This window comes from Halichoeres trimaculatus, unplaced genomic scaffold (genome assembly GCF_033239565.1).
Source record: "Halichoeres trimaculatus isolate MK-OKI-2021-1 unplaced genomic scaffold, fHalTri1.1 fHalTri1_scaffold_11, whole genome shotgun sequence".
Taxonomy (NCBI): domain Eukaryota; kingdom Metazoa; phylum Chordata; class Actinopteri; order Labriformes; family Labridae; genus Halichoeres; species Halichoeres trimaculatus.
Window position 1 is genome coordinate 28550939 of NW_027437189.1, and position 144179 is coordinate 28695117.

Sequence of the window (144179 nt, forward strand, 5' to 3'; positions counted from 1 at the left end):
CGGAGGAGTTGCCAATGATGAGCATTAAATTGTTAATTTGTGAGAGAGTGGATTTGGATCTGATGAGGAGAACCTCAGTTTTGTCACTATTGAGTTTCAGAAAGTTGGAGGTGAACCATGATTTGATTTCCTGTAGACAGGCACAGAGGTAGGAGTGGAGGTGGGTTTGGTGGCAACATAGAGCTGGGTGTTGTCCGCATAGCAGTGAAAATTAACCTTGTATCTGTGGAGAATGTGGCCAAGGGGGAGGAGATAGATTATAAAAATGATGGGACCGAGAACAGAGCCCTGGGGAACACCAGAGGAAAGTTAGGGAAGTTTAGTATTAAATGCTACTATTAAAGGTTCTTTATACATGGTACTAGCCTGTTAAGGGGGTCCTTGGTCTGAAAAACATCGACGACCTCTGGTCTCCACCATAGGTATCTTTATTAGATTTCAAATTAAGGCAAAATTAAAATCTTTAATGATGTGCAAATTAATAAAGTTTCATCCATGCAATTAAATCATTCACTTCTATTCTGGAAAAAAAGAGGTTGCTATCACCAACATATTTTTCTGTGAGGTGAACAGTGTTTTTAGTTTTATAACTAGGTTGTTGATTTGAATTTATTTTGAAATCCCTCTCTGGACCTTTTTGCTTTCTGTATTACCCGTTCACTTCCTTTGCTTTCCACTTTCTCTGAGCTGCTAAAACAAGTTAATTCTTTATGTGTGGAGGTTATTTGATTGTATCGTGTTTCTTCTATTTAGACACATCCATATCAGGGCAAACACATAATTTAGCACACCACTATGAGAAATTTTAGGAGTGTTCAGACCCAGTGTCAGTGCAGACAGTATACATGAAAAATGAAAGCAGTCTGCAGAGATTTATGAAACAGGTAACTAAAGTGACTGAGTACATAATGTAGGTATGTGTTTAGTTACTGTAGCTAAGTGAGCAATACATTAAGTGTAGAAGTGAGTAAATAAGTGCATAAAAGAGTGAGTGTGCAGTGAGGTGGGAGGTAAGTACATACAGGAGTGATTAAGTAAACAAGAAGCCGTTTAAGCACTCATGAGCGAACAGAGGAAAAAAACTCACACAGGAAGTCTCAGACAAGTTCAGTTTAGGTTAATTCTGTGCGTGCTGCTCCCACTGACGGATTTCTCAGTGACATCGGTGTCTCCTCCCACTCTCAGGCCTCCTCTGCACACTAGCGTGCAACAAATACAGCGAGCAGGGACACTCTTAGTCAAACATTTACCCGCGGCAGGTTTAGGAAGCTCACAGCGCTGTCTGAGGGGCCTCAGCAGACCTGTTTCTATTCTTTCTCCTGAGCCGGATCGGCCGCCAACACATTTAAGATGTGTGCTAAATTAGTCTGCATCAAACATTCATGCAAAGGCTCCATAGTTCTGTACATTCTCTCCTGCTTTTAACTCAAACATGATGATTTATGGATAGTTTAGAGGATTTCTTCACAGGCTGACCACGTCTCGTCTTCTCCACCTGACCGTCAAACATACACACACACACACACACACACATGTAAAAACAAACAATTCCCTTTTCCCTGCTCACATGAAAGATTTACCCTGAGCATGTCAGGGAGATGATTGCTTTGCCTGAAGAGCTCCAACAATACTTTCCTGCTTTCACTTCACAGCTTTTTAAAAGTTAAAGTTTTAAAAATTAAAAGGGAGCTGGCTTTGCATTGCGTAATGGTTTGGTGGTTATGTAGCAGCAGCTGGACTTCATGTGCGGCGTAGATATAAAGACAGGATGTCTGAGACAGTTTGCAGCTCATGCTGCACAACATTTAGCACATATATGTGTCAAAATGTGTAAATATGCAAGGATGATTTGTGACTCTGTGTGTGACATGATATTTCTTCTTCTCTTATTTGAGGCAGTTTCATGTCAGGAGACAATTCTTCATTGAAAATGTTTATTTTGCAGCTTAATGAAAGCATATTGAGGTGATACAGTTGCTAAAGCTGATTTATAAAGTTATCAATGCTGACAAGTACAAAAAAAAGCTCCTGTGAGGAGTTTTCAGCTGGTTATGAAACACAACCACCTTTATATAAGCCACAAAAAGAAAACTAGATCATCAGCATAAAGACAGATTTTTTTTAGTATAAAGGTATTTCATATCTTGCTGTGTATTCTGTTTCTTTCCCAAGATGCACTTTGCATACCTTGGGATAGCATGGAGACTTTTGCCTGACTTTTCTGCACGCTTACTCCTCCATTTTTTGTTTCACATTTTGCACAGAGCTTAGTCGTAAACACACCTGAACTTTTTGCGAGAGGTGTGAATTCACAGGAAGTCTGTTTGGAAAATTCCCCAAGAGTGAGTGGGCAGAGACGTTTCCGTCATGCCAACGGATCAGGATGAAAAAAAGAGAAACAACTGAGGTTAGATACAGAGAACTGTTTTCTAAAAATGAGCGGTGAAGCGGTCTGCACATCCGTTTGCTCAGACCTAGCTTTGAGAAAGAGCAAAGAATAAGACATTATCAGTAGAAGTCTCTCGTGCCACATTTATCTCCATAAGTTTTACTCTGTAGCACACTCGCTCCCATCTTCCACTCCTTTCATCTGACAGAGAAGACTTCAGGCTGTTAGGGATGTGTGTGAATTAGTAACTTATGGAAAACTCAAGTAGCAGATCTTTGGGAAAAAATATAGAAAATTTCAGGGCTGCATGTTTGCAACAGGTCAAAGTAATTCTTCCAAGTGTATTTCTTACATAATGTCTTCTGTAAAGAGCTGTTACTCTGTGGTGCACTGGCTGTTTTTACTAAAAGAAAGTCATAAATATTGCATTGATTAGAATCCTGGCCATGTGTGAGTCTGTGTTTTGCATTTGCTTAATTGTAAGAATTGTTCATATTGCTTTCCCTGATGTGCGTCTATGAGGAGTATTTGGATGTTTCAGTGTGTGTCTTTGAGGCCTCCTGCTGCAGGGTTAAGTACAGAGGCGTTGGCAAACCAGGGTGTAATTTTCTATGTTTAACTCAGGCTCTGAGGTATTACGCTCACGGCTGCCAGTTTATGTTTTCTTCCTTTTTCTTTGAAAATGAGATAAAAACACACACTGCACACAAAGCAGCAGGAAATGCAGATTACTTCAAACTATAAACACATGCAATCAAACATATACTTTCACCAGCAGTAGTTTTTGTTATTTAGCAGATACAGTGAAAGAAAATGCCACTTTTTAGGTCTCCCAATTACCATTTTTAATCCTCCTGCTCTCCTGGTTTCCCTCAGGGGAAATTATGAAGGATAATGGATGAAGCAGTTGAGCTCACACAGACTGCACCTGTTGACATGGAGGGAAAAAATAAGGCTTTTCTACCTCACATGGATGTAAAAGAGAGGAGAGAGAGAATAATCTCACAAACATGCGTCTATGTGTGCTGCCAGACATGCAGTTCCCACACATGCAGAGCCCAAAGACAAGTCCACTGTATCCCACAGGGAAAAACTTTGTTTATATAATCAAAACATGTGATTGGGCTTAAAATTGACTCACTGCATTTACTTTACTGATTTCCATAAGACTTTGGATCAATAATGATCACAAAAACAGATTTTTATGGTTTGAAATAATTTACACCTTTTAATTAGTTCAAAGACAACAAATCAAATGTAAGAAATAGAAAATTATAATATATTTTAAGAATTTGAGGGATCTAAGAATCATTTTAATGTTTCAAATTTGATAGATGAGTTTCAAAGGTCTCTATCTTATCAATGTGATTAATAGTTTCTGTAAAAGAAAAAAAGAGAGAGAAATTATCACATGACTACAGGCAGATGAAGTTGGTAAAACTACCACCAATTGATCAAATGTGAGACCAAAAATTTAACCAAAGACAAAATGGTGGGCAATTTATCTATTCATTCATTCATTCATTCATTCATTCATTCATTCATTCATTCATTCAGTCAGTCAGTCATCCATTCATTCATTTATTCACTTACTTATTTAATTTAATTTAATTTAATTTAATTTAATTTAATTTAATTTAATTTAATTTAATTTAATTTAATTTAATTTAATTTAATTTAAATTTGTTAAAGGGATTGATAAATGTCTCAGTCCCCCAAAATAATTTTCTGACTTTTTAAAAATTATTATTAATCAATTTATTCATTTATTTCTTGTGCAGATTTTAAAGGGTTGAATAACATCCCAGTCTTCCCCAAAATAGAATTTTCTGACTTTTTATCTATCTCTATATTAAAGGATTCAATCATTTATTATTATTATCATTTTTTTCTTTGTATGTATGTTTTGATAGGTAAAGTTTTTAAGGGTTACATTCGATGACAGCCATACATTCAGAAACAATGTGACAGCCGCATTTACTGTTGAGTCGCTTCACTCTGTAAGAAAAAATGTTATACCACTTTTGCCTCGTAAAGGATTTTATCTGCTTTTTTTTCTTTGTCACCATTTGTTCCATGATCAAACACGTTAACATTACAATCACACCTGGTTAGAACCTGGACACTTCTACTACAGAGCCCTGCTATTGTAACACATGATGAAAGTAGTCTGGCATCTTTTTGCTGTATTATACAAGGTCTTTCCTGAAGACTCAAATAAAATCAAGTGTTAATGTCTTATTTTGAGTAAAACTGGTCTTAGTAGACTTAATTATGACCACATTTGCCTGATAGGACCCCAAAAATGTGTTATTCAATGTATAAAAAGAGGAAAGCGAAAACAAATCTGTCAAAATCGTATCTCAAGAAACATAAGAGCATTGTTCTTTTTTTTTTATCCCTGGTAAACTTCTTTTCAAGCAATTTTGGCATCATTTTTGTCTTTTTATATCTTTAGATAAGACATTTTTTTTCTGGACTAAAACTTCAGTTTTTGCAGAGCATGTTGTCCCAGAGGTGGTATGTGAAGTGCAGTGTTAAAGGTGCTTTCTCAGATTCAAGGATACACGAGTGCAGAGCCACTTACGGTTGCTACTTTTACAGTTTTAAATGGTTCTGAATAACAATACATCTGTGTCATTTTTGGGCAAAATTCCAACTTCTTGTGACTTAAAAACATATTCCAAGTAATAAATACAATAAATTATTGATTTTAAACGATAAAGTGCTCATACTGTCAAAACCACCTGTCTGTCCTGGTGATCAGTAACCCTAAATTTGGTAACATGGATCAATAAAAGAAAGCAAATTTCATTGGAAATGAAAAATTCCTGGTGGTGGATAAAGAACTGTTTTGCATGAGAAAATCAGTTCAAAAACATTCAGAGTCACATGTGTGCATGATGCTACATTTAATTAGTCAGGGTCAAAGTTCAAATGAGTTACACAGTAAAACTAAATTAACTACAGTTAAGAGAGATTCATCTTCTTTTTATCCAACTTGATGAAAACAAAAGCTTTAGTATGTGCAGCCTTCATAACACAGCTGTATTAGTGTTTGTTATATGACCAGCTTAGAGGCAGATTTAACAGCAGAGCCTCACAACACACACTCAAAAGACCCATCCCATAACCTCTGCCTTCTTCTCCTCATGTATGATCCGGCAGTCACATGCCCCATGCTCACTCTAACCCCCACAGAGCTTAACATGTGCTTCAGGATGTTGTGATCTGTGTCACATGCATTTGCTCATGAATGGGATAATGCTACCCTCCAGGAATCAGAGTCTGACATGACAAGTTGAGGAAATGCATGTATGGAGATATCTGCACTGAAACTGGCTCCTGTTGAAAGCAAACTCAGCTTGTTTGTGCTCCTGTGGAATAAAAACAAAGGGGTCTCTACATTTCTGCAGAAACCATGAGTGATATCTTGTGTGTGTGTCTTTGCATGTGAGTAGAAACTTGTGAAAAGGGTGATCTGTTTGGTGAACTGTGCAAAATTCAGTGGAATTCTTGACCCTGGACGCTACATGCATGCAACTGTTGATACTTTTTTTGGTCATTTTGAGAAATAAAAAATAAGAAGAATGTAGAATAAATAGAAAGGAAATTGCACAACACAGCCACCAAGCCACTATGTCAACAAAATATAAAACAACTAACAATTGAAGGTTGAAAATCAACTTGTTGAAGGGAAAATGGCGCCGTCCTTTTCTTTTAAATCCACTAGTTTCCAGCTGTGGGGAGCAAGTGTGGGATATGTGGTCTTCTCCATAAAAACAGAGCGGTAGGAAACTGTCAGCATTGAGTGAAAGTGTATGATTTCATAGTTCACTGAAATGGAATCAAAAAGGGACAAAAATGCCACAAAAAATCTAAAAAGAGTGCAAAGAAATGCACTCTGGGAAAAAAAGAATCCTACCCTCTGCTGGGCAGCGCTCCTCACGCTGTTATAAAAGGCGATCCTCATCTTTTATACATGTTGTTTATATTATAGAGGGAGTTGTTGAGCGTGTTCTGGCTGCAGATCCTCAGGAGGAAATGTGTCTCCTGTGGACCTGCACTTCCAGCTTCACACTCACACTGCTGTCATGTTGGGGTGCACTTTGGGTTCTGATGCAACACACGACAGGAGCTGCATTACAAGGACATAGTAAACATGACATCAACCCCAGATAAGAGAAAAAAAGACAAAGATAAAGATAATTACATATTGTGGATGGAAAAGGAGTCCTTGAGGCATGGTTTCAGAGAGGAGTGCAGAAGCTCGTCTTGAGTTTTGATGCGTTTCATTGTTTCAGGAGGCGAAACAGCTCCTGTCTGTTGTAGGAGGAGAGCTTCATTGATTCCAAACACAGAAGGATTCATCTGAGGTCGTGATTTAGGCTTCCTCTTCCTAACACTCGTGATGAATCCCAGTAGGTCAGAGGTCATTAGGGAGTGAAGGGGGATGGAGAGACAGGGGGAGGAATGAAACAGCAATGCAAAGAAAGGCAGTGGAGCCTGCATTGTCCTAAAAGTCTTTAACCAAATAAATCAAATGGTCTGCTGGTTCAGTCATGCATGGCTGCACTCTCATCAGAAAAGTATGTGAATTTTGGTGTCATTCGATATTTTTCACTTTTTTTTTTTTTCTTTCGCTGTTGCATTTTTTGCTTTCACAACAGCAGGAGTTACTTTTGCAGTGCTGACCAAGCAGGGCGATAAAGAGAGAAAGCATTCAGGGAAGCGAGAGATGAAGCAAACAAGGGGGACAAAAGGAGAGGGGGTCTGGTGTTGTGCAACAGCTTGACATTGATCAGGGTTGTCGAATGGTGACGCGGCAGCCTATTGTCTCATCTGTCTGCAGCCAGCAGACTCTCCCTCACTGGCCTGTCTGCTCCCTCCTCCTCTGCATATGTCAACTCTTTCTGCACAGAAGCTCAACTTTTTCAACTTCTATCCAAACAATTCAGCATCAGGATCAAAAGAAATGTAGAACCACAGTGGGAAGAAAAGAAACATGTCACTAAATTGTGTCATTGTTCGGCTCAGGCGAAATTTTAATTTAGCTGTAAAGAATTCCACCTCCTCTTTCAAAACGCATTTTAAATCAATTTGATTATATTTTTCTGCGGCACTGGTAGTTGTTGTCTAGCACGAAGCACCACCCGTTGTTTTGGTTCGGTGTGATTACATTTCAGCAGCTGTTGCTTACTGTTGATTATTCACCGACAGTGATCAACAGGTTAAAACCAACAAGTGTCCAACTCCTTGCTTTACGATCCACATGATAAGAACAAACTGCTGTGTCTCTGACTGGACAATACAACCATCCTAATGTCTCCTTAACCGCGGAATTAGAAAATAATTCACCCTATGTACAGTGTGTGCTGTAGCAGGGGGGTGAATTTAGCAAAATTAGCATTTTAGACCTAAGTCGTTTTTGAACCAGGCCATAATGCCATAAAAGTCTGTTTTTTTTTTTTTTTGTTTTTTTTTTTTAAATTTTGTCTTGGTGTGTGCATAACTTCTGATCTTTCTACAGCCAGCCTCAATGAACAGCAACTTTTAGCTCTTCCCCAAAGGCCTTATTTTTCCTAAACCGGATGTTTTCCCTTGATAAAAATGCAGGGGCCACTAAAACAGAAACAATGTCCCAGGTCTGTTATATTTACTAATGTTAAACTTAAGTTACTTCTTACATTTAAAGGTAAACAAAGGGTACTTTTTAGACTGTTTAATGCCCCCCCTGGTACCACAACAGTAGCATTACATGATTTACTGAAAAAAAAAAACATCCCTTTTTTTTTTCTTTTTTTTTTTTTTTACTGTGTGTTAGTAAACCTTTAATTTAGTATCTGTTAAATAAAAAGAAAAAAAACAACACTTTATTTGAGCTACTGTCTCCTTAAGACTCCCTGCTCCTCAAACCCCCTCCCCTCTGATTGGCCTGTCCTCTGGAGGCTTGTTATGGGCAGTCCTTGGTGTTTGGGGCCCTGCCATCCAACATGTAATTAAACAGCTGGAAGATTCTTATGTGATGACGTCATCATTTCAGTAAGGCTTTTGAAAATCTTGTGAAGATTTTTATTCAATTAATAAATTAATTTATGTATCTTTTTTATTTTTTTATTTTTGAATGTGTAATTTGATATGTTTGCCGACAGATACAGGATGAATAGGTTTGAAAATCATCACTCATTCAGCATTGTTGTTTTTATCCATGTTTAACATATGGGGAAGCAGACTACACACTCTTTAAGCACATTTGGCTGCTTGTGTTTTTGTGCTTTAACTCAGGTAAGGTGTTGAATAAAGTAACTTGCTTTCCGAGCACTTCTCCCATTCCTGGATAAATGCTGTTTGTAAGAAAAATAACTGCCTTGTTTCTAGCAGTGTAGTATTTTCCACAGTGAATGAAAACACACATTCCACTATTCCAAAAAGTAGAAAATAAGTTAACATTTTTCCCATTCTTCCCTTCAAAATAAGAAAAAAAAAACATATTTTCTTTCCAGTTCTTGGGACACTGATGGAAACTATTTTGCTGAACACAGGTTGTGTATTATGATAGAGCAGATTTACGAGCGCTCTGTGCAGAGGGCTGCAGTCAGTCTGGCTGGAAGTGTCGATGCTCGGTGTGTATCCTCTCTCCAGCTCTGCCACTTCTCTTTTAGAGCTTCATGAAGAGCTGGAATGAGTTGAAATAATCCATTAAAATATTTCCCCCCAAGCTGAGTGGATATAACAAATTAAACACAGCAAAGAAAACTTTGGATGTCCTTGAACTCACCCTTGTCTAATTGCTCAAAGAGTGCACAGATAAACACAAACATACAGTAGCTTGATGTATAATCTACACAGATGATGCATTCAAAGCTGCATGTCCTCAGAAAATCTCACACAGGTTTGAGTTCCTAGAAACGAGAACAACAGGAGAATGACATCAGCATAATGGCTTTGGCATTTACTAATAACGTGATCAGACATCTTTTATAAACCAGACAATTTCCTGCTAATGGATTCTGGAGGCTGGAAAGAACTCAGCAACCTCCAGTTAAATCAGAGATTATATATAATGAACAAATTCTTCATGTAGAAACATTTGAGTGAAGAAGACAGAAATCAACACAATGGGATTAAATGACCCACTGGTTTGTGGGCCACAGTTTTAAGACTGTAATTCTGCATTACGGTTGTCTAAGTATTGTGACTTTTTGAAGCCAGAAGTGGCTAGAAGTGACGATAAGAGTGGATGATTGTATGATTAAAATAAAACTGTCTCTCCTTCTGGTGTGGGTGTGTATGGATGAAGTTTAGTCTTCATCATCTTAAACCTGAAACTAGCCTGTTTCCAAACAAGTTTTAATCCTGATGTTGTTGTTGTTCATGTGTTCATGCTCTATAAAGCAACCAGCACAGTCAGTGTGATCCTGGTGGGCAGCACTTTTAGTTTTACTGCTTCACTGGTGTTGAGCTTTACAGCTTTCTTTATGTGACTCGTAAGGATTCAGGAACAGGAGCGGGGGCTTGTGTTGAACAGGTGATGTCTGATGTGCTCGACTTAAACGCTCCTTTGGGTTTTTAATAAGTTTGACGGCAATGATGGACTGTAAAGTTGCATGCCAGCGTTTGACCGGTGGAATGACAGGCTGCAGTTAGGGGCCTCTTTTTCTATAAGGTGCTCACCTATATGCTGTCTATGCCACATTCTTGAAACCTTTCCAGCTAATTTTATGTCTTTTTGATGTTTCCCCACCTGCAGGAGCACATGTAAGATGGGGAAGGTCATGTGCTTGGACTGAGGAATGACAATATAAGGACATGAGCAGCATATTCTCTTCAGGTTTACTGTGATTTAAACGCTGTGGATAGACACTGTATACAAACCCAGCCTTTTGTTCACCCTTGTTTAAGGACACATAGTATTTCATACAGGACATTGATGTTGGACCAATTTAGAATAACACATCGGCTGGATACTGGGTTACTGCAGGGACAGCGTACAGTATTTTGCTGACTTACTGACCCAATGTTCCTGTGTTGCTCAGCTATCAGATTCCTTCACGTCTAATCGGAAAGAATGCAGCAAAGTGGTAGTGAGCATGACTCATGTTTATTGATGTTGCAGGCTGATGATGACATAGTTAAGGAGCATGAAATATCAAATGAGGACAGAGAAGAGGTCTGGTCGCGCCTGGACTGTGAGATCCCCTTTGTAGCTGCTGCCGCTGCCAAAATATCTCTGGGAAACTTGTGACACACGAAGGGTGACGCCGCTACCAATCTTCTCGCTGCACACTGCAACGTTGATCACAGAATGTGTTTGCCAAGTGCTGCAGCATTCCTCTAGGTTTGTGCAACTGCACCGCTCCTTGTGCTTTTGGACTGCAGCAGAAAATCAGTGTGAGGACTGCATTCATCCAAGTAAAGGTCCAGTCATGTGTGAGAGCCAGTGGGCCAGGGCTCGGCCTGCCTGCGACTATTTGCTTTTCCAGCTGTTTCCTAGACTCACCCTGTGAGAGGGAGAGAAAGTGGAGTGTGTGTATGTGTGTGTGTGTGTGTGATGGAGGTGGGGAGCGGTGGCGTTTAAGAGAGATGGAGAGATTCTGGGAGTTCAAGGAAGGAAGGTGGTAAGGACGACAGAGGTGCAGAGAAAGTGTATCCGTCTGTGGAGTGTTTGCACAGTGGAAACACCCTGAAACAGTCTTCATATAGTGTGTGCTCCCTCTCTGTGTCACAGAAACACAGAGGAACATGTCGTCTTGAGTGCGCATGCCCCTCACATAAACACGCCCATATGCCTGGGCTGCCCCTCGTATAGACTGATCCGCCTCTCAGACACAAAGCCACAAGGGATGGCCTAGATTCCAGCACATGCACACACAGGCAGGCAGGCTGTGAGGAAAATATCACGCACACATATATATGTCAGAGTAAACAGACTGTAAATGTACACCAAGTGTTACGGCTTCTTTGTGTATTTAATCTATTACAGCCAGCAGAGTCAACACCATTTCACGTTTGAGTCATGTGTTTGAAGTTTATTAAGGCTGGAGTGTTGTGGGATCTCAGGGGGACGGCAGGTGTGAGCTGTCTGAAGGAACCTCACTGTTTTAAACGGCATTTAGGCATTTGATGGAGTTTCCGAAGCTTTTCCAAAGCTGTGACTGTTTTTTTGTAAAACCACATTAACCATTGTACGACTACTGCTTATTGCCCATTACCATTTAAGTATGACATTTATATTTGATTAATGATTGTACCAGCTGAATTGGCCTCAAGGATGTTAAACTTGGAGCCAGAGGGCTCTGACAACATTCTTCTGACGTGAAGTGAAGGAAAAAAGAAGAGAAGGAGTCATTTCACTCAATTTTCTCACACACTTGTCAATTTTAGCAAGTTGTACTGTCTCCAGACATGCAGATCAATTTTGTTTGATAGCCTGTAATTGCTTCTTAAATGCTTTTACTGGATTACAAACACTGCACTGACGCCTATGACACTTATGGGGTTCACTGCTCTGCAGTGTAGAACTGTATAGAGCTGTTGAGCACTGTCATGCATTAGCACAGTTTAGTATAGTATAGTGAAGTTTGTATAGTATAGTGTAGTGTAATTTAGCATGGCATGGCAAAACAGGTTTGGATGATGTATTTTCTTTTCTTTTCTTTCTTTTCTTTCTTTCTTTCTTTCTTTCTTTCTTTCTTTCTTTCTTTCTTTCTTTCTTTATTCTTCTTTATTTTTAATTAAAAATAAATATTAAATAAAAATAAAATGAAAATGAATGAATAAATAAAAAAAATGAATAAAATCAACAAACAAAAAACAGCTCTGATTGCTTGGAAGTCTGTTCCATTGGCACCTTTTCATGCAGCCTTTTTTAAATCTCCCAGGAAAAAGGACATTAATTTACTGGGTCAATACACACGTTGAATTTGTCGGATAATGCTTGGCTGGCTGCAAAGAAAGCATTAGTTTCCTTCAGTTTTCTAAAATGGTAAATATAACAGGCAGGGTTAGCACTTGATCTCAGTTTAGCTTCAATATTACTGTTAATTTATTTAAGAGACACAAATAATTTGATGTGTGTGTCTTGGTTGCATTCAGAGAAAAGAAGACAAGAGGACAGAAACATCACAGAAACTGATGAGGAATGTCAAAGCACTAACAGAAAAGAGTGAAAGAGATGTCAAAGCAAAAGCAAAGAAAGGAAACATGAAGCAACAGCGTGGGCAGTGTTACAGGACTGGTTAAGTGAGAAAAGTTAGAGGAAAGAGGACCTCTCACAGGTGGCTGCTGTTGTTTTCTGCATCTGTTAACAATGGAAATGCAACCTACTAAGAATGTTTGGTTACACGTTTTTTGACAAGAATAGAACAGGCACAAACAAAGAGGGTTTAAGAAAATAATTTGAAATCAAGTACAGTTCACAGTACAGCATCTAAAGACAGTCTGATTGCATATGAGCTTTTGACTACTTTCAATGTCCACGGCTTCTAACTGTGATAATCAAGTCAACATCAAACTCCATCTATGATGAATACACCCTCACTGCTTAACAACAGCCCCATGCAGTCTCCTGAACTCACTCACACTGATTTACATGATGACACAGATGCATCTTTATATGTAATAACAACATGCTACACGACACAAGAAACAAGAGGGACGACGACAGAAAGCCTCCTTTAGCATGGCACAGAAACTGGACTCTGAAGCACAGAAAACAGGCATCAAGTTGCCTTTTCCACCTGCTAGGCAGACGACGTCTGACTTGTTTGTAGCATTTCCCGAAACATTAGGCAAGCTATGGATTACTGTGTGTTGACAGCATGGACCTTATTGGACTGAAAGGTCAGAGGTTGGACACTTGAACAACAAAATGGCTTCAAGTCCAGTTTGTGTTCCCTTGATAAAGAAAACAAACAAACAAACTCCTCCACGCTGGTAAATGACACAAGATTGATATTCAATAAGAATATAATAAATTCTATTAACACAGTGGATAATGTGGTGAAAACTCCCAGGGGTGATACATTATATTGCACTCAATCCCTCTACCAAGCAGACAATTAGCAATGCTGTCTCGACAAACACTCTGTGGACACAGATCAGTGGGTGTGTGATATGTTTTCACCAGCCTCTCATGTTCCTTGTATGTATACTATCACTTACCGCCAGTTTCCAGGACAGAGACCAGAATGAGAGAGAAGAGGATGCTGGAACTTTCATATATTATGTATAGGTCAATCATATATGATTCATGGGGAGAAAAGTGGCGTTACAATGTACATTTACACACACAAGTTCAACAAAAGAAACGTTTACAATGAAAACATGTATAAGAAATTTAGAGAATTCTACCCATACTGTCTCACTGATTTCCATGAGCTGAGGAAAGCAAATACCATGAACGTCTCCAGGAAGAGAGGATAAATCCTCCAACATTCACTGAAGATGGTCCTTTGTAGAGTTCAAGAGGAGTAAATTATGTGTTGCAGTGACACAAATACATTCAAATACATAGAGATAAGAATAGATAGGATGAATAAAATTGGAACAGTGATACATTTTAACAAAATAGTAATAAAACGATAATAACAATACAGTTTGTTTTGTAGTATTAAATGAGGGTAAATAAATGGGGTACAATATGTTTGCACATAGTGTTAAAAAGATAAAAATCAAAATTTTGGTCCTTATAACTAGTTATCATTTCATTATTGCATTTTGCAGATTGTCTTCTTACATCTACAGTAGTTGCTGTAGCAACAAAATTTACCCCAATAGTTAAATAGTATTTTTCTTAACCTCTTCTGGTCTATTCTATTAAAAGAATAAATAAAGTAAAAGAAGCTGTAAAAAGTGGCCATATTTCCTCCATAGCCCATTACCGAAAAAAATACAGCAAAAATGGATGCAAAACCAAATTAATTGTTGTGTTACTTGGTCATTGAAATTATTTTGAGAATATTTACTAAATCTGATATGATTGGGAGTGGTTACCATACCAGCAAAGGTGTAATACGCAGGGAAAATGCATGTTATGATACAGCCATTATAATTTTTATATTACGACATCAATTAATTTAGGTCTATTTATTTTTTTAAGTTTACTTTTATTCTTTAAAAATGTTTATTTGACCGACTTCAACGTCACGACACACCCCTATATGGTGAGGAGACAGCTGAAGCTTAATACGAGACTGACAAGAAGCTCAACCAATGAGAGTGGACCATTTTCCAGAGTGAAGAGCTGTGATTGGCCAGGGGTTGGGATTATATATATGTATAGATATGTCTGACTGGTAAACCGCGGGGGCGGGACTACAGAGTAGTGCAGTCCATCTATGTTGATACAGATCTAAAGAACTGGACTAACAGAGTGTGTGCTTACGTTGCTCTTCGCATGGACTAATGTAAGTTATTTTACTCCACTTGTACTCCTGGGAGTATGGCGAAAGGTGTCGCAACACTGTATTATCGTAGTAGTTTGACTCTTTTTCATGTCATTTTGCTGAGAAGTGCTTTCAGGCCGTGTGGCACACACGCTGTCCAGGCCAGCAAAGTGTGCTGCCGTTACCGTGGCTGTTGTTATTGCTCTCTAGCGGGCTGAAATATTTTGACATGCCGCTGACACAAACAATGCCTGGGCTTATCGTTACCGTCATTGTAGCACACAGAAGCCATTCTCCACCACTCTGCTGGTGTAACAATGGTGTATGCATAAATGTTCGAGTTGAAACCGCTCGTAGCTTAACGTGTACGCTGGCGATTTTGTAAGGCAGTATCCGAGCTCCGTTAACGGTCGGTCCGCTTGTGTATGGAGCACGGGGACGGCGGAACCCCCTTTGGAAAAGTCATAATCCACTTAGATCGATATGTTGTCAGATTTCTAAGTGTAATTACATGGTTTAAAATCTATCACACATGAGTCTGCAGCACTCTTTGATTCGGCACTAACCCCAACATCAAACAAGCGCCTTTCTCAGTAATCACAAGCGCGTCCAAGAGGTGGCCCGGGGTGGCATGGCCCCTCTTGAAACCTGATGATGCTAACCCAAAATCACAAGTCAATATAAGATTTATACTCATCAGAGGAGGATTTTATGTTGTAAACAACCACTTGTACAGTTTAAGGCAGGCTGCCAGAACCTTTATACTCTGTAGAAATCACAATATATGTGTAGGATAGGTGTATTAGAAAGAGGGGATCCACGCAGTGTTTTCAGCAATCATCCAAAACCTTGTCCAATTATAAGTATTTGATAACAAAAGTTTGATTAAAATGTTTTTTCCATTTACTTTTAAGTCTGTATTTTTGATATCCATCCTCTTGCTCATTCCTTAGGAATACAGCTTGGGAATTTGATGTTGCCACTCTGCTGTGTTATTTATTTATTTTTTTCAAGTGAAAAACATACACTGGAATATTAAATGTATTTAATGCTTGATTATGACAGTAGGTATGTTTAATGGTGTTAAAATGCTACATAATAGGTGTATTTGCGCATAAACTTAATGGCACCCTTTCTTGGGTCAACACCGGAGTCCGGACGCGCCCCTGGTAGTGGGAAATTTGTGAAGCTGGAAAGTTTCGTTTAGTTATAGGCTTGGAATTACATTTATGTTTACTAACTTCAGTGCCGAATTTCAATAGGGTGTCAGAGTGATTTACCCAAGGTTTCAAGTTGTGTTAACGATGGTGTTTGCTCCCTCTTGAGCAAGACAATCACTGAATTGCTGGATTTATTGAATGACATTTGGCGCAACAGTGTCCATGCGAGAAATAACTGGACGTCATCGGGGTTCTAACGTTTCCCACATCCCAGCCCCCCAAAGACTGACCGTTAGATAGCCCTGCCTCATCACTCCTCCTTTCTTTTCTCTTGACAGTTTTATTTTATACGGTGGAAAAGTTTTTCGGCGTGGGGAAATTGTTAACAAACCGCCTTCAACTCCACTGGCTCCGAAACCCTGGCGCCCTGGCTCCAACATTTTGGGCCCCCCTCTGCTACTGCACAAAGTGAAGGTTGATATGCCACATCAGGTAAGAGAAAATCCACTTTAGACTCGTTCCTATATGACAAATCGCTCCACTTTGGTTAGCATGTGATGTTGTTTGCTAGTAGCTGCAAAAATCTTGCAGCTCTCCTCTTTGTTTCCTCACTGCAGCGCGTTTTTTACGTGCAGCGCTGAGGCCACATGGCATTTCACATTGCAGATTGATTTCGCATTTCAGCACAACTTCTACGCTCGGTTCTGTTTTGTGCATAGTGTTATTGTTAAAGGCGGGTGCTTCCCTCCACATTCCACATGTGTGTGCCTGCCTGGCTGCAGCAGGGATAGTGCGCAAATCCCTGCAAATCCAGAAACGCCGATAGGAAAATAAGACGAAATGGAGGCATTTACGAAGCAATGAAATAACACGTACGTATGGCTGCCTTTGTAAACTGATAGGCAGATGTGGTTGTTGAATCGTGCTAGTCTTGCATGCTTTCCGTCCTGGAGGTTGTCAGTCTCAGGAGGCTGCTGGCGGGGAAGACAAAGGGACAGAACAGCATGAAGCTAAGTGGAGGAAAATGGACCAGGGTGGATAGACTTTAATCACTTTCTGTAGTTAGGTTAAGTTTATTTAAGGAGAGACAATGCAAAGTAATTTTAAAATAACGTAGTAAACGGATGCCAGACTAAGTTAAAGGAATATTTTCTGGGTGTTTGAGGTTTAAAAAATGTGTAACACATCCAGCAAGTGTGATTTAAAATGATGTAACAGTCTCTTGAGCTTCTGATAATGACACTTATTCAAAGCACGTTCTCTGGCGTAGTTCTAATCTGTTATTATAAGACACTTTCAGCATTAGGTCTGATGATATAGTCCTCAAGTGGAGCTTAGTCCTGGGAGACTCTGCAAATAGAGTGAAAATTTGCAGATATTACAGAGCTTGTATTTTTAGACAGTGATGGCAGTGCTTGGGTTTTCATCTTGTGTTTCCATTTTGTAAAGCTGGCCATAGGAAATGTCTTGAAGAGTTATTTTATTGATTCTGTTACTCATTATGTCCCACGTGTGTATCATCGCACAGCAGCGATTATCAAATTATCACTGTGTAACACTGAGTGTTGAGGTAGGTTTTTTTGCTCCTGATACAGAACACATGACTAGGTTGTGGTTATAGGATTTGTTTTGATATGTAATTCTTGGTCTCAGATATAATTTCTCTGTGGTCATCGTCTGTCATTAAGGGAATTCTCAGCCGTGGTTTTCACTTTGAAGTCCACCATGGTTTAAAATAAACCATCAGTCTTGCTTCACTTAGAAATAATACTTTAATGATTATATTCAGAGCTGCAGCAGCTGAGGAGGATTGAGAATGAAAATACGTGAGGTGTAAACTGTCCTCAATTATTTAATTCTGCATTTTTATTTTTTTAATTTTATGTACAAAAAAAGCTAAAATACCTGGAGCAGTTCCTGTCTCCATTTTCTGAAGATGATGAAACATCATTGTGGTGTGTTCAGTAGATCTGGTGCAAAGGCGACCACAAGATAAGAAAGTTAATGTTTTATTTATTGAAGAACATGCTGTGTTTTATTTTTCTACATTGCGGTTTGGTTTCACTATTTGTACGTTTGCTTGCTTTGGCACATTGTGCTTTTACTGGGCTGCTGCTCTCCTGTGTTGTGAGTAAACACACCAAGCTACACCCTGCAATAACATGATTCACTGACCACTTACCTCCCACCACTGCTCTGCCAAAACCCTCTATCTGAGAGGGAGCACAGTATCATGACTGTAGTAATATACGCTTCTGTTTCTCAGCTCAGACATCGTGCACTGAACCCATGGAGTTAACTTACACTTAACACTTCTATCAAACTGAGAGGCTCGATGCTCAGAGGTTTTTTCATGAAAGGAGCAGTCACTTAGTCACTTTACTGTGTTGAAACCTTCATCTGAGGGTTCTTCCCACCCACCTATTACCTCAGTGGGGCACAATAGATCCCTCTTTGTAATGAGGACTTTAGTGGAGCACATTGTGCTCAGGAGGTTTGCACTCTGCTGAGTTACTGGCAGGTTGTAAAATGATAACAGATGCAAGGAGGCCTCTAGGTGCTGCACACTATTTTGAAATGTAAGCTTATTCCTGCCTGTATGGAATGCATGTGTGCATATGAGAGCATGTGAACGTAATCACAGTTTTCACATACGGGTCCATGCTCTCTCAAACATGGCTGCAGTGAGTTTATTGTCTCCAGTGAATTGAGTGAGTTCATTGAGTTTAAAGTTAGCTGCTCCCGCTCTGCTGTTAAAGTTTGTGCTGTGGTGTCTCATTAAGACACAGAAACACTGTTTGTGAGGCGACTCTGACTTTGAATGTCTGTATCTTCATATGTTAAAAGTGATCACAGGAGCAGACAATATACAAAGCTTAGACGTATGATTGTGACAATTTAAGGTCTTGTGAACAGATACATAAAAGCTGGCTCATCTATGGCTGACTCTTTTGAAGCAGAACAGCAAATTTAAGTAATTTTATCCAAAATAGACACATCTGATTAAAGGCATTTTGAGGAGTTTTTGACTTATTCAAAATAGTTAAAATTTATAATCTTTAAATGTTGCCTCCTCATGACCTACATAGTAAAATGAGATCATCAGCAACAAGACTGGATGATGTGTTTTACTGAATCTTTGTGACTATGTTCAGGTTGGATTTTCGGTGAAGAAAGCAGAGTTTATGTGCAGTCCTTAACTGGAAGAACCATGTTTATGACTTGGTATAGTAAAGTTTAGTGTTGGCAGTGAAGTAATGGTGCTCAGGGTGATTTAAAAACGCAGCTGATTTTGTCTGAAGGGGTCACCAGAATCCACAGGAAACACAAAAAGTCCTCTCAGGGACTCCAATGAATTATTTGTGTAGCACTGTGATGCAGTTATACAGCTTAGAGTTGTTGACTATTGAAACCACAAAGTGTTATGTTGAGAAGTTTGTGATTTTGCTCAAAAAAGGGAGTTTGCTTTACCAGCTTTCTTACCATGTGTGGATACAAGCTCACATAGCTAATAGACAGTAAAATAAATAAAGTTACAGTCATGGTCCATAAAAAATGCTTTTTTGTAGGACTATCAGTCTAAAAAGAAGGAAATGATCACAAAATGCATAAAACAAGCAGTCCTGAGGTGTTGTATTTACTGCCATGTAGGTTAAACAGTATGGTAGGTTTTAAAAAACGTTCATAGTATAACAATAAGCACTGTAATATTGATGAGTGGTTCCTGTGCCTGTCCTTTAACATTAGCTGCAGGGTTTGAGGACAGCTCATAATGAGCTATAGATCACAGTAAAGCCAAGCGAAGGTTCAGCCTAATGGGTGCCTCTGATGTCAGTGACCATGCTTGCTTGATTGTTTATGGACATGTCGATGTCAGTCGATGACTTTTCTTTTATATTCAACAGACAATGGTGCTGATTTGGCTCTGGAATCAAACAGGGTGTCCACGGGGTCTTAAAAAGTATTAAAAGTTGATAAATTAATTTTGGGAAAATTAAGGGCCTTAAAAAGTATTAAAAGGTCTTCATTGTGATTTTATGGGGTATTATGTTTCATAGGTATTCAAGCTTTGACCCAAAAAATATCCATGAATATTTATTTTCCTCCTTGCAACTGTTCCCTGATTGGGACGTTAAACATTAGCCAATAAAGTTCTAAAATAGAATCAAATAGAAAAGAATAGTTACTTTATTGATCCCAAACTGGAAAATTGTTGTGTTAACAGCAGAAATCGATGGAGTCAGTAGAAAAATACAAAAAGAAAAAATAATAAAATAAAAAAAATACATAAAGACTCTAGTTACAATAAAATATAATAATAAGGATTGTGAGCGGTATAAACACCAGCTATAAATTAACTTCATTTCTAGTTTCATAAAGAGAAATTAAATACAACATTAAAGCAAATCACACTATCTCCGGCACATGTTCTAAATTTTAAAAAAGATTAAATAATTTCTCATTTTCTTCATGAAGTTGGCCTTGAATAACTGCTGTTTCTTGTTGTAGGAGTGTCGATAAACCTGCCTTTAGTTTCATTTGTTCTTTCAAGCTTTATTCCTCTTTAGCTTACATCATTTCTGTAAAAATGTAAACTACAACTGTTAAAAAGTGGATGCCAACAACAACTGAAAGTTGCGATAAAGTCTTCAAACTTTTTGAAAGGAATTGAAAAAGTCTTAAAAGGTATTGAAATCAACCTCAGGATTTTAGCAGTTACCCTGTCAAAGAGTGGGAAAGTTATTGTAAAGTTCAGATAAATGTTAGGAAAGTGGCTCCAGTTTAATCTGTATTAGACGACAACCTACTCTGAGACTGAATCTGTGGTTCAGTCATTTCAATCTGCTTTTAATGTCTGATGATGTAATTTCTAGCTCCTGTTTCTGTTTCAGGTTTTCTTTAACACTTGATATCAGCCACAAAGATCTGAATCTTTTTACTTGATGAAGTTAACGCCTACACTATCTGTCACATTTAGGATGAAAACTAGGACACATTGAAATGGTAAAAGCAGTAAGTGAGGGGCGATTCTGTAACATAATAATTTCATTAAATGGATTGAATGTTTGCTTCACTGATCTTTGCAGTTTATAAAGACAGAAGCAGAGACGGCACTCAGTAGATTCCAACCAGATGTGTTTATTTCTCCTCTTACACACTCTCATTTCACACTCAGGCTGAGGCAGAAAAAGCACAGCGGATCAGAACTTGACAGCTCGTAGTTTTTACGCTGGACTGTGACTGAAATGGCTTCTCTTTATCAGAACATCAGAACAACAGAGTTCATGTCTGCAGTGGATATTATTATGTCATCTTTCATTATTGTCAGACAGAGATTTCTAACCTCATGCCCTCTCTGAAGAGAAGATATGAGTGTGTCCTCTCACACTGTCGCAGATATGTGGAGATAGATTTTGGGCAGAGTGACAGAAGCAATAATCTCGCTCCTCCATTATTTTGTTTTTGTCTCCATCTTTTGTTGGAAGAGCTGATGGCTGCCCCACACTTCTCAGTTCTCCTGTCATTCACACAGCTCTGTTGTCTTTTCTCCTGAATTTTCCCTTTTGTCTACTAAACCATAATGTTCACACCAACCTCTCTCTCTTCAGCTTTCTGGGAACAAAGCACACCGTTCCCTGTGTGGTGGAGGTTTTATTCCCACAGGAGGGACCCACCAGGTGTTTGCAGTGACAGATTTTACAGGTTTCATGAGCTGACTGGAGATTAAATCAGCGCTGTAAAGCACACATGAGACAAACAGAGGAGAAACAGAGACACGTTTGCTTTGTGACATTCACATGTAATGGATTACCCAGTTTTATTGTTCCTTTATTCCTCCAGCCTCTACCTCTCCTCCTGCCTCTGAAATGTGAACAGGGGCTAATGGATTCCTCATGACGGGTAATTGTGTAGCTACAACATGGATGTAGTGGAGGCTCTGGTGTTGTGGCTGGTGTGATTGGGTCTCGCTGGAGGCCCTGAGGGCTTGGCGGGATAAACGTCAATAGCGCCTCACCTCGCCTTTTGAGGTCATGGGCCTGCCATAAGAGAAGTACTTATCGAGATGTGGGATCTTAGGTTCACAACTGAAAGACACTGCTGGTGAAAAGTGTTATAAAGCGTATGAGATCAGAGGGTTCAAGCAGTGTGTGGTGGTCTAGAGTCGTTTGGTGTACGATTTGCACTGCCAGTGTTTGAGGTTCAGCTCCCAGCAGGTCAGAAGGTTTTCAGCATTGTGTAATGTAAGACTTTCTTTATAATGGTGACTGGAAAAGCACAGAGTGGGATGTTTATTGAAACTCTGTAGTTTTCTTGTACACTCATGGGTGATGAGTTGGGTGCACGAGAAGTGATATTTTAATTTTTATTTACTGCTTACACTATTTTAGAGCTGAAACGATTCCTCGAACGATTCGAGGTACTCGATTACAAAAATTACTCGAGTAATCGAGTAATCGTTTAATTTTAAAAAAGATCAAAGAGTGGTATTTTAAATAGAGCTGAGGCCATATTAAGAGATTTTTCAGACCCCTCAAGCTACCTCTTATACAAAATAGCAACTAGCAACAAATCTAGCTTCTTTTCTGGAGTTTGGAGACTAATGGGTCAGTCTACGAAACGGGTGCCATTTGGGTCCGCAGCATTTGATGAGAAGTACAAGGCACAAAAATTGTGTCAAAGTGTGTTTACAAATTTTGGAGCTACCAAAGCAAGTGCTCTTTTTGACATGCTGTATCAGAAAATTCAATTTTTTAAAGAGAAAAAAATTCATTTGAAAAATAACTGCTCTTCAACTAAACAAAAATGTATCTTATCCGATTACTCGATTAATCGGTGGGATTTTCAGTAGAATACTTCAATACTAAAATATTCGATAGCTGCAGCCCTACACTATTTACACTTTTTTCTAGATAATGTAACCCTGTGTTACTCTCTTCAGGAAGAAATCTAAGACCAGCCAGCCTCTCATAAAGTTCATCAGCTTCCATTTGAGCTGTCAAGCTGTCTTAAGATAAAGCACAGGCCCCACTTTTTGAGCAGAGCTGTGCGGGGCTTAAGGAGAAGCTTAACTGCTTAATAAGAGTCTAAAATCACCAGCAGTAAACTCAGACAGCAGATCTGGATCAAGTGACTGAAACATTTGCCAGTTTCGATGAAATAAATGAAAGAGTAAAGAGCTCAAACACATTTTATCAGACCAGATGATTATTAACTTTATTTTTGACAAGAGCATTCATAACATTCAAACCATACAGCTAATAACCTGTGTCTAACTTTATTTGTAAAATAAAGCTGTGAAAATATTTCTTTCATGTTTGCTGAGACACTGTGTTGGTGCTTTGCCAATGCCACTTCTAAAGGTTTTTAATGTATATCGCATTTTATAGTTGTGTGAGAAACTTTTCAATGTTCTTGGATCAAAGTAACTGTATAATTACACCAGTTAACAATAGAAAAACCTTTTTCAGGGCCTTTTATTAGGTTAGTGCTCAGCTGTGTTGAGGAGGACAGGGTGTCATCAAGGTGTAAAGGCTTTTGTGGCAAACAAACTGCAGTAATACTTCAGAGGTTTTACTTTTCTAAAGGTTTATTCACTTTCAGCACAGACACCTGCCATAGCTGTAGTTTGAAAAAAACAGCATCAGATATTTGAGAGGAGATCCTGAATCAACCAGCCTGTCGAGGGGTTTACTAAGGTCTGTCAGTCTGCTGGACCTGTGATACTGTGGTGAAGCTGACACATTGAGGCATTTATTTGCTTTTTCAAATCAGCAGAAATGGGATCGATCAGCCGGTGCCTGACGCCGATGTTCTCATCCTATCCTTTCATTGCAGTTGAAAACAAGGATGTTTCTCACAGGCTGTGGAAGTGGGATGAGAGGTCTGACCTGATGCTGGCGTAAACAACTTGAGCAGTTGGAGCTGACGTAAATTCTTATGTAAAAAAAAAAAGAAATAAAAGGAAAAACTATATTGCTTCCCCACCACAGTAAACTGAGCCCACCTGTTTGTTCAAGCTCACTCATTGACTTTTGCTTTGGAATCTGACCACCAAAGGCTGGAGATCTTTCCAGAAGCAGCCAGAAGTCTACCGTAACCATCACAGCCTTCTGTGGACGAAGTCTGAGTTTCCATTGATTTGAAACTGGAGCCTTTTAATTAGACCGATGTGAGAGAGTTAACGTGAACGTGTTTTACTGCCACACTCAAAGCATGACTGCCTCATTAGTGCAGCCGCCCATTAAACCTGGATGTGTGTGTGTGTGTGTGTCCGTGTATGTGTGTGTGTCCTTGCTTTAAACATTCAGCTGAGAAGTAAGTGGTCTCACATTCACAAAGTCAGTGTCTTTGCATCTTCTTGGTTCTCGGCATGATCTAATGTCTGTCTGCTAATAACCCACGCAGTCAGGGTAACGGTGAATCACATCATGAAGTTTAAAACAAAACAAAAACAAAAATAAAATAATAATTATTAATTTCTGTACTTTTATAATTTTAAGTGATTAAAAATAATCAGCCTGCTATAATCTCCTCCAGAGATTAAGACCCCTCTTTCAGTCGTCATAAAGCTTCAGCTCCAGCTGGCTAAAACGTTCAGCTGAGACCAGTTTTTTTTTTTCTCAAAGTAATATTTAAAACAATTTAGCTGTCAGCATTGACACCTTCATCGTGGTGCTTTAGGTCTGTCAGTACCTGCCTTTTTTAATCACATGCTGTTCTGCCACACTTTTAAACAGCTGTTGCAGTTTTGATCGGCACCTTTGTAAAACTCCCCGTCTGCTAAACTGAGCTGACAGGTCAAAAGTAGTCTGCAGATTATGGCCAATAGAACAAAAATATCACAAAGCGCTTTAAATGTGAGCTTCCACCTCTGAAATAAGCAGCTAATCAGACTGATCTCAGTGGGCAACCTCATCACAAGAATCTGCACAGCGCTGTGTGTGGCTGGAGCTTAAAATCAAAGGAGTCCACTGCAGAGCTCTTTAAACAGGGGGCATCAGGCAGTGTGGTGGAAGGCTTAAGTCAAAGAGACGTCCTCAGGTCAGGATGTTGAGACATATGTCTTACCATAGGGGGGGAAATGAAGGTTTTTGCGCTGAAAGAACCTGTAAGAATCAAAGAATGAAATCACTCTGGAGCTGCATGTTAATATCAAGTATTTAATCCCATAATCAAAATGCTGGCAAGAACAGGCACAACGTAGATATCAAATACAAACTAATATGATTTAATTTTGGTGCCAGAGAATCATATAATTTTGTTTGCACATTTTCACATTTGTTGAGGAAGGATTTATTCTAACCAAACTTTCTGTCTTCAAATCATCAGTTCACTTAAACAATGACAAGTAGGCCTGTCACGATAATCAATAAATCAATTAACCGAACGATAAATAAAAACATCCTCGGTAAGTTTGCCAGCCTCGATAAACTGACACGTGCATGCATGTTTGTTTTCCTCCTCTCTTTCGACCAAAGAGGCTGGATGAGAAGATGGCTCACTACGTCTATCTTTCCTAACATCAGGGTGCATAGGTTCTATAGCGGATTTAGTGGATTTATAGCGGAGTGAGCATCCGTCAAATATGCGATCTTTGGGGTGAAGACGGGGCTGCTCGCGCATACACACGGAGAGAGCTGAAGCGAGCGTCCTGTGGGGAAAGGAGGAAACAAATTCAGGAACAGTATAAACTCCCTTTTATTTAGGCTATAGTTTTTATTGTTGTTGTTTTTTTTGGGGAGTTTCGTTTTTTCTTTAGAGACAGGGTCTGTGTTTTACTGTTTTTGATTAGTATTAATTATTTTCATTGAAATTTATTTTTTTCTAAAAGAGAGTCCATTTCATTTTCATTGTATTTTTTTTTCTCTTTCTTGTTTGTTAAATCAATTATATATTTTTTAATCCCTGCTCTCCCTGGTGTGCCATCCTTTGGAAAACTACAAAAACGTCATTTTAATGTTTCTGCAGACAACATAAAGACGAAACACCTTTGCTGACACAGGAAAAGCTTTTTATCTCCCACACTGACACACAGGAAGCAAATAGTTTCATTATTTCATAGAGTCATTATTTCATGGTGTTCAGTAGTCTCTCTTTACCAGTTTTAGATATTATGGGGAACTGCCCTGAAGTGAGGCAGAAACATTAAACACTGGCAAATGAGATTCAGCTTCTCAGCTCGCTCTGTCTGAGGCCCAGTGTAAGGGGCTCTCCGTGAGCTACTAACCCCTCAACCTTTTTTTCCCCTCCATTCCTCATTTTCTCTTTTTTTTTCACCGATGCTACTGTAGCTCGGAGAGAGTGAGTGAGACAAGCCCATGGAGGGGGATTGGTTGTAACTCAGCGGGCCCCCCTCAGAAGGCTCCACCCATCTCATCCTGTTTGTGGGACAATTAGTCATCCAAATGTGATGTGGATGAGCGAGCACCCCGCTGCATGCCCACACACACACACTCTCTGAAGCGCTGAAAGTCAATGCTCTTTATCACCACTGGCATGAATTTCATGCTTCACTGTCCTTCTCTCATTTCTCCTTCCTGCCTGCATCTTTTTGGACACGTGTTCACAAACTGCACACATGCAGTGTAAATGTCGACCAGCAGGCTGGAGCTGACGGTGCAGGACCAAGCATGTTCCTGTCTCTGTCTCTCCTTCCCTCCCTGCTATAAGCCGCTGCTTTCTCATGGTTTTTACTGCCAGCTCGCAGCTTTCTATAAAATCTAAAAGTCTTAAGCACACACATTAGGGATCCCATTTTCACCATGTACCCACAGGTGTTTTTGTTCTGCAAACACTGCCCACAAATGTGGAGCTAGGAACAAACTTTCTGTTTGGAGTCTGCTTCACTAAAAATAGCCGGGCTTCATGTCCTGTTATGCAGAACACTCTGTGATGCCAGTAACGACGCCAGAACTGTAACTTTGGAATTAAAAAGACAGAAAATTATCTTTGACATTTACTCCACTTGCGTGTGTCTCCCTCCCTATTTTTCACACACTTTTCTAAACTCCCACTGCCGCTAAAATGTGTAAAAGTGTGACAAATGGTGGTAGTCTCTCATCTTTGTTGTTACCCCTTTGTTTATAATTATGGTAGCACTGCAGACAAGCTGGATGCAAGACTTTTATGTTTGCTTTAGGATTTATATTTGCTCTTAAAACCAGTTCCCAGTGGAATTGCAAAGGTCTTGGAGAGCCCTGGAATTGGCGTCCTGAAGCCTGGTTTCTTTATCCTCTCTGCAAATCTTTTAAACAAGGAGCTTTCTTGGCTTTGTCTTTGAGTCTCAGTCTACTTTGTTTATAATGTCATGTTTTCGACAAACAGTATAAAAGAATTCCTGAACCAGAAAGTCTATCAGACGTAATGTGTTTGCTTATGTTTACACATAACTTGAGAATCTGAAATATAAGCTGCACAGTTGTCTAAAATTATTTATTTGATTATTACTTTTTACACTGGTAGTGACACCAGTGAACAGCACAGAGCACACTCGATAGGTCACAAAAAAGTAATAAAAGTGTCTCTTTTGCACAGTTCTCTTCAAAAAAACAAGACTTTTGACGGGGCACGTCAGATCCTTCTTGGTGTTCAGTTGTGCTTCACTCTTTATTGTTTCTGTAGCGTCTGGTTGTCTAATGGTTCCTGGTTGTGTTTTAGTGTTTGGAGTTGTCGCAGTATCTGTTACTTTTACGGCTCTTGGTTGTTTTGTGGTGTTTGGTTGTGTTGCCGTTTCTGGACCTTTATCTCTGGTGGTGTTTGGTTGTGTTTTAGGGCTTAATTTTCACACTGTGTGTGTTACTTTTACGGTTCTGGGTTGTTGTGGCAGTATCTGGATCTTTGGTGGTTTTTGGCAAAGCTGTGGCATTTTTCTCATCTGTATTTACACCTTTTTCAAAATCCTACATCAAATGATTGAAGATATGTTTTCTTTATCTTTTTACATTCCCATCAAAGCTTTCAGTGGATCTATATTTGAATTGATATTCATATTATATGGCTTTGATGTGGTCCAGAAGCAAGTGTCAGGTAGTGATCAGAAAACTGAGTGATGACTCTGTGATTGAAAAGCTACCTCAGAGAGAGTGAAACAGAAATGTATAGGGATTAGGTTAATGCCTGCATGCATTAACTTGATGTGATTTTAATTTCTCCCATAATCTCCTGTTTCTTATTTCTACATCATTTCATATTATAATCACAGTCCTTCTCTTTCTCTCTTTTCTGGCTGTACTCACCCTGTTTGTTGGTCAGGCTTGCTTTCTTTCTGTGTGTGTGTGAGTGTGTGTGTGGCCTGTATAATTATTATAACAGAGTCCAACGTCCCGTCTCTCTCTGGAGTGTCAGGCCTCACTTTGCACGATCAAGAAACACACTTACAGTGTCAGAAAAAAGCAGTAAAATCATGTTTTAACAATCTCACTGATCTGCTCACATTGATTATTTTTGTTTCTGTGCGTCCTCAACAAGCTATGGTGAGTACAGTATTTACAGGAGGGTTACATAATGGTGGGTCTCAATAATCCCTCCAATATTTATTTGCATTCACAGCTGATGACATTAAAGTCAACATCATTAATAACATCATCACAAAGTGGTTAATCTCCCTAGAGCTGGGCGATATATGGAACATACTTGATGCATCGTGGGTCTTTGCACGTGAGATGTATAAAATGACTATATTGCAACCATCGAGTGCAAACAGTAGGGATGGGTAACTTTCACATTTGAAACAATATGGTACCAATGCTTGGTACCTGGTGCTTAATGGTACCAATTTTCTGTACTTTTTATGTGTTTATGTGGTAAAAAAAATGATTTTCTTTAATAATGAAACATGTATATATATTTTTTCAATTTAACGTATTTATTCTTCCATATATAACCTTGCAATGCTGTGTTCATGTCCAGCATGGAAAATCACCTAATCTTCCACTCCCTCACAGTCACAAATATGCATTTTGGTACCTAAACATGGTACCTTTTATTTAATATGAATTGGTACCTGGTACTTTTAACAGAATTTGGTCAGTACCTATAAAAATACCTAATTCGGTACCCATCCCTAACAAACAGCAACCTAAATGTTTTGAGACATTAGAACGTAATTCTCTTCGGTGATTCGCTCGTTTCACTCTCTGCTGCTCTGCTGGTGCTCCTCTCACAGCGAGTACTAAGCTCCCCCGCCCACCCAGATAAACGCTCCTGCGCACACGTATTTTTGTACAAGAAGAAGAGAGAAAAAAGTCGCTTTCAGGTCTTATCAGTCGTGGGTTCTGGGTTCCTGGAACTTGTTTCTTAAAGTTTAGTGGCTCATTTGGGTTTGCGAAACTGTCCGTATGATCCCTGATTCTCTTGAATCAGGTACTAATAGACCTTCTCTTGACTTTCACTTTCGCTCCCCCCCCAAAGCTTGCTGTTCAGTCACGGCACTCAGCTGCGCAATGCTCGAAACATGACGGCAGAGAGGAGTTTGGTGTTATTTTACAGCTGAATACCAAAATACAGCAACAGACAGAAGTCACAATAGTCCTTTTTAGTGTGACCAACAATATCAAGGTAGCTGATTTATGGAAATTAGAGTAACATCAAATTGTCTCCAACTTTAGTTCATGATATTGACAAAATTATATAATACTATATAATATACTCAGCTAGTTAAATAAATCTGAATGAATTGAATTACTGGAACTAAAAGGTTTTGCTAAACTTAACTTTTTTCTACTTGCAAATTTTAAAAACCTAATAAAAGTTCTGCTTGAATCATTATTCTTATGCCATTTTATGCATCAAAGGGTTGGATCTAACATTTATTGAGTGATATAGAGGAGAAATCAGAATATCAAGATTGTGTATCATGATATAGCCAAAAAATATTGAGCTATTGGTTTTTGGCCACATTGTGCAGCTCTAACTCCCCCTGATAACAGTATGATCTCTGTCAGAAAATAACTATGAAATGCTTTGATAAACATAAAAACAAAGTCATTGCATTCTTCCATTCTGATCTGAAAACTAACTTAGGAGTGGATTTCGCAGACGGATAAAAATAGTCTTGTGGCGTCACATTTTCTCATGTTGTTGTCGTCTCTCTTAATTCTCCTCAGGTGGCTGGAGGAAGTTTTATTTGCATTCTTTGTCCACTATATAGAAAGACTTTAATGCAACACAGCTTTCCTTGTGTTGTTGTTGACCAATTTTGGTCCCTAAATTGCTCTTAAATCAAATTCCTGCTAGCAGTAAAGTCTTAATTTGCCTTTAAACATGCTCTGTCTCTGCCTCATTTCCTTGTGCTGCCCTTCTTCTTCTCCTCCACTGCCAGCATTTAACACTTGTTGCTCTCCTTCTCTCTCCCTCCCTCCCTGTGCCCTTGTTTTTTTGCAGTTTTCTCCCCTCATGTTATTTTTCTGCTGCCTTGCTCTGCCCTGTTCCTCTCTCTGCTCCCGCTGTGTGCTGCATTGTGGAGCATTTAAGACTCTTATTTGCTTTTGGCAGGGGCAGCAGTCAGCTCAGGTCAGATTTGTTTTAGCGTTACGCTGAATGATCTTGGTTTCTAGTTTGTCTGTGTGCCTCCAGAGTTTAGAGCAGAAGGGAAACACACCTCTCTCTTACACACACACACATACACGTGCAGGCTGCCTTGTCCTTCTGACTGAATCATTCTGGAAAATGATGCAACATGGAGACAATAAAACAGATTGAATACATACCTCTTTTTCTTCAGACTAGACATCTGGTCATCTTTCACATAACAGCGCGTGTGTGGTCCATTTCATGTACGTGTCCTGGGAAGGTTTACTACTCATGGGAAGGACAGTTCAGCTTCTCTGTACCAGTTTTGGAAAGCTTTTTAATGGAAAAGAATTGATTGCCAAGTGTTTTAATCAGAAAGTTATCGGGTGTAGTGATGTGGCTTTAATATTAGCTGCCTATGGCTCCAGCTTAGAGGTGTGAAAAAATATAGATACAGCAATCTATCCTGATACTTTGACCTGTGATAAAGTATTGGTATCTCAGCTCTTGATATTGATATTTTTTGTTCAAATAAGAATTCATATTTAAGCTGAGTTGGGAGTACAATGCGTCTTCTGCACCTCCACTGCAGTAGATGGCGCTGAAGAGCTCTGCTGTATGTTGCCCGTAAACTGTCTAATAAATATAATCTCAAAGTATTAAAATATTTTATTCCTAAACTTGATGATGAGGGTTTTGATGCTGTAAACATCAATGTTTTCTCTCCATTCTTGAGTCAGTTAGTATAAAGTCATTTGAAGTTTAATTTTTTACAGTGTAGTAATTTGATAAACTAATAATCATAGATATGCTTTGCGCAGTATTCAATTTTTTTTTTTATGAGTGACATTGGTTACACCAAGTGACATTTATCAGTTACACTGACCAGGTCTTTCACCAAATCATTTTTTTTGCGACATTAGTTTAATGCCACAGTTGTTAAAGTAACAAAGTTGACACACTTTATGTTTTCAAGTTAAGTGTTTGTATGAAAAACTGAATCTGACTTTCATTATTGCAAACACAATTAAAAAAAAGTTGTTTTTAGTCAAATTGTTAACTTTAAAATATTGCAATACAACAAAATATTGTGATATCATGACACAAGCATCTTGAGGTTCTTGCCAATACCCCCACATACTCACATACTCCAGATCATTGTGTAATGTACTGTTTGTTATCAACCCTTTGTCCCTAACAGCTACAACACGAGGGGGATGAAGGAAAAAGAGACATTGTTACTAGAGCGAAGTTGCTGAAAAGGAGGAGAAGTCAGTGACAGCTGGCGCAGAGAGCTCTGAAACTAATTTTAAGTAGAAAGTTATGAATACAGCAGAGACACTGCATAAACAAGACTGGATATAAACAGTCCATAAAAACAAAAAGCAATGTTGACACTGAGTGTAATATGTGAAGAAAGTCTCAAATAAATCATCTTTAATGTTGTTCTAGAGTAAATAAATGATCAACAGTTCAAAGCGGTGCCTTTTGGAGGCATGTTATTCATGTAATAGACGGCAGGATATTTACATTATTATGACACTAAGACACTGACACCATAAGTGCTTCACTTGGGCGTGAGAACAAGTTCAATCCCATTAGAATATAAGAAAAAAAATATTCTAAAAGAAATTGAAAAACAATTTTATTGAGTGGGTGAAAACAACAGTCTACCTTATTAAAAAAATCATTTAATTTTTATTTGATTGTTATTATTGGGACCAATACAGTATTTGACAGCTGGACAAACAAATGCCTCAGAGAAAACAATTTAAGTCACAAGAAAAAAAAAACAGAGTTTGACATTTTTTGTGGTTTATTTTGGATCAAATTAGATTATTTCAAAATATATGATACTTCTAACACAGACTATGCTTTTTTGCTTGTTGAGCCTGTTTTCTGTAATGTTTGAGTGAATTATTTTTATAAAATCAGATATGCTCATCTCCCAAAAAACAAAATCATAAGTAAGTGAAAAAGAGAATTTATTTAATCAAAGTGGGCTGTCATGTTAAGATAATAAAGAAACAGGAGGTTTGGCCACCTGAAAAACTAAAAGTCTCCAACCAGCTTTTTTTGGTAGACAGTCTTATATATGTGAGTGTTTGAGTGTGCCTGCTGTCCTGGCAGCCTTCTGACTCGAGCCACGCTGAAAGGAAATAAACTGTCATCATTTCTAATTACTTACTACTTGCAGCTGTGACTGAGTGCCGTCATGAGCTCCGAATATCTGCTGACCCCACAAACGGAGCCAGAAAAGAAGAGCAACAACAGGAACAACGGAGAACTAAGTTATCAGAATGCCATGTGGAGATTTGTTCTCTGTATTTACTGAGGTTCTGCAGACAGGTCTATATTTTACCCTGCACCTGTGCCCAAGAGCCCCACAGGTAAACCACAGGCTGATTGATTCCAAACCACACATCTCCACAGGGATGTTAATATTACATTCACTGGCGTTAACAGTTGTATTGCAGGTTTAGCTTTCAGCCCACAAGGTAATAAATCTTTGAAATTTGGATAGATGAGGAGACTGTTTTTGTTCTTCCCATGGCAGGACTTATTGGTCTACTCAGGATACTTTATTCAAGCTCATCACATAACTCTACTTAATTCTTCACTTTATTTTAAAGTTTACTTTCTAAGTGTGATTCTACTTAGCCTCCTTTCATCGCCTTAATACCCCACTCACATGTGACTTTCTTTTACTCACGATTTGCTTTTCACAACAAAATCCAAAGAAAGGGTGCCGAATGCAGTTTGGCAGCATGTAATGTACCTGGGAAACCTGCCCAAGCAAACTCTCTGTATTAAAAACATTCATCTTATTTTGTGTCAGCTATTGTCAGGAAGCAGAATAACCACAAACAGTGCTACCTCATTCCAGTGTTTTCCTGTATTTGTGTCAGGTCAGATCTCCACCGTACGGACTCTCTGGGAGCTCACAGAAGTTTTGACACCACCCGTTTCAGCTCGTTCCCTCCTTTCCAAAATTAGACCAGAGAGGTGCAGATGGCCTATTTACCGCACCGGCTCTCCAAACACTCCCATCATTCATCCATCCTTCGTTTCTGCAGCACGTTTTGAGTGTCTGATTCTTCTTAGATCAGTTGATGGGTGGATGGATGTGAAGGCGATCAAACTGCCTGCGCGTGCCATTGCATGATGTTTCCTCTCCCTGCATCTCAGTGACTCACTTTTGAAGCTGTCAAAACAAAGTCAGATGGTTGTAAAGCGGATGACACTTCCACTAATGTTGGTGTCTGTGTGTGTCCGGCTGCAGGCTTGGAGCACACGACATCTATCCAAGTTGGGCGTCAGCCTGTGTGTGGGTCAGAGGTATCACTGGGAATGCATTCATGTTTGATTGACCCTGCTCTGTGAGTGTATGTGTGTAGTGTGTGTGTGAGGTGTCCAGTGTGCCCGCTGAAAGCTGACACAGCTGTTTCACAGTAACCACAGTTTCTCCACACTATCTACGATTTCACTCCCTGGCTCTCCTCCAATCAGCTCCGGGAACTTCTCTCTATCGTTGTTTTCCTCCCTCACACTTTCTCAGATTTACTCTGTGTCTGTCCTCCCACTCTGCTCCACACATCCCCTGTGTGAGTTTGTTTGTAACGTGTTTTGGTGTGTTTGCACGTTATTGTGTCCATTTTGGTCAGCGTGTGTTGTTTGCCTTTGTGTATTCCCTGGACTGGAAGTTTCTTTTAGTCTGTAACTCTGCTCTCTAGTCACTGTGAGACCTGGAAACCTGAACGTCTTATTGAGAAAAGTATTGAACAAAGTTGGTGTGTTATTTCATTTATTTAGTTTCTTTAAACATTAATTTTCTTTGTTAAAAAGGCATACAGGAAATAGGTTGTTATGGACTAAGTGAAGTAGTAAAGCAGCACTACTCTCTAAAAACTGCCCAGCTGATCTGCCCCTAAGAATAACAGCAAGCAAGGCTGTAACTCAACTGACTAAAATTAATTCACAAGGTTCGACAAAAATATCTGCAGATGTCATTCTAGAAATGGCAATGATTGACACACAGACTTCTCTGAAACAAAGCTTAAAGAGCTACCTGTCAATCACAGAGAGGACAAAATGCTGCATGTCTTCCATCTATGCTCTTCGTTTACTGTGTCGCGTTTTTCTTCTTCGTTGGATTTATTAGAGGAGTAAACTGTGTTGCGCTGCTATGGCGTCACGCTATTGTTTAACAGCTGTGGCTTTCTGCATGCGGCTTACAAGCCGCCTACCACGAGAGGGCACAGTTTGCTGTGGAAACGCCAACGATATCTGAACCGGACTGCTTGGTAGAAACACGCCTTATCTCAGTCAAAGTGTAATGTTGGCAGGAACATGTATGTGGGTGGGCAGCGGTGGCGTCTTGTGGGTGGTGACAATCTTCAAATAATCTTTGAATTAAGGATGCACCAATCACAATTTTCTGGTCGATCACTAATCACCGATCTTCAAAAAGCCTGATTTGCTGATACCAATTTGGGCCAATACCAATTTTTATTTATTTTTTTATAACTGACAGATGTTCCCATCTTATTTTATTAAAAATCATTGAACAATACCTGGGAAACAATAAAATATTTATGTTTAAACTTAAACAACCAATGAAGTGTCCTGAGTTTTAGGTCTCAGAGCAAAAAGCAACAATGGCTGGCTGTCAGACCTTTCCAGAAGTATGCTAGATCAGTTTCCTATGTAAAGATGGGCCGATCACCGTTCCCCCAAATTAAAGAAATCAGCACAGATCAATCGATCGACCAATCGATTGGTGCATGTCTACTTTCAATAGTCATGAGTGAATATCGGATAGCTCTTTTGCTTGAAATGCCCATCCCTATGTCACCCTTCTTTCAAAATATATAAATATAATAATGGGAACTTAAAAGGACATTGCATTACAGTTTGTCAGAATTCTGGCATTTCTCAAAGGTTTGGTGGGCACTGAGGACAAGATGGTCTTTCTGGTAGCTCAAAATTCCGATATCTAAAGAGCTGAATGATGAGGTGATGAAGAGGTGGAGTCTAAGGATTCGACTGAACTCGAGGCTGTCACTCTAAGAGGTGAATCTCACAAGTAAAACATTAGCCTAATATTGGCTGGTACAGAGTTTATCAGACTTACATGTGCCAAAACAACGACCAACAAACAAAAGACGTCAGAGCCCAGCGACTCATTCCATGGAAAACACATTAAAGCTTAAGAGATGACAATGATCCAGATGAGCTTGTTTGTTGAACGTTGAACTGTTCGCTACTTTTAAATGAAGTCAGAGTTTTAAAAACTCAGAAACCCAGCCATGGTCCTTGTAATGAGAACAAACAGTCCAGATAAACCATTCTTTCCTGCGGTCTCTCACATCTTTCTGCAGTCATTAAGATAAAACGAGGCACTGTGAAATAAAGCCGGTGTGGGATGGTGAGCGTGACAGAGACTAGAGCCTGTGGGCTCCAGGAAAAGCTGCGTCAAATCACAGCAGTTTACTGTCAACAAGCTTCTCTTCAGCTTTGCATTTCTCGGGCAAACATTTAGAAATCTTGCAAAAAACAATAATGGATTTATTCAGGGAAAGTTGAAACAATAAACAAGTTTTATATTCATACGCTGTGGGTGAAGTAGCAGAAACACAACACATTTTTCAAAGCGTTGTTTTTCGCTCCTGCACGTTGACATGGAATTGATACGAGTATTAAATTTCAGTTCCACATTGTTTGAGGCATTTCACATCCATACTGGGTTAGCCTTTTAGGACTTTATCCCTTTAATTATGCATAGTTCAGAATTTTATGACGATCCAGTAGGAAAATCATTCTCGACAGCAAAAACAAACAACAATCCACTTTCTATTGTGGCCAAACAGGGGAATGTTTCTGACTGGTCAAAGTGAGGTTACTTGACCTCAGTCCATCTGAACATGTTTATTCACCAAAGACTACAACTGGACCAAAGACTTTAATCTTAAAGCACACAAACAGTTTGTTATGCTCGACAGGATTTACACGTTTCAGAGGGGACAGTCAGGACACTTTGCTTCAGCATGGAGGCAGAGTTCTTTACCATAAATTATACAGGAGGAACAATACTGATAAATAATGAAAAATCAAATAGTTCATGTGACTATTTTCTCATCTTGATAACTTTTTTTTAAAGGGGTTTCAGTGTGTGGTATATCAGCCAGACGGCAGAGGATCTGAAGCTTTTTGCTTTTCTCTTCAACAACAAAAACAACGAAAACAAAACCCTTGCTGGTAAAACAACCACAGCACTGAGACATTCAGAAATATAGAAAAACAGAGACAACAACTTTGCCCAGTCAGAGAGTGAATCTTTATTAGGGATGCACGATAACATTGGTACGTTAACAGTATCAGCTGGTATTGGCTTACAAATGTAATATTGGATATTTGCCAACACGCAGATATCCACAGATAAAATAAACAGATAAAATGATGTGCTGCGGCACACTTGAATTAATGCCCAAGCTTTGCACCATGATCTGAAGCTGCTGCTACAGTGTGTGTAGCTCATAGAATTTTGCAGTGCAGAAGAAGCACATCTACATACTTAAGTTCTGATTGGGGACTGAAGCTGTTTATTTTTCACACTTTTTTTGTCATAATTGGCTCTTATTTTAAGTTAAATTTGAGTCTGTAATGTACATGTAGTTGATTCATTTAGGCACATTTACTGTCAAAGAGTAAATCATCAATCATTTATGAATTTGGGTTTAATTGTTGTACAGTTGCACTTCTCACATGGTCCCTGTGAACAGAGATTATGTTTACTAACTATATCAATTATGAAATTGGCCAAATTTGCCCAGGTTGTGGGTGTTGTTATGATTGTCTTAGGGAGAGCATCACCCAAGTTTTAAGTGGGAAGTAGCAATTGTCAGAAACAAATACGTGGTCAGTATTAAATTTTATTTTGCGCAAGATATTAATAACAAATGTGGTAAGATTATGCACCATAATATTGTAGACTACTTCCAATACAGGAAAAAGTTTATGATCTCTGCAATTGGAAAAAACATTGGTATTGGTAATTGTGGCTGCATGAGTGGTAAAATATTGGCATATCTGATATTGGCAAAAGATTTAATATCGTGCATCTCTAATTTCTATACCTTAAGGAGGGAACTGTTTGTATAACCTGCAAATTGTTAGCAGTGACTCTTCAATAGTATTTTTGCTTGAAATGTCCATCCCTGTAACGCAATGGAGTAGGCAAAGAGCTGGGTATGATTTAGGATATGATTGTCAAAAAAGTGCAGTCCCCTAAGTTGATTTTACAAAAAGAAAAGTTAAGTCTCATTTTTGCAGTACAGTAACCCAGAACATTTGCCATGTTAATGGTATTCACTGGGTTTTTCACTTCTCTGCTGATTTTTTTTTTTCAATGCCCCAGTGATTGTTCAAGGATCCATAAGGGGAACCCGGTGATACTGAGTGAGTGTAAAATAGAGGCTCTTAGCCCCCGTCCTACAGCCTGAGAGGCCCCTCAGCTGGCTGGGAGCCAGGGGCAGCAGGGAGGTGAGGTATTTTAATTCACCTTAGCCTGGAAAGGAAATTGTTTCGCACCAGAGTGAATTAAATAATGGAAACCACTTTAGTGACAGTGCAGATACTTTCTTTCACAACTTATCCAACAGAGGACAAAAACAGTCTTAGATATCTTGTAAGAGCTGTGTGGTCCTGAAAACGGCACAGGCGACTGATTTGAAGTTGTAAAGAAAGAAAACTTGATATTGTTAAGAAATAAGTTAGGATATGATTTTAGGACCCACAAATTACACACAACCTTGACTCAGAAGAAATCACTTGCATTTTTTAACAGTCTCTATTTCACTGCGTTTATTTATTGCTCAGCTGCCCTGAAGATGAGCTTTTACATCACTCATGAAGATCATCAGGTGTTCAGTCAGTGATGTGGTTAAACAAGTTCTGTTACAATCTGCATGATCAACTGTGTCGTTACAACAGGTTGTGTCTTTACAGTAAATGATTTAAACACGCAGTCTTGTTAGATCCCTGTTGGTATAAGTATACACTTCTAACAAGGTGAAGACATACGAGTCAATGCCACAGAGCAGAACAAGTGTTATTAGACATAAAGAGGTTAAAATTGCTGTGGGGAGTCTTGCTTCGAGAGTCTCTTAAAGTAATCAGTCAGGTCAGGCATGTTCATTTTGTGAAGAGCTGAAAAACTGATCATAATTACAGTGTAGTAATATGCTCCAGCGCTGAAGTGATGCAGCAGTGGCTACTGAGAACAGAATTTCACTGTTGTTTATGTATGAGAAGAGCAGCACACAGAATAGCTATTTACTGTTCTGTAAGGTGGTGAGAAGTGGAGACTTTGACAGAGATTTGGTCTTCTATTTTGAGCTTTTTCTTTGTGAAAAGTGTCCATGCTTGCAGCTTAAAGGCCAACGATCAGAATGAAAGTGAAAATGTAAACCTCCTGAGAAAGCAACACGGCTCAGCCTCACATTTCTTCCCAAACCAGCCTCCCTGCTGGCAGCTTTAACTGGATTCAGCCCCCGTTACATAACGCTGCCATTCCACGAATACCTTGTAACTTAGCTGATTTTTTTTTCTACACATTTGTTTTTGAAATCAAAGGTTTACGCTGTGCTCACATGGATTCAGGCAGACGTCAGACTGAAAAACACATTCTGGACGGCAGAAAAAAACTCAGGCAGAGAGCAAAACACATAAAAATCTGTTACTATGGGGAGGTTTTATCGTTTACAAATAATGGAATGAGCTATGGGGATTTTTTATACTCTATGAACTCAGATTTTCTAAGAGGAGATTGCTGTTTATGTTCATCTGAAACAAGAAAGTCTGTTTGCACTGGAGTTTTCATTGTCTGGATCAGTTTTCTTAGTACGTGAGGAACCTTTGGGCTGCCAGCATTCCCCGCCACCTTTCTGTAACTTTTTACCTTCCTCTGATGAAATGATCAACCATCTGTTGTTTAGTTTCTGTCTGAATCCATGACAATGCAGCAGAAGGGCTTTCAGAGTCATTATGTTTTAAGTGTTAAGACTCTAGAGGCCTGATGTCCTGACATGCTGATTCAAGTTTTTATGCCCCTGATGTAATTCTCACAGTCTTTAAGTGACCACCTCTGGGGTTAAATAGTTTATTTAAATATTATCTCACGAGAGACAGTCCAAGAAAGAGAACCACTTTGCTTCCATTGATATAGCCCAGCTAAAAGCTAAGATAAAAACATTTATTTCATCCTGTGTTATTTTTTTTGTTTGGTGCCAAATCATCAGCCAGTTTCCCCCCTGTCAAAGCTCTGTTAATATTCACAGATTGTGTTAGTCTTTAAACACCCGGGCTCACAGCAGTGCTACACATTTATGGATCTGTTCCAGTGCAATTAGCTGACACCTCGTGAAGCAGATCATTTTCTCTCTCAGCGCCGTCAATATCTGACAACACAGACAGCAGTTTACACTTACTGTTAACTTTAAACAGCTTCTAGTCACTCCGTTACCGATGTGAAGTAGGTGTTATGGCAAAAGATCATATTAAATCTGTTTTATAGTGGATCATGATTCTGCCATCATTTGTTTTCATGTCTTTGCTTTTTTTTTTTTTTTTGCAAGTTACTGACTAATACAAACAATTCAAAATTCCTTTATAAACTGCACATAGTGGTGTGTCCTGCACTACCTCCGACAGTTTGTCTCTTCCTCCCAGAATTAATCTTCTGTACATTCACACAAGATGCCCAAATAACACACCTCCTGCTTTAAAGGGGTTATATTACATTCTCACAACAGGTGAGCTGCGTGTGGATGAAGAAAAAGCATTTCACAAGACAATGGTGAATGTTACCAGCAGAAACCAGCAGTAAATAACATTTTAAAGTTGTATTTTGGGCTTATAAGCTTTTATTCCGGACAGTGTTGCCAACTTTGTTATTATGTTTGGCAAATTTCAGACTCCTTTAGAGAACCTTCCCCCCCCCCCCCCCCCAAAAAAAAGCAACTGGTAACCGAGCTAGCAAGTTTTTCTGGTGGCTGATGTGAATGACCGGCAGAATTGCCTCCTTCTCAACAAGCAGCAGGTGCTGCTTTGAGCCCCTCCTAAAGCACTCAGAGGCGGCCCAGTCCTAATGCATAAGTCCCTCCCAGCTGCAGTCAGAGCAGGAAATGTTCCCCCTTCAGTGCCATTACAGTTGCATTCACGTGACACAATATGCAAATCAGGTGATGGGGTCATTTTGTGACTTCTCTTGACTTCTATGACTGCCAATATCCACTTCCCTTACTGAGGAGTTGGCTACAGCTCTGGTTACAGGTGTAAATTTCACCTTGAAGACTTAACTTCTGTACACAGGAAGTGTGACTTAACTACTGTGCCAAACCAGAGCAAAATCTTTAAAACACAGTCTGAAAAGGTTTATGATTAACATGACACACATTTAACCCATTGCATTACAGTCACTGCAGTAACAGGAGGGATGTATGAATGATAAAAAAATTAAAATGTGCAAAATTGTCAGGAAATAAAAGAACGCCTTGCTCAGGTATCACCTCCTGCGTGGTAACACTGTTATCTGACTTCACTGCACTTAATGCAATAAGGCTAAACCATAGATTGTAAAAAAAACATGGACGTCATCTTGCTTGGCTCAAAGTGAGGTCGCCACAAAAACTGCTCCCCCTGGTGGCTGGCTGCAGTAAAGGTAAAAAAATTAACCTCCCCAGTCATTCCAGATGGGCTGTGGTTAAACTTCAAAAAATGACTACACCTTGAAGAAATGTATCTCACATCCTGTTGTTGTGGTGATTTGAAGATATTATTTGGCTGCCTTGTATTCAAGTCTTCTTTTTTCTGAAAAGTTTCACTTTCATTAGTTATAAGAGGTCAAAAATAAGGCTTTATGTCACATTTAATAATGACTGACAGCAGCAATTCTTGTGTTTTTTTTTTTTTTGGGGGGGGGGGGTTGTAAAATATGTCAGGAGGGAGAGCCAAGAAGAGATTAGACACTCAAATAAAAAAAATAATTATCATTTACCTGGCTCAACTCAGATTCTCTCTGAGTCCCTCATAGCCTCTACTGCGCAGACTCTGGCTTCACAATGGCTGCTAATGGTGGCACCTGTGGTGGGAGAATTTTGGCTTCAAAACCGTACAATGGTAAATGGCGTAGCCACACTGTCCACTCTATATACAGTCATGGCTAAACAAGAAGAATATGAAACAAGGCTGTAAAGTCTAGTGTGCAGTGTGGTTAAACATCACAGTTTTATCCCCTGGTTCAAACCGGTAACTTCTGCTTTAAAGGGACAAAACATGAAGCAATCAAAATGTCGGGATTTTAGTTCTGAGTCAATTGAGCTGCACAGCAGATAAACAGAACCATGTTTTGTTTCCCTAAGACATTGTGTGTGCGTGTGTACGCATGTGTTTTCTTTAATGTTTGTGTGTGTGTACAGCCGCTGAAACCAGGGTTTGTTTTCAGAGGATGTATGCTAGTTAACCTGAATAGGAAAAACTTAGCAACAGAGGAGAACCACAACAAGACTAAACAGATATAAAGATTTACTCTCTTTCACCTCCTTCTTTGCTCTCCAGATGGTGGTTGTTGGTTGTGGTTTTTGCACTGGGAACACTCAGCTGTAATTGCACATAAATCCATTGATTCAAGCACATTTGACAAAACAAACGGATAAGAGTTTGACTGAACGTCAGCACACGTGCGCACACACACACATACACACACACTTTTCACTCGGCCTGATCGCTTCTTTTACCCACTTGTTTACAGTCGAGCCGGTCACCGCTGAGTTGAAACTGTCACTCAGGATCAGATTCCTTCTTTGTCATGTGGTCATTCAGACCGCCTGTTTGAAAACCAGCAGGCTTGTTTGACAGATGTGCACTTTATGGCTTCACCAGAGACTTGATTCACAAATCCTATTTTGACAGAGACGAAGAGAGCTCGTGATACGTGTTAGTGTTCTCAAAAATACAACTTCTGGTTGCTGAGGCTCTTATATGACGACTAGGGTGTGTCGTTGTCTGTGAGCCATGATTTTTCCTCTGTTTTTCTCTCTTTCTGTTTTCAAGATCAGGAGAAACGTCAAGGAAAAGCTCTCAAAATAGAGACATCTTCCGTTCAGAGTGATTTGTTTTTAGGACATTTTTACAGCTGCTTATTCAATCAAAGTCATGTTATTGAAAACCAGAAGCAGTTATGATCACCTGGGAAGTCTGAAAGTTCTTACACAGTTATTCTTTTAACACTCAAGCATTCCAAAATATGTGACCTTAAAACAAGACAGTACATAAGTGGCCACATGGAATCAAACTTTTGATTTTAGTTTAATAAGGTTAATGTCATTGCCATAGTTTGTAGAGTACGGTGGTAGTACAGCGGGTGGTAAGGATGGGAGAAAAAAGTTGTAATGTAGTATCAGGATTTTTTTGTTAAGTGATTTTGAATTGGTAATTTGCTAAAAAAAATATTTTTGTTTTTTCAAATGTATGTCCCTAATCTTTGTCTTTGTTTATAAGCTAGGCTGGAAAAAAGTTCAGATGTCTGTGGTCCTATCCTCCACAAATAAAGATCCTAAAGCCCAAAAAATGTACGTCTACAAAAGGTATGTGGCTCAATAAGAGTCAAGAGTTTCAGATTTCTTTCCAGTCTGTTATTTAGGTTATTAAAGTAGCTGTTATTTATGAAGGAAAAAAAAAACAAAGGTTAGTCATTTGTAAAATAAACAAATTCATGCCTGATTCCATGAACCATGTGCATCATAATCTAATACAGGGGGCTGTCTAAGCCAGTAACATGTTTCAGATGGATTTTAAAACAGCTTCTAAGAAAAAAGCATGTGCTAACAATTTCAGACCCTGTCTCATTTCTGTCTAAACTCCAATTTCTAAGAACTTTCTAAAATGTGATGTATTAAACATTTTAGATGTTGTTTTAAGCTACCATCAAATTATCAATTATTCAATGTGACTGTCCTGTTGTTTCAGGATGTAAATTATGAAACCTGTTTCCCTCCTCAGCAAAGTAATGCTTGCAAAAGTAATTTTACTTATATATTGTGTTTATTATTTGATATTTGTGTAACAAGCAGATAACATGACAGAGGAGTTACAAAAATGCAGCAGATAAAAACAGTAATTAAACTTTGAGGAAAAAGATTGTTTTACATTTGAAGAATTATGAGCCAAATTTAAAAATAAAATACAAAAAGAGAGGTAAACATATCAATATGACTCAAAGGGGTCTTTTCTACTCAGGATAGTTTGAATAGTGGGATATTTTTTAGTTTTAATTTTAATTTTTCACAGTATCGAGTATCCTCTCATCATGCTTGTTTTGGTTTTTGGCCTTGACAGCCAAACAATTTCTCCCTCTTTTCTTGTCTCTTTTTTTTAAAGAATTATTTGAACATAGAGATAATTCTGTCACTCCTGTAAACTTAAAAAACCCTGCACATTAGTTTTGCAACAGGCCCGGGTGCTGACAAGGACGACGTTGAAGTTATCAAACCAGCCAAGGCTGGAGTCATGTTGCTGAGCAGCTTTCCCGACAGGGGCCTCACACACATACATGCACTTGTGTACAAAAACACACACACACACACACACACACACACACGCACACACACACACACACACACACACACACACACACACACACACACACACACACACACACACACACACACACACACACACACACACACACACACACACAAATACACACTTATCCAAAGATGTCCTGCTGTTAGCAATCAGCAAGAACTCCTCTAATCTAAGTGGTGTGTCAAGAAAAACAAGCATCTCACAAGTGTGCTTCACATCCACTCACACAAACACATGCATGAATGAGTCTGACACATCGGGGCAGAAAAAGTGCAAATGATGAAACAATATTGTTTCTTAATCTTTATCATACTCTATCCTAACAGTTGACGTACTTGTTTAGAAGCTCTGATTTGATTGTTTAAAAACACAAAGTTTACTTTTACGTCCCTCTTCAACTGATACAAGCTGCTTGAAACAATATCAAACAAAATTTACTTTATTAAAATCTAAGGGGTAGTCTTTATTTGCAGCTTTGCAATGATTGTTTTTCTGAGATATTCATTGTGCTTAAAAACAGGACCTCGAGGGTGTGACAATGAGGCTTCTCGAATCTTTAATCTTGAAGGAAGCTAGATTATGTGTTGGCAAAGTTTGCTGCTTGCAGAAAACTAATCACCTAACCCTCTTCCTCTCTATCCAAGCTTAATAATTTCATCCTTTGTCATTTAGGCTATATCTTCTCATCTATCGTTCTGTATTTTTAATATTGTTTTCCATGTAATGGTAATGAGACAATATTTTTAGTAGCTGCAGACATTTTCTTTGACGCTTAAACGGATCCCTAGCTAAATGTTTTGTTTCCTGAGAAACTCCTGTTAGATAACATATCGTTGAAAAAAGAATTAGATACCATAAATGCATGGAATTGACAGAATGATATGATATTTTTATAAGACGGACACAATGTTTAACATTTTTCATTTATGACATTTAGAAAAAATGTTTAACTGTCTACTAGAAAACCTGTTTTTAACAGAGTAAATACAGAAACCTCCAGAGCAAAAGGAAATTATATGGATGGCCTAATTTAAAGCTTCTCTTGTAAAGCTATGGTTTGGGATTGGTACCTTTCACATTTGAAACGATACGCTACTGACGCCCGGTACCTGGCAATTCGTACCGGTACTCAATGGTACCAATTTTCAACACTTTTTTGTGTTTATGTGGTGAAAAATATCAATTTGTTTAATAATTAAGTACTTTTTTTTCAATTTAACATATTTACTCTTCAGTATATAACCTTGCAATGCTGTGTTCATGTCCAGCATGGACAATCTTCTTCTCCCTGACAGGCACAAGGATGCATTTAGGTACCTAACATGGTAACTTTCGATTTTACGTGAATCGGTAATTGTACTTTTGACAGAATTTGGTCAGTACCTGTAAAAGTACCTAATCTGGTACCCATCCCTAGCTATGGTAGATATGAATAAAAATAATGCACAACAATTTGTACATCACTTCAGGAAAACAAATCACAATTTTTACCTTTAAAACGAGGGTTCTAGCTAGCTCTGTCTACATCTGCTTGATCATCATATATTTCCAACATTCTGTAAGAAATTCAAAATACAGCATGCTGAAGCAGAATCACTTTAAATCTTCCTCCAAAAATTAAAAGAAAAAGATAAAACTAGTTTCATTTAAGGAGGGTAGGAGTTCTTTGTCAGAGATTATATTTGTTACTTCTATCTACAGATATTTTTCAGGGGAAAACTCAGAGTTGCTCATTGGGAGCAGCTCTATAAAAAAAGTAAACCAATCAGTGTAGCGTAAGCTGTATGTATGCTGTCTCCAACAAATGACTGACAGGAGTCGACATGGATTTAAAACTTTTGGGGCTCTTGATAAAAACCTTTAAGGCCTGAGCCCAAATCCCTTCACCCCTGCCCCGCCTCCTGTTCCCACTGAGGTACGTTCCTGGGAAACAGGGGTAGTTTACTCCCTCTCAAATTTAATGCTTCAGAGATGCCGGACGTGCACCCACCAACTATAAATATTAACATTACCCTCTTCTTTGAGTCCTTCTCATCAACATTTGCTCTGCCACATCACAACCATCTGAACTGCTGAAAAGTCCTGTCACCTCCGCTGACTTCCCCTCAGCAAAGACATCTGCATCCAACTAAACCTACACTGTGAAATCGACTTAAGATGAGTGTTAGAAATGGGGCTCGAGCTTCAGTGCACGGCAAGGTGACTCACTGCCTCTCTTCCTGAGACTCTAAACCGATGACACGTTCTCCCATTTGTTTGGGTTTTGTTTGGTTCCTCTTTTTGCTGGAAGTCTCCGCTGATATAATGAAAACAGTGTCTTGATATAATCTACAGGGCTGTGAGGTAGAGGAATGTGAATCTTATCTCATCCTTATTGTGCTCTTTCCATTCAATACTGGTTAAAATGTTGAAATAAACAACCCATCCTTTGAAATCCTCTTTGGAAATGAGGATGAAATTGTTTCTTTTTTTTATTCCCTTTATTCTGATGTTTTTTGTTTTGTTTTGAAGCACCTCAATTAGCATGATGATTCCCTAAACTTTTAGCCAGTCTGCCCCGTCAGTTCCTGGAACTGAGAGGTAAGCATGTTGAGCCCAGAGCCGGTGTCTGTGTTCTCATCAAAGTTCAGCCATGTTTTTATGAACAGGATGTGCTGGAGCCGGTAACCAGAAGAGAGAGTACGAGATGGAGGGATGGAGCAGAGAGATGAGTCATTTTCTCTGTCAGACACTGTTGTTTTCCACTAAGCCCTGTTATTTTCACTCATAAATGGATGCCAGGTAGTGGGTGGAAAAAGAGTCTTTTTTTGTTTTCACATTTGGTATAATTTTATAATCGGGGCAGACTGTGGTTAAACTTGAAACATTTGCATGGACTTGTCCCTACGTAACCCTTTTTAAAAACTTTTAATAAGGACCAAAACACAGATTGTGAAACTACTTGGAAGAACTCATAAAATCTGTTTGTTCTAGTGATATGCTGAAAGATGTGATAGTTTTAAATACGAGAAGTTTGGAGAGAGTGAAAACATGTCTTGTTGACATTCTGCACTACTCTTTGAAAAGTAGTGATAAATATATGACAAAAAATATACAAGGTCAGAGACAGGCTCATTTGATTTCTTTGAAATGAGAAATGCAGATGCTAACTGATGTTTTGAGTATCAAAGCAGATTCTCTGTATTGGTGGTGATTTTGATTAATCAAACTGCTGCATGTGGATAAGCTGCAGAGAAAGATAATGTGGATCTGAAAATGCATGCTTGTACTCCAACTTAGAGCTGATTTCTTGAATATAACAGTTTATGTTTAAAACACCTTCAAGAACAACCTGCTTTTTAAATGTTGAAGGGAGCCTCTTTCTTTGCAGTCTGAAATGTTCCCAGAGGGGTTTCAGGATGTGACAGCATTGCATCAATCACTGCCAGGTTGCCATGGCTTGTTTACCTGTTAGTGCTTTAACTGCACAAAGTTAGCAGAGGCAGTAGGGATGCAGAGTGGCTCATTCTTCAGCAAATCAGCCTCTGGAAAATGCTGTTATCTCTCCTCATAGAGTGAAAAACATGATGACAGTCAAATTATTGACTCTTAGATTTTTTTCAAGACTAATTCGGTCAAAATTTCCTTTGTTTGAAATAATTATCAGACAGCTATAGGAGTCCTCTGTGTGTCTGACAGCATTATAGATTTCCTGCCGATCCTTCCATCAAAAGCAGCATCAACTATGTTGTTTGCATACCTTAGGGTTGGTTTGCGGTTAGTTTAAGTTGACGTAAGCTAAACGTACACTGTGTGTGCCACGTTGTAGTTGAGTGGAATCCACACCCACTTGACTTAACTTGACTGAATGAAATGGGGACATAGTCTTCGTGACGTTACCCGTCTGTTCCTGATACCGTGAAAAGCAGAGTTTCCTTTGGAACAACTACAGGGCGCTTGTCAGTCACGTGTGCTGAGCTGTGTCTCTGATTGGACAGTCAAATGAACCTAATAACTTCTAAACCACTGAGTTAGAAAAAAATCACTCACCGTACAGTGTAGGCCAATAGCGAAATCGGCGTTTTACCTAAGCTATTTTTTTGAACCAGGCTGTAAATGTGTTATTTAATGCTGTGAAAATCTGTTTTGTGGTTGGATGTGTGCATGACTTCCAGTCTTTCTGCAGCCAGCCTCAAGCAGATTCTCGAACAGCAACGTTAAGCACTTCCTCATTGGCTTCATTTTTACTAACCGGATGTTGCCCCTGGCTACATGGGTTCTGCACTTCACCCCAAGGTTTTATTCAAGTTTTAATACTATTATGCTTTTTAAAATGCAAGAGAAAGACTTTTTTTTCACCTGATGACATGTTACATTCACTAAACTAAAGACTGACGGATGAGTAAGAGGATCAAAGATAAAGGGAACTACTTGGTCGCAGATGTATGCATTCTGTACATTCCTTTGAGTAGTCCAGATATGAACGTTTCTCGCCCCAACAGGTGCAACTTAATTTACACTATAGGAGATAAAAATCAGTCTGCACACGCCCAGTAAGCCCTAGGAAGAGGTGTAACCAGTCAAATCAGGTAAAGAAGTGTGGGTGGAGAGGTTGTTTTGCATTTTATCAAGTGTGTGCGGTTAACCTGGGAACGCAGCTCTGAGGTCAATGATTGTTTTCACCGTCTGTGTAGAGAATGTGATCATGTGATATTTGTATGAAGCTATTTAGAGCCAGAGCACGTTTCACGACCAAGGTCCATAAAACCTTATCATAGTTTATGACTCTTTGGAAAGGGATACCCATCAATCTGAAATGATAGGTATTCTGAAAGGAGGCAGTAACTCTGCTGCTAACAGATGTGGTGTGACATGTCTTTAGTAAGGATGATGTAGGATTATAATTTGTGTAGTTTTAGGATAAAGGTATAAAGGTTAGCTTTAAAACCTCATATATGAGTCTATATATTATTTTCAGCAGTTTTATAGACAGGTTCTGGTCTAATCTTTCTGTACCAGTCTGTTTTAAACTCTAACACTGACTCTTAAAGCACTGCGCAGGATCAGACCAACTGTAAAATGTATTGAACTGTATGAAAAGAGACATGGACTGGATCTGAATTGGATAATAGCAGTTTGAATGGAAGCTTATGTCTGTGTTTGGTCCTGAAGCAGCTCTTCCAGGAGGCCATCAGCACTCTGTTAAGCTGCCTGTGAGAGTTTCTCTTTTATTACAGAGGCTAATCTCTGGCCTGATCGCTGCCCTGTAAACGCTTCTCTCCCACCATGATTGCTCTGAGATTATGTTCAGGCCTTTCAAAGTTGAAGTCTTTTGTAGAGAACGGCATTCATCTTCTATATCGTCATACTTCTACATCCATTTCATCTCAAGCAGGCACACATATAGAGACAAACTCCCACTGGCTGTCATCATGAATGACATGTTGCTTCACAATTGAATCACTCTTGAATACACTGCGTTCTTACTGACCTCTTAACCCATCCTGAAGTGTGTTTTCTGTCCAGAAACCACCTGACAGCTCATTCTGTGTTTTTTTACAGTACATAAATTACTTGACTCACACACACATACATTTACACACACACACACACACGCACACACACACACACACACACACACACACACACACACACACACCTTCCCACGCACATACGTCCTCATTTAACACAACTGCTGCCAAGAAATGTAAACGCTCTTACCTCAAACGGCCTTTTTATCAGCCCGGCAATATTTCTGCTCCAACCTGTTAGCTGAGCAGGCCGGTGAGTACTTAAAGATGTAAACAACCTGTCAAGCTGTCAGCTCATTTGCCTTCCCATGGTTTGTTGTCACAGTCTTCTCAGTCAGACCTACACATCCATACACTCACTTAACCAGGCCTTTGAAATTTAGCTGATGTGCCTGTTTTTTACCATTCTTATTTTGTGGATTTATTCAGTATTATTTTAACCTGGTAACTAGAGCTGCAGCTATCGAATATTTTAGTATTCGAGTATTCTACTGAAAATCCCATCAACTAATCGAGTAATCGGATAAAATACATTTTTGTTTAGTTAAAGAGCAGTAATTTTTCAAATGAAATTTTTCTCTGTAAGAAATAGAATTTTGTGATACAGCATGTCAATAAGAGCACTTGCTTTGGTAGCTCCAAAAATTGTAGGCACACTTTGACACATTTTTTGTGCCTTGTGCATCTCATCAAATGTTGCGGACCCAAAAGGCACCCGTTTCGTAGAATGACCCATTAGTCTCCAAACTCCAGAAAAGAAGCTAGATTTGTTGCTAGTTGCTATTTTGTATAAGAGGTAGCTTGAGGGGTCTGAAAACTCTCTTAATATGGCCTCAGCTCTATTTGAAATACCACTCTTTGATCTTTTTTCAAATCAAACGATTCTTCGAGGCGAAGAAAATTACTCGAGTAATTTTTGTAATCGAGTACCTCGAATCATTCGAGGAATCGTTTCAGCTCTACTGGTAACTGTTGAAAGTGGATACCAGGATTACCAGTCTGTTAATTGAATTAGCAATATTTTTTGTAATTGTAGGCCTGAAATCATATGTCACAGTTGTGCTAGCCCTGCGACTGCTTGACACTTCTTATCTTTGGACTGGCCCGATGGGTAAACTTGAATTTCAATGGTGACAACTAGGAAATTAGTTGCTTCATCTCATCCTTATTCAGAGCCACACCTTATTTTTTATTTTTTAATTTTGTGACATTGTCTTGCACTCGTCCTCTGTTATATATCTGGTGTCATTTATTTTTAGGACTCAGTAGCTTGCTGAAGAAAAGCTGGAGAAAAATGATGAAAGTTGATGTAAAAAATATATATCAACAAGATAGAATCGTACTTTATTTGCTCCACACTGATGAAATTTTAAGGGTTACAGAAGCAACAAATATAAAAAAAAAGTGTATCCTAAAAAAAGATATGAAGACTTCCCTGGGTGAAACCTATGTACAGAATTACCGAAAGAACCCAGAGTATTGCTTAATTTAAATGTAAAAGATTTACTTTGGATAAGGAACAGCTTGAGATATGAATTGTTTTTTTGTTTCTCTGTGTATATGTATGTGAAACTAATTTGCAGGAACATCAGTGTGAAGTGCATAGTTGTGCATGTTCTGAGTGTTTATCAGATTCACTGACAGCTCTTTAATCACTGTTCTTTTTTTTTATCTCATGATAAACAAAGGCGTCAGCCTTGGTGTCAGCTTCTTCCTCTGTCATACGTCAGTCAAGAAAGTGTCCCTGGTTGATCCACAGTCTATATAAGATCCAATGTGCTTTTTTTATTTGGAGTTTGTTTGCATCTTTATCTGCAACAAAGTGAAAAAGCTTCCTTGTCTACATGGCTATAAATAAGCACATGTCATATTATCCTACACACAGACTAACAGTACATGAGCCACACCATAAAATCTATTTTTGTGTCTTACATCCCACATTCCTGTCTCCATCCTGCATCCCATTTATAGCACCCATTGCTGATGTCCTACGTGCTGCTTTAAGCTTTGTCTTCCAGTCATCATGTGTTACTATCAAACTGCAGCTCCTGGGCTGTAAAATTAAGCCAAAACAGAAAAAGCCAGAAAGGCAACATTTTGGTTTCCAGAAAAACTTGAGTCCTGAAGACTGATGATAAAAACAAAACCAAAAAAAGGAATTTCATTTTAACAGCATGTGTTTTTCTGCAGCCTAAGTTGTGTCTTCCTGTCTGCTGTGTCTCTCTGCTCTGCCCTTCATCAGTCCCTACAAGTCCAAGTTTTAAATCTGGTTAATTTAATGAACTTTGCATGACTCAGAATAATATTTGTATAATAACTGATGGATAATCACCTTTTCTCTTTATAGCACTGCAAAGTGCTGCTGTCTGCTCTCCCTCGTCTCACCTATGAGTCAATGACCTTAACCTCTCAGCTTTGTTTTCCCCAGTTTTCATACAGATGTCATTAGACTGTCTGTGTGGTAAATTGAACAAACAGACCTTTCAGAAAACCTGTGCTGCAGCTCTTAGCATTTTTATTTTTGAGTAGAAATAATTTTAATGTCTGCTTTGGCATCGATTCCCAGGTGCTGGTGTCTCCGAGCCTAGCTTGTTGGTTGGCTTGTTAACTGTTATAATGGTCGACTAATAAGGAATTCACTAATAATAAGCTTCAGGCACAGACTGAGGAACATTTATTCTCATCATTTCGTCTACATACTATGTGTGGGAAAAGAAAAAAAAAGATTCACATTGGTATCAAAATTTTTCTGGATTACAAAAATTATTCTTTTCTTGCTAGGTTGGAAAAAAGTTGCAGTTTTTCCAGCAGAGGACAAAATGTCTTTCTTCGGCTTTCTAGTAATGTGATGTTACATCCTCTGAATAAATCCCTAAAATAAACTGACTCACATGCACTGTGATGTGCATTTTTTGGGGACAATATGTCTCCTGGTTTAGTCTGTAGACATCATCATCTTTCAACTTTTCCACATGGTCTGGTGTTAAAAATAGGAAAAAAATGCAAAAATCAGAAATCTTAATCAAATCGGCACCCCAGTCGTGTCCGAGCCCTCCCACATATCGTCACGTCTGGTTTTGATAAACAGCCAAGATTTCAACACCAAACCCAACTTTAAATGGTTATTTTGTCACATAATGGTTAAACATACATAGCCTAGGATTTGATATTTTTCAGGGCATTTAGATTTTTTTTTTTTACCCATTGTCATTTCATGTTCTTTGCGGCGTGTATTTGAGCAAAGAAAGAACAGACTGTGACTTATACTGGCAGAATAATCCAGTCTGGCTCTCTGAAATTAAGAGGCTAAGTGAAGAAGTCAGGCTCTTTAACTTGAGTAAGAGGCCCTTCTGCTTCAGTAAGTGCCAGGCCCTTCTCCTCCTCAGCTCCTCTCCTTTTATCAGCGTGCCAAGCCACATCAGGGAATGAGAAAGAGTCTGTTTTCAAGCACAGACTCAAGACCCATCTCCTTAGTTTATTGTATCCTCCCCTCTGCCCTGACCCTGAACCGTATCCACTATCACAGTCACCTGGTTTTTATGAGGAGGCGGCTCTCCTAACATCTGACAGGTTTATGTCCGAGCTCTGTAATCTGTTTGTTTATTTACTTGTTGGACTGTTTGTTTCAGTGTTGTAAAACCTGCTGAGTACACTCTGTAAAGTACACTGAAAATTCAAAGTGTGTGTGTTGCTGGTGGACAGGGAAGTGTATTGATTTACACCTGCATACTTGGCAGTCTAGACAAGCTGGGAGGAGTCTGACGCATAATACTGCAGTGGAGGATTAACAGATACTATGCTTGATGTCGCCATTATAGCTATTATTAACTTTTCAACTAAGGTGCTGGCAGCCGTGCACTGTTCTCATTGAGCCCACTGTGTCAAATCCCACAGCGACGGTGAACTGGAACCAGAGCCAAGGGGCCAAGTTTGACGTAGTGTGCAAAGTTGTATGAAATTTTTGGGTGTACTGGTGTGGTATGACTGCCACATAGCAGAATCTCACACAGACGGGGTGAATTTTTGGGCTGAGCCAATGGCTTGCTCCCCGAAACACGTGGAAATAATACACAGAAGAATTCACCTTATTCTGCCTTTGGAGAGGATGAAAGCAGCTATGGACTGGACTCACATACCAGGCAGGCTTATCCTGTACTTTTGGCTGTTAGCGGTCCCTTCACAGGTGGCCCCCCACCCACAAAGCACGACACACTAAGCTTTCAACTGAGGACAGGAACGGGTTTGGATTTCCCTCCAGGGCCCAACTTGGAAATCAGACCTTTTTAAATTTTCTTCTTTAAAGTCCCAATAAGATCATGGAATATCATTTTTGCAGATAATCCCTAATGAAGACACTGTGAGATTCTAAGAGCAGAGTGTTGTTTCATTAACCCCCATGGTTGGAATTTCCGACTTGTAAATCAGAGCCCCCACACCACCTCCGAGTTCCCAGTCGCATGTTCGGAGTTCAGAGGTAAACAGTAATTAAGCTCCTTTTTATATTCTTTTTATTTTAGAATTTCTGACTCTTGTTTGTCACAATAAATCAGCCGTATATTATTCAATACAGAAATACTGCTGTTATGGCAAGTTTTTCCGACTTGGCAATTGGAACGCTGAGCTCAGACATAACCTTATTCCCACTCCAAACTTCAGACTACAGGCGTGGCATGCTTACTACAGCGTTTTCAGTCCTTCAGCGTTTCTGTGTAACACCGATTTTTTTCACTGTGTTTTAGCGTTTTTAGATCAAACGTTGCCATGTAAACGGGGCCTAAGTAAATTAAACCAAGCAAAGACACTTAATACTTAAGCCTGGCTCACACTACAGGATTCTCGGCCTGATTTAACCCAGATTCGGTCCTGCCGACAACCGGGAATCTGGTCGGGGACTAAAATCGGCCCCGACGTTGGGCCAAGATTATCTTCTAGTGTGAGCGGTTGACAGATGAATCTGATAATTTTGTTTGATGATTCATGATTTGATATTTATCTGGATGATTACAACATTCATTCTCACTGAGGATGACAACGGACAATTAGAAAGAGCCCCAGAGACTGGACAACAGACAAAAAACTCAGGCTCAAAGTGCAACTGAAAGGCTCCGGGTCAGCTGACTGCGCGCTCCACTGGCCCACTCGAGCCAGTTCAATAATGCCTTTAAAAATAACACATAACCACACCATTTTCGTACAGTAGCAAACTGTTGTTTTATCAGTGATAGGTGTGAGATCATGCCATTATTGGCTGATACAGCAACAGTTTTACCTCTGTCCCTCTGCGTGCGCGTAATGGATGAAAGGCACCGCTGCAGATAGCTCCGCTTCTCTCTCCTCCTGTCCCACCAGTGCGCTAAAAACCTCAGATCAAACAACTGATCTCATGTAGTGCATTACTCTCTCTGGTCAAATAATCCTGGTGAAATCTTGTAGTGTGTGCTGGTCAGTATTTTCAAATCTTGTAGTTAGTGTGTGCTTAAGATTTAGGCGAAGATGATCTGTGAAGATTCTCCTTATGTGTGAGATACAACCCAATTTCAGAATCTTTTAAGATTTTTAAAATCCTGTGGTGTGAGCCAGGCTTTAGCCTCTTAATTTCAGAGAACCAGACTGGGTTATTCTACAAGTACAAGTCACATTTTGTTCTTTCTCTGTTCAAATACAGGCTCCAAAGAACTTAAAATGGGGTAAAAAACAAAAAACAGCACAGATCTACTAGAGTGTTACATCTTGAGGGGATGTGTGTTACCTGAATCTATCGTATGAATGTAATTCAAGTTACAACTAAAGGGATATTTTGCCAAAAAAAAAAAAAAACAGTTGTAGAATCAGGTTTTCAGTAGTGCTGCATTTCTGCCTTAAGTTTCATCCTTTCATTTCATGTCATCACATTAACAACATTTTAACCTTTCAGATTAAGAGTTGCCCGTGTTTTTCCCTCTCACTCTGCTGCTTTCCTTAAACTTCTTATGTCTGTGAAGGCTTGTGCCATATATGTGGAGCTCATTCTTAAAGTTATGCTGCATATTTGTTGTTGAGTAAATAAAACATGTGAATGACACTAAAAATCTGAACTCAAGCTGATCATTCAGGCCATGATAGACAGTCAGCAAAGAGGAGCTTCATTTGCCTGGAAAATATATATATTTTTTTATTTCAGGCCTTGTCTTTAGAATAACTGGATGTCTCTCTTCTTTACCCCACGTTGTTGTTGTTTTTTGTTTTTATGACCAAAGCTATAATCCTAGCTGAGGAGACGCTTGACCATTAACCAACTCCTGTCACTGAAACAACTGTGTCTGTGTTTAGTTCATTTTTAGATGCTGTGAATATTGTCTGTCGCTGGTAGGGGGAGAGAAAGTTCCTTCAGAGTGCAGTCTGGACACATTAAGCACCTTAATATTACAATGAGCTAATGTGTTAGTTTTGGCCTGCTGCCGTCTTTGAGGCTTGGACATGGAGATTTTGGCAGAGGGCAGAATATCAGCTCTCTGTTAGGCCATGTTTTGGACTGATGTGATCTGAGGGAGTAACAGGGACTCTTTCAGATTATATCATCAAATGTGATCGCTGTAATGCTTCATCCGTGTTGGAAAAGTGGCTTTGTGAAGTTTGTGTGTTAGTATGGGTTTATTTCCTCAAGAGGAATTTGTCTGCAGATTTTATAGAATCCTGTCCAAACTGAGTAATGTCACTGAATTGTTTCAAACATGTCCGCTATAAGCAGCCTTCAGTGTTTGTCTGTATCCAATGCTGCAACTCTAAAATGTGTCTGTCTTCTCTTTCATCTGCTTTATGTCTTCAGTTTAAACAGCTCATTTTGAAGTAGGCTTTGTCAGGCTGTATGAGACTTCGGAAATCCCCTATACCCAAAGTTCACTGCCCTATAGCATTCCAGTGTCATGTGGTGCACACCCTCAGCTTATAAGGCTTATTTTACTAACAGAAAGCAGCCATCAGACCTTTCATTGACCTTATAATTGTGATCATATGGTTAATAATAGTTTGGGTGGAGGGCGTGGAGGAGTTTAGCAGTTAAAACTGAACTTTGGTGGGTGAAAAAAAGCTGAAGAGGAGTGAACAAAGAAGAAGAAGAGCGAACACCGTGTCCATAGATGAGTGGCAGCCTGTTCATGTAAACAGCAGAGCTGAACTTTAACACAGATTATGAGCGACTCTTTCACCCTTTAGGCACAAGCCTCAGGTCGTTCAGACATTCTGACTCCAGGATTAGGATTTTAGAAGACAGATCAGGACAAAATTCTGTTCAATCAGGAAAAGTTAAGTGAAAACAGTTTATTTTAGGAACATCGTGCTCTAAAACATTTTTGAAAAGTCAAAATAACAAAAAACTTAAAAATAAATAGAAGTGGAAGAAGTTAAAAAGCATGAGACAAATCAGAACTCTGTGTCAAACAGGCATGTGATGAAGGTTAAGGTAAAAAGCTGAGTGTTGAGACCAACTCTGGAGAAATCTGGACACTTGCCTTGCTACAGAAATATTTTTCTTATGAGTGTAAATTGGTTTTCTTTCCTGATAAACAAATAAAAATGAGAAACCATGACATGAACCATTGAAGTGATTTTAAATCCGCTTATCATCGCTGAATAACACCTCCAGAAGAGATTTCTGAAAAAGGAGAAAAAGGGGTCGCTCCTTCTCTCCTGGAAAGATTTGCAAACAATCCAATAGCAATGACATAGTTTGTGGTGAGTCATAAGCTCAGATAAATCTGTTAATTATGCTTTTAAATTTTATGAACATGGAATCCTTGAAAACATGTTTTTAATTATGGTAGTTTGATTGAACTGGAAGTTTTGTTTCAAACTGACCCTGACTCACAGAGGTTAGAAAGAGAAACAGCACATTCAGCCTTCAACTGTGAAGGTTATCTGCAGTGTTGAACAAAACGAAACAAAGATCTGTTTTAATACTGAGCTTTAAAACTGCTCTCTTTTTGACTGTATGTCAAAAATACTGAAGCTGCTCAGCAGTTTTTGTGAGATAATCATCTTTTATTTTTTCTGTTTACCTTTTTACTACATCACTTTGTTGCATGTGTGTGAATAATCTCTATGAATTGACTAAATATAAATGAAGGTTGCTCCTCATTTATCCCGACCTGTCTCTGGAACTACAGACCAACCGATCGACAGTGTACACGCTTGATTATCCTGCGCTCCCAGAAGTGGCACAAGCAGGCACAAATCTTTTAATTTAACAGCCTTTAATCACATTTGCTGAGGAGGTGTTTTCATTTCCCAGGTTCCTCTTTAAGTTCAGGAAGTCCTCTTTTTTTCCCCATTTCTTTTTGTTTTGTTTTGTTTTATTTTACTTCCTCATTTCTGCTCCCTCTTACTTTTCCTGTCCGTGATTCTTTAATTCCTGTCTGCTTCCTTTTTTTGGCTATTTTTAGCTGTCAAATCTTTCTTCTCATCCCAGTGTTTGATCTCTCCCGCTGCCCCCTAATCGCACTTTAAATTACTCTGCAGACTCTCAAATCTTCCAGGCGCTGGGTCGCCCTGTCGTGGTTAAGTTGCAGCTGGCTTTTCTTCCAACCTGTGGCTCCAGAGAACTTAGATAAAAACAAACCCAAACACAGATCTTCTGGAGAGTTACATCTTGAGGTGATATGTTTTATCTGAATCTGTCAGATAAAAGTGATTTATGTTAGATTTGAAAGGATATTTTGACTTGAGAAAAAGTTAAGTTTCATCCTTTAATTTCCTGTCTTTATCACATTAACAACATCTTAACCTTTAAGATAAAGAGTTGCCCTGTGTTTCCCCCTCCCACTTTGTTACCCTCCTTAAACTCCTCACGTCTGTGAAGGCTTGTGCCATATTTGTGGAGTTTGCCCTCCCCCTGCTGACTTTAGATGATCAGGTTAACCATTAGCTCCCAGGTTTTACCTTAACGGTCCTTTTTCCTACAATTCCTCACCATCACAGAGGCTGTATGATTCTGTATCATTCTGTATGATTCTGCTTTGGCTGAATCAAAAATGCATGCTGTTGGCAGAGGAGTAGGAAGAGAAGTGAGAGGAAGTTATTGTTGTGGTGGGAGTAGCGGGAGGAAACAGTCAAGGTGTAGAGGAAGCAGCGAGCTGTGGGAGCAGAGGAAGTATAAATGAATATCCGAATCATTGTGTCCCATTGCATCCGGAGAAAGCTCCTGATGTGGGATTCTCTGGATCTATGAGACTAGTGGGCTGTCTGGCTGCAATAGCAATAGAGTTCGGTGTAAGGATGATCTTTGAAAGATGTCAGAGTTAGCATCATTTGAATTATTACACAGTGCAAAACATGCAAATAAAGAACATTGTGTGCTGCATTTTTATGTCACATGCAAGACGACAAACCCAAGTCTAAAGAATGATTTAGAAGAGGAAATACATTTTCATTCTGTTTTTACGGACAGTCATAAACCTGCGCTACATGAGTCACGTATGACTCATAACAGGATGTGCCAGCCAATGATCTTGGTGTACTTTCATGGGCATGTTCTGTTATGACTACTCTGCCCTGCAATCAAATCAGCATGCTTTTTGGAATGAGCGATCTGAATTTACCAAACCAGAGCAGAGAGGAATTTAACCAGATAATCAAAGCAACGGAAACAAGTTGGGTAGAAACTAACAAACAAACAGTTAGGCCTCCGTTTGTTTTCTGATCTGTGCGCTGGATAATAGTTTGTTTTTGACTTTATGGAAACATACAGTAAACAGAAGCTCTGTCGTCTAAATCGGTGGTGTATGGTACAAAATTAGGTTTTGAAGGTTCTTCTCCAGACTTCTGTTTTCCACTTTAACCTCGACTTTGAACTGACCAAACCACCAAGTTTTCAGTGTCAGTTGGTGTAGATGTGACTGACAGCAGCAGGACTTAAAAAAACATGATCAAAGGAAAAATCAATCGAGTGTACGATCAGGTTTTCGAATGGAATTGCTTTAACAGGTATGAACTACACAACGAAGAATTCTAGTGCTTAACTGCTTGCTTGGATGGCTGAATGAGTGGAGAAGTCTTGAATATAGCCATATTTTGGTTAAAGACTTAAAAAAACATGATCAAAAAAACATTATCAAAGGAAAAATCAATCAAGTGTACGATCAGGTTTTCGAATGGAATTGCTTTAACAGGTATGAACTACACAACAAAGAATTCTAGTGCTTAACTGCTTGCTTGGATGGCTGAATGAGTGGAGAAGTCTTGAATATAGCCATATTTTGGTAAAGCAGAAGGAAAGCGAGGACAGAAGTACTTATACATGTTGCAAAATAATGCCTTGAAAGGGAGGAAGTCAGCATCCATGGTCAAGACTTGAGCATCGTTAGTGAAATGGAACCAAAATGCAGAACTTTTGACTGTCTTTGTACTGAAAAAATATGTAATCTCTTAAGTTAAAATCTGGCTTATATTAATAAATAATTAATGCCAGCTTTAAGAAAATGTATTCTTTGACAGTGTATTGTGACTAATTGTGGAAAAATTCAAGAGCAAATAATTCTCTTCTCTGTTTTCATGATCGTCTTTTCTGTTTGCTGCACTGGACAGTAGAGCCGAAACGATTCCTCGAATGATTCGAGGTACTCAATTACAAAAAAAAACGCTAGCAATTTTCTCCGCCTCGAGGAATCGTTTAATTTTACAAAAGATCAAAGAGTGGTATTTTAAATAGAGCTGAGGCCATATTAAGAGAGTTTTCAGACCCCTCAAGCTACCTGGTTCCGCAACATTTGATAAGATGTATAAGACACAAAAAATGTGTCAAAGTGTGTTTACAGATTTTGGAGCTACCAAAGCAAGTGCTCTTATTGACGTGCTGTATCAGAAAATTCTATTTCTTAAAGAGAAAAACTTTCATTTTAAAAATAACTGCTCTTTAACTAAACAAAAATGTATTTTATCTGATTACTCAATTAATCGATGAGATTTTCAGTAGAATACTCGAATACTAAAATATTCGATAGCTGCAGCCCTACTGGACAGTATCTCTGTCGTCACCAATACTCTGATCCCTGTCCACAGGTCCACAGGTTAGTGGGTCGCAGACTGACTCTTCCCAAATCATTCACAGTTTGGACTTTGTGAAGAGCAGTGGAGACATAAGCCATAAATCACTCTGTTTGTGACTGTTATTGAATTAGAAGAAGAATGTCTCTTTAGAGCACCCAGTAAAATTCAAAGGAAGCATCAAAAACAAAAACTGACGTCTATGAAACAAACATTAATTTGTGCAGAGCTCTCCATGTCTGTATGAAACCAAACACAGACGGCAGATCTGACGACGTTTGGGCTCGTACGAGAGTCTGCCATGGCTGCCAACTGAGCTGCAGCAACACTGCGTATCAATGAGGAACAATAAGCTCCTTAACGCAGATTTATTGGTGCATTCTGCAGTGTTACATTATAAGAATGTTAAATAAAGCTCTCTCTTCTTTCAGTTAGATGGTGATGACAAGCATTTTCTGTACAGTTTGACGTGTTAATGCAGGGATTAAGGCTGGGATTCAGTCTGTGACATATCAGTAAACAAGCTTTTCATTTTCAAAGAATAATGATTATTATCAAAGAAAAATGAACACACACATCCAGTTGCTCTAATTGCAGAGCTGCACATCACAGGCGGCAGCTTTAACACACACACACACACTCACACACACACTCACACACAGACAGACCACACAGAGTCTCCTTCATTGGATGAATGCTCAGAAAGCTTCTTCTCGCCTGAATGAAGCTGCCACGACCCTCGACGATCCTCTCCCTGTGGTTGAGACAGAGGCCGGTACAGATCTCCGGTTAAAACAACTAATAACTTATCTGAATGTTGACAGTTCATATTTAGCTTGGAGTTTGACTTCTGAATCTGTGTGTGTTTGCTTAGGCCATATTTTATGTAATGGAAATATTTTTTCTGGGGCAGTAGTGGGTGGCCTCCTTGAGAAGCACAACACCTTGTCTGAAGTTTCTTGTGATTTGAGCAGGAACAGTGTGAAACAGAGTGAAGTTAAATTACTGTAAATAAGTTTTATCAGGGAGGGCTCAGACGCATTTACATCTATGAGGACTTTTCTCTTCTTCTGTCTCTTCTTCTAATGTACATGCTAAGGAAAAATTAACAAAACATTGATCAGGGATAGCTGTCAAAAGATTTTATCAGTACCATAAATGCATAAGTTATTAAACCAGTAAATAGAAGAGCTGTCCATATATGTGCTTGATTCAATTTGAGATGCTCAATTTGAATAATTTACATTAAAGAACTGAATTCAAAAAGCTTGAAATAAAATTGAATTTAATATTTTTAAAAATGGTGCTGATCATTGATCCGTCCCCTGCTCCTACAGGAGTCACTTTTCTGCTCTTTGGTTTAAGTTTGTTCATCTTTCGTCTTTAAAAACCAACAGAGGAGTTTTTCTTCAGGGCCGTGTCCAGACTTTCAGAGTGGGGTGACCAGGGTGTAGACACATACACATTATTACCATTTACCCTCTTCCAATTAACCCTGTACTCCAAAAGCTATGAGTATTGTTGCATAGATATCATATTTCAGTGTGTGATTTAGTTTATAAATGTTTTATACACACATGTGCATCAGCCAGTCTAACACATTTAAAGTAGTTTTAAGCCTAGATAAAAATGTACTCCATATATAATTAATATATAATTACTCCATAGTAATTGCCATGATCAATGATAGACACACACAGTCCCAATAAACTTAGGCTGAACACTGTCCCCATGCCAAAGTTCCTAGTTTAACTCTCTCCTGGTCTGTCTTGATAATAATGAATATGCTGCTACTACTAATACTTACAATATTACTTTTATTATTAAAATTTGTTATCGATAATTGTAAAGCATCTATGAAAACATGGGTTTAAAAATTGCTGTGACATACGAGCAAGAATCTACATCAATGCAAAGTAAGAATCCAAATCACAAAGACCTCATTGATTTGAGGCGTGTGCCTTTATTGCCCCGTTTCATCCATCAAAGCAAAAACACAAAGAAAAAAATTGGTGCTTTTGCGTTAATGCTGAGGGACTAAAAACGCTGTAGTAAGCATGCCAGGCCTGTAGTTGGTGCTATAACTGTCTTGTCCAGGAGCTGCTTTTGGTAGATCTCCTATGAAGAAGAGTTGAGCCGAACATCAGGTGTACTGGTAAATACTAAGTGCAGAAGTGGAGCAACAGATGCAAATTTTGTATAAAGACAGTCAGCAGATTCAGCAGTTTGAGCAGCACAAGCAATAATGAGAGAACTTTTATTTATTTTTTTGTGTTGTAGTCTTCAACTCTGTACACCAAAAGAGATTTTGTTTAAATTTTACCTTAAAGTGATGATTTTTGGCACTCTATATTCTTAAGAAAAGAATTCCATACATAATGTTTTGGGGAAAATTAATTTTGTTGCTGTTCTGTTGTTTCTGAACATATATGTTTACCATGGCACGAAAGCATGATTAAACACACACCGTCATCATACTCCATCTCCACAGCTATTCTCCTCCTCTATTCCATTGTCTTTAAAATCCTTGTCTTTGTAGCTTTTGTGTCTTTTGTCGAAAAGAACTGGGTGCTGGGACACAAAGATAATCAGCTGTTCCGCCATGTTGAATGTTTCTCTGTGTGTGATGTGCCAACAAAGAGTGGTTTGATTGGTCGGTTGTGTTCTCTTCGCGAGCGGAAATTTGGAAAAATCGACCACGGTCCGAAAAAATTTCACTTTGCGAAATAATGTCGCAGGTGTGGAAGCTTGCATTGAAAAACATTGTATTCGAAAAAAATTAAAGCCTTGTGAAATATTAGCCCGAAAATTACACGTCTGGTGTGCAAAGACCTTTAATCTTTACACGGCAACAGTGGCTGCAGCGTCTCAGAAAAAAAACACTCTGGAAGCTGTTTTCAAAAGTTTGCGTTTTAGGTCCGCTAAAATACTGTTTCAGTATTAAACAAGTGACCGAAATGCAACAACACTTTTGCGGTTCAACCTAAAACCGTTGTTGTGGAAATGGCCCCTAAATTGTGTAGAGGGTCAAGCCTGTCTAAATTTGTGGTTAGTTTCTTTTGGGGAGAATCAGCACTAGAACAAAGCAGCCCACTCAGAATGTGATTAGACAGCCCTTAGCTGGTTTAAATGGACAAGTCCAATAACTCCACTTTGGGAACCAACAAATCACAACTGGCAAATGAAAAGTACCAGTTCTGTATACCTCATTCACTACCAATAATATTCATACAATCATGCAGCGTGTTTTCCCTCCAGCTAAGGGCTGTTGCACTCCAGCTTTGCAAACTGTTCTCTGTTTGCCATGTTTATGGAGCACAGAGCAGACAGTGATCCACAAACTGCAGTAAAAACCTCAACAGACTCATTTCCACCCTGACGTCATTTCAGATGTTGCTGCACATTTAAAGGTCTACTTAGAAACATGATCACATTATGTTAGATTTAGAGATATAAATGGATTGATTTTCATGAAACTTGAAAAGCGTTTTTATTTCCTAACCGAACTGTAGCTGTAGGAAAAGAAACTGTGAATTTAGAGCTTGATAAATAAACTTGATACCAGGGGTCAAGCACATATAAAAGGAGTTTTGGTTATAGAAAAGGCCTTTTTTGTGTTAGGATTCAGGGAACAATGCAGTATCTATGGTAACAGGAGGTAAAATGGCCATGTAAGTGCATCAAAAACAGAAATGTATGTGTTTTTCAGATGAACATGATGAGCAGTTGGTTTCTGAGTGGCTCTATTGTTGCACAATTCCTGCTTTTACCCTGCACAACATGACGTTCATTGAATTAGCTGGTGTCCTTTTGTCCTTATTTACATATTGTGGGTCAGCCATTGACAAGAACGTATCGATCATCCATGAAATGAGTGAACAGCAGCTCGTCTGTGCATATGCAAAGAGACAGGGAGCCTTATCGCTGGTTTTGTCAGGCTATTGATTTAGTCTGAAAAATGGACACCTTAGCAAATTAAAATAAAAAGAATGGATGCTGGTAAATGTGAGGCAGAAGTATATGTTGAAGATGATTCCCTGTCTATCACGTCTGAGGAACTTTAAGTGCAAAAATCCACATTTCTGCCAGACGTTGGGGCCTCTCTCCCTCTCTCGTCTTTTATTTTCCCCTTTCATTCCTCAGTTCCCGCCTTAATTTTTTTCATTACTTCATTCCTTTCTTTACAAGCTTCTCTCTGTCCCAACCTCTCTTTTCCTCTCACTCCTCCCTCTCCGTCTCCTTGTCGGTCTGCCAACAGCCCGACGGCGTGTTCGTTTTCATCCTCTGCCTAGAAAACAAGGTCTAAAGTTCAAAGCTGCTGTTGTGGATCGGCGGCAGGAGAGGGAACAGCGAGGGAGGCCAGGCTTGGGTCTGAACACATTTAAACATCGTCTTAAATGGATGTATTTTTAATCTCATTAGACACCGCATCTCAGTCCCAGCACACGCTACTAACCACTTGTGAGCTAGGAGAATAGAACAGGCATCGATTAGTCATAGTTTTAAAAAGTTTCATGACAGCAGAGATCAAAATCACATGTGGACTCTGTTTGCTCGTGTGGCGATGCACCACAGTGTTTACATGCTCTCCTCTCACCATGCCTCGGTTACTGCGTCAGCCTTCACTCGAATGAACCAAAAAAATTATTGATTGTAAGAACTCGGCAGCAAAGTTTAAAGGAAAACAAAATAAAACAGCTTTTCTTCACAGCAACTTCAAATTCATCGGGTAGATGTGATAATTTTAACGATCACTTCTGAGGCCCCTCATGTCTTCTCCTTTAATTTCTGCCTTGTTGGTGCAACAGTTGCAGACAAAACATGAACTAAACCTTTTCATTTTTTTTCCTTTATGAGGCCATGCCCTTCCTTTTTGTTTTTTAATGTCTGTGTTGAATAAAAATATTAATGTATTTGAAACCGAATGTCAAAATTACATTTACCCCACCAACTTCTTTCCCTCTGTTGCTGCAGGGTTCAGTCTTTGACAGCTGCTTCGGTTGCAAAACTCAATTTGAAGATGCCAACTTAAAAAACGTTTGGGCTTTGAAACTAAAAGAAACATCAGAGGCAGCAAACAAAGATTTAAAAAGCACACACATGCCTGTGAAACTGAATTTATAAGTTAAAGTAATAGGAAGAAAAGGCTCTTAAAGATGCTGTTAAGCATTATTGGAACGATTGCGCCATTTAGATTATTATTATTGCAGTAACTCAGGATAAATGAAGTGATTTGCAGAAAGAAAAATGTTGGCGCTTACAATGCATACCACACAGTTGCGCCACCAAAATAACCGTAGGCAAAATTCCTTCCCTGCTTTGTACCGTCTGCGTCTGTATGTACTGTGAGATCCTCGGGCAGAGGCCCTTTGTCTGATCCTTTTCCTTTCAGACGGGCCTCTGGAACAGAGCGCTTTCTTTTACAGCCTTGAGGCTCTGGAAGGATCTGCCCGAGGAAATCAGGTTGGCTGAGTCAGTGATCTCTTAAGTCCCCTTTTTAAAATATCCTTTTATCGGACAACCGTTCCTGATTTCACTTGAGATTTAAAGGTCTTTAAAGTGCCATTTATTTCTTTGAAAGATGTTTTTCTTCCTTTTTTCCTCCCTTATTTTTCAGCTGCTGATTTCACTAAAACTCAATCATTTAATACCTTCTTTGTTAAATGTTGCTGCTTTTGTGAGAACTATGAGAATTGGTATCTGAAGTAATAAAGATCGGATTTGTGACATCTCTAGAAAATCCTTCCTTGATTTTATGATCCATATGTATTAGTTTTAGACACCTTATGATTCTTATAAAACCCTGCACTGACAGTTAGAGGGATCAGAGTAATCAGTTGGCATGCCTACTGTTATTGTGTTAGGTGCAAACCTTTGGGTCTCCGTCTGTGATATATTTTGTTCAGCTTGAGAAATGAGTGTGTGGAAATGCTGCAGAAAATAAAAAACAAATAAAATAAGTTTCCTATAGCAAATCTTTTCTAGCTTTGAGCCTGAGGGCCACAAAGGTATGAGGTGTGTTGGTGTTTTAAAGTTAGTTTTTGAACCTGTGAGTTAGCCAGATAACTTTTGATAGACTCCTTGTTTTAATGCTCCACACTTTTTATTTACTATGTATTTAATTGAATTTTATCTGCATAAACACACCTGGTTTCTTCTGGCCCTTTCCCACGCAGTGGTCCTTTGTGTGTGTGCCTGCGTGTGTGTTGGAGACAGTCGTATGTGTCTGTGTTTGAGCCTCCACCTGCTCCATTAATAGAGACAGAAGGGTGGAGAGTGAGAGTGAGCTGAAGTGCCCACCTGTATTTTTCCCCGCTCGGCTCTCTGCAGCAGCCCTGTTATTACTGCGCTTTAATGAAACACCATCCACTAAACTGGCACTCCATGTAGACTGTTAGAAACATCTTCAGCATTTTCCCTGCAGGTGAGCGTGTTTCTGAAGGAGATAAAAACCGGCTCTGGTTTTGCTGTGTGTGGGGCAGAAAAAATGAGGGATGAGCAGCTTTTGAGTGAAGCCTGTATTTATACCCAACACACTGGGACATACTTGCTAGTAAACAAAACTGAAACTTTGATTTCAAAAAAGTTGACCCAACTTAAGACATAGTTGTATAGCATAGTTTGAAAACCTTTGCTTTAACACGGGTACTGCCTCTGCTTTTAATTTAAGCTTCCTAAGTATGTAACACGTATTATATCAGACTTAGCTTCCATTTAAAGAGAGAAAAGATGCACAAACTTTAAGATTATATCGCTTTCATTACCTTATTACCAAAAAGTGATGTTTTCCACTGGAGGTGTGAAAAATATCGATACGGCAATATATCGTGATACAGTATCGTCATTTCAACTCTTAATATCGATATTTTTGTTAAAATAAAAATATGTGCAATATGTCCTCTGCACCTCCACTGGGGTGGATGGTGCCAAAGAACTACTCCTCTGAATGTTGGAAACTGTATAATAAATATAATCTCAAAGTATATTTAAAATATTCCCAAATTTGATGATGTGGGTTTTGATTCCGTTAACGTCAGTGATTTCTCTCTGTTCTTGGGTCAGTTAGTTTAAAATCATTTTAAGTCTATTTTTTTAAGTGTAGTAGACTGATAAAATAAAATTCATAGTCATGTTTTCTTCAATATTGGATTTTTTATGAGTCACATTGGTTACACCAAATGACATATATCAGTTTCACTGACCAGGTCTTTCAAACAATAATTTTTTACAACATTAGTTTAATGTCACAGTAGTTTAAATGACAAACTTGATGGGTTGTATGTTTCAAGTAAATTAACACTGCATCTGTCTTCCATTATTTCTAACACAATAAAACAGAAAAGTTGTTTTCAACTGGGTAGTATATCTCAATATATCACAATATTGTGATATTATAATATTATTCTATCGTGACCCAGGTATCGTGATGCATATTGTATTGTGAGGTTCTTTACAATACTCACCCCTAGTTTCCACATCTAGGTGCTCCCTCAAAGAAAAACTGAAAACTGTTACACTTCCCGTTGACCTCCACCTGTGCTGGCTGTAACTTTAACCATTATTACTTACTTCTTCATCCTGTACTACATCAGATATCTACCACATTTCAGCCTGTATTATACAATTTTGTTTAAAAAATGGCTGTTGTAGCTAGGGATGGGTACCTAATGAGGTACTTTTATGGGTACCAACCGAATTCTGTCAAAAGTACCAGGTACTGCTTCATGTAAAATCAAAAGGTACCATGTTTAGGTACCCACATGCATCTTTGTGACTATGAGGGAGTGGAAGAGTAGAGGATTTCCCATGCTGGACATGAACACAGCATTTCAAGTTTATATATCAAAGAATAAATATGTTTAGTTGAAAAATATATAAATTTTATTATTAAAAAAATTGATATCTTTACCACATAAACACAAACACAAAAAAGTACCAAAAATTGGTATCGTTGAGTACCCGTATTGATTGCCAGGTACCGGCCAAGAGAGGTATGTGAAAGGTACCAATCCCTAGTTGTAGCTAAACCCAGTTAGTGGGGGTGGGAGAAAAAAAAACTTAAATCGATACATTGGAATTCTTTGTCAATTTTTTTTTTTTTTAATTCAAATTCTTAATTTCAGTCTTTGTTTATAAACTGAATGAAAAAAATATATTTCCATTTTTTTCCAGCAGAGAGTGAAATATTTCTCTCTGACTTATGTGATGTCAATTTTATGGGAAAATACGGCTCCTGATAAAGTCTGTAGACATTATCATCATTATTTAACTTTTTCACATGGCCTGGTGTTTAAAAAGCACACTAAAAATTGCAAAATTGTTAATACAGAGGGATCATAATTTAAGTTGAATTGGCACACCAAAAATTGTAATAGAATTGAATCATGAGAATAGCCTATCGCCCCAGCCCTACCAGTTAGATACAGCTTTGAAACTTTAAAACATGCATCTAAAACCTAGATGAACAGCACCTCTTCAGTCCTTTCCTCCTCAGTCACCATAATCGTAAAGCTACAGTCAAACATACTTCAGACACACAATCTTTACAAAAAGTTAACCACTGACTTTCAGACATATGAACCATCAGTTATTTCTTTGATGTTACGAGCAGAAATATGTCTTACTGACCAAGTTTAAATAGTTTGCAACATCTGTTTACATGGATGAAAAAAAATTCATAAATGCCTTTTCTTGAATGAAGCATTTGTTTTAAACCATTTCCACATGTGTAGAGTTATATTTTCTATGTGGCTGGTGAAGTCTGCCGGGTGTAACAGAAGAAGAGGAGGAAGAAGAAGAAGAAGCTGTTCTTTCTGCACTGCTGTCATCAAACGCGGCTGTGGCTGCACGCCTCCAGATTCTGCTCCTTCTCTCACCTCCTTGCACTGCACCAGATGTTTCATTCTCCTCCTCCGTCACTGTGACTCAGGAGATCTGCATTTCATTCATTTTTTTTACTCTGAACAATACATTTGTTTCTGTGGTTTTCTATATGAAGCCGCCAGCTCATCGGTTAATGCTCGTCTTGCTATGTTGTAATCCATTCCTGCAGGAAGAAAAGCAGAAACTTCTTCAGCTCTGTGGTGCTTATATGTTCAGTGAAAATAACTCAGCGATCAGATCCAAAGTCTATCTCTGAGGGTCTGAAGACATTTTGGTTGCTCGAGCCAAGAAGAGCTGAAGTGAGGGCAGCTTAATTATGATTCTGTTATTGAGCATGTGTCAGGCCGTGCGCCATGTACCGTGCACTCACATTAGTCCTTTGTGGTAGCGTGCTTCTGCAGCCAGTTGGGACCCTCCATTAGTATCTTTCAAACAGACTTGGCACACATACTCGCTCAGGCCCCCCTTCCTTTATGGCCTCAGGCTCATTTGTTGAATCTACGGGAATCTGTTGGGATAAAATCACAGCCCCCCTCCTCTCCTCTTACTCTGCCATGTTTCTTGCCTTGTTGTTGAGTACTTGCTGTATCACATGGTTCCATACAGGAGAACAGTGAAGCCTATTCATGTTTTGTTTCTCTGCATGCATGCATGCATCATGACAGTTTATATAACCAGTATACTGTGCATTGTCTCTTGGGGGTGTCTCAACACATTCAATTTGTTTACATCATGTCCCGCCCTCTGTAATGTTGTTTGGTTTTATTTGATAATCTTCATGTTTACATATATATTTTTCAGTTTTGTTTCATGATATTGCCAGAACAAAAGTGTGGCAAAGCGGAGGGAGGTAGAAACTACTGGCCATCTTCCCATGAGTGCCCATCGTCCTTTGTTCTCTGCTCACTGCCTCTGATCGAGGAGGTCATGGAGATCAGATTTTGAAGCTGTGGTTGATCCGGCGATTTTAAAGTCTGATGTGATTCAGCATTTCAGTCAATAAATGAGAAGGAAGAAAAGGTGACAGACACTGCCAGACTGCAGTGACCCAAACATTGGAGGAGATGGGTAATATGAGAAGCTGCTCTGCAAATCATCGCCTCTGTGAAGATTTGTGAAAATACTCAGGGGAAAAAAAATTCAGCCAGGCCAAAAGAGTCTGACTGAAGCGTTTCTTACTGAGTGTTTTTTAGAAGATGTGTAACAGAGTACTTCACCAAAGACCTTTAGACTTCTTCTATATTTGACACTGAAAGATTTAGAAACTTACTGAACACAATGGAGCCATAATTGAGAATCTTATTGAGCACATTTTAGTGAAACGCTCTCTGCAAAGAGACAGTGTACAGAGTCTCAGGTAGAGAGCATGTCATTCACCAAAGTCAGGTGGACTTAACAAGTTACTCAGAGCTCAAGAAATGGCCGTCTTTTCTTTATCCTCATTCATTTTTTTAAGAATATCCCAATACATATCCTGCCATGGAATGTTTTCAAGGAAACATTTGTATTGTGAGATTTTGACGTCACTACATTTCCAGGTCAGGAAAGAAAACCCACCTTGGTCTAACAGTCTCTCTTGTTGTTTTGCCGGCCTTGCTCTGTCATCTTCAGTTGTTCACTGAGCTCGTCTCTGTGTGACACCATTGAGGATACATAAGGAGCGGCTGTTTGCTTTTTGGAGTGGTGGGATTCTGAGTGTGTGTGTGTTTTTCGCGATGGCCTGGCTTCCTCTTCATTGCTTTGTACTGGACTGAAGTTTATGGCGGTTAGCTGTGAGTGAGGCCCACCGCAAGGCAGCTGGTGGTAAAGTAGGCCAGGCTCCCTGTTGTGCCGCCTATAGAGTGAACCCCATACCCAACAGATTACATTTCCTATGGTCCTCTCTTCTATACGGAACCGTATACAGGACCGGGCTGTACAGGGTTACCGCTGAGCTTTGAAGAGGAACTATGTGAAAGGAGAGAATGAGGCTTACGTCTGACATTTTTCAGTCTGCTGAAAGGAATCATTGGTGGAAAATATTGGGCTGAACGAGTCCTGATCGTATGATGTACAGCCCACCTGAGAGAGCAGAGAGAAAGAGGAGGTTTCTTCCTCTTTTAATGTCTTAAGTGACAGATTACATATTAATTGAACTCAGTTGAAAGTGTACAGCTGTATTATGTAGGAGAAACTGTCAGAAGAAGAGCAGAAACTGGATAAGACTGATCATTACATTGGCTCACACCATGACTTCATCACTGATTCTTCAACATGTTGCCTCACAGCAAGTCTGGCTTTGATCCATGTCTTGGTGGGAGCCCATTCAAGCAGCAGCTACAATGGTGTGCATTTGACTCCCATGAATAGAAGAGGCATGTTTGGTATTTCTTTAAACTGGGTTCTTTTTGACTGCTTTATGGTTTTAATGCTTGATGAGAACAGAAGAGTTAGGACATGCTGAAGTCAGCTGCCAAAATATGGCTGAAATGACTGCATCATGATCCTCGAGGGAAAAAGCTTCTTTCAACGAGGCACATCAAACTGACAGGATTTATTTTGAGTGTCTGAACACCTGTAACATTATTTTGTTTAAAACAACTGGTGTCTCTTGGACAAAAAGATTTTACTCTGCCTATAAGTCTATAGGAGTTCCTGTTCAACTTCTGCTGCGATCTGCTTATTACCTCAGATTCAACACAGTGATGTTTAGAGGGGTAGAAATGCAATTCCTGTGTTCAGGTAAACTTCTTAAAGGTTCTTAAAGGTAAAAAGTCTGCTATCTTTGAGTACAGCATCTGAAAGCTGCACATCCTACATTAAGTCGCCATCCATCATCTGTGCTTGTTTACATACAGGTAGTTGAGTGTTCAGGTGTTGTGGCAACAGCCATCAACCAGAATAAGCAGATTTTGAGACATCAGAAAAAAATAATGATCCGCCCGATCGCCCGATTAATCAACATCGGCCAAAATGTAGCCGATTATAAACATTTTTGCTCCACGGAGATTCTGTCACTCCTGCTCCTGTGTGTTAATTAATATAAGGCTACTACACAGCGTCTCACTTCATAATGCCATGCAGGATTAACAAGGGCTTATAAATTCACGTTAGTGTTTTGGTTGAAATAATTTTTGAAAATGTTTCAATGTATTTTGTTGTAATTGTATTTATTGCACGTTTTGAAAGCAGCTACATTGTTACTTAAAATCTAGTTTAGGCCCATACATTAAATGGAAGATGGAACTTTTCAATAGCTAGTCGTAATTTGTGTCCATATACAGTATTTATCCTGTGTATATCAATGAATTTATTACATATATCGGCCAATTGGATATCAGTTGATATATCAGATATCTGCATCTTTTTGCCCCCAGTATCGGTATCGGTATCGGTATCGGTATCGGTATCGGCATCGGCCCCAAAAATCCCATATCAGTCAGGCTCTAATTGACAGCTGGTCTAACTGACTGATAATTCAGGTGCTAAGTAGGGATGCACTGATCCAGCTTATCTGGTTCCGATACCAATACCTGGGTTTTGGGAATCAACTGATGCCCATCTGATACCAGTGTTAAATAATAATCTGCATGCTATACTGTGGGATAAGACTGGAAATGTTTTGGGTAAAAGGCAACAAATTAATATAAGGAATTACTGAAGTTAATTTCTATTTAGACTAAAAAAGATTTAAATGTTTACCAGCAAAACAAAGCTTCAGAATCTGCATTCATCAACATTACTATTCAATTGTAAACTCTTATACCCTGGAGACTGGTAAAGCAGCAAAAAACAAAGAAAGTGCTTCAGAGGTAGCATTTCAAATCAAGTAGCCAAGAGCGCAAGTTAAAAAAAAAAAAAGGCATAAAGGAAGTTGCCTGGATCAGCTCCATGGATCGGCCCCTTCCCATTAATACCCGGTCCAGCTTATAGGGGCACCAATACACCAATACCAGGGTTGGTATCAGTGCATCTCTATACCTAGTGCTAAGGTGATGGTGACTAAATGTTTGGTCAAATGAATGCATATATCCCTAGTTAATAAATAGTGTATCTACCCTTTAATTTGAGTCTGCACATTTCTGCCTGGTGTGTTTTTAATTCCTCTGCAGAATCTACCAACATTTCATTTGTCAGTGAAGGTGTGACCAAGTTGACTTCCTCTGTGAGCAGGTGTTTGTTTACCAAAGAAACTCCTCTTCCAGACAGTGCTGCAGTACTTTATTGATCCCTGCGGGGAAATTGTCTTTCCTCAAAGGTCAGGGTCAGCCGTGGTGCAGCAGCTCTGCAGCTGGCCATGGTTTGAGTGCAGTAGTTCAGGGACACCCACAGAGGGCAGGTACATGCTGGTGTGCTGATGTGTGTGAACTCGGGACCTTTATTTAGGGACAATCTCTTTAACCTTTATGTTTCCCTGTCACCAAGTTCAGAACACTTCAGTGGCACGTGGACACTCTGTAAACATGTGATAGGAGGTGTGGGAAAACACATCTGGCAAACAAGACTGGTTAACATTCTTAACATTCATGATGCAGGGTGCTGAAGAAATAGCTACTTCAATTTAAACCTTAACTCCAGCAGGAGACACATAATCACTTTCAAGTTTTATCATCTGCAAAAAACTAGAATTGAGACACTGCACTGCAGTTCTGAATCATTTCAGTTTTCTGTTCAATCAACAGGAATGTCAACACATTTTTTTCCCACCTTATTTCTCTTTGAAATGTAGCTTAAATCATACTGATGTTTTAAAATCAGCCGTCCAGCTGCCTTTGCTTTTGTCTCAGTTACATACACCTTGATGAGATGCATCAGCCTCCAGTTTTTGAAAAGATTTCTCAGACTGTACAAACACATGTTCAGATAACAGCCTCCAGATCCTCATTAATTATCCGGCTCGGACTCTGTGTTGTAGTGACAAAATGCTCAATCATGATGATGATATTTGATGCCACTGGAGCAGGTTGATCAATACATTGATAAGTCCACCTCAGGAGCCATTGAACAGGGAGCTTGCAGGCTGGCAGTCCAAGCTGACCTCAAGTTAATACTCTGCGTTCAAAGTAATGCTTATCATAGAGCATGAGACATGCTGCTTCCATCAGGGGGTCTTGTTGTTTTAGAGGCTCATGGACTGAGTAGTTGTCAAAATGGAACATCAGACTACAGACTACAAACTAGTCACCATATTGTTTTAACTGTCTGTACTTATTCTATACTTACCTATACCCAGTGAATGAGTTGTGAAGAAAACAGCCAAATACAGCTTGTGTGGAGTGGAGATAAAACTTGAAGGCAAGATCTTTATCTATCTGCAGAAAAACAATGCTACAGTCGTCATCAAGCAGTTGGCGACTGTGTTATGGCTTCCGGATGACATCATCTGTGACCTTTATGGAATAAAAAGTTGAAAAATTAAATCACAATAAGCCTAAGGCAAACATAGGCACTGTATGTTCATACGGATGAAAGACTGCACAAAAATAGCCAGTCCATTAAAGTGAAAGATGTCCAGAGTTTATTTCTGCTAAGCAATTGTTTACATGTTTCTGATTTCAGAATTGTCAAGTTTCAATATTCTTTGTGCATATCTAACAAATCATAAAAGAAAAAAAAGAAAAAACCTGGGTCATTCTGAGCAAACACAACATTCATAAAAGATCTTTTTTGCTTTTTTTTATGAAAGGCAAAAAAAATGAGATTGGATGTCTCCATTCATCTCCTCAGTTTGTTCACACTTCCAGTATTACTGTTAGGAAACACACATATAAATCCTCCTCTGTATGATGAAACTGTTTCATTTCTGTCTGTAAAGTGCAGAGAAAAATTAACACTTGTGTTTTGATACATGAAAAATAACTAAAAAACATGTTTTCACAGCAGGAAAAAACACCCCATCCCTTCTTTATATTAGTAATTACTAGCTTGGCCTGTAAGAGCACTTATTTTGTTTTCAGAGCTTTGACTGGCTCCGCTGATCTGAAAAGGCTTGACGCATTTTCTGAATTAAATAGCTGACAGAAAAACAAACTGTTCCCCCCAGTGATTCAATAAGGAATGTCAAATATCCTTCAGTCGATGTGCGTACTGATGGGCTCTTAATGATCGGTCTCATGGGACTTTGTGTTTACATACAATGATGACAGTTTATGAATTTTAACTCGGCGAGATGGTACTCAGATGCAACGCTCGCCGCCTAAGAGAGGGAAATAACATCAGCATCAGCAGAAACAGACAGAGTGGCTCGCCTGTAATCCGGCCTGATTATCCCTCTCGCTAAATGTTTCATCTGTTGACATTAGATGTCACTTGTAGTCGACTCTGCGTAGCTCTCAGCAGCAACATGGACAGATGTGTTTACAGCTGCGGACGAAGAGTGGGATTAGTGGGAAGGGAGGGAGACACAGAACAGCAAAGTGAAACACAAAGTCAAGAAAGAACAGATCTGCTCTCTTTGGTGGGTGTTCTGTTCAGAGATGGGTATGACTGTTCCTTTTGTACCTTTTTTCATTAAATTGATTCAGAATGCTGCAGAACACAAAGATCCAGGCTTTGGATACTTCAGCTTTTTCTATTTCTGCTCTCCACAAACCAGTCTGCACATGCACACCCTCAGGACACCACTGAAGAGGGAGTCCTTCCTCTGGATTACATGTTGTCAAACTTGGTTAAACAATCAAAAGTTTGCAAAGTCAGGGTTCTTCAGACCTTCACCGGTGATGTAGCGTTAAATTTTTCTGCTGTGTCAACATCACCAAGGACTGTGGGTGCAGGGTCAGTTAAAAGTTACAAGGTTATTAACTGGATGGATGCTGCACAGCTGTGATAGCTTGAGACAACAACGCAGATCCAGCTCTCTGCTGTTTGCAAGTTAACCATGACCTCAGGGAGAGGGTACTGTATAAAAATATACTCCTCAGTAGTATGAGTTTTAACAGATCCAGATCACAGCCCTTGGTCGTTTTTGGTTTGTAGCTCTTGTCCAAGAAAACTTACACAACCTGTGTTAAGATACATTTTTGGGACTCATACCCAGGCCTTCATAATGCCTCAATGGCAAAGATCAAAAATATTATAACCACAGCAACAGACAAGTTGTCCAGTTTCTGGGAAATCTTTACACTGCCTTCCAGGATTAGTTAAAAAAGAAATCCAAAGTTATTTTTTCTTGATATATCAGTCAATTTGACTTTTTGTCCTTCTTGTTCCAACTGAAGATCAATCCAGAACGTCCTGTTTTTCCTTAAGCCTCGGATGGAATACAGAAACATCTTCAGGACGTCACCAAACGGTCAAAGATGTCCGAATTAATTACCAACTGAGTTTATCTGTGTACTCCTCCTTCACTGCTCTGGTATTAAGTCAAATTCTTTCAAGATGTGGAGCTCTGAAAAATGCACCAGCAAAGGCCCAGAGTACCAGGTAACTCTCAGAATCACTAACTTTTATTCTGCCCTGGCAAAATGACAAAACTGGATCCCTTGAAAGAGCATCAAATATAAATTCTCTGAACCATGGTTATTACAAATCACATCTAGCTTCCAGATGTGGTTTCTGCTCAGGAAAATTAAAGTTTCTTGTTTTATGTAATAGATCATATGCTCATGCAGGGGCTCATGCAGACAGAGTTGTTATTGTGTTGTCCTCATAAAAAGACATGATGTGACCTTATCTCTGGAACAGTTAATAAATCAGCTCTCTTGTGTCTGAACACACACCCACTTAGAATGAGAAAGGATCCATGAAGAATCCATTATACACAGCTGAGTTCTCTTCTGAACAGAAACTTTTCTTCTGTCGTCTCCAACAATTCTCTTTGATTTGTTTAGTTGGCACGGGTGTCATTAGCTGTTACCTAAGCGTCCAAGTGGACATGAAAACAGAGAGAAAATGGATTATTAACGAATGAAATGAATATGCTTTAATAAGACTGAGCCAGATAAAACGATTGACGGCCAGTGGGTGGTTTATCCTTCTCTGAGCTTTCTACTGTATATAGACAGATGTTAGATTCTGAGTCCGATCTGAGTGTTGTTTATCCATGAGTCTGTCACAGCTACATCCTCAACGCCATTGTTTCTTTAGCCTGCTCAAGAATTGGTCCCTAATACTGCCATTTTTTCTTGAATTAATCATCACAAGCCACTTTCTCACCATAAACTCGCTTTGAGTTAAAATAATAGAGTTTTGAACTTTGATACACCAGTAAAGTCAAACAATACTGATGCCGATTTCAATACTTTGGCAACAAAATTAAACTCCATGGGATCCTTTAGTGGTGAACTTTGTAACTTTTTTATTTATTAATTTTTTCTTTTTTTTCCCTTTTTTTCTTTCTTTTTTTTCCCTTTTTTAAATTTCTTTTTTTCTCTTTTTTTCCCCTTTTTTCCCCTTTTTTTAAGAAAGAGAAAAAAGGGGGAAAAAAGAGAAAAAAGGAAAAAAAAGAAAAAAGAAAGAAAGAAAAGGAAAGAAAAAAAGAAAAGGAAGAAGAAAAATGGAAAAAAAGGAAAAAAAAACAACTTTGTAACTTTTGACAATCATAAAATAAAAAAGAAAGGCTAAAACTTAATAGGATTTTTTCTAAATCTGACTCGTAACCAAAGTATAACATTTACTCAGGCCCATTTACAATAAGGAGCCCGTATGGTCATGTGATACTAAAGGGGACCAGGTGATACTGGCCTCTGTTCTCTGCTCTTTGACGCAAATGCAAGGTGTGTCTTTTGTAGATGCTGAAAGGACCAAATGTCAGTATTAGCTGAGCTGTGACTGAGAACAGTTAGCGGTAGAGATATACTTGATGTATTGTGGGTTGTTGCATATGAGATGTATGAAATGACTACATTGCAACCATCAAATACAAAATGTCATGTAAATGTTTTAAGGCATTGGTATGTAATTCTCTTTCGAATTTCACTTCCCCCACTTTCTGCCAGTGCTCCTGTCACAGCAAGCAGCACACTCCCCCACCCAGAAAACTCTCCTGAGCTTGCCTTTTTTTTTTTTTTAAGGAAAGGAGGAGACAAAGTTGCCTGTTTGTGGTTTGCATATGTAAATTTTAAAAATCCAACTGAAGGGTCTGCCAAAGGGTTGAATTTAAAACTCACATAGTGATGTAAAGGAGAAATCAGAACATCGAGATGTATTGTGTATCGCAATTTCGCTGGGAAATATCAAGATATTGGTTTTAGACCATAACAAGCAGCCCTAGTTTGCAGTATAAGGATGGAGGGCTAATCATCACCCATACTCTCCAGCAACATATTAACAAAATTTTTCACTTTCCTGGACATTTTTGGGTAGAGGTGTGGACATGTTTTTTATTTATTTTTTAAAAACTTTTTTAGAGCGTTGGTCGACTTCTGGCAAATTCTACAACAGCTTCCAATTGCTTTGAGAGGTCTTTATTTCTCACAGGCTTTGATGATGCTATTTTCAATGCTGTTCACTGCAAAACAAAAAAAAGAAGCAGATGATGTATTATCTTCAAGAACATTGTTTTGGAAGACAGAGAGGGATCAAAATTTGTACAAACTTAATTTGCCACCATTTAAATATGTAACATTTTTTAGAGCCAAAACAGGAACAGATTTTGAATTTTTATTTTTTATTAGCTTATTCAAATATGAATCCAACATACCAGAATTCGATGTGGGCTGTGTCCTGATGGCTTTGACCAAAGTTGCAACGTGGCCAGAATTTAATCACCACACTGCCAAAAAGAAGTTAAAACTCAAGTTTTTCACATATTGATCATAGTTTTCCTGGGAAGTTTAGTTTCTCTTGTAGATAATATATTGAGAAGTTATTGAGTTTATCTGAGACGCACTGATCCAACTTTTCAAGCCATGATCTAGTCCTGATATCTGGGTTAGTTTTAAACTCCTGACTGTGAGCTTGTCAGGAACCAAAAGACTGATGGGTGTGATTATTGATTGTTCTGTTCTCTTAAAGATTATAGTAGATTAACCTCAGAAATAGAAAAACTCTGCAGAAGAAAGCTAAGTGAAGGATTGAATTACAGCTAAAACAGTTGTGCCTCAACAACTAATCATGCTGTGTATGAATTAATAAAAAGCTCTCACTGTCAGCTGTGTTTCAAATGAGGAAGAAGTTAGTGAAAGATGTGAGGGGGAAAAGAGTGACAGAAGTGATTAAAGTATGACTGATACTCTGGGGTTGTTAATTACAGACCTGGAGCCTGTTCACACTCTTGTTAATCAGCACCACTAATGAAACTGCTGCTTGTTTGTTTTTTTGTTTGTTGTTTTGGCAAATCTGTGGAGATGTTTGACACTCTGCCTCTCCATTTCAGCCTCTGTGTCTGATCCATTATTCACCTGCTGCTGTGACGGGAAATAAAAGCTGTTTTTGTGACAGGATGATTAATGCTGTAAACAAACAATCGGCCTGTGAACGCACGCCGTGCCCTCAAATCCCCTCCATGTTTGTGAATGAGAGCCTCCAGGGCTGACATTTTCACCATACATGGATGGTCAACATGCATTAAAGTGAGACTCCGGTTCAGACGCATCCGAGTGTGTTAGGCTGTGCGTGTCCTGCTCTCCTGCAGCGGTGGTTTGTGGGTAAAGGGACTGATGCTTCACTGTAGCTCCCGCCTCATGCCTATGCGTGTTGGTATCTTCCTGGGAACCAATACCAGAGCTTTCACTAATTAGCCAATCAGTGTTCAGCACCGTTGAGTTCAGCTTGTGTTCGCATCTGTCCTTCACTCCTTCTCTCACCTGTTTCTTCTTTCATTATTTCGGTCTTCAGCCGTCCATGGCTCCATCACGCCAATCCCTCCCATCTCTTTGTCCTCGTTTGACATCATCTGAGTCCTACTTCTACGCACGGCAGCTCCCCACAGGCTATATTCTGCAGCCACGTGACCGTCCTACCGCCCCCACCCCCATCCCGCTGTGCCTAAGTTCATCGCATGTCTCCCCCTCCCCTCTTTGTCCTCATTAGGTCGTCTTCGCCTCAGATGACCCCTCTCACACACACACACATACACACACACACACACACACACACACACACACAAACACAGGAGTTCTACACAGTGTTCTTTGTCTACCGCCCATGTCCATTTATTTAAGCTCAACAATAACAGACAGAAAAAAAAAACTCTGATCCTGTGTTTTCTGCATTGCATATTTTCATCTATTTGTTATCTTTGGACGTAAAGCTTTGGCCACTTTGATCAAAACAACCAGCTTCAGCCTCATGTGTCATAACAGAATACCAGAGCAGTGAAAAAGTCCCATTATTATTACCTTTTCATACAAAAATCAGTGACATTGTGAAATGCAAATGTGTTGTTTTAACACATTTAGACTAAGGATGTCCTGTTGTGAATCAAATTCAAAATCAGCATGTTTTTTCTCCTTAAAACTGTACATTTTCCGGTTTAAAGATTTCATTTGCACAATTTTCATGGTCTGCAAACCATCAAACTTTGATTTTTTATCAACATTCAAACAGTATCTTCACTCTTTTTTTTTTTAAACGGGTGTATCTCTGTGGTCTTCATGATAAAATCTGTGAACCACTGTTGTTGGCAATCTATAACTAAGTTTTAGTTGCCAGTTTCTCATGACGGCTGCCAGTAGAAACTTGGACACTATCACTGTTTGCACACTGTGCCTCTCTGTCCGTCTGCCAATTTAATGTTTAAATCTTCACAATTAACAATCTGAAATCTTAGGAATGTAAATAGATTCAAGACGCTGCTGAATAAGACAACAGGTTGTGTGTTGGAGCATTCAAAGATTGACTCACAGCCGTACGCCAAAGCTCTTTTTCATGATGGGTAATAAAGATATGTCTTTTTTTAGGTTAATTAAGCCAACGAATAAAGTTATCCTGAAGCTGGAGTGTGTTTGTCAGTACTCTGAGATCATAATAACACATTTGGCAAACTCTTTTTTTTCACTCCTTTGAAATCGTCCCCTCTTCTGAGTCTGTCTTCAGACACAGGATCTCTCTTCGCAGCCTGCCATGGATTAGTTTGTTCACAGTTGGCTCGTTGGTGTGTGATACCCTGCTGCTGTATATTTCATAGAGCACTGCCAGATGGTGTGTGTATGTGTGTGTATATGCATGTGAAAGTAAGCAGAGTAGAGTATATTTCATCTTGGCAGTATTAAATGCATCAGTCATTTCCCAGCCTTTGGCCAGCAGCGCTCTCTCTGTCGTTAATTTAGTTCCCAGTTAACGCAGTAATTTCACATTTTGTGTATGCATGCATGTGTGTGTGTGTGTGTATGTGTGTGTAGGTGTGTGTGGGAGGGGGTGTACCTGTATCCGCTGAGTCATTTAGCCAATAGCAGTGAATACAAAGTGTGGCTGTCAGTGCTTTTTTGCTAAATATGCTAATGGCCTGACACCTGTTTGTATAAGAAGAGGAAAACACTCCCACACAACACACACACGCAGGGGGAACTGATTTTTAAGCTTTGTTGCAGGTTGGTGCAACTCACGGTGAAAACACTACGAACACATTCCTCTCGCTCCTGTCTTCAATGATTTAACATCAGCAGTTTTTAACTAACCTTTCCCTCCTTTTATCGCCTGCAGTGATGGAGCCCATGACGGTGACGACGTCGGTGGTCGGGCCGGAGGAGTTTGACCGCAATGCCCCACGGATCTGTGGCGTGTGTGGGGATAAGGCCACCGGCTTCCACTTTAACGCCATGACATGTGAAGGCTGCAAGGGATTCTTCAGGTGAGAGTCTCCTTTGACTTCCAATGCGTTTGTTCTCATGGTATAAATATATTTATATCGATAGTTTGAGCTTTTTGGAGGCATTTTTCTTTGTTTGGTGTCAAATGATAAAGAAGTGCATACGTCTGAATAGCAGCCTTTTTTTGCTTGCTTGAAACTTTGAGTTTATTCTTTACAGCTAATTAAATTCCAACCTGTCATCTTCTTCTTAAGTAATACCCTTTTATAGTTTGTTCTCTGCCACTGGATTAAAAAAGGAACAGATCTTTAGATTACTTTTCTCCTTTCATCCATATTTTATTGAATATATCAAAGCGTATGAAATACGCATATTTTATTTTACTCTTTCTAAATAATTAATACAGTTATCAATGTAAATTGTAATGACTCATGTATAATAAAAAACATTATTACATAAGTTTATAGGTTACCATGTGTCCTTACAGCCTGTCTTTGCTTAAAGGCCGAAAACATTTCGGAATACTTAAAAAACAAAGATTTGTTTGAGTGTGTGACAGAATGATTTCAGTATAAACAGTTTGGAGTCAAAGCGCTGTCTGTGTTTTTCTGTCTCACTACACCACGGCAGAATGAACAACATACATTATTCAGTCCAATCTCCAATCCCCGTGTTTTTCCCCTTTTTCTCCCATCCTTCTGGCTTTTTGCATTCACACACACTGTTTCTTTATTTTTCACAACTTATTCTGGATAGGACTCATGAGCTAAAAATGACAAAAATCAAACATGACTGAACATAAAGGAGAAGGAAAAGACACTTTCACTCTGAGGAAACCAGCTTTGTAGAGGGAAAAAAAATGAATAATTAGAAATGTTTGAAGGCTTAATGTGAAATATGAGTTTAAAACAAAGGATCATGTTAAGTTTGGATTGTCACTGCCAGAAGATTTTTTTTTGTTTACTGCACCTGAATCTTCCACTTTGTAGAGTAAATTTCTGTGAAACAGGGCTTCATCATTCAAAGGATGTTAATTATTTATTTATAATATCCATATTTCTGTTAAAAGAGAGGAGGACACTGGAAAAATCTGCCTAAAGGAGACTTGAAAACCTTTAAACAAACGATTATTTCTAATGAAATTAACCAACAATAATCAAATCTGTATCTTCTTTAAGCTGCATTAAATAGTCCTCTTCTTTGTCCTGAACTCTCATGTGGAATAACAGTTTCTGAATCACTCCCACAGACGCAGCATGAAGCGCAAAGCCTCCTTCACCTGCCCATTCAACGGGAGCTGCACCATCACCAAGGACAACCGGCGTCACTGCCAGGCGTGTCGCCTCAAACGCTGCATCGACATCGGCATGATGAAAGAGTGTAAGTCCTCTGTTTCTAACTGCTGATGCTCAGCCGTGGGAATGCAAGGTCATTCGTTAAAGCCTTTCTGTGTGATGGCTTGAGGGTCTTTTTTTACTGTTTAGCTCTGACAAAAACAAAATGAGCTAAAACATTGACAGTGGTTGCTTGATTTGACTTGATTTTAATGCTCACAGAAAGAGGCTGCATGGCAGAATGAATGTCCCAGGATCAGAGGACGCGAGAAAAATACTGTAGCAACACATTTTTTCATTTTCCAAACTACCATGTCAGCCAAAGAGCCGGTGAATCTTAGATGTGCAGATATGAAAGGTTACATTTCTGTGAGCATGCAGCAGAAAGGATTTCTCAAGGATGGCTCTGAGGTGATATTAGGTCAGTGTGTATCACTTCGCCTCCTCTTGATATTCCTTTGATGAAGTATTCATTTATGCATCTGAAGTGTTGTAGAGCAGCTGCTTCTGATGCTGCCTTGAGATCACATGAAAACCACTGCCATTGATGCCATTTTTCACTTTCATAGATTATGCACTTCATCTGAAAGTATTTCTGCCGAGTGCAACATTTCTGCACATGACACAAATTTAGTTGTAGTAACAGCTGTAGCCAATCAGTTGCCATGCTCACTATTTTGATCAGATATTTTTGACCATTTGTTTTGTTTCTTTATCATATTGTACTCAGCATTAGAATATTAAATGTTGAATTAATGTATTATTTGCATTTGCCTCATAATGCACCTCACAGAGGGCCTCAACGCATGCAAACTCAGTGTAGGATAGACTTGCTGCACGGTGCAGCAGTTCTCTGCTCGCAAACCTTTCAGTATAATATTAAAAGACATCAAGGAAGAACAGCAGCCAATTGAATCAGTGGTTGAGTGTAAAACGATCTGAACCACAACAAGGAGTCAGACTGCAGTAGATATTCAGTAGGCAGGCTGTACCATATGGCAGTTCAGGCAGGGGTCAGGGGAAAGAAGTGACGAGTGTTGAAGACTGTTAAAGGTTAGTTTTGTTCCTGATGTGGATAACTGGATTGTTCTTTTGTGTTTTCTGATGCAGTTTAAGGGTTAGGTTATGCACACAGTCACAGGTTGTAATACAAGTAGAAGGCACCCTGAAGGCAGAATGACACATCACCTCACGCCATGTTTAGACTAAGTGACACCTTGTCACAACTGATTCATAATAAGCAACACAGAGGGATGTCTGTATTATTCATACTCTTTTAAAATCACATCACATAGAAAAAGTTACTGCATCATTAGTTCTGCATCGCTCGTATTCAGATTTGAAAGAATAAAACAGCTTTTTCTGTCCCAGCAGGGTTTTCAAATCAAATTATGATCAACACTCCTCACATGTGAGAATAAGCATCAGCAGCAATACATCAGCATAACCATGACAACTGTAGGATGACAAGAGGAGAATGAGAGCGAAAGCAAGGGAAGGAAAGAAGGAAGGAAGGAAGCGAGGGGGGTGGGGTTACTGTCCAAATCAACAATGGGTCTCTTTCTTCAAAGAGACGCACAATGGTCTGGCCCACATTTCATTCACAAACCGACAGTGTGTGTGTGTGTATGTGTGTATGTTTGTGTGAAACTGAGATGATGCGGGGCAGGGTTCGGACTGAGCATAATCACTGTGTTTACCACAATTAGCCACATGACACTGGAGTGTCTGTGGTTCATTGAGAACAGACGAGAGACCAGCGAGCGGGAGGAGAGACTGAGTCTGTGTATAATGGCGTCTTTGTTTCTCACAGCGAGCATACATGTTCATGGGATGGAGGAGCTCCACTGTACTCCCCGGGGACTCCCTAAAAACGTGGGAGTTCTGCAAGACTGCTTGTATAAAGCATGCTTTTGCACACTCAGGGAGTTTGGGCAAACAGGGATAGCGTGGAGAGATGATGTATAATGAGCGGGTGGTGATGCAGATGGAATTTGAACAGGGTGAAAGAAAAGTCAGTCTTCCCCACTCATTATACATTGCCCCACTCATTTCCCAATTAAAAACTATGGATGAAAACAATTTTAAGATTTGAATTTTAATATTTGGTAACTTAAAGGTAGGGATGGGTACATTTCACATTTGAAACGATATGGTACTGATACCCTGTACCTGGCAATCGGTACCGGTACTCAACGGTACCAATTTTCGGTACTTTTTTGTTTATGTGGAAAAAAATATTAATTTGTTTAATGATTAAATATGTATTTTTTTTTAAACTTAACATATTTACTCTTCAGTATATAACCTTGCAATGCTGTGTTCATGTCCAGATTGGAAAATTGCCTACTCTTCCACTCTCTCACAGTCACAATGATGCATTTAGGTACCTAAACATGGTACCTTTTGATTTTAAGTGAACCGGTTCCCAGTACTTATGACAGAATTCGGTCGGTACCTATAAAAATACCTAATTCGGTACCCATCCCAATTACAAGTCTACCTGCAAGTAGGGATGGGTACCGAATTAGGTACTATTTTAGGTACTGACTGAATTCAGTCAAAAGTACCGGGTACCGATTCACGTAAAATCCAAAGGTACCATGTTTAGGTACCTAAATGCATCCTTGTGACTATGGGGGAGTGAAAGAGAAGTTGTTTTTCCATGCTGGACATGAACACAGCATTACAAGGTTATATACTGGAGAATAAATATGTTTAATTGAAAAACTTTGAGGTTTTATTATGAAACAAATTTATATTTTTTACCATAAAAACACAAAAAAGTACCGAAAATTGGTACTGTTGAGTACCAGGTACCGGGCATCAGTGCCGTAACGCTTCAAATATGAAAGGTGCCCATGCCTACCTGCAAGTCAACATCAAACTTAATATTTTAATTTGTTTAAGTCTTCTAGCCTAGAGGTTCCCAAAGTGGGGGTTGGGAGCCATTTGTGGTCGCCAGACACTAATAAAAAATGGCCATAAAATGCCAAAGAAAACCATTTTGTTTTTTTTGAGTGTAATAAAAAAAACCCTATTTTTATTTATCAAAGGTATTGGGAGGTAACCACACTTTTTTTTACCACAATGTCAAAAGGGAGAGGTGAAAACCTAAGCTACTGTTTATCAAAATGCTGAAGTCTTTTCCACAGACTGACTGACTTTTCATACAACCTGCATGACCTTGATTTTTACCAAACAGAGTCCAGTCTTTTACACAGCTGGATGATAAGTAAGAAAGTCCTAATCAATGGAGTTTGTGTTTGCCCATGCCAAGGTCTGTGTCACAAACCAAGAGGGTTTAGTGTCTGACGCCGCATTTTGAAGATAATGTTTCTGTGCTCTCTGGGTGGGTGAATAAGTTGAGTACATCCAGATTTTAATATTTTTCAGCACTATTAAGTTGAACATATTTCATAGTATAAAAAATGAAATGTGTAAATTTAAAATGCTTCAAAAGCAAAGTAAAGATGAAGTTTGAAAATTCATTTATCCACACACAACACTCTGGACTTCTTTAAGGGAGCATCATTAAAGAGTGCCTTACTTACTGTGGAGCATTGCTGCTGCTTGTTTCAGTGTGTGTTTCTCCAAACACTATAAGCATCTTAAACACAACAGCTTTGTTCAGATACTTCTCTGCCTTTACACAACTTGTCATTTTGCAATAATAATAATCAGTTTGGGATAGTTATTTCATTAAAGCCAGCTGTTATTGCATAAGCAGAGCCCTCTCAGGGACGACGCTGAGAAGAAAGCAGGATAATACGCCAGCAATTATATCCTGAAATTAAAAGCATAATCCTCATTATTAGCTCTGATTAATTCTCATCACAGCTGGTTACGGGCAGCAGGTATTGTGTTCATCGGCAGTCTCTCATTGGAGTGACGTGCATGGATAAAATCTGATTATGCACCACCTATTCTCGCTCTGGTTATCATTATTAAATCTTGGCCTCAACCTCAAGGAAGCATCAAAGGAAACCACGCACACTTCTGCGCATTTATTGGAGCGCATTAAACTAATCATTTGCATCCTGCTGTTTTAGTCAGCAGCTCTTTGCTGTTTGCAGATCAGCTGTTTTATTTTGGTAACAGAAAATGATGCAGTTCTTTTCATAAAGGTACAGGCATGAGTTTGGTGAAGATGGTACTTATAGCCTTGATGAAACAGCCACAGTGCCTCATTTAACAACTTTCATAGCAGCAAAAACAGACAATCTTTATGAAGTAGGAACAGAGGAGCGCTCTTACACAATGAGTTCCTGGACTAGACTGAGTGCTGCCAAAAACACTCCTCTGTTCCCTGTTTGGATGTGTCCTGTGCATATAAGCCACCACATTTTTGGCATTATTCTCCTTTTTTTTAAATGCTGAAACCTAGAGGTAAAGAACCTAAAACCATCTTTGTGTTTATCTAACTTAGGTTTTGTTTTGTTCAATCTCTATTTTTTGTTGTGTGGATATTAAAATAAAGCGGTGGTTTCCTTAAAAACTAACAAAAATGCAGAGCTCAGATCATGAAGGTGAACCACTGACTCTTTGTTTATGGAAAATGGAAATCCTTATGTAAAGTCTTTGTTTCTCTGCTTGAATCAAGCCCAAACACACACACATTTATATGCACAGCGGCATGCAGAGTGAGAAGAATGAAGGGGACCCTTCTGTGTTGTTATTATTGATCGTTGTATTGTTTTTTTACACTATATGGACTACTCACTGATAACTCTGGCATGTGTTGTACGTTTTTAAGTGGATGCAGCCACCTTGACATCACCCGTCACCCATAGAAGTACTTTATGTGGTCAGTAAGATAAAAAACGTATAAGTTAAAGATGAGATGTAATTTTCAATTTGTTGTTTGTTTTTTTAATGTACTTTTTCAATTGTTTTTCCTTCTGTCTGGTTATAAGGTGATTTAACCAGACGGTGGTCAAAGAGCATCTGAAAGATGTTCACCTTTTGCTATTCGATAGCAAAGAGACTTCTATGATAACATAAAAACATTCAAAATTCTATGACAGCATCAGCGCCAGTTGCTGGAGAAAAACAGATTTCTGTAGTGTCAAATAGTTCTGTGAGGAACTTGCACATTTAAATAAATTAAAAAATGAAGATTATGTGCAAACTTTGCCAGGTAAAAATTTGCACTGTCATTGATAAAATCAAATGCATCTCTGTCTAAAATGTCTGCAGAGGCTGAAGCTAACTATGTGAGTTGCTGGTGAATAGTTGAGAGTTACCATCATTGGTTGCACCTCCAGTTAAAAGTAGTTGTGAATGTATGACATCTTACATTCAGCTTATTTTGATTCTCATTTTTAATTGTAAGACGTTTGATCACTGTGCTTTTCTTTAGGACAGTGTCCTCACAATAACGATTACAACCCTGTAACATTCTGTTTTTGTGGAGTAGTGTTTGTCTGCCTTTGTTATTCTCTCTTATACTGGCAGCTTTGTCTAAGCTTCACCACTATTCAGATCACAACTGTGTGTGTTTCTGTGTGTGTGTGAGAGTGTGTGTGCGCCCTTCGTGGGCCGTGCCAGCTGAGTTGGTAGTAAACACCCCTACGCTGTCCTTGTTTGACAGAGGTTAGAGAGATGCCAGGAAAAGACCTCCCCGCTGGTGTGTGAGTTTATTTGCATGCTCGCTGTGTTTGTATGTTTGCGCGGGTGTGCGTCTGTAACTGGATTAGAATCACAGGAGAGTTTTTGAAATGTTTTAGCCTTTAGATGAATGAGTTCCCGCCCCTGGTGCCTTTCAGCAGCAAAGCTTCTCCTGTGGTGCTGCCCTCCCTTTGCCTCCCCTAATTCATATTCTTCATCCTCCCTCCGCAGTCTTTTGTGCTCCCTTCCTTTGACAACCTTCAGACCTGCATTACCACAAGTGCCAGATGCTCAGTTTGACCAAATACATTTCAGATGAAAGTGTATTTACAACCACCACAAAAAGGCAGGGCGCACAGAATATTCTGCTGATTTCCCTCAAACCAAAGAATCCTTTTTCCAAACTTTGCTTTTAGTTTGTTTGTTGTAAAAAAAAGAGGAGGCTCAAAACATTTTTGGATTTTTCTACCGTAGTAGATTGCTTTTGCCCTTCAAGCTCAGAGTAGTGATTTTAGTGCTAAGCAACATTATGAAAAGGATCCCTTCAGAGATGGACTACGAATAAATGAAACTTTTCTTTGTGAATAGAAATAGCTGGTGCATTGATCCACCTTAAAGACTCCTTTGAAAAACTGAAGTTTTATATCAGGACAAAAAAGTCACTCGAATATCCTGGTTGGAATAAATACTTCCTGTGTAAAATTAAGGCCCCTTAGATGGTTAGTTTGGCTGATAGAAAAAGATGGATATCTGAAAGAGGAAGTGCGTATTTTATGAGAGAGAAATACTCATTTTGTCATTAAAGTTTGGTGGCTCAAAGAAATTTCTCTAACAGCTATTTTATTCTTTTTTAAAAGCACCTTTCACTGTAAAAGATGTCTCTGTCTCTCTTTTGTTCTCTCTGTTCTCTGGGTATGCTACACTTTTCCCCACACAGAGACAAACCAAATTGTATTCTTGGCTGCAAAGAAATGCTGCCAACCACTTTTTACTAGGTCTGTGATCTGCTCTCGATGTTTTGGACAATATTTCATTGCATTCCTCCTGCAGAGACATGCTCTGCAGGTGATCAGAGAAGTCCTGCAGTAAGGCTCCACCTTGATGATGCATCGGTTCAAGTGCAAAATCTGTGAAAGTTCTGTGGAGCTAGTTGCTGCTGACGTGATTCTGCACTCAGCTTTGTTAACGCCACATTGTCAACAAGTATCCACTCAGATTCTTAAGGTTAGCTGTCACTGAGCGCAATTCCCTGTTGAAAGCTATTGGTGTGCCAGTATAATCCAGCAATCTGAGTTCATCCAATTTGATCAATTGTGGCTGCTAAAGAAGACACTTTTCATTATATTTTCATTATTTTTAAAGTGCAAGACATAAAAAATGTGCAGCTTGGTTCTCTGTCTCCTCATCAAATTCAAATATCATATTAGGATCATTGGCCAAAATTGCACATCGGGACATCCCTAGTAATTTGAGTGTCAAAATTAAACACTGCTAATGAGCAATGTCTAGAAATCTGATACTGTAAGAAATGGGAAATGGTAGAAGTCGAGACAGGACACCGCTCTGCATATTAAGAGATGATTCTTTAGTGAGAGAATGTGATGAGAGTGTAGTTAGTGTGTGTTTGTGTGTGTGTGTTAGGGGGGAGGAGATAAAAATCAATACAACAAATTGAAGTCATTTATTAGAATAGTTTGGAAACAAAGCAAAACAACATTTAAACCGATTCGGTGACAGAATTTATAGATGAAGACATTAATAAAAATGGAAAGGGTAATTTGTTTTCAGTATTATTTTCTGAGGACTTACCCCAGCTGACCTAACTCACCACATTCCCGGCCACTGTATCAGTGTGATTCAGTGGGAAACACAGTTAACGTTATATTGTCTGACATTTATTTTGTATTTTCAGCACATGAGGAGTCTTTCTGTGGCAAAAAGTAAGCACTTAAGAGACCAAACTGAAGTGCCTCTAAAGTGGCTCTTGGTCTGGAGCTCTTGAAACAGAGAATCATGTTGCAGGCATTTTGAGCTATGTCCAAGCTGCCAGCTGAGGCATTTGTTCCAACAAATTATTTTTTCAAAACAGCTATCAATAAGGCCAGGATTTCTGAAATAACAGAACTCCTCTGGAAATCTCACCCATGTCTCATTTTCAAACACTTGAGAAACTGCGTCGGACTTGTTTGGTTCACGCCCAAAGGTGGATTTTAAGTCTATTGAACCCTTTTAGCGTTGTGCATTCAGCAACTCAGTCAGGAAATTAATGTGAGATTCTGAAATTTATACTCAGGAAGAACTCAGGCAACATAAATTAAAAACCAACAAATACATCGCCACCCATTGTGTTTGTACTCCCCGCCTTCCTGCCGCCATGCACGCTTCCAATGTGACGTATTGACAAGTCCTTTTGCGTCACACGCAGCATGTGAGGGTCTCCTGACGCCTGACTGACCTGATTTCACCTCCTAAACATCACAGACTCAGGGCGACAGCGCAAAAAAAATATTGGCGCTGCACCAAATCCAGCGTGACATATATCACACCAAATCTGAGCGTGAGCTGAATCTATTGTGTGAACGCGGTCGCTCTGCTGGTTAATGAGTAAACCTGCTGTGAATCTTTGGCCTTCTCGACAGGGAGACTCTGCCTTTCCCCCCTCTCTCAGTGTCCCTTTGGCAGAACTGGTGTTTGGCCCAGCCCTCATTTTTTTATGACCCCCCCCCCGCCTCATCCCCTCTCCGGACTGTTTGTCTTTCTCTCTTCGCCCCTCTCTGCCATGCAGGGCAGCACATCCACACATCCAATCAGTCACTCTCCAAACAGCAAACTTTCTCTTGGTAAACTGCTGTGGGTCTGCCAAGCACTGCGGGGTGGTCAAGATGTTCCTTTTGATGGTGCGTTGTTTTTTGTGGACTCCTGCCTTAATGATGCCACGCAGGGCTCAAACTTGGCTGGAGGCTGACTGGTTCAATCATGTTCTCTGCCTCAGAATAGCCGCTCTGACGCACTGTGCCAAACTTTGACCAAACTGTGCCTATTCATGATCGGGCTTGGTGCTGCATTCTTGGATGTCCTCACCACAAGGAGTGGTTTTTGGGCAGTCCGCTCCTGGCTCAGGGAGCAGGATGGACACTGGAGAGCAGCCAGAGCCTAATTAATGACGGTGGGTTAAAAAACGATGAAAGCCAAGTAAATCCTTTGGTTAGCTCTGCAGTCAGACTTATTCAGTTGCCCTTTTAAGCCTGTGTAGCCAAAACGTTGTTGTTGTTGTTGTTGTTGTCTGCTTCACCACATTATGAGGTTATGTAACTCTGCTTCTGTGGTTGCAATCCAGAGTGCAATCAGTGAAAATCCACTTCAAATATAGCTGTTTACAGCTTCAAGGAAACACAACCAGCAGTTAGTATGAAGTGCCTGAACTGAGCACTATTTAATTTAGACTTTACCGTGCCATCTCACTGGTTTCTGAGATTAGCAGTTACTGTAAAGTAAGTATTTATTTGGTGTTTTTTTTTCCTTTGATACAACCATGTACTTGGCTTGAAGGAAGCTAAGAGTTGTAGCTTTGCCACATGACAACATATTTTATTGACATTTTCAAAATAACAAATGACTCAGAAGCAGAGGAAGACTCAGAACAGGTCAACCATTTAACTTTAAATTAGAGAGGGTTTCTTCTTCTCTGGTCCAAAGACCTTTAAAACATCACTCTGCTTTAGCCGCACTTCACTGGCTACCACTGGGATTGAAAATTGTTTTAAAATGTCCATCATTAACGTTAAAAGTTATCTGTGGTCTGGCTCTTGGTACTCTCAGTGAGCTCTCAGTACCGTGTGTCTGAGGCCAGTGTTGACTGAGCCTTTAATATTACAGCTCCCAGACACTGGGACAGCCTGCCTCAGGACAGAGAGCCGAGGGACCACTTCTGAATGTTTTTGAAATCAGAGTTTAATGAAGGGACAACTGGTTTTTCCTAATTTTACAACAGTTTTTAACCCCTAAGGCAACCAGTAAATAAAAGAAAAATTAGATTTTTAATAGCCTTAGCTTTTTTAATTTCAAAGTCAAAAGTTTGTTAAAAATATTCACTCCCATGCTCTATTCAAATCTTAACTCAAATACCATCAGTTTCAATCTGCATTTTCCATTCCCACTGATTCATTTTAACTTCATGCCACTCCTGTTTGTCTGTATGATTTATCTCTATTGTGATTGTCTTTTTTATTACTATAAAGTGTCCTTGGGTATTTTGAAAAGAGCTTTTAGATAAAATGTATTATTATTATTATTATTAAATTATTTCAGTTTGTCCTGAATTTGGATGTTGTTTTGTATTCGATGTAGCACACATCTGTATGCGGTAAAGACGCTGCCTCAGAAACACAGATTTACACTGTAACAGCTCCTCCATAGCAAAAGAGAGTGTAAGCAGCTTAAATCCTGCATCAAGTCAACAGGAACAAGGTTTCTCTCTCCTTGAGTAAAGCTGAGTGTCCTTTCAATCATAAACAAATAGCATTGTTTCATGGAGCTAAGTTTAATATGAGAACAAGAAGAATCAGACACTTTGTCTTTGGCTAACAGAGCGTCAGATCTGTCGTGTATCTGCGCATGTCACGACCTTGTGGCTCTTGGCCTGTCTCTCTTTGGCAGTCGTGCTGTCTGTCTGCACAGATGAGTGCTTCATGGGTAATCGGTCACTGTGGCAGAGAGTCAAAGGATAATACGGGCCGAGGCGTTCAGGGGTCAGTTTGTAACCGTGGCACGGCGAGGATTTGCTCTTTTGTACTGTTGCACAATGGTTTTTAAATATTTGTTCTTTTTGTGTTCTTCTATCAAAAACAGTAAGAAAGAAAAAAAAACTGGATCCAAACTATACAGATAAAAAATTTGATAAAGAAATATATTCTTGATTAGAGGAAAATCATTGATTCTGAACACGAGTCCCAGTGTCCCCTCTGTATTCTGTTTTCTTTTTACGTTTCTCAGCACAGGAAGCATGTTAGTTCTTGTTGTTGACAGCAGCACGAAACCCCGGTGACATAACCCTCATCTTTCTCTGCGCTCATCAGAAACATCATGTTCTGAGGCACACAGAGAGGGACAAACACATACCTGAGTCATGCATGCCGCTGTTTATTGCAGCATAAACTAGTTATGTGTGGTTGTGGTTGACATGCTCTGTAATGTTAAAGAAAGAGCTGGATTTTGCAGAGAAGTCTCACAGAAAATCTAATGATCCCTCCAGACCACTTTATCACTCATGACAAATCCTCACACTGATTATTTGAGCCGCCTGTTTTGCATTTTAAAAAATCTCCAAAGAACCGTCAGATTTCCTGTTTCACACCATTAGTGGCACTCATGCAGATGTTTATCATCCATCTGTTGCTCAGAGCACTTTTTGAATGAAAAATATGTACCAGAGGGCTGTAATCGTTACTCAGATCTATGAAACTAAACAAAAGAGTGTTGAGGGCCTGGATGCCAGCCACATCTCATGTCAGATCTCATAGGGCTCAAATACATCCGGCAAAGAAATCTCCCTCACTCAGTCTGACCTAACGTTTATATTTCAGGAAGCCAATAGACCAAGATATGAGTGAGTGTCTGCTCTGTGTTCAGCCATAAATAGCTTCCCCTCACAGATAAATATTCAGTGCTCACTTCACAATATTTCTCCTCACTGCTCGGTGGAAGCCAGTCTGTCGTCTACACGGTGTTTTCACCACAGGGGTGTCAGCCGCAGTCATCAGTCCTTTCCTGTTCTCTGCTGATATCTTCGACGCTTCTTATTGTTTATGTATAAAGTTACAGGTGGGGAAGTTCATTATTATTACAAAAGAATAGAATGAAATAATATAACAGAACAGTACAGGCACATCTTAGCGTTGCTTTATTTAAAAAAAAAAAAAAAAGTTTAAATAGAAAATGCTAAAGTTAACAAAATTTAACATGAAAAACAACAAAACAAATGTGCATTTATTAAAACAAAAAAAAAAAGAAAAGAAAGAAAGTCATCATTTTCTTAAGTATAAAAAAAGAGATGCTAAATAGCAAAAATATTGATAAAAGCAAAATATTTTCATACCAGAATAGGGATGGATACCTTTCACATTTGAAACGATATGGTACTGATACCAGGTGCCTGGCAATAGGTACCGGTACTCAATGGTACCCGTTTTTTGGTACTTTTCTGTGTTTATGTGATAAAAAATATCAATAAGTTTACTAATAGAGTACAAAAAAAGTTTTTCAATTTAACATATTTATTCATCAATATATAACCTTGCAATGCTGTGTTTATGTCCAGCATAGAAAATCGCCTACTCTTCCACTCCCTCACAGTCACAAGGAGGCATTTAGGTGCCTAAACATGGTACCTTTTGGTTTTACATTAATCTGTACTCTGTACTTTTGACAGAATTCGGTCGGTACCTATAAAAATACCTTATTTGGTACCCATCCTTATACCAGTATTTCTCATGATTTTTGTGCATCAGTTATTGCACATTAATATTTTCAGAAGTTTATTTGACAGTTATCTCATTGGATTGTTATCCAGTTAGACTAACTGCACGTTGTTATTGCGTTTTGTGTGCCTTGGCATACTGATGGTTTTCCATTGGTCAAAATGGGTCTTTGGGGAATAAAAGTTCAGAAATAAGTAGGATTAGACCCTTAACATTTAAGAAACTGAGATGGTTTGCGACCAATGAGGTCATATTTTGGCAAAGGTGGCACAGATGTTGAGTAAGGCGTCATCTCCCAAGTTGTTTGAAGACACAGATATCTGTCATAGTACATTGTGTTTTTTTAAATCAACACAGATGGAGGTAAATTTGTTTTGATCGTCCATGAATAATAAGTGTTGAGGATATAAGAAAGTAATGTAATGCTCTGAGACAAGTAAAAGCGGCACGCAATCCCAGGAATTCCCCAGAGAGCCTCTCATCTTGTCAAACCTAAGAGAGTTACTATAAACAGTGTGTGTAATCCATTCTGCAGCACCGTGCCACTGTCCCTGCAGTCTCTGCTTCTGGAGCATGAATAAGAAAAAAGGCACTTAAACATCCAACACCCGCTGCATCAGCTGTATGAAAGGAAGCAGACATGACAGGCCTCTGCGTGCAGGCGGAGACGATGTATGGCTCATGTAGCCTGGGATGGAAATGTTTTGGAGTTACTGCTCCTTCGCCTAAATTCTAACTTTGTTAAGTTGCTTAAGTAGGAGCAGGTTTTCAAAAGTATCTAAATTTAGAGCCCTGATCCATCCTGAAACTTGATGCATTGCTCCTGTTGTTGAAGTCAGTTAAGGACATTTGTCAGACTCTCAAGTCCCTGTTAGTTTGTGATGATGAACAACCGATGATTCTCAGAAAAAATTTGCTTGTCTCCGTCCAAAACAACATACCTACTTCCTGCTGACTTGATTGTTTGTGTTTCTGACGCTGTAGCACTATCTGTAGAAGCAGATAAGGTGTCTGGTAAGGCTTTGCTGATCCTTATCTTCACTCTGCTCATGCACTTTTGTGGTAGTTCTTCATCTGAACAGCTTTGAAATCAGAGAATCTGTGCTGTTGAATTTTTGCCTCCATTCATAACAATAATGACCCCAATATATTCACTGTTGCAGTCATCCTGACAGACGAGGAGGTTCAGAGGAAGAAGGACATGATCATGAAGAGGAAAGAGGAGGAGGCTGCCCGGGAGGCGATGAGGCCTCGTCTGAACGACGAGCAGGCCCGGATCATCTCCTCCCTGGTGGAAGCTCATCACAAGACCTACGATGCCTCCTATTCAGACTTCTCCCGCTTCAGGGTGAGTTCAGAACAAAGTTTCCTTTGCACAGAATCCACACTAACATTGTCAACAACATCGGTTTTGTTCTGCATCGTGTAACCGGGTGGAGCTCATCATGACTTCATACATCAGAGGGGAGGGTGTCATGAAGTCCTGCATCACACCATATTACTGCATTTTCCACTGAAAACTGAAAAACAAATCAGAAGTAAAACAGATCTTTTAATCAGAACCAAATGTGCTTGATATTTAATTTAGCAACAAAAAGCTGCTGCCATGGAAACTTCCTTCAACAGGTCTGTGAAGTGAAAGAAGTGATCGAAATAAACAAAAAATTCCAAACTGGATATGGAGGATTGTTAAAATTTACTATAAATCTCCAGAAAAAGCTGCTGTCTCTTCTCTTAATTGGTCTTTAAAATGTAGGACCAATAAGCTGGACATAGTTTAGAGTATTAGTTTCTGTAAACCAACTTAGTATTGTTGACTATTTTTCCAGTTTTTAAGCAGTTGTTATGTGATACTCATCAGCAGTGAGAGTGTAAAGTAGGACTAAAACTTCAGGATACAATCCCCTGATGGATCATTGTCCCTATCCCTTTACTTAGACTTCCTAGAACCTCAGAAGTGGAACACTGTAGTAATCCAGGTAACCTGTTGATCCCGCTGTGTGAAACAGGCCCCTGGTGCGTGCCGACTGACCGTTCCTGTACAGGATTAGACTCCTAAGCTCCAGGCTGTGTGGTAACAAGCTGTGATTGTATTAATATTTGTGTTTCTCTGTGTGTATCTGCAGCCTCCGGTGCGTGATGGCCCGGTAACACGCAGTGCCAGCAGAGCCGCCTCCCTTCACTCTCTGTCTGATGCCTCCTCTGACTCATTCAACCACTCACCTGGTGAGAATCACTCAGTCTTTCTCCTCGCATCCTTGATGCATTCATACTTCAGGGTCATCTTAACCAAGGACACAGCAGTGAAAAGACCCATTTATTCCAAAATAAAGGAAGTAAATGAGGTATTCTGTGGAGTGTACCAATGACGGAACATTCAACTCTCTGGGTTGTACAATCAGAGCACTTATAATAAGCAAGGCTGCTCGGTTAAATAAGAAGTTTGAATGCATGTTTTTTCATAAACGCACCAGTGGGTTTTATATTTTCAAAGTTCCTAAAACTCTTTGTGATGTTCTTGATATATTCCCTTTCCTGCTGTTTTTTCACTGTTATTAAAAACAATGATGGTTCAACTCAGATATTTAACATAATGAAGTCAGTTTCCACCAAGAGTCTGAATGGACACCATTTATTTAATTAATTGATCAGAATTGAACCGAAACCAGTCCTGGTAACAAGCTGGAGAAGAACCCACACATATCTACACAACAGCCTTTCTCGTCAACACACCACCAGCCACTTACATTCATCTGGGAGCACCTGATTAGGAGGCAATTTTGTACTGAATTGATAATTTAGTACAAATGATGTCCAGGATTGGAAAGAAGGATGAATGAAAGGGAAAGTAACACATGAAGGAACTAACTATTATCTACAGCGTACAAAAAGAAAATGATGCATGAAACGGAAGAACCCAGAGCATAAAAATCACAAAACCTTCAGACTGAATGTTTCTTTCTGCAGAAACAGTTTGAATTGGTAACCCTCCTCAAAAGTCCTTCAGTAGTTTCTCTGATAAGCCTTTAACCAGTCAGCTTTCTGGATTGAAGACATGCACGCTGTGGGAGAATGCTTGCTCTAACTTGTTTTCCCTGATGTCAAACTTCTGCTCAGAAACTCTGTTAATCACCTCTTCGTCCAGCCTTTGTAAACCACCTACAGGTGCTCAGTAATTGGTCTGCAGAAAATGTAATGTTGAAGTTATTGATTTTTTTTTTAGGCTTTGTACCTTGTGAGTTTTAAAGTCACCGGATTGCTTACACTCCTTAAACACAACTCCACTCAGAAGCAGGAAGACCTCCCCTGAGAATCCAATAACTTCCACTGTGATCTAAGTTTAATCGTAGTATTCTCTTTTTTAATAAGCTACAGAACTTTATTTTATGACAAGGTGAGCCTGAGGTGAAACACTTTCTTTCCTTTTCCCCAAGAAATCTAGCTCCTTGGTTAGATCAGCCTTCTTATAAGCATTACCACCAACAACTTAACCTCTGAAGCTCCACTTAATGTTATTATTGTTCCTCAATGTAATTATATTTCCATCTGTCTGGACTTTGAATTTTTTTAGATTTGATTTATTTGTTTTTGTTTACAGCCCATTTTGGCCTTCAGTCAACAACCTAATTTTTGTTTGCCAGCTTTTGTTTTTGTATTTGTGTCCTCATTAAGTGTTCAAAAATCAATCTCCAAGTAGCAATTAAACATGTTCCTATTGATTTTTCTCAAAGTACACCCACTCTGAAATCTCCCACTCAGATAATGTGTTCTCCTGCTCTCACCGGGTTTAATCCCTCTCTGGTTCTTTGCTATTTCTGTTCACAAAGCATCCTTCTCCTCTGCCCCGCCCCTCTCCCTCTCTTCTCACCTTGTCTTTAATCCCCATCTCAAACAGAGTCTTTGGACACCAAGATGAACTTCAGCAACCTGTTAATGATGTACCAGGACGGGGCCAGCAGTCCAGACTCCAGCGAGGAGGACACCAAGCTCTCCATGCTGCCCCACCTGGCTGATCTGGTCTCCTACAGCATCCAGAAGGTCATCGGCTTTGCCAAGATGATCCCTGGATTCAGGTACAAACTGAGCCATTATAATGGTTCATTTTTCTGAAGATGGTGTACAAGCGCATCATATTTTTAAAGGTTATTCTTCTCAAAAAGTCCTTAATGTGCCTGAGTGGTGCTTCAAAATAATGTATTAAAATTAGATCGATCAGTGCTGATTTCCTTAATTCTGGGGGATCGGGGATCAGTGATCGGCCCAATCCTTACATATGAAAGTGATCTCTTAAACCTCCAATAAGGTCTGACAGTCAGCCATTGTTGCTTTTTGCTCTGAGACCTAAAACTCAGGACACTTTATTGGTTGTTTAAGTTAAAACATAAAGATTTTATTGTTTCACACGTATTGATCAATTATTTTCAATAAAACAAGATTGGAACGTTCAAGGCATATGCTGACAGTTATAAAAGATAAAATATATAAAATTGGTATCAAGAGGTCAGGCTTTTTAAAGATCGGTAACAGCTGACCTTGACCTGCAGGTCAGCAGAAATCTTTCTGATTGGCCCAGACAGACTTTGTTGTTGATATGCCAGATAATCCTCTGGTTCTGTGAATCATACTCCATCCCTGTGGAAGATGAAACTCTCTCACCCCTGCAGCTATCTGCCGTTTCCCCTCAGCTCTGGTAATCATCTGTTGACTGGTAGAATTCAGGTGCATTAGATCAGCAGCACGTACAGGGAACACAGGCGAGCGGCCTGGACGAGCTCTCCGCCTACACGCAGAGCGCACTGATTTGCTTCCTACACGTTCACAGGGCGTTATAGGGAAAGGTGAGATGCTATTATTCCTCCCAAACAAACAAGCTATTCCAAGAATACGCTGGAACAGGCTGTGGCTTCATGAACGAACGCCGAGTTGAGCGATAAGTTAATTATTGTATGCACACAGAGAGATCATGTAACAGGACAGAGACACATCAGCCATGTGGATATACATAATGCATTCATGTGTTTGCATGCTGTGATATGAAAAAGACTCACTGTTGGGTGCATGCATTCATGGATGCTGGGGGTCAAACCTTTATTATATTTAGTGTTTGTTTCCTTAAAAGTAAATACTAGATGTTCTATTCAAATACATATATTAGGTGAGAGAGTCCAGACGCATGCCCATCATGTATAGAGGGATTATCAGTCTGCGTCATCATGAAGATGTGCACGCATCTTTACCGCAGAGGCAGCTCCATTCATTTAGATGAATTTGCGCTTTTTAAACACTAAATTCAACCTGTTATCAGCATAAAAATGTACGGTTGTTCTGTGGTCAACTTTTAGAAACTATACTCTACAACAGAGGCAACGTCTATCAAGTTTTGATTGTCACAGAGCAACCAGTGTTTTGGAGTTAATAGGAACTCTGTTAACTGGTGACTCTCAGCCAACAGTAGCAGTGATTAACGGCCAAGAGTCACCAATTAACAGGGTCACACTTTACACTGAAACACCAGCAACGTCTGCAGGTGAATAATTAACTCTGGACGTAGTTTTCTGGTTCTCTTATTATGAACCGGGTCTCAGACTTGGCAGACTGTTATCCCTATTCCGCCAGTGCTCATTCAGTGCTGGTGCTTGTGCTAGTGCTTAGTTGGTTCAAATCACGTTCTTTCTTAGAACTGGTTTGGTTTTCCATAGGCCAAGAGCCAAGTCGGTGCCACATCAGTGCCACGTCATTGTGTCACCATAAAACGTCAGTACTCTACTCCATACGCAACCGCTCAGGGCAGGGGCAGCAGCGGTAGTGGCTGCGGAAGCATTGCGTGGGAGATGGGTAAAGTTTGCCCTGGAAGCACTTATAACTAGGCAGAGATTAGTTTTACATTACTTGTTTCTGATTTCACCTTCAGTTTAAGTTATGAATGAGTAACATAAACAACATAACAACAAACAACTCACACAGCAGCTTTCCTCTTATAGAATGATAAAAAACATTAGTGTGTTTAGTCTGTTTAATAAAATTACAAGGTGTAGAACTGGTCTGTAGAGAGGAAAGGCATTATTGCTTTAATTTTGCCACCATCTCAAATGGTGAGGAAGGAAATTCTAACAAATCAATGGATGACCCGCCCAGCGGCTTGCCTTTTTAACAATTGCTGTTTTTCACACTGATTGTTGGTCACTGTAGCCCCGCCCCAGGCCCCCCACGTAGTCAGTGCTTAATCCGTGCTCAGCTCTGGCCCAGGAAAGAGTTGGTGCTTGCCAAGCACCAGTTTTAGGATGTGGTCACACTGGCCATTCCAAACGTGCCTTGCCTGCCGTCCATGATTGCCGCGAGCGCATCTCTCGACAGTCATTTTAAACAAAGCGGGGGTGTTAGAGGGCTGTGTCGGGTGAAATTAACTCACTATAAGTCCAAAAGTCTCTAAAGTTGTAGCAGTGCACTCTGTGACTCATTGGGCTGACTCTGATGAAATCCCGCTTCATGTAAACAGATGCTTCACAATGATGTAGGTGGGCCGTGCGCATGTGTGATACCCACTAAAGTCTGGTTGACGTAGGGGTAGTGTGACCGCTGGCTGTACTCTAAAGCTGGGGAACAGCGCTGCGGGGGGGCAATCGTGCTTAAGCACGGCACGGTTTGGATGGCCAGTGTGACCGCGCTCTTAAGCACCTGGAGCCAGTTCTTTGTTTGTAGAAACAGAAAGAACCAGTGCTAGTTCCAGGCACTGGCCTGGAACTAGTACAAGCACCGCTTAGGTGGACAAGGGGTATGTGTGCTCTTTTGGGGTTTGGAGGGGTTCTGATTTATTGACACATGTTTACGCCCTAATGTGTCACAGTCTGGTAAGTGTCCACAGATAATGACCATGTCAGTCATGAGCATCAAGTGACAGTTGTGTGTTTAAATTCCTCTCTGGGTATTAGCTGGATTTCCCCGCCACAAACGTCTGTCCACCTAATATCTGTCCACTTGCTGATCTCTTCTGTCCACTCACTGCTATTTCACAAACATAGGAGCTGGTTACCGTCTGTAAAAGTTATGATATTTAATTTAAAAATGTGTTTTTTGGTGGTTAAATCCTCCATGTCAGTTAACAAACCGTTGTACTCCGCAGTTCTTCTACACCAATGTTGCGTGCACATACGGTGTTGATGTTAAACAAACAATCCATCTATAGGTCTGTGAATGTAAGTTCAATGCTTGAGTAAGAAAGGGTGGCCCCTCACAGTCTTTATCAGTTTCTCAGCAGTCAGTGATATTCCCACATCTTATTTTATTCATTATTAACCCTGAATACTCTCCTGTCTTTTAACTTGGCTTCATACGCATACACACACCATCTCACCCTAGTGAGTTCAGAATTCTTGAAAGCCCTCTGATTCACCTCCAGAACAACTGTCATGCAACTCTGTACTTGCAGTCGTAATCACAGCATAATCCCAGTTCACACACTTTGGTGTTTTCTACACAGTGATGTTTTTGCTCTGATGATCCCACAGAGCCTGGGGTTGGACTCTCTCTTACTACAGAAACTATAACACAGTTGTTGTGTGTGCTTATCTCTCACACACACATACAAACAATAGCAAGTGTGGGTGGTTAAGCACAGCTCTGACTGATAAACACCTATTATCTGGGAAATGGATCTTGTTGTAGGATGCGTCATGTGTGGGTGTGTGTTTGCGTATGTTGAGTGTGAGAACACCATGAGAACCTTTTATCTGTATTTGTTGTTGTTTTTTCCTGCTGTGCTGAGTTTGGAGTCTTTTTTTAAGCACATTAAATTAAAACACTTTCCCTCTTCATATTTCCGTTACATAAGCAGAAGTAAAAAAAAAATCTTTGTACCCCTCAATTTCTTACATCTGAGAAAGATTCTTTCTTTCAGGTTCAGAAATGGTATGGTAATGGATGAGCATCAGAGGTTTGTGTGACTCCAGACCACATATCATGTCTGTCCATGTGTATTCATGGTGACCCCTTGTAGAGGCATATTCATGCATTCAGCAGTTCACCATATGCATATCAGGGGTCTCTTGTGCACAGATCATGTATCTTCTACTCTTAACTTCTGTCTTTTCATGCACCAGTATATTTCAGTGATTACTTTTACAGTCTTCAAAGCCTGTGATAACTTTACATTGGCTGTGACAAAATGAAAAAGCTAGAGAAGTTTTAAGAGGAGTCAAATGTTAAAAAAGAAAACATCCATCCATTTAAGCTGAGTAAAGACAAAACGAGTGCTTTAGCCTGTCAGTGTTTGTGTTTGGTTTTAATGCCTGTGCAGTAATACTAGAGTTACACCCTGTATCTGTGATGTTGTGTGTTTCAGAGAGCTGACAGCAGAAGACCAGATCGCTTTACTGAAGTCGAGTGCCATAGAGATCATCATGCTGCGTTCAAATCAGTCATTCAGCCTGGAGGACATGTCCTGGAGCTGCGGAGGACCCGATTTCAAATACTGCATCAACGATGTCACAAAGGGTTAGTTAAATTTTCCTGTAGTACCAACAGTGAAGCTGAAAATCTGCAGGATCCTTACTTAAATGCATTAAGAATGAATTTAGACTCTGACACGTCTGAACACTCGGTGTGTTAAAGGCTGTGCTGACTGATGAGCCACATCTCCTTTTCTTTATGTACACAGTGCACATGGAGTTTCCATGAAGGACACATCCTCCATCTCAGCATGATAGAAACACACACACACACACACACACACACACACACTGAAGAGACTGATGACACAGCTGTGATTTTATTTCTTTACCTTCCCACATAACTGTGCCTTACAAGGATCACCCACACACACTGCTTTTCTATGCACACTTTCACATTACGATGAGGTCTGGACTTCAGGTATTTTCATTGAAGCAGTAAGACAGCCACAGGCACACACTCCCGTCTTAGTCCTGCTCACATGTAGGTCAGGAAGTGATGCTCTCTCTGAGCAATATATAAACACACAGAGGCTAATGATTCATCTTTGTAGCCTTCACATGTTTAATTTACCACCAATTTATTTTCCAAACACCAAAAACTAATATTTTCAGAGTGGGTTTCTCTTCTAAATCAAACATTAATCATCAGGGATAAATATATATCCATTAAGGTTCATTAAGGTTGATGATTCTGTGAGTTCACTTCCGTCTTTCTGAGTGGACGGCTTATCTCAACATTTGGATCTTACAGCAAAAGTGGTCACAACTAAGCTTTTAAAAGTATTTTACAAAAAAGATTTATTTACCATGAATCATTAGGCCCCTTTAATAATAAAAAGAATAGATTCAAACCAGTTTTAGAAGGAATAAAAAAGATTAGTGGCTGATTGTATCAGGAGAAAATGAAACAAGGAGAGTCAGATGCAACAAAACATCCATTTTATCTGCCCTCCATGATAACTTTTATAACATGATTTAATTATTTGTTTCAGGAAGCACTTCTGTTCATTTTTTTTTTCAGGTACATTTGCAGCAAAGATTTTTTTTCTTTAATCTGTGCTGAAAACTGTCAGTCCAGTGGTCCATGTTTAGATATTTGTAATAGGTATAACAGCTGCTGTCAGTCTTCCACCTGAACTAACATTTGGCTATTGTCTCTTTTTGACTCACTTGGTCTGACTTGGGCACTGATTCATGAAGAGATGGCATGAAGAATGTTTTCTCATAGGAACAAATTCTTTTTTTACTCTCTCTGTCCTCACTAATCATATCTACTCCAGCTGCTAGTATAAAGGGGCACACAGTTGTTACATGCCTGTTTATATATATTTTTCACTTAGAAAAAGTTACTGTACAAGTAGATGTCTTCGAAGCCTTTAACCCAAAAGAGTCAAAAAAGCAGAAGTTTTTAAAGGCCATAGTTTCAGATACTGTTTTACAGTCAAAATAGATTATTGGCAATATTTTGCATCACGTCTGTAAAGAAACCGTACCCGCTCCCGTGAACACATAACTCCCATTCTTCAAGATCTTCACTGGCTTCCTGTCCGTTATCGTATCAAGTTCAAAATCCTTCTTACCCACAAAGCACTCCACAACCAGGCCCCCTCATACCTTACTGACATGCTCCACCTCTACACCCCTTCCTGCACCCTCCATTCCTCAGTTGCAAACCTCCTGACCGTCCCTAGGACCAAGCACCAAATCTGGGGGGGCAAAGCCTTTGGAACTCACTCCCACAACACCTCCATGACACTGCTGACCTCACCGCCCTCAAAACAAAATTCAAAACTTGCCTATTCTGCAAAGCTTTTAACTTAAACTAACAAAACCCGGTCCTGACCTTGCCTTTTCTTGGAACCTTTTTAACCGTTTTAGTCTTGTCTTCTTTTTCTGTACATGTATTTTACTGTTATTTCATTATTTTGTATTCTTCTATCTTTTTAATTTGATCTTTTTTATCTTGTAAAGCATCTTTGAGTTTTTGAAAAGTGCTCTACAAATAAAATGTATTATCATTATTATTATTATTATTATTATTTATTTATTTATTTATTTTTTATTTTACTATTTTTGTTATTATTACTATTTAGATGTAAAGAAAGCTGCTAGCACCCCACTCTTTGTTATGGTTGGTTAAATATCCTGTCAGAAATTCATCTCTTTGGAACAGTTAGAGATATCCATTAATGTATAACTCAATTACTTTAAAGGATCACATTCTCTTTCTGCTTTGTCTACACACCTCCACGTCACTGTAAGTGTTCAACTCAAGGCTTGAATAGAATACTGTAAGTGTTCGAGCAATGTAGCAAACACAAGGACACACTTTTGTTTCCTAACACAGAATGAAATTCTCTTTGTAAGCAGGGTATAGAGACATGAATAGATGGATGATTCTTCTTGAGTCCTTATTGCAGAAAGGTTCTTGGGTAGTTGAAATAATGTGTTTGTGTTCCCCTCGGCAGCTGGTCACACTCTGGAGCTTTTGGAGCCGCTGGTGAAGTTCCAGGTCGGTCTGAAGAAACTGAACCTGCACGAGGAGGAGCATGTGCTGCTCATGGCCATCTGCCTGCTCTCCCCAGGTACTGTGTGTGTTTGTGTGTTCACAGCATAGGTACGCTTCCAGCTGAGCAGCTTTTTATGAGAGAGTGTGTGAGATTGTTAGCAGATTTAGTGACTAGCAACACAATGTCAGGAGAGTATAAACAGTGCAGAGGAGGATTTGTGTTGCTAGTTGACCTGGATTCACCCAAACATCTTCGTATGATGCAGCCAGTTAGCCACAAAAAAGCTCCTTCTGGGAACAAAACATCCTGAACAATAAAGGAGGGCAAAGTTTTTAAGATTTAGTGACAGGTTTTCAAAACTGTGAGAGATGATGAAGAATGAGTCAGGCAGCAAAGTCTCTTCAGGGTGACATTATTCAGACCCTCCCACCATCTCAACATTTCAAAGAGTGTTTGTTTCCACTGTCCAACAGTAACAGAGTCAATAAGCCAAAGAGCTGAAACAAATGTGATGTCCAAGTGTTTGTTTAAAGCCTTCAACCACCAGCTCCACACTCATTATTCCACTGCTGTCAGGGTATCAGTGCTTTAAAAGTAGATTTTTACTGTTTTATTTAGTAAACCGTGAAAGCACATAAAAGGAAAATTACCAAAACATGATCGAAAGAGAGGACAAGAAACACAATGGAAAATAACAACATAAAGATTATGTAAGAGATGATGTTCAGGGATTACCCAGCTACCAACTAAAGATTCAGACGAGTCTTTGCAGTGCTGTTGACAATGAAATGAACATGTCTGCTGATAGGACTTCTACAGGAACATTAATATTGACTTCATGCTCATTGAGCTCTCCTTCCCTGTGCTTCAGTTGACACTAACAAGCAGCAGTGTCAGAGCTCTTTTGCTAAGGTTTATGTAATGTGTGGGATCGGGTTGTCCCTGGCGTTTTTCTCGTTATCCAAAAATAATAACAAACTAGAATAAAGTATCTAACACAGCCGAGTGATTGGTAAGAAAGCCAGTCAACAAATGGTAATAAAATATGTGATTTTAAATGGATTAAAAAATGCATTTGAAGGGTTCGGTATTTTGTTTTCTTTGTGAAAGTGCAGCTGAAATATGTCACACAACTGGATTTCTCTAAAAAAATGTAATATTTCACGCCCCAAGGTGTCTGAATGCTGAGACTGCACTAGAAGAACATATCTGCCACAGCATGCCCTCATCGCACAATGCACTCTGCGCCAAACTCACAGGGCAGCTCCTTCTTCTGTGGGAGATGTGCAGATTAATGCAAAGGAAAAGTAAAATTATGAATGGTATAAGTCTACAATCATATTTTTTTATCAGGAACCGGTTGTGAAAATGCGAAAAACCACCTGAGAAAAGGGAAGAGGTTGTTTTGAGAGCATGTTTTGTTCCTGCAGTGTCTATAATTAGATCTGTTTACTGTAAGCAGATGAGGTGATAATAAAGTGCATGTTGTGTCATCAGAAAATAGAGTTCAAAGATTTCAGTCTGCTTTTATTTTTGATTTTGTGGATTTGTGATAAACTCCTCTTTGACCGATGCTCTCTTTCTCTCCATTCATCCACCTCCCTGCCTCAACTTCACTGTCCTCTGCTTTTTCGCTGTGCGCCCCCATCTCCCCCCTTAACTTAACACCCCCTCTGCTTGCTTGCCTCCCCTGCTCTGTGACCTCCCCCATAACTGCCACACTCCCTCCCCTGCTCCCTCCCTACCCATCAACAACAGATCGTCCAGGGGTCCAGGACCACGGCCGCATCGAGCAGCTCCAGGACCATCTGTCTGAGACCCTGCAGGCCTACATCCGTGTGAACCACCCAGGCGGACGTCTCCTCTACGCCAAAATGATCCAGAAGCTGGCCGACCTGCGCAGCCTGAACGAGGAGCACTCCAAGCAGTACCGCTCCCTCTCCTTCCAGCCCGAGCACAGCATGCAGCTCACCCCGCTGGTGCTGGAAGTGTTCGGCAGCGAGGTGTCATAGCAGAGGAGGAGGCGCTCTTACTAAGATACACGTTCATCACACACCGGATGATTAACAACCCATACCGCCTTTTCTCCAGAAAACCCCAGCCCTGATCTACCTGGACATGTGGGAGAAAACAGGATGTTCAGATATGTAGACAGTCACCTCTTCCTGACCTGCCCATCCTCCTCTCCCCTCTCCTCCTCCTCCTCTGGACCTCACGCAGCAGATACCTGGAGCTCTGGATTTATGGATCTCAGACACCAGAATATGCTATGGAATTCTGCAGTACTTGGAAAACCAGATTATATTTGACCTCTGGATTTGTAAACACAGTACCGCGTTAAATGTCAAGACATCCAGATCCTCTCTACATCCAAAAACGCCTTTCTCAACATCACCTCTACCTGGACACCACCGCCGGACTCCTGCCTTTTTTTTTACAGCGATGACAGCTCAACGGATGTGGCTTTCACATCCTTTTTACCATCAACCTCATAACATTTATCATGTCCACATCACCGTGATGACCGACAGGAAAAGTTTCCGATTTACATCTTTTAACCATGCTGGCAGGTTCGAGGTACAGACACATTTTTAGCCATGTTACTACACAGTGTTAGATAGCTATATTTACAGTTTGTAACAGCAAAGACATCCAAATATATGAATATCTACATAGCCAGCAAGCTTCAAGTAATGGAAATCATTTAAAAGATGGCGTCTAGCAGGTGTGTTTTCATGCCCTGTTTCTCTGTGTTTGTGCAAACTTAGAGGTGTCAGCTGTCGGGCTGAAGTAAAAATGTTTCAGTGCAAAGAGAAGGAAAAGGAGATGTAGAGGAAAACGAGTCAAAGAGGAAGGATGGATGGAGAGAAATGCTACGGTTAGAGTTCCCTGTTCGCAAGACAAAAGGGAATTTCACAAAACAAGAATGTATGTATAATGCTATATAAATATAAATGATACGTATAAGCTGATATATATAAATATAAATATATATTTAAGAGAGTGTTTGCTTCTGTAGAGGCAAACAGTTCTGAGTGTTGTATAATGTAGAAGATATGAAGGCCTCTCCTCAGCTGTGTGCGTGTGTGTGTGTCTGTTTTCAAACGACACACACATAAAGAGCGCACAGAGACGTGTGTGAGGAGACCTTCTATTTTTGTGGTGTGTGTACAGTTTATGAGAATATTGATGGACCACAAGGGGGTGTGTGTACAGGCTCTGACTGAGGGTTAAGTGCAGGGAAGCACTTCTCTGTTGATGTTTTTTTAGTCGTGTGTGGACCTGTGAAGTTTGTAGACTGACATACGCAAACACAACGTCACGTTTTAGTGGATAATGATTATCCAAAAATTATTTGTTCGGCTGGTTAGATTGCTGCTAAGACAGTTAGAGCTAGATAGTTGGACAGAAGCCGACTTCTGGCCGTTGCCTCAGGGAAAAGTTTGTCTGATATTGTGTACTTGGTGTTTATGGTGTGTGTGGCGTAAGCTTACAATCATAAGACAGAGATTGTTTTTTGAAGCTCTAGGTATCACTGTGATTTCTAATCAAAAACAAAATAACAGCATAAGTAAGCTAAAAGTGGAACTTTTTAAAGAACTAAGATTTTCATTCCTAAGCTTAATGTTTATTAATGAACTCAACTTATAAGCAGATTGCATGATCATGATCAGACATTATTGTCCAATTAGACGGCCCCATTTAATGTTCTCATCTTAAGATGTATTCATTCTGAAACATTGATAGACTAATAGCAGCATTAGCTTTGTTTGTTCTTCAGGGCACAGTGATGGTAGCGATGTACAGTAGGAGCAATGCATAGCATACAGAGTTATTGGAGTGAAACCTTCAGATGCTCTAAACAGTGAGCTCTAAAAGAGAGATAAAGTTTTTTAATATTTAATACTGAAACCAAGCCTCATACCTTATCGTCACATTGATATCATTTCAACACCAGCCACATAAGCGAGGTTTTTTAGGATGTTACATTTCAACATCACTACATATCATATCACGTTTCTGTCGACATGGTGCATGCTCACCCCTCATGCAGGCCTGGATCGCCCCCTTGTGGACAAACTTTGTAAATACCACTTGCTACGTCTGTACATAGTTAGAGATTAATGTAGGCAAAATACTAAGAGAACTCAGATGATGATGGCAAGATGCTCTGGAGATACAGCACTATATGCAAATTAGGAGATGGACTCTTATGTTTATTCAGCTGCGATGGACAGAAGGGGGGCGCTCTGGAGCAGAAGGCGGAGGGTTTGTTTGGTGCACAAAAGAAGTCTGTTGGATTTAGATAGAAGAGTGGCTGAGGGGCATTTAAAAGCAGATGTTTGCCTATGAAGTGGTTGGCAGCAAGATGTCAAAGTTTGTTTATGGGTCTAAAAAAAAGCCACTATTTCAATTGGCACTAAAAAGAATATAAGGAAATGAAAGAAAAAAATACAAGACTGTTTCACAAAGTGTAGCGGAACATCAATCATCAGTCTTCAGTTATAGAGCTACGATTCACAACCAATATGTTGTCTTAGGCTTTACATGAAAGCATCCTCACACTGACAGTGGCCTCCAGGCTTAGGCTTCAAATAATTGTGTGAAATCCTTTCAAGATTTCAACCTTATATCCCTGCAGCTTTTGGAAGTCAAATTTCTGACAAAGAGCAGTCAAAAACCAGAGGTGGGGCTGGAATTGAGCCCAAGATACCTCGAACATAAAATGTTTATCATAACAAGCAACAGTCCCTCCTTTAATTGGCCTCTCCTGGTCTTAAACCTGTTTCTGATGATGCTAGTGTAAAGGCATCATGTGATTAAACATTCCCAGCGGTGGTTGTGTTGAGCATTCCAGTCACCAGAGACTTGAACACAATCTGAACTCAAACCTCAGTACTGAGAGCTTTTTGACCCCCCAGCAGACTCTTTCAGGCACCAAACAGCTCCCCCAGGAGTGTCCTCTCTGTCCAATCACAGCCTCTGGATGTACATCTTTTCTCTTTCTCTCTTTCTAAAGTCTATCGATAAGCTTTTTGACAGTTATACAGTATACCCATTATATTTTTATTTTGGTGATTTTTTAAATTTTCTTTTTCTTTTCAAGATTGTCAAATATTAATGCGTGTCAGAGTTTGCTGTCTAGCTAGAGCTTGGCTTTCTGCGCTGGGACGTCGTTTTATTGAAGCAGAGACAAGCATGGTGGACTCCTGGAGCCTTTAGAGCGTGCAAAAGAAAGACATCTTCTTCCTTTTTTGGACTCATTTTGAAGGAGTGATGACAGAACAGCCTCACTCTTTGTCCAAGGACAAGGAAGACCAGCAGCACCGCTCCTGTTCCTGTCAGCACAGCCGAGCCACACCTGGAGCTGTCACCTGAGGGGAGGAAAACCACGGAGCTCAATCTCTTCATTGTCAAAGGAAAGGCAGTCACCAGCTCTGTAAAGAGACAAAAGAAAACAGCAACATCTCCTTTTGCAGAGGTGAGATGTCCAAACAATCAAGTGATCATGAACTAACACTGCCTCAAATGACTGACAGGATTCATCCAGCGGCAACAGCGACGGCATCGGCCTGCCTCTGCATCCATCACTCAACCATCTAACCGCCTCTTCTTCTGCAATAGCCTACTCCAGCAGGATTACTCTTCATAGCTTTAACTCGGCAGCCACTCAGGCTCTGCTTTTGGAAAAAAAAAAAAGATGAACTGTGGTGCACCAAGGGCTGACGAGAGTCGCAGATTTAGCTGCTGTGGAATCAAACGCGGCACTTTACTGTGAAAAGGACAATGCAGAAAGGCTCCTCTTTTTGTCCCCGGATTAACATTTGGATCGGACCTTCAGAAGACTGTGTAGAATCTGTACAGAAAGGAGAAAGTGTATTTTTCAAATAAGAACTGCCGCATGCAGACGTAATGACACGCTGTACAGACGGTGTGTGCAGTGACTGACGCTGAGATGTCGCCTCCTAAACCCAAAGTGTGACATAATCTTTCTCACAACTCTGTGTCTTGCATCGCAGCTCTTGAATTTTTTTTAAAACAATCATTTTGTCTAGGAATAGGTGTTGTAAAACATAAAAAAGGGGACTTTTTTACATCTAACATCAACATCTACATCATCTGTTTTAAAAGGAATGCAGGACGGGGTGATGGGGGAGAGACTGTGTGCCTTAAAGGTTCTGAGTGATTTTTAATTTGAATTTGTGAAATCTTTGCATGGAAAAAAAAACGACATCTAAGAGACAGAACAGGCTCACAATTTTACACTAATAGTTAGCACGAGCATTTTTGCGAGGCCGTTAGCACTCAAATGAACTCAAAGAAGACTACAGTCTCTCCCCTCTGTCCCCCTCGTCCCTTCAACCCAGGTCAGCAGCTCCACCTCAGTAGCCTTACTTACAAAAACCTCACTCAGCTGGAAACATTTAACAGATACCTCAGTCATAATTTACAGGATGACTTTTTCACAATAGCCTTCAAGGGAACCAAACATAAACTCACAACATACACTCACTACAGACAAACAGCAACTACTCCTCAACAACCTCTGCAGTGTTTTTATTTTAGCAGGCGTTCAGTAAAACAGGTGCCAGTTGTAAAAAGAAGAAGGTTGTCATGTAGAGTCCTCTCGCCAGTAGACCAGTCAGTATACGAGTGGATCCCAATGTTTCTAGATGTCTCTCTCTGTCTCTCTTTTCTCACTCGATCCTCATCTCGGCCTCATTCTCTGTTTTCAGTCTTTGATGATGTGCCGCTAAGCTTCGGCGCTGCATTAAACCCAACATACTACCTCTCCCTTCCGCACATATATACAGTGTGTGTGTGTACACACACATAATGTATATATTTAGTCGCAGCATGACTGTGTTTATGATTTAACACTAATTAGAAGGGTTTTTGTTTATATGTACAGTTTATTCCTTTTTAACTCGGTTCTATTTTTCGAATGCTGGATGATTTCTTTTACCTCAAACCTCAATGTAAGGAAACAGATCTGTAAAGAGAGGAAAAACAGAGGCCTCTTCAGAAACACAGCACTTAAGTGTGTGATCACATGTTAGAAACTTAGCTTTAAAGGATGGCTACGTTCACATAGAAGAAGAACAACATATCTAATTTTTTTTTTTCAACATTTGTAACATGAAAACACTGAAAAGTGGTGTCCGCGATAAGGAAGCGTAGCTCGGTTAACTTGACGTGTCGGAGAGTAAAACACAAAAAAACAACCCTTCTTTCAAACCTGTTTCACTTTAACCATTGGTGAAACAAAACAGGGAATGAAAAACTTGGAAGACAAACAATATTGTAAACAGTTGGATATTGGTCTCAGTTTTTACCATGGCTGTGTATTTAAACAAATTCAATGCCTAGAGGGAGAGCTGAGCAAGAGCCAAATGTAATGAATAGGTTAAGGAAATATTTCTAATTTAGAAAAAAAAACAACCTTAACTTTGGTAAAAGTAGTTTTTTTTTAGATTTGTTTGGCAGCAGAAACCAGCAAGCGAGCTGTTTTCTCTCAATTCCAGTCTTCATGCTAAGCTAACTGCTTTCAGACTCCAGCTTCGTAACAAACATCCAGGCGTTTAAATGGTTAAGTTGACTCCATTCACTCTAATTCAGAGTTAGCTGGACTCTTTTAAATGTCTGTGAAATCTAATTTTATGAAACACCAATACAGTTGAAGCTAGCATCATAGGAAGCTAAATTAAGTTTAGTTATTCTAAAGGAAACTGAAGGAGATGTTGGCTGGAGTGATCATATTATCAAACCTCTTAATGGTGACACTTAAATTTTACCGTAAACACCTGTGTGTGAGCTCACGGTACGATTGGACTTTTTATTAGTGCAGCTTTCAACAGCTTGGAAGCAGCAAAGACGAACCATGTCTGACATGATGAACACCAGCAAACCTGAGATGCTGGTCCCAGTCAAAGTGGGACGTGTGGTCACCCCAGACGAGGCGAAACAGACTCAGCTTCAGTCAAAGGTTTAAATGGAAAATCTTTTAATAGAGGCATTAGTGTTTTTTTCAGTCTTTTTCAGTGAATGTAGCATGAAACCAGGGACGCACACTTCAGAAGCAAAAAAATTCAATTTTGACTCAAGAGGCAGTGAGAGCACACCTTCTTGAACTATTAACACATTTGAAATGTTTTCATGTTTTTTAACAAACAGCTGTAGTACAGTGTCACCTGATTAGAGCATTATTTCTGGGTTATTCCCACGCCGGGCTGGTCTGTTGCAGCACAGTCACCTGGATCAGACCTGAGCGACCACCTTTCCTTACATCCGAAACAAATCCACGTAGTGACAGCGGCCCGTCAGTCTGCTTCGCTCTGATGTTTTGCAGGTTTCTGTTTTTGTCCTCGACTGTAGCTTTCCTCAAACCTCTGAAAAGGCTTTCTAACATTGGGATCCCATTTTAGATAGTCTAGATTCAAATAGTGTTAATGTTTGTCCACAACCAGCCAAGTCTCACACTCACACACCAACACACACACACACACCTGCTCCAGCTCCACACTCTGCCTCTTCTCACACTCATGACTCTGAATCCTTCATTTCTTCGCTGCTTTCACTGCTTCACGAAACCAGGCCTTTCGATACATATGCTGTGAATGACACAACAAGCCTTTAGTGATCACTGTTGTATCTTATAACTAATGAATCACATTTCAGCTCATGGTGTGTGCAGGATATCGCTCTCTTTCTACGTTTTTTTTTAAATTGCAGTCAGCTGATGGTGACCGAAAGATTAATTAAAAACCTATTATTGGATAAACACGGAACACATTTCATGGCTGTCAGGTACAAATACAGCAATTTTTTTAATTTTACAAGAACAGAACAAAAAAAGCTTTCATATAAAAAGACGTGTTTGTTGATTGGACATTCATGCCGAATGTGTTTAGCAGTCAGCTACAAAGACAGCTGCAACTTAATAATTTGGGGTAGTTCCACCCAATCAGACGTGAGTTGGTTGTCTACGTATGCTCTGATTGGTTAGTTTGTTTTCAAAACTGTGAGGAAGTTTTTTTAAAACCATCTCCTCTGATCTGGCATGAAAATGTATGTAAGATCCAAACAACAACATAAAACAACAGACAGGTTGACTCAAAGGTAAACAACCAACTCCTGTGTTCAGCAGCCAAATCTGGTCTTTTTGTTACACACATTTTAAAACAACCTGAGTCCATTAGAAACTTTTCCTGCCTGTAAACGTCCCAAAGGATTAGATTGCAGCTGTCTTTATCGATCAGCTGCAACAAAATTACTTTCGATTTAACGGTCAGTTACACCCGAGTATGCTTAAAAAAAAAAAAGAGTCGAGGTGTTCCTCTGTGCGTCAGGAATCCTGCCCCACATGTTTGGATCTGATGGGAGCAGGTAAACAGTTATTCTCCATCTGATGCTCTGATTGCATTTCTCTGCTACCTCTACAAATATGCGCTTGCTCACACACATGCACTTAACGCGATCGCAGTCACAGACTTTCATACTCACTGACTGAAAAGACAAACACTGAACACCAAACACACTCAGAAGGACACACACACACAAACACGATGCACACCATGTGCACTTCTTATCTCCCTCACCAGCAGTTTTTGCCAATGATGCACTTGTGTTTTTGTCTCTTTATGCTCTGCAAACGTGACGTCTCAAAAGATTTGTTGTCATCATCTCTGTTTTTCTTTTTTTTTAAAAAAAACGACTCTAATCTCAGTAGAAGCACCTGGATTAGTCAGGTGGATAGAAGTTAATTCAACAATAATTCATCCAGTGCAAACAGAAAGTGTCATGTCTTTTTAAAGAAATAAAAACAAACATAAATGCACATATTGCTCAGCTCAGTTGTACCTTGGTGTGCCTAGAACCCACAGCCTTATTTTGGGACAATATCAGGGGTTTCAGCCAGAATACAGGACGACTTGTCGTTGTATCGCTGATGTTAAGACAGTTTCCTTTAGTTTCAGTAGCTGTTTTTGCCTCTCTTCATATCCACACACCTGTAAATGTTGTGTTTGTTCGATTAGTCAGCAGAAGTTTGCTGATGGGAGGTTCACGTCCTGACAGAGGATGAGCTCAGTCTTTGTTTGTTCGCTGGTCCTTCTTTGGCTTCATGCAGCTGACGTGTCTCAAACCTTACAGGACGCGTTTCATCTGTTTGTAACCACGTTTAAGAGCGTCCAGCAGACCGTGGCCTCCCACAGCAGGACTTGTTGTCGTCATTACGAGGACAAAAGAAAATAAAAACGGTAGTCGAGTCCCAAGATAAGAACCTTTCCCTTCACTCATGCACACCACCATGCAGTAAATCTCACAAACAGACCTCAGTGCTTCTAGCAGAAACTTGTCTTTTCAACATCTACAGTTGCCATGGCAGGGCTGTTGACAGCACCATCAGCAGCCTTACAAACAAACCAACAAACAGAGTTATACAAACAGATCCTTAACCCATGTCTCTCTTTATCTCTCTCTTTATCTCTATGTGGTCAGAATCACCACCTGTTGTTTTTTGTGTTGCTCCTTTCTTTTTTTTGCTCTTCTTGTCTTTGAAGTTGATCCATTGTACTTTGATTACATGCATTGTATGTAGTAAAATACTGATAATGTTTTGGGGAAATCACAAATAAAACAGCTGTACATAATGATGCAGAACATGTGGTCCTGTCTCTGTGTTCCTGTGTGGATAATGGGTTAGATCACTTGGACAGAGCTTTGAAACTCCTGTTGTCTCACGCATTTAGACATTTCTGTCTGAGAATCAAGTAAAATATATTTGTGTTGCTAAAAGTACTGAATTAATAGGACTTAAAACAGTGAAATGTGTGAAAGAAAAGTCTTTCCTCACTGAGAACCCACAGAGTTCACTGTGGGACTCTGTTTTGCAGAAGAAACTTAAATTAAAACTGACTTCTGAGTTAGCCTCCTCAACAAACTTGAAGGGAGAAAACTTTCAGGAAACACAAATTGTTGTCTGAATATTTCAAATCATTTTGGCAGAATACGGGAAATGCTTCCCACGTGAAATAAATTCATATTTATGAAGTTATACTTCTCAAGCCAGAACTCTAAAACAGAATGCAGCAGCATGAGGAGGAGATACCTCACAGAGCATATACTGAGTTTGATTTATTGGAAGCAAGACTAACCTTTGTTCTTTAGGCTCTCTCTTTCACAAGTTTAGTATAGAAATGTTTTTGCAGTGCAATGAGAGTAAACGGGGAGCATCTGCATGTTTTGACCACTAGAGGGGGCTGAGGTGCTTCTGAAGCCATGAACAGCTCATGGAGATGAAGTGTAAAAGTAAAGTTTTCTTTATAAAAACATAAAATATCACTTTTTGATCAGTTACCTAGTAATATTTTCAAAGCATTTTTTTTCTATGTGAACAAGATGATGATGCCAAACATTTTAAAGATTTCTCGAAACAAGTTCATCCCATTTGTTGAAATCTAAAATGTTCAAACATAAACACCAGGGGTCCCTGAACTTTATTCTGCTCCAGTTAACATTTTTCAAAATAGTTTTAATCCCTGCTCAACTCAACATTGTTACAAAGTACATTACAGACACAAAAACTTACAGCCCAAAGTACTTCACTAAACTACTGAAGGAGATGGCAACACAGCAAATAATAAAACATGAAAAAAAACTTAAATAATAAAATAATTGAAAATACAATTTAAACAAAGAAGATGAAAAAAAAAAAATCGCAAGATTCAGTTAAATCTTTAAAACCAGTAATATCTGAATAAAACAAAATAAATACCAGGATTTAAAATTAGTCTAAAATTATTTGAAAAAAAAAAAAAAAACTCAGCCGTATATCATGTTGTTGATTTTTAAGACAGATTAAAAAGTATGTCTTAAGTTTATTTTTAAAAACACAGACAGAGCTCTGAGCTTTTTCAGCTTTCTTTGAAAGAAAGTTCCAAATTTTGGCATATTACTTAATCAAACAAACAATTAATCAAAAAAACTTTATTTATCTCTGAGAGGCAACCAAAAGCAGATAGAGCAGTAAACAATGTAAATAACTGAAGAAAAGATTAGAAAACAAACAGCATAAACAGACAGTCCTACATGTTAAATTCAAGTATAGTCTATTGTTTAAAATGCTAAAATACTAAGTCCAAGATAATAAAGCTGAAAACAATTTGCTTAGATAATAAAAGTAATGAAATACTAAACACTGAAATGCTAAAAAACCTGAGTATTTGGAAACAAACATGATGGGTACCAAATAGCATGAAGTAAAGTGCAGTAAGGATCAGTAAATGCAGATAAAAGAGGTGCAAAAAGCACTCAGTCACGAGAAAACAGAAAGCTCCCTCCTTCTCTGGTGCCTGTTGAAAAAAAGGAGGAACATAAAAAAAGGGAAGCTTTTAAGACCCTCAGAGACCAGACTGGAGTGTGAAATGAGAGGTCTGTAATGTGCAACAAAGGAAGGCTGTGTAAGCTTTAATAACAACTGAAAAAACTTTTTAAACAATTCTAACACGTTATTTCAGCAAATTTAAGACTAATCGAACCTCAATCTATTTTTTACTCTCAGTCGTTTTTTGTTGTATAAAGTCATTTGAATTCTTTTTTTTAAACTTTGTTTTACAGTAATTTTTGTCTCTTCACTCAAAGTTTCTTCAGCCATCCTGCAAGTACCCCTGCTTTCAAAACACCGGCCCACGCAACTCCAAAAGAAATAGAACTTCATTGTCAAATATACAAAAAATTTTAACACACATTTGGACCCCCAAAGAAATAAGGTGTAGTACACTCCCTTAACCAGCAGAGGGCGCTAGCATCATGTAGTCAGGCACAGCTGATAACATAAGAAAAACTTTGTTCTCATTTCTTATGGTTAAAAGGCTTCTTTAAGATCATACACGTGTTTTAGAGGATTACGTTATTGCTCAATCTGCTGATAAATCCAGTTTCCATCATTTTTTTTAAGTGTCCATTAGCTTTATTTTCTTTCTTTTGTTATATGACTGCTTTCATTCTTTTGTGACAGGTCTTCAAACTAAACATCCAACACTTTCTGTTAGATTTAGCCCTACACTTGATAAAAAACGACTTCTCCTTCCATTTCTCCTTAAATGCAGGATTGTTGCTCTTCCCACAGTCTCATTAGTTACCAAATGGATCGCTGTTTTCAGATGTTAGACAAAAGGAGGCTCAGTCTGTCTTTATTTTACAGGCTGTTACACTCATTTCCCTCCTGATATCTCGTCTGTTTTCTTTACCCTCCTCTCTCTGATGATAAGACCGCAGCTGTGGACGGTCTGTTTGAAAAGATGTTCAGTGTAAGAAGGATGAAGCTAAACACGAAATAATTCAACCAGAGCTGGAAAGCTCAGCGACTGAAAGTGTAAAATCATGTCAGACCTCTCTTTGATTCTTGGATTCATGTAAAATGCTTGTGTTATGATAAACCTCACCCAATCGAGCAGGATGAAATATTCTTTAAAGTTATTTGCAAACCCTTACATGACCCAGGTCTGTTAACAGGAGGATGACCCGTCTGTGATCGGAGTCACGCAGACAACATTAGGACAATTTCCTGCATGTGACCCAACAGGAGATGCCTGGCATGGCAAACTCCATCTGTGGACTTCTTGGAAAAAAAGAGACAAACAAGATAAAAACAGAAAGCGAGGAGGATTACTGATAGCCAAAAGGATTATTTGAAAGCTGATATTTTTTGTACTAACAGACTGAAAGCTTAGAATCATCTTTCTCCTGACGTGCTCTCAGTTTGGAGTATTCCTCTGTTTATGTTGGTGACACAGCTCCTCATGCTCTGGTGACTGTGTCCTCAGGCCTGAAATAAACTGCACACAAACGGCCATCAACACTTCCACTATATTGCTCTCATTGTGGTTACTATAATAACTGCCTCTCTGGTATTAAGTCCTGCTCTGACCGCCGAGCTGCTCCTAATGGCTTACGCTGCTCAGTGCTGACTGACTGTTATATCTGTGGCTCCAGCAGCTCGTATGGGGAAGGTTTCAGTTAAGGATGAGACATCTGAAGTGTTACAACAGACACATTCCTGTGTAATTACTGCTCACAGCTGTGTCGGGAAACTGCTCTGACTGTGATGTTACACTGTGTCGTAACACTGCAGGACACCATCACTTTAAACTCAGTTTGAGAAACTAAAAAGTTCAGTGTCCAACTCTGTAATAATTTTACAATAAGATGTTTTAGAAACACATGTGCATTTACTGTAGATGTCACACCTTTTAAAAAAAAACAAAAAAAAAACACCCTGGTTTGTGAGTCAGGGTTTCAGGGAAAAGGCGATCTCTATTATCCTAAAAATCAGGATACTTGAGTTTAACAATGTTTTATGAAAACTAAATGACTCCTTTTAGGCAGTGTTTTTATCAGGAAAGAAAACGTGTGACGCTAAGTGAGTTGCGCTACGTGAGTGGCGCTACGTGAGTGGCGCTACGTGAGTGACGCTACGTGAGTGACCCTACACGAGAGAGGCTTCGTAAGTGAGGCTGTGTGAGTGAGGCTACATGTCTCAACGTGAGTGGCGCTACGTGAGTTAGGCTACGCGAGTAGCACTACATAAGTGACGTCCGTAAGTGATGCTACTTAAATGACGCTACGTAAGTGATAAGAGTGAGGATACGTTAGTGTGGCTGCTTGAGTGAGGCTTTTTTCTAACTTGGCTGTTCAGAGGATATTAAGATTCTGAGCTCACCCAATCACAGGCACAGCTCAGGTCACATGACCGACAGGCGCCCTATAGCTGTACGCAAAAACCTTTGCCACTACCAATATGTCTGTGACAGCCAATGTGCTTCATTTTTTATTTCAGAAACAGACGGTGACATCAGGGAGACTACGCCTCTGTTTAATACAGTCTATGGTGACGCAATGTGAGTTACGCAATGTGAGTGACGCAATGTGAGTTACGCTACGTACGTGACGCTACAGAAGTGACGCTACAGAAGTGACGCTACAGAAGTGACGCTACATGAATGACGCTACGTTAGTGACACTACGTGAGTGGCGCTACGTGAGTGACGCTACGTGAGTGACGCTACGTAAGTGACCCTACACGAGAGAGGCTTCGTAAGTGAGGCTGTGTGAGTGAGGCTACATGTCTCAACGTGAGTGGCGCTACTTGAGTGGCGCTACGTGAGTTAGGCTACGCGAGTAGCACTACATAAGTGACGTCCGTAAGTGATGCTACGTAAATGACGCTACGTAAGTGATAAGAGTGAGGATACGTTAGTGTGGCTGCTTGAGTGAGGCTTTTTTCTAACTTGGCTGTTCAGAGGATATTAAGATTCTGAGCTCACCCAATCACAGGCACAGCTCAGGTCACATGACCGACAGGCGCCCTATAGCTGTACGCAAAAACCTTTGCCACTACCAATATGTCTGTGACAGCCAATGTGCTTCATTTTTTATTTCAGAAACAGACGGTGACATCAGGGAGACTACGCCTCTGTTTAATACAGTCTATGGTGACGCAATGTGAGTGACGCAATGTGAGTGACGCAATGTGAGTGACGCAATGTGAGTGACGCAATGTGAGTGACGCAATGTGAGTGACGCAATGTGAGTTACGCTACGTAAGTGACGCTACGTGAGTGACGCTATGTGAGTGACACTACGTGAGTGACGCTATGTGAGTGATGCCATAAGAGAAGTTTTATAACTTCAAGGGAAGTTTTGTAAATTTAAGTGATGTTACGTAACTTAGTGTTGTTATGTAAAGTGACATCACATTGAGTGACTTAACATGATGTTATGTCGAGACAGATACATTTCACCACGTTACGTAACATGATATGTGAAGCAGCACAACATTAATGCATTCTGTTAAGTAGCATTACATTAAGTGACATGACATTACGTGAGTGATGTTACAGGGAATGACAATCAGTTGAGTGATGAAGCTTCCAGTGATATTGAATTTTTCGACACTATGTGACTTGACGCCATACTAAGTGGCGTTACTCTAGGAGGGGTTATTATGTTACGTTACATTAAGTGACATAATGTTAATGGACATTCCATTGCGTGAAGTTGTGTAACAGGACATGAAACTTTCTGGCACCACATGAAGTGGCGTTACATTAAGTGAAGCTCAGTGAGGAGACCCTTTTCTCAGCTGCAGATTGATGCACATTTATTTCAGGCCTCTGGTCTGTGTATGTAAAAGTGTCCAACCCCAGAAGGGAGTCACCTCCAGTATTTCTTACTTGTCTCATTTTCACATCACCCTTTCCCAGCGGAGGAGGAGTGTCTCAGTGAATAAGAGTGTTGTTCCTCCTGCCAAGAGTCCGACATCCACAGCTGTGCCGACAGACAAATGGAGCAGGAGTTGAGTCTGTGATATTACATTTATATTTATACCTCCTGTTTCTCACAGTTAATCAGGCTTACACTCACTCAACCCGCCGTCTTTTCACAAGAGATGTAAGTCAGAGTAACATACAGAATCTGCTTTGCTACACAGAGAGGGGGGAGCTCCACTTAGTTTTGTCTTCCATGTTTAAAGATGAAAACCTGTCGAGGTGTTTCCAATAAAAAAAATCCTTCCTTAGTAATTTTAACCACAAGTGTAACCGCACTTTATTTGATGCAGACTCATCTCCTCAGCATAAAAAACTCACTTTGAATGGATAAAGAGCCAAACCTGCACCTGATTAAAGTCTGTTCATTACTGAAACTGCCGTCTCCCACCTGTGGTTAGTGGAAGCTCCGCCCCCAATCTCATACTTGCTACTGCAATTAACAGGCCTGTGTCACTCTTTAAGGTGCTTCTGTGGCATCGTGAAAGAGTAGGCCATTTTCTACCCATTCTGTTTCATCCTCTGCTGCTGTAGCCCACATGTCTGTCTAAGATCAGACCCTCGACACTCACACTCTGTCAGGGAGTGAAGACTGACGTCACACTCACAGAGACAACAGCAGCCTACATGAGACAAACTCCCCTCACTCCCACAGACACAGGAACTATTCTAACCATGACTAACTGGCATACTAATGAAAAAAATGAATATAAATAACTATACTCAAACAGAAACTAGTTAACAATAGGCATTATGCATAGGTGAGCATGACAAATTTCATGTTTGATCTCAGGACGCATGTGTCATAGAGTGCTATGATACCATTGAATGCTTGTGGATAAAACTTCCAAAACTGTTTGTTTTCGTCGTTGTTGTGTTTATGTTAATGTGTAAGAAGATTTTTTTTTTAATTGTAGTCTCGATGTGATTGGCTGTTCCCAGGCGGCTGCCGCGAGAAAGTTCAACTCGCTGGACTCGGGGCGGCAGGGGAAAATCTGTGCGCGTTCACGTGGGTGGCAACTGCTCCTGGGTCATACCGCCGCGGCCAAAACCGCTTGCCATCTGCCGCCCGTCCCTCATTAAATTGACTGGAGGCGGCACGTTGTCGCGCGGCGGTGTGAAGACCCCTTTAGGCCCCATACACGACAAAGTTTTATCCGAAAACACTAAAACGCATTGAAAAAATTCTGCGTTTACACAGAAACGCTGAGGGACTAAAAACACTGTAGTAAGCATGCCAGGCCTGTAGTTGGCGCTATAACTGTCTTGTCCAGAAGCAGCTTTCGGTAGGTCTCCACTGGAGTAGAGTTGGGCAGATTATCTGGTGTATTGGTGAATGCTAAGAGCAGAAGTGGAGCAACAGATGCATATTTTATTGATAGACAGTCAGCAGATTGAGCAACACAAGCGCAATATGGTAGACCACGACGATCGTGAAATAAGTGCACTGTTGTCCTGTTGTGTGCACTTACACAAAGCAAAGTGTGTCGTCAGAGTTCCCACTGAAAATGCCAGCTTACTATTTACATGGCAACGATGGCAGCAGTGATTCAGAAAAATCCCACTCTGAAGCAGGGGCGGCGTCATGGGTGTGCCCAAGGGTCCCAGGCCCATTCCCTTTCTGGCAGGCCCACCTCAAACTTTTCTCTGAAAAAAAATTTCTTTCTTTCTTTCTTTCTTTCTGTCTTTCTTTCTTTCTTTCTTTCTTTCTTTCTTTCTTTCTTTCTTTCTTTCTTTCTTTCTTTCTTTTTTTCTTTTTAAAAAAATCGGTTTTGAAGAGGGATGTTATCAAATTTTGTCACTTTGTACTTGTTTTGTTATTGTTAATTTCCCTGTCTATATAAAATGAGCCAAGTTTTGCTGCTGGTAAAAAAGTTATGAATCATTCAGCCTCATTACTGGTAGGACTAGAGAATGATTAGTTAAAACGCTGTAGGTTTTTGTCGTGGTTAATGTTTTTGCTCTTACAGCCCACTATACATGGAAAGTTAAGGCGGCGCAGCCCAGAAAGCAACCAGATCTGCTTCAAAACAGACAAAAGTAACAGTACGAGATCTATAGTAATAGTTATGTACTAACTTTTGTCGTTTCGGGCCCACCCAAAATTGGTTTGGCCCACCCATTATTGGAATCCTAGCTCCATCCCTGCTCTGGAGACTGTTTTCAAAAGTTTGCATTTTAGGTCGGCTGAAACTCCATATCCATGTTAACTTGAGGCTGAAACTAAACAATACTTTTGCGTTTTGCCCTAAAACCGTTGTTGTGTAAACGGCCCTTGAACTGCTCTGCACAGATGAAGGTTGCAGGGTCAAGTGATACTTTTCTGCAGGTGACATGTTGTTTACAGGAAAACAAGACATCCTGCAGCTTCCTTAACTGAAAGATGTGGTTGAAGCTTCTCATTTCTGCCTGAGAAGATTCAGGATGCAGTCACATATTGTGCACAGTATATCCAGTTTTAGAGAGCTTTCTCTGTGACTCCACCTTTAACTGTGTATGGGAAGTGAAAGTAACCACCATGACTTCACCGGATGACTTTTAGAGTACAGCTTTAGAGCCTCAGTTTGGCTTTCTGGTTGTTATGATCTTTTTTTACAGACAGAAATGCAGGTTGGAGGAATTTCCGCTATGGCTCGATTTGTAAAAACAACAGGCAAACCTCATCTTATACGGACTCTACTGTCCCTACATACTGGTTTGGAAAGCTCCTGAACTTACTGAAAGGCGGGCCTGTGGACTGCAGGTTGTTTTCTGACCCAGTTTACATTTTTTTGGAACTGAAGAGCAGGAATGAGAGGTTCAGCTAAACGAGAAGACGAGGAAGAAAACAAGATGGGAGGAAGGACAGAGAGGACTGAGAAGAAGAAGAAGAGGGGGATTGTACAGTAAAGTGAAAAGAAGCTAAGGAGGGTGGGGTGTTAAAAACAAGGAGGATCATGGGGTTACAGAGAGAGGGGACGAATGAGGTTGTGGTTACACTGCTGACGCACATGTGAAACACGGAGGGGAGGGAGGGATGGAAAGGAATCTCTGGCAGGGATCACCAAACCTCGAGACGAGGTCAGAAAGCCACTGGCGACATGACGAGCACACACACACACACACACACACACACACACACACACACACACACACACACACACACACACACACACACACACACGCACTCAAACATAGGGTAATAATAATAAGAGTAAATAGTAGTTTAATAGGTGATAATCATCGATTGGGCTATGATCGTGAAAACCAAGAGAGGATCTGAGTGGCGAACCAAACTCCTCTCTCTGTGTCTTACACACACACTTTCCTCTTTAACAACACTATTCCAGAAAGTAGTGAAGATTTCTCTTCCCTCTTTCCGTCTGTCACCACTCGGCCGTCTCTCTTCTCTCCTTCTCTACATGTGTGTGTCTGTGTGTACTTCCATCAGTCGGTGTGTTTGACAATTTTTGAGCTTTTCTTTTGTGCAGCTTTTCCTTTAACATCCCAAACGCAACTTAAAAAATGTGTACGTGTGTGTCCTTACACACCTGTGTGACCAAACAAATGTTTTATTTTTGTACAAGTCTGTGAATTAATGCATCCGTGTTTTTGTGTCCACAGCATCTGTGCAAGTCAGACAGATAGTCTCATTGGTTTGTGTACTGCAAACATATGTGTGTGTGTGTATGTGTGTGTGTGTGTGTGTGGTTGCATGCGTATATGAACATGTGTGTGTGCTCTGGCCAGTGGGAGCGTGGGAATGTGGTGAGGGATTTCTGTGGTATTTTTAATGTTTGTTATTAAATATTACCACAAGGGACCATGACCAAACCCCAGACACTCCTCCTCCTCCTCCTCCTCCTCCTCCTCTCCTTCTTCTCCACCTCCTCCTCCTCCTCCCTCTTCTCCTCAAATAACAATGGAACCAAAAAGACTCTCCACTTGGTTAAAATAAATCTGACACTTAAGAAAAAGGCCAAACAAACTCAGTGAGAACCGCAGCACAGCAGGGGGAAAAAGTCAAAATAACCAGCGTAACCCAAGACGCCTCGCACAGCAGCAGGTGGAGACGTTAGAACGGGAACAATGTGCAAAATGAGAGTTCAGCCACAAGCGTAAAGTGATAAATACCTCGAGCTGTCTTAAACACTTTCTTTTGTTCCTAAAACATGAGCGATGTGGGTTTATTGGCTTTGTCACAAGAGCTGGTGTTACAAGTGGCCCTGAAGTCCTCCTGAGCCTTATCTCCTCATCAGCTGATAGATACTCAAACCTGATCAGATCTTCTGGAGCTCACTTTGTTAGATTCATCATGAAGGCCTGTGACGAAATCACGGACCATTCACAGCTCCTAATCCTGTTTGCCTGCTCCTACCACTTGTGACTATTCCTAAGACATGTTTGTATCTTTTTAACTCCAGAGTAACTGTGTATCTAACACACATTCTGTAAATCAGGGTCTGCCTGCACTGAGTCATTAAGGGGATTTCTGTCGGATAAGAAAACCAGATAGTTTGTCTGATCCGTTGATCCTCATGCCTTCATAAAGACAGAAAGGGGAGGACTGATAACAGACAGCCGTCTGTACTATAATGTTTATCTGATCCTCCTTCTCTACAATGTTTCTGTTAGATACCAAACATGTTGCAGATTTAGTCAGCTGACTCACTTCAGCTGAGTCGGGCGTCATCTTCTCGCTTTGATTCTTCCTTTTTTTATCCCAGACGTGACCCCGGAGTCACACAGGGGCGTCATCATTTCCCAGAAGTTCAGCAGCAGTATTACAGATTAAAGAGGCTGTGTGACTAAAAGTGAGATGACTGTTCTAAAAAAAAAAAAAAAACATGCAAGAGACTCTCACTGTATGCCCTAATGACTCTGGAGTCAAACCCAGAACGAAAAATCATATCAGGAACATTTCTACCTTCGGAATTTGAGATAACTCCTCTGGTGGCTACACAGTTTGGAGTTGATTAAACCCTTGGTGCCTTCATCCCTGCAAAACAATCATATGCAGAAGTGCCGTCTTGGATGCTCCATGAAGCAAATTAGAGATGATAAAATTTACTCTTTAGTGCTGGTCCAGTGGAAATTGTGGAAAGTGATTTCATAGCTGACTTTCCGGTGGATAAAGTGTAAAATCTGTCCTCTCAGAAACCCTTCCAGTGGTAAACTGTGGCCTGATGGGACTTTGTATGGAGCCAAAAAGATGACTTTAATGTTTGGTATTGAAAATAAAATTTGACATTGAAAAACATATCCTGAAACTGAATTAAGAAACATTGGCATTGAAAAATGTGTATTATGGAAAACTTTAATGGCATCATAACAGGTAATGACATTAATAACATTTTCCTGACACAGACATGAAATGTTACCTTCTTTTATTTATTTATTTATTTATTTTTTTGCAAGGGCTAGTTAGGCATGATATTATTTGTATATTATCTGCAAATACCGCAGCACTCGACTTGACCCCACGGACCTACAAGACCCTTGAGTGTGAGACGTCTACAGTTTACCTGGAGCTCCAAAACTATAAGCTCGTCTGTTGTTCTGCTCTATTTTTGTCAAGAAGTGGGATAGATTTAAACTTAGTCTCAAAATGATGGAACAAGGTGTTTGCAGCATAGACTATAAAACATGGACGTAGTCTCCCTGACGTCACCCGTCTGTTTCTGAAACGGAAAATGAAGCACATCAGCTCGCACATTGAAACTGAAAAAAAGGTGAGCGGAAAAAAAAGTTGTGACCAAGTAAGAAAAACATCATTGAAATTATAAACTGTCATTGATTAAAAAAAAAGACATCAAATCAATAAAATATGATTTGAATTCAAAAGCATCACAATCTAAAAATTAATAAAAATACAATAATATGAAACATTTCATGTCCGTGTTTTTAACTTCAGCAAAACTTTGTCAATGCCACTACATGTTCTGATGCCATCATACATTTTTATAATGCACATTTTTCAACGTCACTGTTTCTTTTTCAGTTTTATTGTGTTTTTCAATGCAAAATTTAATTTTTCATACCTCCATAGCTCCATAACTTTGTTTATGTGTGTGTGTTTGTTTGTGTGCATTGTTGTGTTATTTTTTTGTGCTTTCTCTAACAAAATTCATAGCCCTGAATCTCTTAATGTAAGTTTAAGCTTTTTTCATTTAGTCTCAACTGTTTCCAAACAGGATCCTTTGGGACAAGGTCTCCAGGGACAGATATTTTTAGAAGGGTTCCCTTTGCATGTTTTTAAATATCCAAATTATTTGTGACCCATGGGTCATGTTAGTTTAATTTGTTGTTTTTCTGCTGAAGTATCATCCGTTCAGTATTCCTCCTCCAGCTTAAAGCTCCGTCTGGCTCTCTGTTCCTGAGAGAAGTTGAAGTTCTGGGTGGAGTCGACAGATGGAGGGATTCATTCAGTAAACATGTTTTTCACTCACCAAACACAGAACTCGTCATTTTCTCTGCGCCTTCTGATTTCTTCCATCTTCAGACTCTCACACCATCTAAATTCAGTTTCCTGAGTTTTTCCTGTCTGTGGTTTTATCTCCATTCTGAGCTCAAATTGAACCCTGGTGTCCTGACTGGCTGGTATGCGTGTCATTGTGGTGAAGCATGAGCTTGATTTCCTGCCAAGGCAGATATATACAGCAGATCAGAGGTCGTATAAACAGGAATTCATAAACACACAGCAGGAGGGCCTATTTTTAGTCTCATATGAACACTTACATTTTTCATCTGTTTTCCAGCAGCAGATGATGAAAAACCTCCTCTGACATGAGGTCACCTTTAGCTTGTTCTGGGACACTTAATCTCAGTGGAGAATGGATTTTAGGCTCTGTGACCGTAAAGTCCAGGACGTTTCCTTCTACATGTCACAGGATTGCTTTACTTAACAGGGCCGGGAAGTTTGATTCTTGTTTAATGGGATGTTCAGGATGTGCTTTGGCCTCAAGAGTACAAAAAGATGTTTATTAACAAATACACAGAACAACATAAACATGCTGCAGGAAGTCAAGCAGCAACTTCTAGTGCTGAAAAATGAAGCTAGTGCTTAAGTTCATAAAACTGCAGTTCCTCTGGTGTCCACAAGAGGGTGGCTCCAAAAGCAGAGGGAGACCCATTCAGTCCAATATTAATGTTTCTATTTTTACATCAGATCTTTACTTTCTTATTATGTAGCTGGCTCATTAAAATATAAAAGTAACTTAAGGATGCATCAAAGCCAAAGAAACTGGCCTTTGCCGGCAGTGATGCCGCTAACACCCTACTTAGTGACACTTACTCTGATTTGACCACCTTTTTCAGTAACGACTGATCTAACACTTGACTTTTTCAGAAACCCGTAATCAGATTAAAATTACTTATCCATGTCCCTGTCTGTTACTTTTTCTTCATCTTTCTTGTTAAAAAATATGTTTGCTTTTTTCTTGCATCTTGGGGAGTGATGGGAGTTGTGTAATTGTGTTTGCAATTTAGTTGTACTTGTTGCAATGACAAATAAAGTTCTGTTCTATTCTGTATTTATCATGTTTATGTGGACAACTCATGTAATAGCAGCCAGCAACGCAACGGTAAAAAAAACAGGGGGGAGGGGGGAAGAAAAGAGATGTGAGTTTTCTAGCTGAAAACACAGTCACTGTTTTGAGTTTGTCAGCTAAAGATGACAGATTCATTGTTCACTCTGTGCTGCCAATTGCCTAAGATCGCAACTGAAAAATTTAGGAATCAATCAGAGAGAGATTAGCGCACTGCGGCCATTAACGCTTGAGAAGTTGTTTAACTTTTACCTGGGGGAAAGGTGAGTCCTGTCTTTCACTGTAACTCCCTTTATTCTATGAGCTGAACCCTCATTAATCCATCTGTTGAGGAGCAGAGCAACATAACGTTGGCTACACCGAGGCGGTGACAAGCAGGGGCGTGCCCAGACTTTTCAGACTTGGGTGCACTGAGCAGGGTACTGAGGATTATGTGAGCCCACACTCCAATAACATTTATTTTTTGCTTATTGTATTACAAACACAGGATTTACAGACTACAGTTTTAGCAAAAGAAATAAAACTGATAAATTCATTTGAATCACAATCACATAATTTTGCCAAATCATGCAGCTGCAGGTGTTGTTGGTAACTGCTGAATGTAACTTAAAAAGTAACTTGTTATCTAACTTAGTTACTTTTAAAATTTAGTAATCAGTAAAGTAACTAAGTTACTTTTTAAAGGTGTAATCAGTAATCTGATTACTTTTTCAAGGTGACTGTGGCAGCACTGTTTGCTTAGAATGTAAGGAGTGAGAGGATCAGGGTGTTTAAACTATTTGGATTAAAGTAAAGATCTGTGGGGATGAAAGGACTGCAGCAGAGATATGTGCAGGTACGTGGACGCTCCTGAAGTAAAATAACAGCTTATTTATGCTTCATGACTTCTGATCTCTGCCCACACAGTGATAAAGTCCACAGATACATTTTCAAATATGGCCCCAAGAGCACTTTTCTTTCCAGTGTGCGTCCTTCAGGCCGATGTATCAGTCACAAACTTTTGTTTAAAGCCCTCCCATCACTCCATGTTTTCCTTTTTATGTCATCTAATTCCTTTTCCTAACTTTCTCCATTCCTGTGTTTGTTCCCCTCATCTCCATCTCTCTGCCTCTCAGCTATCTTTCTTCTTCTGCCCCTTTTTTTTCAAGTATGTGAGAGCGCAATCACGGAGACTCCAAGCTTTTCTGCACAAGCAGCCAAATTTATCCTCGTGGTTTTCCGCATGTTTATTTTGGGTTCTCTAGAGGGACGACATATCTGCGGGAAAACCAAACGGCCCGGAGCAGGTGCTTTCCCTCTGGGGATCATGGCGGCGCACAAGTAAAAATAGGAAAGTCTTTTTTGGGGGAATGGAATTAAAGATTGGGTGAACTTCTCCCATGGGTCCTTCTCTCTGAGCCCTGAGACGGGACGGCAGAGATCATCACTCATTTATTCCTTTTGTTTGTTTTTCTGTTCCTCTCCTTCCATTCTGCAGAGCATGTGAAAACAACAGTTTGGCTCTCATTTTAGACACAATAGAAAAGTACCAGAGCAGCCATTTACCGTTTTTAATCCCACTGCAAGTTCTCAGAACAATTAGCATCAAAACAAAACATAATGACTTGACCCAGAATGCTTTGTTAACAGATTAAATAAATCATTCGTCCCTCCTCCTCCTGCCTCTGGATGTAGATCTGCTCCTCGGGGAGGATTAATCTCCGTCATCTCTCTCTAAAACTCTTCTGCACGTTCCCTCGTGCTCGTCTTTCAGCTGAACCCGATGGCTGTTGCTGTAGGATGTGTGTGTGGGTTGGGAGGAATTCTGAGATTGGAAAAAAACCTCCTCCGCTCTGACTTTTTGGTTTGACCTGTGTTTAACATGCTGTCTGCTATGGCAATCTAAGACTACTACTACTACGGCTGCTGCTGCTGGAAGCCGCTCCTCTGCAGGGTGGGCGACCTGCTCAGATTGCATCAAGGGAGATTGTAGGCGAGTAAATTATTTTGTTATAGATTTTTTTATGCCACAAACCTGCAGAAGTCTTTGTGAGACCCCACTTTGCTGATTTTGGCCTTGGCACAGCGGCTGTCATCGATATGATGGAGGTTCCTCCCTGAAGAAACCTTTGACCTTTGATAATTCATTCTTCACTTAAAGCCAGCGAAGTGTGTTTTCCAGCTAGTGAATGAGCAGGAAAGCTCTCCCTGCCATGAAGCTGTCAACACACCAAGAAAGAATTTTAGTACGCAGTGGAGACTTGTAATGCTGTGTGTGTGGGTCTAAATCCTGCAGATAAACACTGAATATTTGAAATTTTTCAACATTAGAGTCATCAATTCATATCCCTATATCCTGTTTCTAATCCTCCACGCTATCCCTCCTTTTTTCTCCCCTCAGATGTCCCAACTGGACTCAAAGTACATTTTTATCACCATTTGGCTCACCTGATGCGCATCATGTGTACAAAAATCTTCAAATTCAATCCTCCGTGAATTTCAAGCTTAAGTACAAAGCTGCCCAAAGAGAGATGATTCATGTGGTGTGCACATGACTTAAAGTCTCATTTCTGGAGCTTTTCTTAGTAAACATTTTTCTTTTTTAAATCCAGAAATGCCAGTTAACTGGTCACGAGGGGAACCACTCAGCCTGGGAAAAACTGTTGTTTAATCTCATCTGTGGTTCTGGAGGAGGCTTCTGGGGCAAAAAAAGCAAAAACAAAACAAACAACCAAGGGACATTTACCCAACTGGAACAAAAAGCTGAGACTAAGGTGACTAGGATGCAATGTAGGATGCATAGTTGTTGACCTCTGCTGAGGACAGAAAAAATGTGTTCCCACCAGAGGCACCTGAGACTCTTGTTTAAGGACAAAATAAACATTCAGCCGCAGAGCTCCTCAAACTTTTAAAAGTACTGAACCAAGAGCAGGAACTGTTAGCGTGCAGAAATATTAAACCCTGGGACATATGAAGCCAAAGTTCTCTAAATCTGCATCCCACACGTCTTCATCTTTTCTCTCAGTCCTCATCACTCCCACTGTGGAGAGACGCAAGGAAATAAAGTTTAGGAATCTACACTGTCAAACCCAACGCCATTTGAGATCAGCCTTATGTTAAACTTTATGGCATGAAGATAAAGTAATAACTGCTTCCAGATGGCAGATAAATAACCCAGAATTCTCTTTATAAGAGAGTTTTACAAAAAGAACAGACAGATTATTAAAGATGCTATGAGAAGGATCTGTTTTAATTAGACTGCAGTGACTCCTTCTGGCCTGGAGTGTTGTGCACTCCGTCGTGAAGACGTGACTTTTAACAAAGCGTGTGATTGTTTTGGAAATGGATAGAGATCAAATCTTGTTCTTAAAACAACTTTCCTTTGTTAAAGACAACTCTTTACTGGATACAACATGAAAATGTAAAGTTACAGTTATGTAGCGCTTTTGTTTGAAATGTGACAACAAGCAAACATTGTAAATTTGTACCGTAGTTTAGTAGCCATCTGTATTTAGCGCTCTGAAACGTGTCTGTAATGTGTAACATTAGTGAATCCTGGTTAGCCATGTCCTGCCAGTCATCTACCAAGCAGAGCTAATGTAACCTCACTCTTCATTTTATTGATAGACTCTCAAGTTTGAACAGACCACTGCAGAATAACTGCTTACTTTGGGTTTAGCCTTTAGCTCGTGCTCTATCTCTCTCCTGTTTATCTGTCTTCTGCTCTTCTGCCCTTTTTCTGTCTGACAGTTAGGCTCCTGTGTCCACCATCACTACAAAATTAATCACAGAAATTGTTTTTAGCAGAGAAAAACACAGATCTCTTGTCACTACTAAACTTAATTAGTCAGCATGGTGTTGTCATAGAGACCTAGACGTGCTGTATATCAATTTGGTCCTGCTCAGTCCGATCAGGAAGTTAAGAAGCAGCATTTAGGAATAATCTTTATTGTCACTGATTATCTCATTTAGGGGCCAATTGCATGGGGCCAATATTTATAGCCTGTTTCAAAGTATCTTTTAGTTTCTGTTAAAAGGTTCCTCTTTTCCACCGCTACAGTTTAGTGGCGTTTCATAAAAACCTGACACACTTCAGAGTCAAGTCAGTGAAAGAAATTCAATATAACTTTGGAGAAGGCTGTCTTCCCTCATTACTCCTCAGATTTTGCTCCTCTCTTCCTGATCCTCTTTCCTCCAGGCTGCGACGAGAACTTTGGAGCGGTTCCTGAGAGCGTGGATCTGCAACTGCTTCTGGGTTGACTGGAGAATGAAGAAAAGTGAGTAAGGAGTGAATAAATATTATTTAAGACACTTATGGAACAGGGCTTGTTCCATAACAAAAGTCCATGGATGAGCTATCAGGCATTCCTACTTCTAGAGCGCTAACTTTGACCTTTCTGGTTGTTGATGAGGACTAGTCATAGTTATCACCACTAAAAGTGTGCATTTAGGATGTTGTGGCTTTTTTCAGTGTTGGTTGGTAACTTTGGTGAATGATTACGTGTTTACTTCACTTGGGCTGCATTCCACTCCATAAATAAAACCATGCATGAACTTTTGTTTTCTGTCCAACTTCTCTATGTTAAGGTGAAACAGATACCTTCACTTTTAAAGCGGTGACCATTTCCCCTCTGCTCCTGCCTACTTCCCATTCATAATTGCGTGGGCAGATGTGTTATTGCTGCTCTCAGAAGTTGAGCTGGAGACAAAAAGGGGATGTTTGTGGTTGGCAGCTGTTCTGTTGGCATCAGCGGATATTTGTATGAAGCAGTGTGAAGATATGTGGTGAACTCAGAGAGAAGTGTGAGGCACGGAGAAGTCTGGGAAAACTACAAACTATGGGAACAAAACAGCACTTCAAGAAAACAAAACCCACAGCAGAATTCTTCAACCAAAGCCTGTCAAACTCTGAATTATTAAAGTCTTGTTAGAGCTGCAGTGAGTTTTCTGTGTGCAGCTTCGTGTCCACGTCAGCAGTGACCACAGCTTTCTTCACTCAGCCGGTCACTCGGGTGTGGTTGGGACTGAGCAGGCTGCCGTCACTGTGACTAATAAGAAACATGCACAAATACAAACAAATGTACAGACTGTTTTCTTTTGCGCAAGGACTCTCATGCGAGGGTTCACGAGAGTCCTTCAAGAGCAGACTGCGCCGTGCATCTGCTCGTGTTTGCAGGAGAAGTTCAGATTCATATTTGGATTGTGAAGGATATACAAAGCGGTTGTGTGAGGGCTGCACGGTGGCTGGAGCCAGAAACCAGGAGAGCATAGAATCAGAGCACCTAGAATGACTCACAGATGCTCATTAACGCTTTGTTTTTTTCTATCATGACAGGACAATAAGCACACCTGTGTAATAAATAACCATTCATCAAAGGGTCAGTGTTTTTGGTGCGAAGTAAAAGTCAGCTTTGCAGGAACACCAGCTCAGAGAATGAGCTTCTGGTGAGGTGAAATCTTCCTGATGGCCAAACTCTGCTCTTCAGTGATGACATTATGACATGTTTCAGGAGGAGAAGCAGAGGTTTAAAATAATCAAAATAATGATAGCTTAAGTCCACTCAGCTGCTTCAGTTTTTGGAGGAAGTTTCTGGTAATCTGTTTTCTGGCTTATTGTCATGTTGTCATGGCTCTCAGGAGGTGATTGTGAATGTCTGCTCTGCCTACAGAGCTAAGTCAGAATATCTACTGTGTGTGGTGCTGGTTACTTTATCTGAGAACAATTTATAACTTCTTGGTTATCTTGTTTTTATGTTCTCATTCCTGGCTGTGCTTCACACTCGTGTCTGATTGGTAAAAAACCCCAAAACATTGTTGATTCATTCTTCTATCATACACTGCCTGGCCACAAAAAAGTCACCACAAAAAAAGGTCGCACACTTTAATATTTCGTTGGACTGCCTTCAGCTTTGACTATGGCGCTCATTTGCTGTGGCATTGTTTCGATAAGCTTTTGCAATGTCACAAGATTTATTTCCATCCAGTGTTGCATTAATTTTTCACAAAGATCTTCACTGATGATGGTAGAGTCTAACCAAAGCCTTCTCCAGCACGTCCCAAAGATTCTCAATGGGGTTAAGGTCTAGACTCTGTGGGGGCAATCCATGTGTGAAAATGATGTCTAATGCTCCCTGAACTTTCACAATCTGAGCCCGATGAATCCTGGCATTGTCATCTTGGAATATGGCCGTACCATCAGGAAAGAAAAAAACATTGATGGACTAACCTAGTTAGTCAGCTGACCTCATTCTTTAAACACAGACTGCTGCTGAACCTAGACCTGACCAACTGCAGCAACCCCAGATCATAGCACTGCCCCCACAGGCTTGGACAGTAGGCACTAGGCATGATGGGTGATCACTTTATCTACCTCTCTTCTTACCCTGATGGCCCATCACTCTGGAACAGGGTCAATCTGGACTCATCAGACCACATGACCTTCTTCCATTGCTCCAGAGTCCAATCTTTATGGTCCCTAGCAGACTGAAGCCTTTCTTACTGGTTAGCCTCACTGGTTGCTGACTGACAGGGGTCAGTCTCTACCATCATCAATGAAGATCTTGTTGAAAAATTAATGCAACACTGGATGGAAATGAATCTTGTGACACTGCAATAGCTTAACGAAACAATGCCACAGCAAATGCATGCCGTAACCAAAGCTAAAGATAGTCCAACAAAATATGAGAGTGTGTAACATTTTTTTTTTGGTGGTTACTTTTTTGACCGTGCAGTGTATTTTCAGTCAGCATGAAGCAAGTTTTTTTTTTTTTTTCTTTTGATACGTTAGCCCTTGTTTTTTCCCCCCTAATGGAGGACATCTGAAGAAACAAACACATAAACAACAACAACAACAAAAACTTTTGCTAGAGATTGGGGGAAGACAAGCAGGTATGGATCATAAGTGTGAGTCAAAGCAGCAACCTTTGCAAAAAATGATAATAAAAAAAATCTACCACATAAGCATGTGAATTTAAGAGTATAAACTGTAGGGCCAACATGACCCTACTCTGCATATCTTTTGCAAACGCCAACTTGTGAACGAGAGGAATTAGGCTTATACAAAAGTGACAAAAACTGCATTTCCTCCAGTGTCCACTTGAGGCTGGATCTGATAGTACCTGAAACCACTTACAAACCAATATTGAAAAAAGCCCAAGTACAAAAACCTATTTTGACTCGAGTAGCTAGATCCACTGTTGGAGCACACTGTCTAGGGGGGAAAAGTTTCTTTATAACTCAGGAGTTTAGAATATTAAGATTTCAAGTTTTGCATAATTAGAGGCCCAGCTGACTTGACTGATGTGCAGGCATGCTGTTGCTGTTGGTGATGAGGCTTAAAGCCCACCTGAACTCCTCCTCTTTACCTCAAACTACCTCAATCAAGGATCAGAATTCCCAATACGGCTCCCAGCGAGGTTGTGCTCATACAGTCTACAGACTTTTGACCTCTCTTTGACAGTAAAATGTCAGCTATCAACTACAAATCTAAAAGTTTTTCTTCCTAAATCAATCATACATATGTTTTTCCACCACATTGTCAACAGGCAGAGGTGAAATGTGTCAAAATACTTTTTAGCGTATGGATCAACTTGTGTGTTAACACTTTATTTAGAATAAATCACATTTATTTTTTGGGTGTGACCAGTTAGAATCAAGTATTTAGCACAGCAAGCTAATACCACCAATCAGAAATTAACTGTTCAGATGTTTATTCAATTAGTAATTAATTTAATGATTAAGCAAATTTGGAAGACCGATTAATCACGGTGTTAAAGCCACAGATGGTGAAACACTGAATCAGTTCATTCACAGAACTGAACCAAAACTTATCAATCAGTTCAGAGGTGATGACACAGACTGGATATATGTTTTTTACTTGTTTAAAGTAACCCAGATCCAGCACTGAGTCCTGGTCTGTGCGACTGTGTAATTCTGTCCGCGTGTGCAGCCACAAAGTCAAGGTCCCCCATTCAAGAGGAAATGACTTCACGAGACTCAGAGGCCTCTGCACAGCCTGGGGGAGGTGGGCTGGTAACCCTGTGTACACTTTAACACACACATCGACACACACTCACGCATGTGCAAACCCCTGCAAGCATGCATGTACGTGCACAGCTGTTGACCCCTCAAATGCACGGTTTCAAACGCAGACAAGAGCAAAGATAAAAACACATGAACACTAAAGGTTCTTAAAATACACAAACTCACACACACACTCTCGCACTCTGCGGCCTGTCACCTCCCAGGTCGGAGCTGAGTGCGTTGTTTATTTTAGCCAGCCTGTGTGAGAGTTAAAAATGGAATGTTTCAGCAACATAAAACACTTCCTGTTTTGACGACCCGCTCACTGAGCTGTTCCCTCGGCTAAATAGTCCCAGAGCTCCACGTAATGACAGACTGACACATAGGAGAGATCTGTGTGTGTGTGTGTGTGTGTGTGTGTGTGTGTGTGTGTGTGTAAATCTACTGTGTACATTGAGTCATGGTTAAACTCTTCATGTATGTGTGTTGTTGCACATTTACCCCACCAGTTTGCTCCCCAATGGTTTGTGTTTGTGTGTGTGTGTGTGTGTGTGTGTGTGTGTGTGTGTGTGTGTGTGTGTGTGTGTGTGTGTGTGTGTGTGTGTGTGTGTGTGTGTGTGTGTGTGTGTGCATACAACAAGAACAGAAAAAAAGAATGTAAATATACATGTTGTTGCTAGGCGCCGCCCTGTTGGCTATGAATGGCTTCTGCAGCTCTCTCTTCTTTGTCTGTTTCTTGGATTTTTTCGTCTCTTTTTTGTAATCTTTATATTTGGAGTGGCTCGTTTGTTGGTCATGGACACCAAACTGGTTTTTGTGGCTTCAACAATATTTTTACTACTTTTTCTCCTGTGTTTGTCTGGAGATCCTACATGTAACCATGGCCACATTGTTTACATGTGAACTCAGCTGTTAGCAGCCTGTAGCATGTCAATGCTAACTCGTGCAAGACCTGATGTTTCCCCACAAGGTGAGGAGAAGGAGGTGAGGACTATGTGCAGGTTCTCAGGTGTGAGCTAGGAAGCGACGACATCAGCCTGTCCTTCCATCCATCATTATTAGGAACGTAAGATCTATCTCCAATAAGATGGACGAGCTAGCCATGCTAACCCAGCAACAGAGGGAATACCAGAGGACAGAGTAGCATCATGCTATTCACAGAAATGGCTAACGGAGCGAACATCAGACACCAACACCATGTTGGAAGAGCTTCACCTGCTGTGAGCAGACAGGATCTAGGAGACAGAGATGGAGCATGACTGAAGAAGTTCAGTCCTGGACCCTGTGGAGGTGGAGGCTGGCTGAACTGGACAATGATGGACAAACAGTCATCATCTATTCTCTTATGGACCTTTTTGCACTTTCTACACACTGTCTTACTTTTGTTTTTTTTGATTGCTGCTGTGACTTCAATTTTGTTGTACTTGTTACAATGACAATTAAGTTCTATTCTATTCTATTCTATTCTATTCTATTCTATTCTATTCTATTCTATATATTTGAAATTAGACATAGCGCTGCATTTTCTTTCTGTAAATTTCTTTCTGTAAAAATAAAGCAAAAGTCATGTCTCGCAATGTAACTGCACATCCAGCTCCTGATGGACACTGAAATAGCTCTGACAGCTTCTGAGCATGCTCAGTAAGCTAGTTTTCATTCGCTGGCAAAATTCATTGACAGCAGCAAACTGTGCTGCTGAAAAAATGCCGTCAGCATAGGAATGCAAAATCTGCAATCCTTGCTGTGACCACTAGAGGCTGGCCTCAAAAGCTAAGAAAACCTTTTTAGAGCCCAAAACAAAGTGTGAATGTTAACGCAAAATTTGATGAAATAGATCATTATCTGATTGGAGAAAAGCTTCATGTACATTTGTGTATGCATAGATGTATTTTGATCAAATGAAGGTCAGAAGTTAATGCATTCATTGGCATAATAAGGGGCATAATAAGGGGCAGACTAAGTGTTGCGTTGTATATGTTTACCAGGCAGCTATTTGAGTTCCTCAATTGGAGTCAGATTTTGGACGAGGTAATTTTGTTCATAACACCTCTTCAGGCTTCAATATGAGATGTAACTGAGACCATTTTGTACAGTCTATGGTTTAAACACATTCAGTAGTTACTCATTTTTATTGGTTTAAGTTCTTCAGAAATTTCAGGTCAGGTCTAGAGATGCGAGTCAAACCTCACTGTGGTGATGGCCGTCATGTTAAGGGTAAAAGGCTTCTTTGCTTTCGTGATAGGGGTGATGTGAAGTGAACTGGTGGTAATGCAAACAAGACTTGAGACAGGGTGAGTGACCAATCATCCTCATTACTACCTGGCTAACAGAAGTTGATGTCAAAATATTTATGAGAAAAATAATGATTTTTTTCCCCCTAACAATTTATCCATACAACAATAACAAAGCAGAAAGCAACTTTTTTTCCCCAGCTTCAACAGGCAAAGGTGAAATGTGCAGGGCTACTTACAGATCCTCTTGATATGACTCGTAAAAACAAGTTGTTCTGGATGTTTCTATTGAGGATTAGTTTCTGTTGGCCAATTAGAATCAGATGTTTAACAGAGTAGAGAAGAAAAGTGCGATGGTGCCTGTTGAAGGTGCAACAGTCACATGATTGAGCAAACATTTATTTTCTAATAATTTACAATTTTACTAATTTGAAACATAAAATTTCAGGAGAAAGTGGGGGAATGCTTGAATTAGCTGTAATCTGATGATATTTAATGGGTTAATAGGAGGATGAATGCATTATTTTACTCCTAAATATGGCCCACTGTTTTTCCTGATAGCTTCTATTGTGTTGTTGGTCCCTGATCAGAGTAGAAATCAGTTTATTTAAGCTTCCCATCCTGAGAGTGACATCAGAGGTAAAGGGCTATTTCGTACAGTTGATAAAAGTGAGTAAACACAAATGTCATCATGTCATTGTTTTAGAAACAGTTGGTGTTTCCCTGCCAAAAGTCGACATCAGAAGCAGAGTTTTGGAACAAATTTCTGTAACTTGCTCTTTGAGTGGCCCAAAAAAGTTTTTGTAATTATCTAGAAGGAAAAAAAAACCCAAAAGATATGCTTTATGAAGTACCCATGTACACACAGAGCAGGCCTCATTAGCCGTGCAGACTTTCTTAGTTAAGATTTATAATCCTGCAGATATCTCAGTTTGTTCCACATAAATGATTTAAAACAGATAATCATTGAATGGCAGAAATCCCACATCCAGATGTCTGTTCATGTTACTCTTGGCAGACACTTGACTGTTTTTCTGTCCAAATTACTCCGTGCACCACAAGGTTTGCAGACTTTCTGCTGACAAACTAAAGAAAACAGAAAGTTGTGCAGAGAGAAGCGAGCTGCAGATGATTACGTCTCTTCACTTTGACATTTCTGGCTCCGTGCAGTTACAGGTGTTAGCAACAACAAAGTGACTGAGAGCACATCCAACACCCACTCTGTCTAAACCACAAGCCCACCACTGAGATAAACCAATGTATAGACTCATGTTATAGAGCCGTGGGATGTGTATGTTGTGTGTTATCTGCGTTTTCAATCTGTGCACACAAACCTGCAGGAGACATGTTCACTTCTTCTCCTTGTGTCATTTGACACTTGTCTTTCTCACCCACAGCTCCTCTCTTTGTCGTCTCACGCAAAATACACACGCGTACCTCGCTTTACAGCATTTTCACTCCCTCTGCTTTTACACACCCGCCCACGCACACACACATACACACACTCTCCCCCTTCCCTTTCCCTCCCTTGTGTGTAATCCTTGCAGCTGTTGCTCTTACTCACACTCCTGCAGCCTCCTTCAGACAAACCCTCATCTGTGACTTTATGTGTGTGTGTTTGTGTGTGTGGGTGTGTGTGTGTGAGCTCCAGAAAGGAAAAGCCTGATTCTGAATGAAGAAGTGGGTCGAGAAAAAGCGAGGTTGAGATATGAATGAGAGGATAGGAGACAGAGTGGTTTGACCAAAAATCCCCGACCAGTTTCCCCCCTGAGAGCCTCCGTCTTCCCCTTTCTCCCCGAGCCATTGTGTTCCCTCTTCACCTCCTTCCTCCATCTATCCACGTCTGCATCCGCAGCAAAAACGTGCCCTGAATTTGGATATCACAAATCTATCAGCTGCATCTGGCTTCATGGGGGATGTCAAGTGGAGAGTTTGTGTGCAAAAAAAGCTAAATTTAAAGCAGGGGTATTTGTCTCTGGAAGCAGAGCTGTGGTTTGAGTAGAGTTTGTTTCTGTTGTGGTCAAAGTACAAAGTCTGATAGATCAGATATGCGTTCAAATTAAGATAAACTGACACAGGAAGTCTGTTGTTTTTACATATCCATCACATTTTCCTTCTTTTCCATGCTTCTGAAAACTTCTCCTACGCTTTTCTCAAGTTGGAAATTTGGGGATTACATCAAATTATTTCAGCAACATCCAAAGCCAACAACATGAGATTCACGCCCACTTCACACGGTCAGCAGCCAGCTGTGGAGGTTTTCACTTGTTTCTAAAGAGACTCCATCAACCAGGAGTTTGTCTCCATCACAGATTGATTTATTTTGAAAAATGAAGTCAATTCTGAAACAAATCTGCAAATTCATCTTCCCATCATTCATTCGTAGTCTGTTGTACTGGAGTCTCAGCTTCTATGTAAGTGCGTGTCTATGAAAAGAGGCTACAGCTCCTGTAACAGGGTCACTGGTTTGACTCATGACCACAGCACTTTGCCACCTCACCCCACTTTTCACTCCCCACAATTTCCTCTCTCTTCAGCTGCCCTTGAAATGGAAGCCCCAAAAAATAACTTACAAAAAATAACTTAGCGCAGAAACCCCCTCCGATCGCCAGTCACCAAGTAGCTACCCAGTTCATGTTTTACTGCCTGATCTGCCTTTGACACATCTGAAGCTTCCGTCGAGCCCATTGTTGCACTAAATTCTACAACGCAATTGCTACCAGGCCTCGACTGTCATTGCATAACAGTCTGTCTCTGCTAAAATCACCTTCAGGTGCTGTCACTGCGCTCCCCACGCTGCTGTAAACTCTGCGTCATTTTAATGGACCGTATCAAATGAGCATGTCAAATCCAGATGTCTGAATTCACACATGCTGTCAAACAGAAGGCCTCAAATTAAAACTCATCTGTTGTTGCACTTGCAGCCTAAAAGAGACCAGGTTTAGGATGTTTGATAAAACTGATAAGTCAGCTGATGGGAATTCTCTCAAGTTTAGGATTTATGTCTGACATGAGAGTGTCAGTATGAGGAAAAAAAAACTGACATCTTATCAAGTGTTTTTGTCTTATTTTAAGAACAAATTGACTTATTATTCTTGAGTTGAGCCACATTCAACCGGTCAGTCCAGAAAATGTCTTGTTTTGAGTGATTTAAAGACCAAAATGAGGTCTTAATTGCTTGTAACAAGTAAAAAAATTGCCAATGGAATTTAAAAAAAGTTAACTTGAAAAGCACTCAGCACTCGGCTGTGTTAAACCCACTCACGGCTTTTCTCCTCCCTCTTTGCGGTTTGCGCGGAGGGAGGCATGGATGCGCTCCTCTGCGCCCCTCTGCACCTTGACTGCGCCTCTCTTGGCACTGCAGGAAACTTGCAAAGTGCGCCAGTCATGCCCTGTCCACGCGGCGAAGGCCAGCGCAGGGCAGGTGCGCCTGGTCCTGAATCCAGGCGCATTACCAACCATCCGCCAACCACCTCGTGGTGCCGCTCTCAGTGTTCTCTACTGTCTTTCTTTCTGGATTGGTTTTACCTTTAGTCCTCTGGTGGTTCA

At 39.8% G+C, this 144179-nt stretch overlaps 1 protein-coding gene across 1 annotated transcript; it reads left to right on the forward strand.

Annotated features, from left to right (window-relative positions):
* Positions 1-14699: 14699 nt before the first annotated feature.
* On the forward strand, positions 14700-117196 carry LOC141798958 (vitamin D3 receptor A). Its single transcript, XM_074680940.1, has 10 exons — positions 14700-14796; positions 16274-16427; positions 82061-82208; positions 83417-83547; positions 96751-96935; positions 97714-97813; positions 99483-99660; positions 103926-104077; positions 106503-106619; positions 108303-117196. The coding sequence occupies exons 3-10, from the start codon at positions 82063-82065 to the stop codon at positions 108554-108556; spliced, it is 1263 nt and encodes a 420-aa protein (XP_074537041.1). The 5' UTR covers positions 14700-14796; positions 16274-16427; positions 82061-82062; the 3' UTR covers positions 108557-117196.
* The last annotated feature ends 26983 nt before the right edge of the window (positions 117197-144179 follow it).

What these genes read in the sequence shown, in the direction of transcription:
- LOC141798958 (XM_074680940.1), top strand. Translation starts at nt 82,063, where the DNA reads ATGGAGCCCATGACGGTGACGACGTCGGTGGTCGGGCCGGAGGAGTTT. An exon ending in GGCTGCAAGGGATTCTTCAG is followed by an intron (nt 82,209 to 83,416) that starts GTGAGAGTCTCC and finishes TCACTCCCACAG; the next exon opens with ACGCAGCATGAAGCGCAAAG. An exon ending in CATCTGCCTGCTCTCCCCAG is followed by an intron (nt 106,620 to 108,302) that starts GTACTGTGTGTG and finishes CATCAACAACAG; the next exon opens with ATCGTCCAGGGGTCCAGGAC.